Raw genomic sequence first — 121896 nt, forward strand, 5'->3', positions numbered from 1 at the left:
TCGTTATGCAGGCCAGAGAAATGTAAGTCTGTCCTTTTGAAATATGAAAAGATTTACAGTGAGTGGATCGCTAGCAATTTAATCAAAGATTTTGGATTTCACTAGTTGGTATCCAGCTATTAAACCTGTCTCCATAGCCTCTCCATTTGATCAAACTTTTCTTTCCTTTTCTTGTAATCACTCGCTCGATAATAAAAATATATCCTGCTCTGTCCGTTGCAGTTCCTGTTCGTAGAAATTTCCAATAAATTCTTCTCACGCTGTTTCTTTCAGCTTATACGTCAACTTTCGGCTTATACGCGGTGTTAAAAATGTATCCACAACAAATTCTTCCTCAGATCAGTTAGGAATGGTTCATCATCATAAAGTACATTTTTACCAAGCCGAGACCTAGACGCGTGCGACAGAACGCTTTGAGTTCCACCGAGTCCAAGTTTATATTTCGCTCCAATAAAACCTCATCTTAGCTTACGATGAATTCGCTCCCTTATTCCCCTCGGTCTGATATTACTTAGCTTATCAAGCATAATATGGTCGAAACCAGATTTATCGTTTAACATATATCATGTCGCATTTCAAATCATCGACTTGATTGTACGGCTCCTCCCCGGGAATAGGACTGTCATTTTGATCAAGCTGCTTTTCGAGAGGGTTCCATGGAACTGTATTCATGTGACGTGGCAGGGTCCATCCGTCTTTGGGTTTCGGTACTTTGCCAATTAATGCGTAAATATCTAAGCCGGATCCGATTACAGCCCGTTAATTGCAACACTGGCAAAAAGTTACTATTTTATCCTGCTCGAGACAAAGATCGAGTTCATCTTCACATTTACAGGCTTTGCTAGCAAATTGGCCCTACATTTTTGTTATAATTTAATCATCGACTAAAATAGTATTAGAAATTCTCGGCATTTCCTGATCTCCAGGTAATAGTGGTCCCGTTTGCGAAACATATTCTTTTTCCGGCTACAGTTAGCACAAATACTTTTTTTCCCATCATAAGTAGGATATTATTTTTTGGAAGTTTCCATAGTTTCGTTAGTATTTTCCGTTCTACTTCAGCACTTCAGCCAATATGTAGACATTTTTATATTTACTTGTGAGATAAAATTGCATTTCTGTCGTTTTTCAGGCTTAGTTTAGGTCCTTATTGTTGTTGTTGTTGTAGGGTTTAACGTCATTTTTCAGCACACAATAGGCTAACATGGCGGCCAGTATCAATGGTGGAGGAAGAACCCGGGAAATCCCCGGAAAGAACCACCGACCCTCGAGAAGCTACTGGCAATCTTTCTCACATACCCACATTGCCCGAATCCGAGACTCGAACCCACGCAGACAGAGGTGAGATGGCAGTGATCCGTAACGGAGAGCGCTTTAGACCACTCGGCCACAGTTTAGGTGCAAATTGTAATATAATTTCAAAAAATCTAGCATTCCGGACATTTGTTTGATAAACATAACACAGTAATATCCACAAGCTGCAGTTTCTACTGGCTGAAGTTAATTAGACGAATAATTTTGTTTGTGGTACTTTTGAGACGCTAGCACGTACTGTTTGATAATATCACATGGTGGTAGCCCAAACGAATCAATATAATTGTTTTTATAAAGAGCATCCCAGTGCGTACCAAATCCATTGTTGCAATTTTGGATATTTATTACACAACTTCTCCCTCCAGGATGAATTCCGAGCTCATCTTTAGAAAATACCCCTTGAAATTAGGTGACATCTTTCAATTTATCTAAGATCTCAAAGTTGCTCAACGGATGGATCGCAGAAAGATCTCCCTGCTGATACCGGGTAGCATTAGTCCTCACCCACGTCCTATTATCAGCAGATTGGGAAGTAGACTCCCCACTATTCTTGCTAGCAACGGACTTATGACTCCACCCTGGTCTGCTTTCTGGTTCGTCTTTTTTTTAGTTGTTTTGCGTTTCTTTGGTGTTTAACGTTTCTGAACGCTTCTTGTTTTACTTGAAATCGTTAGCGATTTGGGCATTTTTTAAAATTTGTAATCGTTAGACAAAAGTGAAATCCTACACTAACTGTTTGATACCGTCAACCGACACAGCCTTCTTCGTGGCCCCGGATACGGCGCCCGAGGCCGCAGGTATCCCCAGGATACCGAGTACTGGAGGTAATTTAGGTCGTACCGTTTTCGCAATGGTTGCCAATGCAGGTCACAGAAAACCACCACCGATTCTTTCCGATCTAGACATTGAGGTAACTTGCGCTGCTGATAAACTTAAAATAAAATGTTTTTCCAGTCGTATTTTATTGATTTGCCACTGTGTTAACATTAGTTTTGCCGGCAGTGGATCGCTCTGCGATCTTGCACCCGGGGTTCCGAAGTCTCTCTTAAGCGAAACAGACTGTCGTTTAACAATAGCTTGTCCTAGTTTTTATTACTTGTCCTGGCGATAAATTCACTTCGTGTGTAATGAAATTCATTGTGTATTTATTTTCCTTTTGCTGGATAAAATTTGTAATGCAGTAATTCCGCTGCTTGTTAGGCGGATCAATACATTCTGGACACTTTTCTGATAAAATTGTAATTCAAGTGCAAAGGACCTGATAGTGTGTCGTAATCAGAAAATTAGTACATTCCCACCGCGTGATCAGTTAACCGTGGCGAGCAGAGTTCACTGACCTCAAGTGTAGATAATATGTTACAATTTCTTTATTGAGAATTAGCTGCCAGCCGGATTAAAAAGTCAGAAGTTTGTACTGTTCGCGGCAGTCTGTGATGAATCAAACAGTAACGTTGTCGATAAAATTCTTTTTTTATTTGATGATAAAACTGAATTGCTGGCAGTTTGTGCTTTGCGGTTAGCGAATCAGCTCACTATGTCAAATATAATATTCGTCGTATGTTAAGTAACCGTTTGCTCTAAGATTATCTAAAATTTCAAAAATTCCGTTGTCAATTTATGTTCTAGTATTTTCAGCTTCTTTTGATGATATTAATAACATCAATCGGTCAACTATCTCAGCGGTGGAGTTAAAGATCTTCAGACCATGACCTTTTTTATTTTTTGGTCATCAATTCTTTTAGCCAAGTTGTCTAATAACGCTGTTTTGTAATTAAAGCCTTTGTTCAATGATATCAGGTATAATATCGTAAAGATCAGCAATAATAAATTCTCTGTGCATATTAAAATATTTTTGTTTGCTTCATTTTAATTTTTTATTATATTCTCTGATCTTATAAAAAAATTATTATAATTTCTTGTTGATTGATGTAATTATCTATCGCGTCGTCACTCATTTATTTTATATCATCGACCCTTATTTTATTCGCGCCAAAACATTCTGCCCAAAATCTCTTAACTCGGTAACATCTACTGGATATAAAGTATTTTTCATTAATTTATTGATCGTTTCACTATCTCTAGCCTGCTCTTCAATTAATTTGTAATACTGCAGCTTGTAGTACAGATCAATAATTGGCTCTCCACATATTTTTTTTGTTCCTCTTCAAGGATACCTCGTGATCTTTTCTCTGATAATGTTTTAAGATCTTCCGGTGCTACCGTAGTAATATCTGACTGTTTTGCAAGTGAGGCTTCGGTCAATGGTATAAAAAGTCTAGCAGTTTCTTCTGCAGTCTGTTCTAGACCTCGACGTTCCTGTTGAATCTTCTTTTTGAAAGCTGCTCTAGCTGCAAAAACTTCTTTATAACCTCTATTCGTTTTATTTATTTTGTTAGTCTAATTTTAGATGTTTACTGTAAGACCAGTTTACTGATATGTCATTTTTTACAGTCCAAAAACCTGTCTATTCTACATCTGAACATACCATTTTGATATCTCGCTAGCTTATCAAATAAAGGAAACTGTTTCAGACATCACCGGCAGTGTGATTATAAAGTTTGGCAAATATATCCTTTAATACACCGAAGCACTGCTCTCGTGCTATATTTTGTACGTCGATATTGTCTAGTCCAGCAAATATTATGAAGCACCCAGTATTTCTCCTGATGAATCGATCAATACTGTAGAAGCCTTGAGCAAGGTATATTGCATTAATTGTCTGTTACGGGACAGGGAAAAATAAGATTTTATCTTGTTCATTTCTCCATTGCTGAGCGGAATAATACGAAGACAATTATTTTATACTCGTCAGAGTCTAGCTCGGCAATAGGAATTAAATCTTCTGGTCATTTTATGATAAATATATTGTCGCCTTCGCAAAATTAATTTTTCAGCTTTTCCATGTATTCGCTAAGCAGTCCGTACTTATCTTGATGTGGATTTATTGTGTAGATGTAAACTCGATCGTAGATGAAGAGGTCTTTAAGTAATAAATTCATCGGAAGGTTAGTTTCGCCTGATCCAGTTCGTCCTACTATCAGATAATGATAGTCCGTTAAGTCGTGGTTATACTGATGTTTTATTAATCGCTCCGTGTCAAGTTGATTATGCTCATTCTATATCAGGTATTCACAAAATTTTATTTTGCGGTCAAGGTTAAATTTTATCAGACGGTCAAAATTAAATTTTATCTCGCAGTAAGAAATAAAAATGAGTTATTACACAAAATTTGGTACATTAATTGACAGCTCAACCAACAAAACAGGAGCTACGATCACCACGGCTGGTGTAGATTTAATAAATTATATCAAAACATCTGGGGATACAATGACCGGTAGCTTAAGTATGTCAGGTCAGCGAGTGTTAGACCTTGAGACAACATATCCACCAATCAACCCAGATAACTCGCAAGCAGTAAGCTTTGCCCAACTTAGTGTGGTCAGTAATGGTAACTTATCTTTATCGAGTGGAAAGATGACCGGAAATATCAATATGAACAAAAGAAAATACTGTAAATCTTGAAAACTGATTACCTCCCCCAACATAAATAATTCACAGGCGGTAAGCTATGCACAACTTAGCTCGGTTGGTAATTCTAAGTTGTCATTATATGGTGGCAGGATGGCTGGAAATGTAGAAATAGGTGGGAAATTAATATTTAATACTCAACTTGATAACACAACTTTGACCAATAACGATTCTGTAACAAATATAACGTTTGTCAAGGACAAATGTATAATAAAATCCGATGATGCTATGGTGGGAAATCAAGATATGGGATCGAATAAGATAACAACTAAGGAAATTCCATCGCGGAATCAGATTTAACAAATACAAATTACGTTAACGATAACATAGTAACTACTGTTGCACCACGAGTAGCAAAATACAATGATTCTATGACAGGTATGTTAAGTACGGGCTCGAATAAATTGTACGTGGACGCTGAAAATAAGTGCAGCATCAGAGAATACGATTACTACAACATTTGCTAAATATCTTAAACAATCCGTTGGTACGGTAATAGATACAATCGATATAGCCGCCAATAAGATAACTTCTGCGTATTTATACGTTTCTACATCCGATCTTACCAATAAACAGTACGTGGATAGTGTTACACAATCGCAATCGATTGGTGGTAGTACAAAAAAAGCTAAAATAGCGTTGGTCACATTCCGTATCTCGCCGATTCTATAAATAATCGTTGGGGTTTTGTTGCAAGTGCATCGATTTTTTATGCGGAAAATAAGCCAGATTATTCGTTTGCGTTTAACAGCTATCTATCTGACAGGTTAGAGTGGATCACATACGGAGAAATACCAAACTTTTGGCTCGAAATACAGTGTCCAGCAGCCGTTGCAATATGCAAATTTCAGTTACGAGGTTGAATAAATACTGATGTCGGATATTTTTATGATTGGCGATTAGAAGGATCTAACGATATTAGATTATTGATTAGGCAGTATGATGGACTAGGTAAACTTGTTGCTTCTATTTCTAAGCATCAAGCAACAACTACAAACAAGTACTCGTATTTCCGGATTTATGTTTACGGAGCTGTAGGTCCATTCCCAGGTTTGTCGATATTTCAGATATATATATACTCAACGACCTAATATAGGTTGGCGTGCTAGCAGTTCTATGATTTTAGTGTAATTATAATCTATAGTGTCTTTTGATCCTCCATCGATCAGGGTTGCAAAAGAGTTTTATAATTTTATACTAAACCCGAAAACGGAGATTGAAATGGCTGATGGTGATTCGCTAGACCCAGAAACTGTTGAGGAAGCAAGAGCTGTGAACATGATTGCTCGAATAAAAAAATTAACTTTACGTTCCCTTGGTTTAACTGAGAACAATGTTAACTTTGCCCGTGTTCCAGAAATTAGAGGCCCTCAACTAAAATACGCTATCAGAGAATTTGATATAATTAGTAAATACTGCACTGTATATGACTACAAGGAACGGCGGTTAAAAGTTGAAAAATATTTGATAAATACACTGCTTGAACTAAATAAAGAAAAGGTCTTGACGACTGATAAATCTAACCTTATAAAAACAAAATTTCATGTTGGTAAGAAACCAGAGGAAGAGCGACTAAAGAAGATTCACGGCGAGCTTGACAAACTAGTTGAAACAAGGAAACACAAGTTTCTTACAAATTGTAAGCTCAAGGACACATTTGCTAAACGTCTAGTATTTCGTGTATTCGTTATGGACTATTATGATATTAAAAAAAAAACACTTTTAGAAATAGTAGATAACAGTACTGACACTAACTTGCTAACAACAGCATATCTAGTTTTGATAGACTCTCTCATCGGCGATATAGAAAAGTATAACGTATATTACATTAATGCTGCACTAAACGCAATATCAGAAATTGAGTCTAGAATTGAGTTATATGATGGTTTCGAACGAGATATATTTTGTCAAGAGATTGACGATGTTACAACTTTGAAACCTGCTAGTGACGAAGATTATGAAATACATAACAGTTCTAAAAAATTGCATTGAAAAACTATGTAAAATGAAGCTGGAAAGTTAGTGACAGAAGTAAAATACAGAAATATCAAAGAGCTGATTGCTGGATACCTAAATCTACCCGCCATAGATATAGGAGAAGCAGATATTATCGGCATTTTAAGTTTTGCAACAGCATATGTAATTCTCAGGCAGCATCTGGGGCATTTATGTTATGTTTTTAGTTATATCGACGAAACAGAAGATATTTATCGTAAGAGAGTCAATACTATCACTGAAATAGCAACACATTTTGACCCTCCATTTTCATCCTCGGTTTTAACAGATATTAGATAAAAAGTTATCTCATCTGAAGTGTATAAGTATACAGAGTTTCTTGACGATCGCGTCAATAAAATGTTTTAGCAATCTGATCGATAAGGTTTCAGCTGAAAATATTTGGGTTACATCGATTGAAATAATGACAGAAACAGTTTCATAATGACGAAAAAAGAAATAATAGGCTACAATCATATTTCATCTGGTTTCCAAGAAAACGATAGAGACGAGCTGTACAAATACTATAAATATTAACCTTTTAAACAAACTGTATTGTATCAGACGCACCAAAAAAATATTACAGCAGAATAATAAGCGCGCTGAATTATATTCTAATATTACTAATAACGGCTAGAACTGATACAACCGGCGGAACCGCAAACCCATTATTGTTAATAGTGTCGGGTATAGATATTGCATTATCAACTATAAATAAAAAAGACTGAGCCAAAATATGAGAATAAAAATACTTCATGTAAAATAGCAAGGGCGACTTATAATATAATTTATAATCATCTCCGAGCTTATCTCAGAGGTGAAAAGTTTATACTGTTAGATCTGATACAGGAACTGCGAGTTAATACGATTTGCTCGTAGATATCATACCGAACAGAGTTTCGAAATACGAAAAACGATACTCAGTAAATTTTATGCAAAATGGCTGGCGATTTCATTTCAAAAATAAGGCTAGTAAATATTTTGTGTGAAAATAAGGATAGGACAATTTTGTGTGAGATATAGATCACAGTACGAGTCACCATACTATAAAATAAATAGAAAAAGGGAGTACCTGACGACAAGTTGACTGACGTTGGGTTTTCCAGGGTTCTTCCTCCACCAGTTATACTGGCCGCCATGTATAGCTTATCTTGTGCTGAAAAATGGCGTTAAACCCTTGAAAAACAACAACAGCAATAATATTTTTCCATTATGCGTAAACATACCCCTTGGTGAATCGCTAAGTGCGAAACGAAAATTTAGAGATTCAGAGGGCTGTCCAGACTAATATTCAATTTTGCAATTGTTGGATCGCTAAACGCGAGAGTTTGTAATAAAATACACACTATAAGCTAACTCAGCGCGCTTTGAGGTTCGGAGGTGCCAGGCGAGTTGCACATGGATTTAGTGTTTTATAATTTTAAAATTACCCGTACAAGTATATCTCTTATTTTTCAAGGCTCGCAAGCGCTCCCCGGTTATAATAGCTTCTGTCTCGGAACGCAAGACAATATGAATATCCCAGCAAGTTATTAAACGTGGATTGAATTTTATGTGAAGTTATGTAAAATAATTTTGTATGAAAATATACATATAAATCGACAGCGATTTCTTGTAAAAACCGCAGTAGTAGAATATAATGAACGTTTCTTAGCCAACCCTATTTTGTATGACGACGATGATGATTCGGTGGTAGGTCCTAGAGCTAGGTAATCAATAATGAAATAGATTTTGTTGCCTCAACAACTTTGTTTTCGTATTTTGTTTAGACTAACGGGCTGGGGAGCCTGGCAGGGGGTAAACATGCTTTCGTCCTAATGCAAACTATGGGTTTGGCAAAGAAACCTCATACTAGTCTACTACTCCGGAGAATGAGACACAGTCATGTGCATTTGGAGACTTAGACACAGTCATGTGCTATTGGAGACTGAGACACAGTCATGTGCAATTAGTGACTGAGACATAGTCATGTGCAATTAGAGAATGAGATACAACCATACAACCGGATCACTGCCATCTCACCTGTCTGCGTGGGTTCGAGTCTCAGGTTCGGCCAATGTGGGTATGTAAGAAAACTTGCTGGTAGCTTCTCGTGGGTCGGTGACTCTTTCCGGGGTTTTCCCTGGTTCTTGTGCTAAAAATGGCGTTAAACACTGCAACAACAACTGATAATAAGATAAAAATTCTGAAGTAAAAAATACCTGATATCAAAACTAAGACACATTAACAGAACCAGGATAAGCGTCATTTTCCCATCAAATTCATAAATAAGTTCCCTCGTAAAACTATAAAGGTAAAAAGGACGCATACATATGTTTACCTCCAAATAATAATCTAAATATATAATCTAAAATCATTGACAAAAACTATATATGTAATACGTTACAAAAATTACATTGATCTCGTAGTTCCCGCTAATACCTTCAGATGTAGATAAAAAATCAATCACACAATGCAAATGAAATCTATATAATATATAATCATGGACACAAGCAAACACACAATACAAATTAAACATAATACTATCTTGTATTATTTCCCACGCATTCGTACAATATGTCTTAGATGCGGGTTTGCCGAAGACTCGTTGCATTATCAGCGCTAGATAGATATAATGGAACTGAGAATCATTCGTACAAAAAAGACAACTCCGGTTCGGATTTAATTTAACAAGCAGTTTAATGCAATGTTGACATTACTAGTTCCAGGTACAAAGCGGTGCATATTTTCGTCAAAGAAACGTGAGAAATTTTCTATATGAACAAATGACCCCACTGATCACATTGCATTTTGTGGGTTTCATTTAAAAAGGCATCCAAGCGATTAAATGGTATTATTTTAGCGTATTAATGGGGGTTGGGGTATCTCCGCTGTAAATTAGACAACACACAGTGTTTAGACAGTTAAATTAATCTAGTTGGAACAAAATGTCACCTTAGTGTATTCTAATGATGCAGTCGTCCTTTCTAAATGTGCACCAGGATTTTAAGCTCTTGTCAACATTATATTTGATAAACTGAATAAAAATATCAATGTGAATAAAAACTTAAGTTGTTATTTGTAAGAAGTCTAGAAAAGTACCCATTGGGTTTCAAATCATCCTTTGTAAATATGTGGTTGACAAACACAAATACTTTTATATAACATTTCAATCTTTGGGTGATTATATACATGGTGTATAAAAAAGCTTTAAAAATCCTTTTCTTTCTATCAGAAAAGCTTCACAAAATATAAATGTACAACTTCCCGTGATAATGTATGAATATTGTGTCAAATCTATCCTATTGTACTTTAGTTAAATATGGTCTTTATATTTTTTAGTGTAAGAATCAGAACAATTAGAAATAAAATATGTTAAAATTCGTTACCCCATACCCTTCATTAGTCTCATGTTTCCTCTTCGAGTTGATAAAATTGCTTTTAATCATTATAAGATCAGAGTTTCGTTTGGCTATATGTACTGTAAAATCACGTGTCAACTTTTGGCATCATTTGGCTATATGTACTGTAAAATCAAATGTCAACTTTTGGTATCATTTGGCTATATGTACTGTAAAATCAAGTGTCAAATTTTCGTATCATTTAGCTATATGTACTGTAAAATCAAGTGTCAAATTTTCGTATCATTTATAGATTGGCTATATGTACTGTAAAATCAAGTGTCAACGTTTGGTATCATTTGTAAGTTGGCTATGTGTACTGTAAAATCAAGTGTCAACTTTTCGTATCATTTATATGTTGGCTATATGTACTGTAAAAATCAATTGTCAACTTTTCGTATCATTTGGCTAAATGTACTGTAAAATCAAGTGTCAACTTTACATATCATGTATAGGTTGGCTAGGAAAGAATATAAACACAGCATATTTATACATAACAAATTTGGACATACCCTTTTGAATTTCCGAAACCTTTATCACTGATTACAGATTATGTCTGTGTACTTAACTTTTTTCGGCGGGTCAAAATTATTCTTTGCCTATCCGATTGAAATTAAAATAATGCAATTGGAAGTATTTGTTCGTGATCAAATATAGTTGGCATTTTATTGAGAATGATTGGTTTGGTTTGATGTTTTCGGGCATTGTAACATTGGTTAGTGCCATATGTTGTTTTGTTAAATAGTGTCCTGGACTAAAGTCGAGTTGCCTTGTCTAGCAAAACACCAAAGTAGTTAATGCAGTTTGATCTTATGCTAGGATTCAAACTTGCATCTTTTCGGTCGCGAGGAAACTAATCATTGAACCACCGCAGTCCATGCCTCCATGAGTCGCCTCTAACAACATACAAGAGGGTACATCGTTGTTTTGTTGTTTTTTAAAATATATCGCCGAGATGTTTTTGTTGTTTTTCTATATCGCCGAGATTTCTTTTTATATAATTTTGTTTATTTTTTGTTTGTTTATATATTTGCATAGGGTAATATGATCAAAAGTATTGAACAGTACTTGATTATAGTCTATAATTGTATCTGCAATAGGTTAAAATTTTTTTTTAACAGATTGCATTCGAAAACAATTTATTGCAGGCTTAGCACTTAATCGTTGTTGTTCCCTATCGGCAACTTGTTTTTATTATTACCAAAGCTTTGCAATGTCTTTTTCTTTACTCCATATGGTTTCAGCTATGTTCATTTTTTAACCTAAGTATGTTGTATTCTATTCGTCACGATAAAAATAATTATTAAAAGAAATAAACTCAACCGTTTGTTGCAAAACACCCCTCCCCAAAAGGTGGTAAGGGATTGGCTTTGGAAGCGTTAGTCGCTTAACTTCGCATGCGCAGTGCAAACTGAGGCGCATTTGATTTGATTGCCGACGTTTACAGGAGTCACATTGGCACTTGACATATCATAAATACATTAGTGGCAGTTAGCTAATTATTAGATAATAAGTTAATCATGGTGTAGAGAAGTCCACCCTCACCACACACACACGCACACACACACACACACACACACACACACACACACACAGACAGAGCAATTTAAATTGAAATGATACTCTCAATGAATGTAAAGTAGTAAGGTGGAAGGACTCTTTTCCTTGGATTGTACTGGAGATAAGGAAAATAGACAATTTGTCCCAAAAGCCAGAAAAAATTATATACTGCCATGAAGAGATGTATATATGCGGTAGTATCATATAGCACCTCGGCACAAAAAAAAAAATTGGCTATGTGGTGCCAACAAATAGTTCGAAAAATGTAAAATTGAATCGCAAACAAATTTAGGAGGCTAAACTCTTCTAATATATATATATATATATATATATATATATATATATATATATATATATATATATATATATATATATATATATATATATATATATATATATATATATAGTGTGTGTGTGTGTGTGTGTCCAAGATTTTCTATAGTTTGACATCCTCGTACAGATCATGTCAAAATATTTCTGGAAGTCGACACTGAACAATAATTCTGGACACGAGAAACGTAAAGCATGCTCATGATAGAATCCAGAGTACTTCTTAGACACTCCTAGAAACTTGGCACAACAGAAACAGCAAAAATACAAATTGCTTACTTTAACAAATCTGCACGCATTTACCTTTCTGTCCAAATAATGTGTAAAATCCACGCCATCGTTATTTGTAATCTGCCACTTGACAAGTTCTTAATTACGTTATGTAATATATGATAAGCTGTTTATAATGTACTGTTTTCGTCTCAGTTCTACACGGCTTTATTTGATTTCATCCAAAACTACTAGCTGATTGTGACTTTTATTCACGTTTCTTGTGACTTTCTTGTCATGCATTAGTGCGAGACTGTGTTTCGTCCGTAACATGTTTTGCTGTCATTTTCTTTATTTTTTCATTAGAATTGGTATCAAAGCCTTTATGAACATGATATGCAAACGAGACCCAATCACATATCAAAGGAACAGCAGGCACTATTCCGCGGCTTTCTAGCAGTGGTGGATGCGGATCCAGAAATATCGCTGGGGCGAGGGTAATGCTGCTGTTTGGTAAACGTTTGAGTGGGGTTGGGTTAGGATAGGAATTTAGATGAGGTTGAGGCAGCACGCCGTCTTAGCCAACCTCCCCAAACTGCCCTGCCTAGAGGAACGGCCTTAGGTTTTATATGATATTGAACTTCCATCGCTTTAAAATTACGTTCTCTCTATAGATATATATTTAAAAATTACTAACGCGCGGGGCCCTTGTGAGCGAGGGTCCCGATTGGGCCAAATCGGTTCAATCGGCCTCAGGGAGGCCCTGCTGCCTGTGGTTGTTTGCCTGGCTCTTTATTACCTATGTAAGATATTTCCCAACGTGAAAACTAGTGTTGTGACATTCTATTTTTATTTATTTATTTGGTTGTTTCTCATTCTTATTCCGAAATAAAAATCTTAAAAGTCATTTTAAATTGTATCAATAATAAGTAAAGGTACAACAGAGTATTTAGAAAAAGAAAACAATTTGTGTTTAAAAATAGTTCTTAAACACGAAATCAAATGGTATCAAACTTGTAACCAAAACTGAGTTGTCATTTCTTATAATAGGAAAAAAACGGAGAAAGTAAAAAAGCTTTCCAGTTAAAATAATACCATTACAATTTAATGCTTATAGGATATACCCGTATACGTTTGGTTCCTCTATTACAGATACAAAAATAACAGTGATTTGCAAAAAAGTATGTATTGCTGAACGATGAGCAATAACTTCAGTAAGTTAAAGTTATCTAGTAGTTCGGAATGTGTAATTTTGACTAGCTGAGAAATGAACATAAGTTACAGCAGCACCGTTTCATATATTTTACAAATAATAAAATACTCGTATAATCTTTGTAAATAAATATTTTTTTAAAAAAATGTATTCGCAGTATGGTCTGCAAATCAGGTACTGTGAGGTAATGTGTCACATGCCTGGAAATCATAGTGACACGTCATACATATCTAGCAAGGCAAGGGATGCGAGTTGTATCCAACTATAATTCTAATCCCAGTTGTATAACCTGGGACATTATTTCTCTTTTTGATTACTGATTAAGTATAATGCCATTTACACATAAAATAATGATCGCATACATTGATCTCTACAACTCCCGGCAAATCACAAAAATCAATTCCCTGGATGAAGTTTTTCGTGCAAAATTCTTTAAATCCATCAAGAAATTTGGACTATACCCATAGGAGTTGCTTTCTAGTACCTGCATACATGTGTTTTCATTTTTCTTTCTTTATACTATGTGTTTAACTTTTTAAAGATCCCATTTAGTGGATCAAACTGGACTTTGTACATATGTGATAATTTAAATTTCTCACCAGTCATCCATTGGCTGTTCTATTCCGGAACATTTTCGAATCTAGCGTCCCAAATTAAGTGCGTCCTGCAGAGCACATGCATGCATCGCCTGCGCTGGGCTCCAGGAGCCTTGCAAAACCTTGCGAGGTAAAGACGATAAGGAAACGTTCTAATGTATTGGCATGGCAGCTGTTCACTATTTGAAAGTTCCTCTTTTCAGGTGCACTATGTCTAAATACTTGTTATTTCCTATTTGTCATCGAGCCGTGGTGCAGAATGTAAAGGGGGAGGAGACGTTCATTACAGTTTGTGATGTCACAAAGACTTAAGAAGTACTGATATTCTGAATGCTCTTATTTCGACTAAATAACTTACCGCTCGTTTAACTTTAAACGCATCAGAATTTCTCTACTTCAGTAACTATTTATTCTTTACGGGGTTTGCACCTGCAACGTTAGCGAGAATATCGTCACCCCCACCCTAGTCCTACAATGTAAGACATAGCACATGTTGGTTTTGTTTCAGCGATATGACTTACTATCCAAATAAAGGCCTTGTATGACGTGTTCCGATGTCATTGACATCGGAACGAGTAGTCAAAGTTTTAGGAATATCTTACACATTTGGCAGCATATATCTACACTCTTCCACTAATTTATGTGTAATTATTATACTTAATGTGCTGTCTTTATCCAGGCGGAATGAAAATATGACACTAGCAAATGGACTCATTTTCATGTTCCATTGACATACATTTGAATTTGTTGCAATGTAATGGTTGTCGAGGTATATTTAAGTAGGTTCACGTGGTGGATATGTTTCTTGAACGAAACAAAACATTGCTTTACAGTTCCAAAAGACAATATATTTTTATTCGTTTCGTGAAAGAATAATGTTTCAACTTAACCCAATTTCTGCATTCCTGGCTTTCATCGCTTTCCAGTCAGCTGAAATGTAGGCCAACGAAACTTGAAAACGGGTACATTTCTTTTACGAGAATTTGAATTTATTAGAGAAAAGACGTCACAGTAAGTAAAGTCTGACTAAAACATTAACTTTGTAGAAATTTTTTTAGTTGCCTATTGTGTGGCAGCAATGTTCCTTCTGAGCGAATGGTAGATGTGCACATTATGTGTGCTGCATTGTGCAAGCATTATGGTGACTTGAGTGGAGAAAAATTCAGTAGCACTGGGATGTCTGAGCAGCTGTGCAGCTGCATGCATCCGCAGCTTAGAGGGAATGTTGGTTGGCAGAGTTCTATGGGACTGTGTCATGAGGCAAATGTGGTTGCACAGGGGTCTATACGACTCATTCATGAGGCATGTGTGGGTGGGCACTGTTTTATGAGACCTTTTAACAATTTGTTTTATATAGACCACATCTTCATTATGGGACATTGGTAGTCAACAATATTTGTACATGTTTTAGTGCTAATCCCTGGCTGAGTCATACCAAAGACTTATATAAAAAAATGTTACTAACAGCTGTCACATTTAGAGGCTAATGTTAGGACTGGTCGGCCTGGTATCAGGATAATGTGACTGGGTGGGACGTCATGCTACATGTCTGTGGCATGATGCCCCAGTGCTAGACATCACTATAATCTGGCACACTGCAGACATTGTAGCGATATGACTGAAATTGATTTAAAGCTAGGTTAAAAGTGCAAATCACACACACTATACAAGAGCTGATATGGTCTGCTATATTGAAGGTATTGGATTTTACAGGAAATAACCATTTAATAAGGAGAGACTAATATTGCAATGCATCACAATAAACTTGAATTTTGAGAAAAGTCTCAGGAATTATTAGATTCAATGCATATCAAATTGTCCTTTTCATTTCTTCAGAATTTGTTTTATAAAATTTGGGCTAAAATAAAATGCAACATTTGTGAAATTAGATTTATCTTCTTAATTGATGAACTATTTTTTTTCTTTCTTTTGAAGGGATAATAATGTCTTGAAGTTTTGCTTTTATTTTTCATTGTATCGAGGGAAGTTCTTTTACACAGGAAATTTTGTCCCAGTAAGAGCCATGTTAAATTTGTAGGTTTTGACATGTATTGATTCACCTTAAAGGGAGGTGTTGTTATTTTCAAGTGTTCCCCCCCCATCATTACATTGGTGCTAGCAATTGCAGAAGTGGTCAGACTTATCAGATGACATTTCTTAAGTAAGTAGACCAACTGTGTCTGAAAACCACAAGGTGTCTTTGCCATGGAAAGTCTGCTGGTGTAAGCTATCTTTAAGGGAGTAGCAAATGCAAAGATTGGACAATAAACAGATTATGAGTAAGAGGGGAATTACAAAATCATCAATAGATAATAGGTGGAAACTATAGTTGTTGTTGTTGGTTGAACTCCATTTTCTAGTGCATGATAAGATAGACATGGCAGCCAGTATATTTGGTGGAAGAAAAACCTGGGAAATTCCCGGGAAGAACCACTGACCCACAAGAAGTGACTGGCATGCTTTCTCACATATCCAGGTTGGCTGAGCCAGAGACTAACGAATGCAGAGGTGAGATGTCAGTGATCTGTACAGGTGAGCGACTTGGACTACTTGGCCATTTGGGTTAAATAAAACCATCTGGAAGATAGAATTCTTTTGGGCACCATATAGCTGAGTGTCTTATTAATTTTCATGGATAAAGTTTGGTAACTATTTATGATGTTCAGATTCCAGTTATGGCTGTTTTTAACACTGACTTATTCTGTTGTTTTTAAACTTGCATTACAGGACCCTTAGCAGTTGTTACCATGGTAAGGACTCATTCATCTTATATTAATTTATTTTCCAAGCATTTTTTACTATTCCAATTTTTTTATTCTTTTTTTAGAATTGATATATCCAGGCTGTTGTCTAAACGCTCCATTTTTTCAAACCCAGATATCTAAAGATTTCTTCTCAGGCAGAGAAAGGTAACTGTGTGTTTTATTTTATTTTATCAATATAATTTTTCATGTCTTTTTTTAAAGAAAGATCAAAATGTCCAAGAGTTGTAATGCATTTCCAATACTTCAATACATGAAACAGATGCTTTCTATGTATCATAGCCCACACAGTTTTCTTTACTACACAAGTAAAAAAATGCTTTTGCATGTTTCAGATTGATTGTGTACAGTAACTGGCCAAGTTCCAAGTTTAAATAAAAATATCTGTTGACTTATATAGTAATTATAATTTTTCACATGATTGTTATTTATTGTATAGAGGCAAAATTCACAATTTGTTATTTTGTATGAAAACAATAGCATTCCAAGAAAACAAGTATTGCATCCAGTTTCCATAAGGTTTCAATGTTCAACATTTTTGAGCTTGTTACTTGTGTGCCATTATAGTGTATAAAAAAACACTACATGTTTAACTGTCAGACTTTCTACGAGTTCGGTTTCTGGTTCCAGCAACTTGTAAATTTCTTGAAGACTGCAGTGTCAGTATCTTTTGTTATATTACTGAAATTTACACAATTATTTTGAATTCTGTAAATGGGGTCTTCCAGAATTTTTAAAGGATAACCATGCAGTCTGTGTTAATGAGGAAGATCAACACAGTTGAGTTGGGAACATCCCAGTTAGTGAAGCTGTCATAGTTTTCACAACTTGACAAATATGCATCACTACCAGATCAGTATGGAAAAAAAATCTGCACCAGAAGTATCATTTTGAGGTGAAATCCTGTTTTTATTAACATCGGAAACCCATGGCTGTTGCCAGTGTATTCATGTTCAGTTGTTTTAAGCCATTCAGTTGGACTGTTTTTGCATATTCGGAAATCCCCCAATGCACTGACATAATTCAGAAATCTTAAAATTTCAAGAGTGTAAATTGGTGGGAAACTTTTTGATCTGTTACTCAGTGTTATAGAAAATTCATGAAGGACTGTTTTATGCAAGCAAAATAGAATTTATAGATTCCAGCCATTTCTAGACCTATGAAAGATTCAGACGTTGCCATTTTAAACTTTTCAGAATATTTCAATTACTGTCGAAGTCTATGGGAGTTTCAAAGTGGAACTTTGTTTATGGTTAAACACTATATAAATACAAATTGAATGGTTACTTGTCCATGGACAGGCAGATTTGTCATGTAACCTGAAAGGGCAGTAGTTCCCATTTTTGTGAGCATTGTGTACACAAGCACCATTCATACTTATCAGTGAGTAACATTCAGTTGCATTGTATATTTACATAGTGTACGATAACATTTATTAAGACAAACCAGTGACAACAATTTACAACAACTGGATGCAGATAGTAATTGTTTAGGCAGTATCTGTTGATGGTTACATCAGAATGAATTTCAGTGGCTGGAGGATTGGGCTTCCGCAAGGAATGTTTTGAACCAATCACTGGTCTACTTGAAAACATTAAGTGCGACTACAATGAATTTTCCTGGGAATGCATCTGGATGGATTGTTTTCTTATAAAGATAGGGCCAGATGGTTAAAAGCTATATGAAAAGTCAACAAAACAGGCTAAAACTGAACTTGACCATGACAGGGAATACAATCAAAAAGAAACTGGGAGTTCAAAGATTCTTTTCTGCAGGAGTTTCCTTGGCTCAAGGCCAATGAAGATCGAACCATTTCACCTTGTATAAGAGATACCCCTCGACTGCAGACAAAACCAGTGGATTGTTTGCAGGAAAGGTTATCAAAAGGAAAGACGCACTGTTAACACACCAAGAAGCAAAGACAGTTAAAATTTGATAATGACAAGGCCAAATCTGATATGGGCGACTTAAACAGTGGTCAGTAAATAGAGTGTGCCAAACTGAGTATTACAAGAAGCTGTTTTACACAGTACATGTAATAGCAAAGCAGATAAATCTTTTTAAGACAAGTGTAGAACATGACTGCTGAAGTCCCAAGCTAAGATGAGTGAAATATCCAGTATATTTTACCTGTCACAGATCCATACTGCAGTGTGCTTGTTTTGTGTGAAAATATAAAAATGGAATTCGTGAACATAACTGTGCCCTTATTGCACCATACCTGTGAGAAAGCGAGTGTCCCCAAGTCCCACAACTCTGGAGGTATGCAAAATGTGAAGTGGTCTGATGTGTTCATTATAAATGCATGAAAAAACATGCCGATGAGGTGTACAAGAATCAACCAAAACCTATAGGAAACTATATCATAGTACCACACACCTGTGTTATATGAACAACTGCACTGTAGTGGAGTTCTTTATTGCAATGTTGCAATAACTACAATTCGAATATAAATTCAATAGGGTTCAAAGGGCATTGAAGGTAATGCAAGTGTCAAGTTAATCACTACTCACTAGGGACTACTAGAAGGTTTTGGTGTTCAAACTTCTCTGCTGGATTCTCTCAGAGTTGATATATGTTGATGTGTTGTTTGCAAAGAATTACATATTTTTGACTCGCGTGCTTCACAAAGTAAAACTCAGACAACCAGAGTTCTGAAATTTATTTTGTCCGGCTTGAAAAGTCAATTACACTTGAATATTATTCCAACAGCTGAAATAATTATGCTTTGCATTCTGTATACGAAGTAAAATCCAACTTAAGGAAATGTTGCTGCTGTTCACAAACTTGTAAAAAATATAATACATATGGCTTAAACATTTTCATTCAAGGCAATGATTTGTAATCTAGCATCTCTCTGATTTCATCTATAATGGCTTGTTCCACTTCCTGATACTACCTATGCAGATTAGCACAATGGGCTCACCCATAACAGCCTTCAAACACATCATTAGCTATTGTCAGCCAATGAAGTAATTAATATGTGAAATAGTGGTTTATACTGGACCCTTTCATTGTTGCTATTTAAACTGCCCAAGGGATAGTTTTACATCAGCTCTAGTCATGACTGTTTACCATTTATACATGCTACATGTAACAGGCATATACTATACATTTTTTTCTTCTGTTTTGAAGATTACTGAAAATTGTGTTTTCTTGAGACATGACTGTCAGAGGGGTTTGGGAATACAAAATCATTTTTATCATGACATGCTGTGCTTCAGTTTGATTAAAATCGGATCTCGATTTCACATAGGACAATGTTGATCTGATTTAGATTGCATTGTGTTATGGCAGTATGTCAACATCTTGAAAATATTTACACATTTTGTCAGCAAGATCAATGTTCCTCTGCCAAATTATAATGTTTCCAACAGCCTGACAGGCACCTCACTTAAAATATAGGACTGGCCTTATCTGAAATAGAATGTCACAGGTGTCAGGCTGTTGGATTTTTGAGTGCTGAAGGGATCACTGCATGTGTGGATGTGTCTGTATATAGATGGATAATATCTGCACATGCCATCCTAAGCGCATACACCTGGTTGGTTAGAAATTGCATAAAAATGGTCAATATTTAACTTAACTTGTTATACACATACATACACCACTTCCTTGACAACTCGCGCCATGATAACTCTGGGTCAGGCATGGCTCCCATTTTTATACCAGAAAATATCCCCAAAATTGATCCCTATTTGTTGAACTTGAAGTAAATCGTGATCAAAATTAGTAACAAAAACTGATGTTTCGCTTGTTTTATCGTTGAAAACGGTAGATAGGACCTGGAAATTTTAATCAACACTATGAAATATCAAATTTAAAAATAGGTCTTACAATTTTTTCCATTTTTTTTCCATATGACTTTCCTAGTACACCACAATTAATGATATGTAAGGAAATTTTGATAGTGAAAATGACATGCAGAGTGGAGTCAATGCTTTAATAAACAAATACATATTAAATTATTTTTGTTATCAATTTGTGTTCTGGTTCTATCTTTTAGTTCCTTTTAAGTGTAGTCTTTATAAATGCAATGTGTCCTCTCGAAATTAAACATAAAATGCGTCAATCTACTGTAACAGCTATGTCCGCTGGCGTTTCTCTGAGAACCTAATTAAGTGCCAACCATGTTTTGATAACGGACTATTTGTTGTATTGTTGCACTAACTTAAAAGCTGGCCTCTTTGTATTATCAAGTTAATTATGTCTTTTGAATCAAATAAAGAAGGTGGCATAAAAGAAAAGTTCAACGGGATGAAAATCCAACCAACTTAAAATCTAGTGTCCCTGGTCGTATGTCGGGTGAACTTGCTTCATTTTATCAATTGAACACTTATAAATGTTATTGTGTATGTAACAAAAGCTATTCATAACTGTGATCAAAGATAACAAGGCAGTCTAGCGAAATGAATACTTCGTAAAATAGAGAGATTGATTTCACAGATATGGACCATTGTGGGCAAGCGAGTTTCCGAGAATTCTTGAACTGGCACTTAGAGATATCCTCAAGCATGATAAGAAGTTTCATTATTACTTCCAGTGAAATCACAATATTATACTAATTGAACAATACAGAATTTGAATTTCGACGTAGACAATTTTCTCATTGTAAATGTCGCTTGTTTTTGAAAAAAGGAATCTTGTTTGGCAGTGTATCAACAGTTAGTTTAGTTCCTTGCTCTGGGGACTCCCAATTTGGCAGGATAATATTAAACACCACTACGGGAACCAGTCTCATCAGGAAAACAAAAAGCAACAGCGTACTATACAGATTTTTTCGCATTCAAGTGATGGTTGTTGAAACCGGTTTGAACGATCTTTCATATGTTGGACATTTTGGAAAAAAAATGTTTTTTAAACAGATTAACGAACAACTTCATTAGAAAAAGTGCATTATTAAAAATTATTATTGACTTGATTGAAAAATGAGGATTCAGTCATTAAACAGCACGGTTCCCTAATGCTGCTCCCCCCACACATGGTTTTCTCGATGTCAAAGCGATTTTTGGAGGTCACTTTGGTCATCTTGAAAATCTTGTTGCTATTCCTTGAACATGGGGCTTTCACTAAAAGACACTGAATGAGGTGTAGTTGGTCCTTAATAAAAATGGTGCTGAACTAGTGGCTACCACAGTGGCCATCTTGATGTCCAGTATGGCCACCATAATGCTCATACTGAAAATGTTGTTGCCTCTGCCCAGTAAAGATAAGAAATGTTACTTATTGGCTTTTCACCACAAGCCTTTTTATTATGTCTAGTTTGTTCTAAATGAAAACAGTGCCACTTTGGCATCCATTATGCCTGCCACAATAGCCATTTTGAATGGTCATATTGGCATGGGGTTTTCATTGAAAGACTTGTGATGTCTAGCACATTGTAAACAGAAATGGTGCCATTCTGACTTCCAATATGGCTGCCACAACAGCCATCTTGAAAGTCTTGTTATTGCTTCTTTTCCAAGATGCCTGATGATATTGACATTGTGCTTTCACCAAAAGACTTCTCATTTTGTCTAGCTGGTGATAAATGGAAATAGCATCAGTTATCCAATATGACCATCATGACATCTGTGTTTAAAATCTTGTTATTGCTACTTCTTTACAATGGAAAGTTGCATCAATATGATGTTGCCACCAAAAGACTTGTGAAATCTTGTTGATTCAAAATGAAACTGGTGCTCATTTGACATTAGTATGTTGTTAACTGGTCAAGAATATCAGAGGTTTCAACACTGATCATTTTAAAGCCAAAAAAAATGTTTTTATCATGAATTCTTGGAAATTCTTTTCAGCCATTAGAGCATCCATCCCTTTGAGTGACTCGTTAAGTGTACGTGACTGAATCCCAGCTTGACTTGTGGGAGTGAATCGGCTGTCAATATCTGGCAGAACATTGTGATCTTATTGGAACACATCACCATAAATGCCTGTTGTCTTTTTACCACTTAACTTAATAACAACCAACCTCAAAAATAGACTTGTTTTATTGCCACGGCTATATTGAGAGTGAACCTCAGAAGTGGAGAGCTCTCAACATGACAAAAATCGCTAACTCTTCTATAAAGGTGTTGCAGTGCTTATGACATTTTTTGTTGTATTCTTACCCTGCTGTGTTTTAGCCTCAAAAACCCCAAATGATAATTTCTTAAGTGGTCACTGCTGACATTGTGTTGAATACAGTATGTATGTGTGTGTGTATGTTGCTTTAAACTTGGTAATTTGTATTCCCTGTTAGTGTTACATTGTTTACATCTAGAAGATTAACAAATTGTAATATTTAGGTCACTGTCACCTACATGCAATGTTTGCTTTTTTACCTCTGACATTCCTATTATATTAACATTGATATGGATGCTGTTTATTTTCGAAAGTTTGTTTTTGCAATTCTTTATATTAACACTGGTAGACATTTACTATTAAGTGGTACCATGTAGTCATTATTGTGCTGATGTCAGTGACCTACATTTTCTGAGACTGCTTTCAAAATAAATAAGCACACTTTCTTGCACTAGTCTAGATTCACTTGATTATTATAAATCTGAATGTTGGTCCATGTGAGGATCAAGATTTAAAAAAAAATATTCAAATAGAAAAGGACAATTTTTTACTTTCAGGAAAAATGTTACTGTAATTTGTTTATTTTATAAATTTTTATTTCCTACCTGCCTGACTGAAAACACATCAAGAATTTTACCTTCCCTGTATTGCAGAATCTTATGGGCCTTGATGCAAATAAGTATTTCAGATTAAGTGAAAGATGCATGGACAATTATGGCATTATTACTTCCATTAGAGGTAATAAATATATTGTTATTACTTCATGTCTGATAATTTGTATCATTTAATTTCATATATTTGTAACATACAGTCTTGCGAAATTACCAAACCATAGATTGTCTTGTGGTATATCTTTAAAAGGAATGTACATTTTGTGGCCACAATTTTATATTAATTAATATTTGTGAAAATGAAAACAGTAAAGTCCTTGTATTTTCAGGTTCCAGGAGAACAAACAAGTCACATTCGCAGAATGGAGAAAAAGACTGAATTCAAAGTGGACACTGATGGAGAAAATAAGAAAAACCTGATTGTTAACTATTTACCACAGACTCTTGCTGACGATGATTTCTTCTCTCTTTTTCAAAATATTGGCCCTGTGAAGAAAGCCAAAATTGTGCGTGATAAAGTCACAGGTTACAGCTATGGCTTTGGCTTCGTTGAGTTTGTGCACGATATTGATGCTCAGCGAGCGGTCGAGTCCCTAAATGGAATGCAGTTGGAAAATAAGCGCATTAAAGTTGCTTATTCTCGTGAGGGGGGTGACGTTAAGGGTGCAAACCTCTACATCCGTAATCTCCCTAAAAACTTTACTGAGGAGAATCTGAGGCAGCTATTCTCTAAGTATGGGTCAATAATTCAGTCACGCGTTTTGACAGACAATCAGACCAAGGAATCAAAATGTATTGCTTTTGTTTTGTTTGATAAAAAGAGTCATGCTGAGATAGCTATGAAGGAACTCGACAATACATGCCTCCCTGGAAGTACAACTCGATTGCAAATCAAGTTCGCTGATGACAGCAGTAGAAAAGTCCGCCCTCCCCCAGGGTCCCATCATCAATCTTATCAAAGATTCTCCCATGACTATTACTATGGACATTATCCCCCTGATTATTATTCTCCACGTTATGCCCAAGACAATTATCCATCTCGGTATTCTTCAAACCCATATTCACCACGATATTCTCAAGATCACTACCCTTCAAGATATGATTCTTTTGATACGAGTTATAATAATTCACCTTACACTAGACCCAATGGCCAACATTGGGTGCCTAATGGCAGCAAGGGTAATTACATGGAGGGAAACTCGGAAGGGGGCGAAGCAGCTACTTTATTTGTGTATAATATTGGGTCAAACACAACTGAAAGGGAATTGTGGGATCTCTTTTCAGGGTACAGAACTGTTCAGAAGTGTAACGTTATTTGGGATAGCCAGAAGAATCAGTGTAAAGGGTATGGCTTTGTAACATTTGGGTCATGGGGAGAAGCTTCCTTGGCTATCAAGGAAATGCATGGTTATTATTACAAAAATGGACCCCTTAGTGTTTCATTTAAGAAATGAATTGTTGTGAGAACTTTTCTTGTTTAATTATTAGTGATGTGTATAAAGTGAGGTTTGCATGAAAAAAATGAAATATTTGTATTAACCTACAATATAATTTTTACACTAAATCAGTTGGTTTGTAAATTCCACTAGGTTTTGTAGATTGAAATTCTCAAAGCTTTAAAGATGTTATTAATTGCATCTGCCTTGAACTAAGGTTTTAATTAAAATTTCATGGGAAATCTTTATTAGAGGAACCTCTTGACAGTTTTATTGTTTGCAGAGGATAAAATTGTTACTAGTTTTCAGTAAGATTTTTAGGAGACTGCAATGTGTGAAATATGGGGCAGAAAAGAACAGTTGAATGCCTGACAGGATTTTATATACAGATAGCTAGCTGGAAAGTGGTAGTTCACTGCCATGTGAACATTGCAAATCGCATAACACAGTATACAAGAATACATTATTTCTCCTAATGTGAAACACAGTAGGACAACCTTGTAATATTTGTACAAGTTGGGGTTGGGCTTATACCATGTTCCCTTGCTATAAAGTACCTCATTATAACACAGTATTTAATATATTTGCATGGTCATGGATCTAATTATACTGGTTGAATATTTTTTCACATGATGTACTCGAATATAAGGTGACATTGCCCCTTTTATGGCATCCCTGAACAGTGTTATAGTCATGGACTGCTGTGATTGGAAAAGGGCTTTTTGAAATAAAAATTTGTCATTATTTTACAAAATTAATTGGGTGCATCATGGGAGAACTACGTTAATTTTTTTTAATATCTTCTTGGGCGAAGAAATTTTTGTTTATTTTGAAGTATTGGAAGCTTGACGTATAAAAATACTTTATACCCTACCCTACTACACAGTTTGTATTGCTGTTATGCAGTAGCCACAACTTGGAACAAACCATATATATGTGAGTAGTGAGAATGTCGACCTCCTGAACCTCTTTTTCTGTCCAGCCCCCTCTCCCCTTCCCAGTTTATTTGGGACCTCTTCATTTTTTGTCATGGATGCCCCCTTGTCAAAATTAGGTCTAGACTTCCATTTTGAAGGTACATGGTAGAAACTACTGTCCATTGAATAAAGAAAAAGTATACTGTATGCTTTGCAATTAGTAGATCTTGTCGGCATATCTAACCCATTTATTTTAGATTTTATATACAATTGTCACCGTGTTTGTATTCAGTTTGTGTGCTAGATGCTGAATGGGAAAGAAAATCGTATAAAAGCTATTGTTTTTTGTATGAATAGATCTGCTGCCGACATATTTTGAAAATATTGCATTTAATTCAGAACGGGAGTAACATTGTTCATTTTTGTATGTACAAATGAAAAATAATTTAAGTGTCATGTGAAATTCCATTGAGAATTTTGGCACAACTTCACGTATCTCTGTCTGCTTAGTTATTAGATCATTGTGGCATATGATTCAATTGGAATTATGTCATGATTGTATTTTTATCAATCTTTGAACTTGCAGTACTTCATTATAATGCTGCCCATGGGAGCCAGAATATCTTACTTTATAGTGAGAATGTCTAATAAGGAGTACATAGTACAGTAAACCCTCATTGTAATGCTGTCTGTGGGAGCCAGAATATCTTACTTTATAGTGAATCGCCTTATAATGAGTATATATTACAGTACTCTCTTTTTTATAATGCCATCAGAGCCAGAATATCTTACTGTATAGTGAGATTGCCTTGTAATGAGTACATAGTACAGTACTCCCTCATTATAATGCTGTGGGAACCAGAATAAAAGTACATAGTGAGACTGCCTTATAATGAAGTAATAATTGACACAGTACTCTTATAAAGTTGTTCATAGATGTCATAGATTATGCTGCCTTATAATGAAGTACACATAACAGTATTCCCTCATTATAATGCTGTCCATAGGTTATTATATTGCCTTATGGTGAGACTGCCTTTTAATGAAGTTCATTATACATTTTAGTACTATTGTAAAATGTGATCCATGACCATAATTGCCTAATAACAGTAACCATGTTATAGTGAAAGGTCTTTTAGAAAGTTAGTGATATGCTGTTTTTACTTGTATATAAAGTGAATCTAACCGTGACATGTGTACCCCCCATTCTGCCAGTGTTTAAGAAATAAGCATAATGTTTTTACTTGTATATAAAGTGCATCCATCACTATTGTACATCCAGATATGCCAGTACTGAAGTCATAAAACAATCAAGTTTGAGTTTGTATCATTGACCAATCAGAACTGACCTTTACTTGGTAACATTTGCAGTCAAAACAAAATTAATGGCTCATACTTGTGTGTTTCATGATTTCCTGGCCATAATCTGTTTTTCTGTTATTAGATATAATTTTCATGCAATGTTTTTCATGAAGAAGAAAAATGTATCGGTATTGCATTTATCCTAGCTATCACTACTGCATTAAACAGAAGTAGGTTACATTGACATATATTTTCATGCTTTACTTGATATATAGAAAAAAAATTTGTTGTTGGGTGTCAATTGCATACTGTTAAGTGTATGGATATAAACGTTTAATTTTTGCAAGGAGGCAGTCCTCACTCATACTGTATGTGGCGGTAGTAAAATTGTTTTCATTTTTAATCTTCAGATGAGTGAGACCAAGCACTTAGCAAGTGTTTCTGTTCTTCAGTATGTGTCTGAATTTAAGAAACAGTATTTTTAGTGTAATTTCATCTTGTTTCTATTGATATCCTTGCTCTGCAACACTTAGAACAAATTCAGCAGATGCAACCAGAAGCCAGTTAGTGTTGGCATGATCTGTTCAACACTGGGATACATTTTTTGAATATTATTTTTGTGGTGATATCCTACGTAGGGATTTTTATTGTATTGCCAAATGTACAATACAGTATAAGAACTTGAATGTAATTATGCAATTTTGTAACCTGTTTTTTACTTGCAAGATGTCATTTTGGATTGGTAGACCGGTTATAGATTTTTTTTTATAGCATTTATTGTTATAGACCAGAAGAGCTTGTGAGTGGTGCTTTTGTCCATCCATCACCATGCATCCATCCGTCCATTAGCAAACTTTGTATCATTACTCTGTAAGATATTTGGAGAATTGCCATGAAACTTCCCTCATGTTTATCTCATGATATAGTTGGTCCTAAATGAAAATAGTGCTACTTCGATATCCTGTATTACCAACACAGCAGCCATCTTGAAATATTTTTATTGCTACTTCTGAATTGATGGTCATGTTAGTATGGGTTTTCACTAAACACTTCTAGTTAGTCAAAATTAAAATAATGACTATGACTGCTACAGCAGTCATTTTGAAAAGACTACTCATACTGAAGGAATAGTCATATTGACATGGGGTTCTCACCAGAGACTTATAATGACAAGTAGGTTCTAAATTAAAATTGTGCTAATCAAATGTCAGATATGGCTGCTACTCCTTCTGAATGGATATAATGTTAACATTGGGATTTTAACTGAAAATCTTGATATGTATAGTTGATTTGAAATAATACTGGTGTCCATTAAGGCCACCACAGCAGCCATCTTGACAATCTTGTTATCATATCTCCTGAGCAGAAAGTCATTCTGTAAATGAGTTTTCACCAGAAGATGTCTTGTGATGTTTAGTTGGTCCTGAAGGAAAAGGGTGCTGCTTGCACATCCAGTATGGCTGCCACTGCTGCCATCTTGAGAATCTTGTTGCTAGTCCTCTTGAAGGAATGGGTGTGTCACCACAAAAGTTTTACTAAAAGACTTGTTATGATGTCTGTTTGATCCTAAATGGTGCCAATCTGACACCCATTATGGCCACTACAGCAGCCATCTTTATTTATTGTTATTGCTACTTTGGAATGTAATATCTGCAAGGGATTTTCACTGGAAGACTTTTTATGGTATCTAGTTGGTCCTCATAAAAATGGTACCAATTTGATATTCATTATGGTCACCACAACTGCCATCTTCAAAATTTTGTCACTTTTCTTCCTAGATTGAAAGTCATATCAAGAGTGGGTTTCTACTAGAAGACTTTTTTATGATATCTTGGTGGTCCTTCCTAAATGGAAATGTACATCTGATATTCACTATGGCAACCATCTTGAAAATCTTGATCCTCCAAAGTGGAAAGTCATAGCTACATAGGTTCTTATAATGTGTTGCTGGACTTAAATAAAATTGGTGCAGATTTAAAATCTGATACATTTTATCAGTCCTCCTGTTTAATGGAATGTCATTTTCACATGGGGTAATCGTCAGAAGAGTTCTTATGGTCTTAGTTGGTTCTAAACAAAAATTATGCAAACTAGCTTTCAATATGCCTGTCACAATGGCTGTCTGAAAATATCTTGCTACTTTCTCTGAATGGATAATCATATTGAAATTTTTACCATAAAACTTGTAATGATGCCTACTTGGTCCTAAATGAAAATGGTGTCATTCTGATAACTAATGAGTTCACCACATCAGTTACTTTGAAGAAATGGTAATAGACCAAAAGAGCCCGAGATGGTCCATTGACCTTCATATGTCATCTATCTATCCACCTGTCAGACAGATATACAATTTGGTCCATTGACCTTCACATGTCATCTGTCTGTTCACCTGTACAAGTTTCTTATCACTACTCTCGATATACAATTTGGTCGATTGACCTGAATTGTTAGTTTGAAGAATAGAGATGGTTTCCACACAGCAGTTAAAAAGAAGAAATGGTCCAAGCTTAAATTCATGGAAACTCGAATTGTCCGGTTGAGTGTCATTACCATCGAGTTCCTCTTGTTCATATTGTATACATTTTTTTTGTCTTCAGATTTTGTCAAATGACTTGTTTTGATTTTAAAACTACCCTGCAGATTTCTTCAATGGTTGGAGAGCAAGTGCAGAATGGTACTAATAAAGGTTAATTAAAGTCAAGCTAGTTAACTTATTCAGTAGAGAAATAAGTATAAAGTGTATTGTGGTATGTATTGTAGCGCAACAGTGCCAACACACAGCAATTGCATTGATGAAGTTTTATGTAGCAGAATGTTCAACACTTGTTTGTATTTGATCCATTTTGTATGGGATAATACATTCAGAAGTGTAGTTTGATGGAGGGCAACTTTTAAGACTTTAAAAACAAAAACCTAGCGTATCTGTGGATTCAGAAGTACTTCTCCCCTTCCAAATATGTTAAAGATTTTAACATTTTTTTATATAAATATTTTAATTTGTTGTGTGTTTGTTACTCTGTTTGAAGAAAGGTCTGACAGTCCACTTTACTGGTAAAGTTGCAAAAAGGACATTGTTGTCCATCTACACTGCACTGAAGTAGAATGGTCTATAAAGGATCAAATATTTGTTATGAAATACTGAAGAGGGAAAGTTTACAATAAAGTTTATGGATAATAATGAAAGTACTTGTTCATTCCTTTAATACCTTTGCCTCTGGATCGATCACAGTCTTGTGAATGCAGCTAGCCTTGCTGTTGTTGACATATTGCTTTGAAACTTGGTGTGTAATGACAGATCAGCGATCCTCCACTTTTTTGTTTGTTGGAGCTACTGTTTTAAATTGCTGCTGTTTGTAGTATATAACAGAATCTTGTGAACACAACTAATCTCTCACATTTTGGCTCTACAGGTTGAAGACCAAGAGCTTGTGGGATGGCCATTGACCTTCATATGTTGTCTGTCCATCCAGTTGTACAAGTTTGTTATTGCTACTCTTCATACACAGTTAGGAAGATTAACACAAAAAAATTCGCATTCATCGCTTGTTCAGTTGGTCATAAATGAAAATGGTGTCCCTTGAATATAAAATATATCTGCCACTTTGACCATCTTGAAACATTTTATTTACATTAATACTCCACCTAAATGGGATTCTCATAGGTACATGGGGGTTTTCACTAAACGTCTTCTAATGGTGTCTAGTTTGGACCTCAAGTGACATTCACAAAAATTTTATTGCAACACTAGCCAGCTGGATGGATATCACAAAACTTGTGATGTCTAGATGATCCTAAATAACATCGTCTAAAAATCAAGTTACAGCTACTCCTAAATGGAAAGTCATATTGACATGGGATTTTCATGAGTTTTATGTCTTGTTTCAAATGAAAAAATGCACATATCTGACATCTGTATGGCCACCAAAGCAGCCATCTTGAATTTCTTGTCATTACTACTCCTAAAGTCTTTTTTATCTTTTTATCACTACTCCTTCGGAACAGAAAGTCAAATTAACATGGGGTTTTCTCTCACGAAGTTTTCAAATGTTGCTCCTAGATGAAACCGGTGATGTCAGGACATTTAATATGGCCACCAGTGGCCATCTTGAAAATAGTTTTACTACTCCTCCTGAACACATGGTTATATCAAGATGGGGTGTTCACCAAAAGACAACTTGTGATGTCTGGTTGGTCCTAAATGAAAATGATGCCAATATGGCCACCACAGCAGCCAACATTAAAATCTTGTTAGTGAACAGCATCAGCAAGTAGTTTTCACTGTAAGACTTTTTATGGTGTTAAAACCCTATAGTCTTGAACTAGGCAACAGCAAAGAGCAAAAATCAACAAGTTGGTAAAATTCAACAAATAATTTATTTCCCAATGATACAAAGTAAAAATTTAAAAAGAACTTGCAGTATTGTGAATTAAATCCCAAATAGATCTAAACGTTTCATCACAAGCCTAAATGTACAAAGTTTCAAATGAATTCCAGTATTATTCAATTTAAATATTGACTTTTGATATGCCTATAGACTCTAATGTGCTAATGTGCCAGTGGCCTGGATTGTGGCAGTGTGCTAAGAATCTTCTGATGTATCAAAAATATAATCCAAAAATGTTCTTGTCTGAATTCACTATAAATCCTATAAATCCAGGCCAAAAATATTGATGAGTCTTTGTAATTGTGGTGAATAATAATTTAAATAAACCTACCCTAATGAAAAATGAACACACAATAAGACTGATTTTGCTTTAAGATGTTAAGGCAAGAATAAATAACTCTTAAATAAACGATTAAATACCCCTCTAACTGATCTAGGTTGCAATTACCACTTTTCTGGGAATAATCAGTCACTTAATGGAAACATTCTAGAAGTCTCTAGTCTAAGAATCAAGACTATCTTTTAACTTGAATGCAAGTAAATGCTTTCACATTAATAATGATCTGAATATATTTAATACACAATCATAGGGAAAATTTTAGCTATATATTACTGTTACAAAAATGCTCCTGGTCAGGTACACAGTTAACTTTATTTTGGACAAAGTCAAGTACAAAATATAAATGTAAATAACACAATCATTAAGAAAAGCCATCAAATAGTACAAATATACATAGCAATGGTGTCTTGTTGGTATTTAAAAAAATTGTGCCAATCTGATATCTAATAATGCCATCACAAATACCATCTTGGAAATATTGTCACTACTCCTAGATGAAAAGTTTTATCAACGTTGGGTTTTTGCCAGAAGACTTTTTGGTACCATACAGAAATTGTGTTGATCTGACAATCCAATATTACCACCATGGCAGCCAATTTAAGTCTTGTTAATTGCAACTCATAATATATGGAAAGTCGTATCAAACTGTCTTTCACCAGAATACTAATTATGATGTCTAGTTGGTCCTAAATGAAAATGCTGCTGATCTGACCTCAAATATGGCTGTCACAATGGACATGTATAAAATCTTGTGAATATTTCTCCAGAATGGATGGTCACATAAACATAGGGTTTTAAACAGAAGTTTTATAATGGTGTTTAGTTTGTCCTAAATGAAAATGGTGACCATCTTGCCTTCAATAATGTTGCCAATGTGAAAATCTCAACTCGAGAATATGAAAGTTCCAGTACTCTAGTAAAAATAAAGAAATGGCCTACTCAAATTCCTGTAAATTGTTTTTGGATAATGGAGCAATTTTCATGCTGGACAGGCAAATTCAGGCAGGAAAGGGCAATAACTGCAACATCAATAACACCAATTTTGAAACAATGATCTACTGGAGCTTTATGTGATGACAGATCTGTGTCTATGCAGTTGTGTGAGCATCATTATTTGTTATTGCCTTCTCAGAGGGAATGGTTCACATGCAAGGGAGAAGGCAATAACAGATTTAGTTATTCAAATAACATAATATGTGATTCAAATGTTGTCGGTGGACATCAGTAATTCAATAGTGTATCCCAGAAGAAAAGGGAACTGCTTACTCTCTTGCAATATATCCATGTAATTTGCAAACTATAATTTGAAGAACTTATAATTTGAAGTACACCACCATTAAATATAGTACTGTAAAAAAAAATCTGATTTTATACATTGTTACACATGTCAATGTGTAATAAATTAGATAGGCTGTTATGACATAAATATGGTATGTAAAATATTTGATTTTGTACACTGTTAAAATGTCACTGCATCATGAACTAAACAGGCTGACATGACATAAATATGGGTACTGTAAAAGAAATGATTTTATACACTGTTACAGATGTCAATGTGTCATGAGTTAGACAGGCTAACATGAAATACTCCAAGATGAATCTTACTTTGGATCAAAATCAAAAGTGAGACAAGGAAATTTCGGTTTGGGTTTTTTGTCTAATGCAAGGCTGTGCCAAGTTGAAAGTATAACATTTCTTACATTGTGAATGAACAAATTGATGACATGGGAAATTTACCGTATGTTGCTATGTACTGTTAGTCGCAATGGAGGTTAATGTTGCAATGATCTCAGCACTAATTGGCATTTGGAGATTATCTAACCAATCAAGACTCAGTTTCATGCAAGTTTTTAAGTTTGTGTGAAATACGTTTCATTTCTTCCACAAGAGTGCAATCAATTCACTGTTGGAGGCCTGAAGGTTGTTTTGACTAACTAATAATAAGGTTGTTATCACCTAACTTGAAAGATGTTTATTTGGATTCTTACCGAGTACACTGGATGGGCACAAGAATCATTAAACTTATGCCTGACAAAAATAATAGGGGAACAAATACACACTTTGCAATCACTTAAAGCAGGTTGGAGAAACAATGTGAAAACAAGATATTCTTTCTAGCTAAAAGGTATAATAAGCAAGAAACTTGGACATTAATGAAATAACATCTTTATATGAGTTTATTATACAATAACATGATTTTTTTTTTAGTACATATAACTTTTTAAAATAATAAAATAATTTGATTTGGGACAAAGTCTAAAACAAACACGTATAAACTAACAAAACATGCACTGGAACAGAGTTAACTCTCATTTCAATAATCTTGTATAACAAACGAATAGCCATAGATAAATATCAACAATATCATTCATTGCGTAAAAGACTGGATGCTCCTTGTTATGAAATGTACATCTTCAGCAAGGCAAGGTGAGTAATCAATGATAATTGTATGGTACACTTCACTCCTGCAACAATTTAAGGAATTTTGTTAATACAGTAATAGGGTAGTTATCAAGTGGTCATCTCCCATGACAACGAAGGCCAGTCCAATAAAGCTGTCATAAAGGATGGAAGGGTTTATCATCAAGCATGATCCTATCATTGAGTAAATTAATGTTCTAAATCTTATAGTTGTGACATATCATAGCACAAAACATGGATGGGCATGATATCACATCCTGCAGAATGTTTCATGCTACAGACTATAAAATTGATGCATTATACCATTCATACTAAGAGTTTTAATCCTAAAGCCAACACCAGTTGGATGTGGGACTGCATACATCCAATCTTAGGTAGATTAATGGAAATTTAAATTCAGTATAGGGTAACAGAAAACTATGTTCACAGTTAGGTATCAAAGGCTGCAGCCTTACAGCATGCTAGAGGATGTTGCAGCTTTATAACATGGTACTGAAGGCTCCGTATTCACAGTCTTCTACAAAAAGTTCCATCTCAGTGTCCTACATGAGGCTATATCTTCACAGAGAGTTGCATCTTTATAGTGTGCCACAAAAGGATTCAATGCATGCTACATAAGAGTCCATCTTCACAGACCTGCCAACCCTTATGTTCCTGTAAGTCTTGTGAAAATGACCCGTAAAATACGGACTTACAGAATCAAGGCAAAATCTATGGAAATGATTTTTGCAGTAAAAAATCTGGATAACTGTTTGATTTTTTTATCCTGGTTTAATATTAGATTAAGTGTAGTTTGTAAGGGAACTCTACCGCATTACCTCAGATGCTTTCAACTGCACATATTTTTTATGAAAGAAGTCTGCATGATCAAACTGTCAATTACAGGATTTTTAAAAATGGTGTACAGCAAGCAATATGTGTTCAAGATGAAAAAATAAGCCTCTTAAAAACTGTTAACAGTACAGAAGAATAAAAAGCAATATTCAGATTCTTGTGAATAAAAGCAGGAAGGCAACAAATACATTTAGTTGACATTACATGTTAATTTGAGTGTCTTGTGGTGGAGATGTTGTCATGTGAAATAAAAATAAAATCCAAGAATTATGTCAAGTTGATAGATAAATAGAAGCCATTGAACTCATTAGGGTTTAAAACTGAAGTCTGCATCTGTACTACGGGTAAAAATAGGTTCACGTAGACTTTAACAATTTTCTAGTTGAACATCACTGAATCAGTTTCATACATGTGCCAAAAAACACACATCAATTGCCTTACTTAGGGTTGGCAGGTCTGTCTTCATATCATGCTACAGAGGGTTGCATCATCTTTATAGCATGCTACAGAGGGTTGCATCATCTTGATAGCATTCTCAAGAGGGTTGCATTGTCTTGATAGAATTCTACAAAGGGTAGCATCATCTTTATAGCATGCTATAGAGGGTTGCATATCTTTATATGATGCTACTGGGGGTTGCTTCATCTTTACAGCATGCTATAGAGGGTTGTATCATCTTTATAGCATGCTATAGAGGGTTGCATCATCTTTATATCATGTAACAGAAGGTTACTCCATCTTTTTATCATGCTACAGAGTTGCATCATCTTTATAGCATGCTATAGAGTTTTGCTTCATCTTCATAGCATTCTACAGAGGGCTGCATCTTTATAGCATTCTACAGAGGGTTGCATCTTTATAGCATTCTACAGAGGGCTGCATCTTCATAGCATTCTACAGAGGGCTGCATCTTTATAGCATTCTACAGAGGGTTGCATCTTTATAGCATTCTACAGAGGGTAACATCATCTTTATAAGCATTCTACAGAGGGCTGCATCTTTATAACATGCTACAGATGGTAACATCATCTTTATAAGCATTCTACAGAGGGCTGCATCTTTATAGCATGCTACAGATTGTAGCATCACCTTTATAGCATACTACAGAGGGTTGCATCATCTTGATAGAATGCTATGGAGGGTTGCATCATCTTTACTGCATGCTACAGAAGGCTAGATTGCAACAAGAGTTTCACACTCAATTTCCTTTGGAATAACTGTCTGTTCAACTTCCTGCTATGGCACTTCATAAATTATTAATAGAAATGTAGATGAATATTTCTTTGCTTCTGATATTAATGATAATGCTATTGCAGGGTGGCCTGTTTGGGTGTGGTTGGACTAGTTCTTGATTGGTGCTATCTTGTCAGCTCAACAGCCTTCTTTATCACAGTCTGCACATCAATGATGGAATGTGGAAAATTCTGTCGAAGATATTTACAGTAGTTAAATATTAATAGCTGTCAGTAATTTTAATGAAAATAAATCTATAATCTATGATTTTTCCTGCAATAAAATGTCTTAAAATTGAAACAAATTTTAAAAATAAAAATATTTTATAAAACCTTATTTTTATCCATTTGGACTAATTTATTCCTTTTGTAATTACCTCAACCATCTATGAATGACCTCTATCACTGACTGGAGTCGATGTATACTTTTCTGTAAGCATATTGTGATTATAATCAGGAAGACCATTCCAACAGGAAAGTTAACAAGTGAATAGGTCTTTCTCTAAATGATGGATCAGAACTTCACCAGTGCTTTAAAGATCTTACAAAAAGATTTGTCCCGGTCATTATCACTATAACTTGTATCCTTTGTCATTACCATTTTACTAAGACATCCCCTGAATAGAACAAATCATTATGAAAAAAGAACAGGAAATACACATATTTCTAGCAAAATAAAATAGCACAAAAATGATATTTCTATATGACTGTATGAAGCAAACTTCTCAAGCTTGCTAAATATTGATAATTCTGTATTTTTTTAAAAAGAACTTTCCTTGCACAATTACTAATGATCAGCCTTATAAGTTTACATAAACAGTTCTAACTGTATAAAAAACGAATGCTTTAAAAGGTTTCAGAATAAAAATGAGCTTCATAGCAAAGGTTCAAGGCTACATTTAGCAATGAAGATTGCTTTTTAAGGTGATTAAGGCAGTAACTCTTGAGCAAATTCCATGGATTGCCATTAAAACGGGGGCAGTAGATGACAAGCGAATTCCATAGATTGCCATTGCAACTGGGGCAGTAGATGACAAGCGAATTCCATAAGAAATGAAGCAAGCAAAATTCCATGGATTACCCTAGTAATTGAGACAGTAGCTGACAAGTAAAATTCCACAGATTGCCAAGCAATTTAGGCAAACTGATAAGCAAAATTCTATGGAATGCTCAAGCAATTAAGGCAGTAAAGTTCTGTAGATTGTCATGTCAATTGAGGCAGTTTCTGATATGCAAAATTCCACAGATTGCCCTAGCTATTGAGGCAAATGCTGCTATGATCATCAGCATGTATATTGATCGTGCAGCTTTTACAGTGAAATATCATACAGATATATTTTCGTAACGGCTAAGTGTTGCTAGCTGCATCAGTTCTGCTTGATCTGAAGTGCTCAAACAATAGTGTATGGGTAAGTGTTTGATTGCAAACTCATACTGGCAGCATTGCATTGATATTTAAGAAACTACCATCTGATGTCAGCATAGTGTTTTGTTGTTTTGTATTCTTTGAGTGTTTGTTGAGGTTAATCCAAAGAATTAAATACCTATAAATATGAACCTGGACAAATGCAATTTCATGAGTTTAAGTGCCAGAAAAACAACTCGCTTGTAATCTTGAAAAGTGATATCCTTGGAGACGTATAAAACCATAGTAAACATGGAACTGACAAAAAAAATTCTATTGAATAGCTATTAATGTACTAGTTTAGCAGCAAATTCCAAAGACTGCCTAACAGTGGCTGGCAGAAAATGTGATGGACTGCCCAAACACCAGCTGATGTGCAAATAAAATTGCATGGATTGCCCTAGCATTATAAAGCAGTCACTGACAAATTCCTTGTATTGCCCATGGAATTTAAGTAATGGCTGATAAGCAAATGCCATGGATTTCCATAGCAATTACAGCTGTGGCTAATGAGCAAATTCCATGGATTACCCTAACATTTAAAGTTGTGGCTGATGACCAAATTCCATGGATTGCCATAACAATTAAAAAAGTAGCTGATGAGCATGCTACATCGATTGCCATCGCAATTAAAGCAGTGGCTGATTAAAACATTCCAGATTGCCTTACAAATTAAAACAGTAGCTGATGACCAAATTCCATGGATTGCCCTAGCCATTAAAGCAATGCCTGATGAGTAAATTCCATGGATTGCCTTAGCAATTAAAGCAATGCCTGATAAGCAAATTTCATCAACTGCCCTAGCCTGATGACCAATTTCCATGGATTGCCTTAGCCATCAAAGCAATTCCTGATGAGCAAATTCCATGGATTGTTCTAGCCTTCAAAGCAGTGGCTGATGAGCAAATTCCATGAATTGCCTTAGTCATCAAAGCAGTGGCTGATGACCAAATTCCATGGATTGCCTTAGTAATTAAAGCAGTGGCTGATGAATTTTAACAATGACCTACTGAATTCATCCCTTCCTGAATGCCATAGAAACCTTTAATCTGTATGTTTACATTTTTTCCTTATATAATTCTGAAATGACGAAATTATTTGTACAGCATGTATCACTGGTAAAATTGTTATACATCTGAAAACAAAGTTATGGTAGCTCAGGTATGGTAGAGTGTTGAACTCTTAATCCAAGCTTCAATACCTGCCCAGGTCAGTCCCGCTGCCTTGGTGTGTCCTTAGGAAGGGCATGTGGCTCCCATCTGCTCCATATGATACAGCCAATAATGTGTTAAAAGTGCCATTACAATCAAATAATAATACAGAATGTTTTATGCCATAGAAACACTTCTAAAGTTATACTGTGCTGAAGCATATAAAGTCAAGTGCCTAGCCGATACAGGCTGATCCAATGGTGGGAATCATACCCACACCATTCTGTTCACAAGTCCAATGCCATAACCACTGAGTTACTGCAATACCAAATGTAAATATAAAGGTAGAATCAACAACTTGCAAGATTTAAGTCAGGATTTGAGTGATAAACAATAGTAGGATTTACATGTTGGAATGCAAATGTAAATTTGTAATGGGGAATAAATATAGCTATCTGACCTATGGCACTTACTTCAAGTGGTACAATTTCAGATATAATGTAAACTAGGAATATATCTTAAACCAAAATTTGCCCCCCAAACCTGAAAGAGGACCTTTTTTATTGAAACCTATGTTTCAATGCAATTTATCCAATTTTTTCTTCCCAAGTAAGAAAATAATTACCTGTACTAGCTTCATATTTGATGGAAAATCACCTTGAATCAAGTCATCTCTAAGAAGTCTGAAAATCAGTTACAAAAAAACTACATGTAATACAAGTACAAAATTTTCAACTAAGTAACAGAACTATAGTTAATTTCAAATGGTAACACATGGTAACAGGTGCTGCATCTAAAAATGTATTTTGGCAAATGTCCTGAATAATGGTTACTAAGATGATATTTTTACATAATGATTTTATACTTTTCTATCCCAGTTAATATAGATACTCAGTCAAAAGAATGAAGGCTTTCATAATTTAAACTCCTGGCACCTGATACGAGTGTCCTGAAGCTTGTATAACTCTGCATGGATGACATCCCTTGAATAAGTATGTGCTTTTGTCATTTGTGTTATAACTTGAAATCATAATTGGTTTCCATAATAATAAATAAAAGAGCTTTCAAGAGAAACGAAAACTTGTTTTAAATAAAACAAAACAAAATGCATGCAACAAATTACTAAATTAGTTATTGACCAGAAATCAGCTAGGAGGTTGGAACCTGTACCCACCCCCCGAGAAAACCATTGGACAACATGGTATCAATTTAACATTATGAGGACCCTTGACCCTTTTCGGGCGAGTTAAATGCATACTCTCCTTGGTAACATGAAAAGGAATGGTATGAAATTATTAAATCACATATTTGTGATGCCATTTGAAACCAACTTTAGCTTCAGACTGGATACAAATTATCCTTCAATTAGATCATCTCTAAGTCTGAAAAATAGTTTCAGTGAACTCAAATACAACATGTAATATGAAGTAACTTTACAACTCAACAATATCTAAAATATAATGAATTAAATAAATTCCATCAAAGTCTGAAGAAGCAAAATAATCATGTTGATATTATTTTTTTCAACAACAATAGCCATATATTAGTTTCACATCCGGTTATATAGTATGGAACAGTGTTATAAATCATGGAACTGTGTTATAAATCATGGAACTGTGTTATAAATCATGGAACAATAGTATAAATCTTGGAACAGTTATAATCACAAGTTGATCATCCTTATATGAAAGAATAATTGTAGCTTTTAAAGCTTTCAATGATGTTAAAATGTTTCGAATAGACCTAACATATGCTGTATTGAAAACACCTCTAAATTCCAAATGCATCAAACAAATATGATAAGACACTTTGATCTTGCAAATTGTCAGGTATAGTGAGGTACTGATTATGTTCAAATGATGATATATGTTGAATTTTTGTTTTCTTTGACAAAATTTTCATTAGATTACTCCTTCTTTTGGTTGCTTGTACACAAGGGAAACTGGCTGAGATTAACTAGATTTGAGTCCTACTTACATTAGCATTGCACATGCAACACAAATCAGGAAGCTAAACCTTTTCTCGTCAGAAAATAGTGAATCCCAAATTCTCAACACATCTGTAATGAGGAAATAAAAATCTGAATGGGCATTTTAGTAGCAACATCAAGGGTGTTGGGCATTTTAGAAGCAACATCAAGGGTGTTGGGGATTTTAGTAGCAATATCAAGGGTGTTGGGCATTTTAGTAGCAACATCAAGGGTGTTGGGGATTTCAGTAGCAACATCAAGGGTGTTGGGCATTTTAGAAGCAACATCAAGGGTGTTGGGCATTTTAGTAGCAACATCAAGGGTGTTGGGGATTTTAGAAGCAACATCAAGGGTGTTGGGGATTTTAGAAGCAACATCAAGGGTGTTGGGCATTTTAGAAGCAACATCAAGGGTGTTGGGGATTTTAGTAGCAACATCAAGGGTGTTGGGCATTTTAGAAGCAACATCAAGGGTGTTGGGGATTTTAGAAGCAACATCAAGGGTGTTGGGCATTTTAGTAGCAACATCAAGGGTGTTGGGGATTTTAGTAGCAACATCAAGGGTGTTGAGGATTTTAGTAGCAATATCAAGGGTGTTGGGCATTTTAGTAGCAACATCAAGGGTGTTGGGCATTTTAGTAGCAACATCAAGGGTGTTGGGCATTTTAGTAGCAACATCAAGGGTGTTGGGGATTTTAGTAGCAATATCAAGGGTGTTGGGGATTTTAGTAGCAATATCAAGGGTGTTGGGGATTTTAGTAGCAACATCAAGGGTGTTGGGGATTTTAGTAGCAACATCAAGGGTGTTGGGGATTTTAGAAGCAACATCAAGGGTGTTGGGCATTTTAGTAGCAACATCAAGTGTGTTGGGCATTTTAGTAGCAACATCAAGGGTGTTGGGGATTTTAGTAGCAATATCAAGGGTGTTGGGGATTTTAGAAGCAACATCAAGGGTGTTGGGCATTTTAGTAGCAACATCAAGGGTGTTGGGGATTTTAGAAGCAACATCAAGTGTGTTGGGCATTTTAGTAGCAACATCAAGTGTGTTGGGCATTTTAGTAGCAACATCAAGGGTGTTGGGCATTTTAGTAGCAACATCAAGGGTGTTGGGCATTTTAGTAGCAACATCAAGGGTGTTGGGGATTTTAGAAGCAACATCAAGGGTGTTGGGCATTTTAGTAGCAACATCAAGTGTGTTGGGCATTTTAGTAGCAACATCAAGGGTGTTGGGGATTTTAGTAGCAATATCAAGGGTGTTGGGGATTTTAGTAGCAACATCAAGGGTGTTGGGGATTTTAGAAGCAACATCAAGGGTGTTGGGCATTTTAGTAGCAACATCAAGGGTGTTGGGGATTTCAGTAGCAACATCAAGGGTGTTGGGGATTTTAGTAGCAACATCAAGGGTGTTGGGGATTTTAGAAGCAACATCAAGGGTGTTGGGGATTTTAGTAGCAATATCAAGGGTGTTGGGGATTTTAGTAGCAATATCAAGGGTGTTGGGCATTTTAGTAGCAATATCAAGGGTGTTGGGCATTTTAGTAGCAACATCAAGGGTGTTGGGCATTTTAGTAGCAATATCAAGGGTGTTGGGGATTTTAGAAGCAACATCAAGGGTGTTGGGGATTTTAGTAGCAACATCAAGGGTGTTGGGGATTTTAGTAGCAACATCAAGGGTGTTGGGCATTTTAGTAGCAACATCAAGGGTGTTGGGCATTTTAGTAGCAATATCAAGGGTGTTGGGGATTTTAGTAGCAACATCAAGGGTGTTGGGCATTTTAGTAGCAATATCAAGGGTGTTGGGCATTTTAGAAGCAATATCAAGGGTGTTGGGGATTTTAGTAGCAATATCAAGGGTGTTGGGCATTTTAGTAGCAACATCAAGGGTGTTGGGGATTTTAGAAGCAACATCAAGGGTGTTGGGGATTTTAGTAGCAACATCAAGGGTGTTGGGGATTTTAGTAGCAACATCAAGGGTGTTGGGCATTTTAGTAGCAACATCAAGGGTGTTGGGCATTTTAGTAGCAATATCAAGGGTGTTGGGCATTTTAGTAGCAACATCAAGGGTGTTGGGCATTTTAGTAGCAATATCAAGGGTGTTGGGGATTTTAGTAGCAACATCAAGGGTGTTGGGGATTTTAGTAGCAACATCAAGGGTGTTGGGCATTTTAGTAGCAACATCAAGGGTGTTGGGCATTTTAGTAGCAATATCAAGGGTGTTGGGCATTTTAGTAGCAACATCAAGGGTGTTGGGCATTTTAGTAGCAATATCAAGGGTGTTGGGGATTTTAGTAGCAACATCAAGGGTGTTGGGGATTTTAGTAGCAACATCAAGGGTGTTGGGCATTTTAGTAGCAATATCAAGGGTGTTGGGCATTTTAGTAGCAACATCAAGGGTGTTGGGGATTTTAGTAGCAACATCAAGGGTGTTGGGGATTTTAGTAGCAATATCAAGGGTGTTGGGCATTTTAGTAGCAACATCAAGGGTGTTGGGGATTTTAGTAGCAATATCAAGGGTGTTGGGCATTTTAGTAGCAACATCAAGGGTGTTGGGCATTTTAGTAGCAATATCAAGGGTGTTGGGGATTTTAGTAGCAACATCAAGGGTGTTGGGGATTTTAGTAGCAACATCAAGGGTGTTGGGCATTTTAGTAGCAATATCAAGGGTGTTGGGCATTTTAGTAGCAACATCAAGGGTGTTGGGGATTTTAGTAGCAATATCAAGGGTGTTGGGCATTTTAGTAGCAACATCAAGGGTGTTGGGGATTTTAGTAGCAACATCAAGGGTGTTGGGCATTTTAGTAGCAATATCAAGGGTGTTGGGCATTTTAGTAGCAACATCAAGGGTGTTGGGCATTTTAGTAGCAACATCAAGGGTGTTGGGGATTTTAGTAGCAATATCAAGGGTGTTGGGCATTTTAGTAGCAACATCAAGGGTGTTGGGGATTTTAGTAGCAATATCAAGGGTGTTGGGGATTTTAGTAGCAATATCAAGGGTGTTGGGGATTTTAGTAGCAATATCAAGGGTGTTGGGCATTTTAGTAGCAACATCAAGGGTGTTGGGCATTTTAGTAGCAATATCAAGGGTGTTGGGGATTTTAGTAGCAACATCAAGGGTGTTGGGGATTTTAGTAGCAACATCAAGGGTGTTGGGCATTTTAGTAGCAATATCAAGGGTGTTGGGCATTTTAGTAGCAACATCAAGGGTGTTGGGGATTTTAGTAGCAATATCAAGGGTGTTGGGCATTTTAGTAGCAACATCAAGGGTGTTGGGGATTTTAGTAGCAACATCAAGGGTGTTGGGCATTTTAGTAGCAATATCAAGGGTGTTGGGCATTTTAGTAGCAACATCAAGGGTGTTGGGCATTTTAGTAGCAACATCAAGGGTGTTGGGGATTTTAGTAGCAATATCAAGGGTGTTGGGGATTTTAGTAGCAATATCAAGGGTGTTGGGCATTTTAGTAGCAATATCAAGGGTGTTGGGCATTTTAGTAGCAATATCAAGGGTGTTGGGGATTTTAGTAGCAATATCAAGGGCATCAGGCATCTTAGTAGCAACATCAAAAGGCACAGGGCATTTACTAGCAACATTAAGGGCATTGGGCATCTTCGTAGCAACATCAAGGGAATTGGGCATTTAGTAACAACATCAATGGCACTGGGCATTTAGTAGCAACATCACGCACATTGGACATCTTAGTAGCAACATCAAAGACATTAGGCATCTTAGTAGCACCATCAATGGCATTGGGCATTTTAATAGCAACATTAAGTGCATTGGGCATTTCAGTAGCAACATCAAGGGCAATGGGCATTTTAGTAGCAACATTAAAGACATTGGACATATTAGCAACATCAAAGGCACTAGGCATCTTAGTAGCAACATCAATGGCACTGGGCATTTTAGTAGCAGCATCAAGGGCATTGGGCATCTTAGTAGCAACATCAAAAGCACTGGGCATCTTAGTAGCAACATCAAGGGCATTGGGCATTTTAGTAGCAACATCAATGACATTGGGCATTTTAATAGCAACATTAAGGGTATTGGGCATTTTAGTAGCAACATCAAGGGCATTGGGCATTTTAGTAGCAACATTAAGGACACTGGACATCTTAGCAATATCAAAGGCACTAGGCATCTTAGTAGTAACATCAATGGCACTGGGCATTTTAGTAGCAACATCAAGGGCATTAGGCATCTTAGTTGCAACATCAAAGGCACTAGGCATCTTAGCAACATAAACAGCATTGGGCATTTTAGTAGCAACATCAAGGGCATTGGGCATTTTAGTAGCAACATTAAAGGCACTGGTATTGAAATAACTGGGGTAGTCATAGCCACCCAAAATTGGTCACAAATTATAATTTACAAGTTAATGACTGTCCGATGTCCACATCACAACTGCAAAAGTCCAACTGCCTCTGCTAAAGCTGCCCCATTTTACAAATTATTCTGATGCCTGTAAACATCATGTTTTATACATCTGGACACAGAGAGGGTATAACACACAAATTACCATACTTGCTTTGCAAATCTTGCAATATAAATTCATGGAATTACCAAAAAGATACAGAACTTTCAAGTAAAATGCAGACTTTGGATAAACTGATTAACAGGAACTGGTATACACATTTACTGTTAGTATTTTGTGTAGTTAGCAGAAACAAAGCTATACAACAGGACATGGTATTCACATTTACTGCTAGTATTTTGTGTAGTAGGTAGAAAAAAAGCTAAACATATTTCAGTACTTCTGACCTTTCTGGCCAGGGTTTATGGGACAGTAATGGGATAACATACATATTTCAGTACTTCTGACCTTTCTGGCCAGGGTTTATGGGGCAGCCAATCATAAATGCCTGAATTGTTTGCAGAAATCAGAGCTCAGACACAAAAACTAGCCAAGATAAACAGTAACTATTTTATTGTCTTTGCTGTGCTACATTCATACACTGCCAAACACTGCTTATAATATAATTATGGAAAAAAAAACTTATTTCAAAGTTGATGCCATCAGCTTCAAATCATACTCAATTCAAGACAACATTTTGCCCTAACTGTGCTATAAGAAATAATTTGTGACAAAGTAGCTTCTATCTACCTCAGTTGGTTTTCATGTCAGAGCAGCTCTAATTTTTTCAAACACTTAAACCAATTATTTTAATTCGCTTAGAGTAAAGCCACAAGTGATCCAAAAGCCTGGATATGTCATGGGACTGTATTCATATAATTCGTATCTTGTAAACTATTCTAAATATTGTTTGTCTTATAATTTTCTGCTCTTTGGATTTTAAATGCACTCCTAATCTGGCTTGTCAATAGTACTGACCTGTAATTATCGTACACAACACATCAAACTTGCATAGAATCAGTTCTGCCACTACTCAATGCACAAACTCCTCACCGTATGTGTAACCTTAAAGTTGTTTTATAAACAGTAGTGAAGAAATTGATTTATCTAATAAGGGTTGGTCAGCCTGTGATATACTGATCTCTCTAATTATGGCTGGTCAGTCTGTGATTTACTGATAAATCTAATAAGGGCTGTTCAGTCTGTGATTTACTGATCTAATAACAGCTGTTCAGTCTGTGATTTACTGATCTAATAACAGCTGTTCAGTCTGTAATTTACTTACCTAATAACAGCTGTTCAGTCTGTGATTTACTTATCTAATAACAGCTGATCAGTCTGTGATTTAATGATCTTCTAATAATGGTTGGCCAGTCTGTTATTTACTGATCTAAGTAATAACTGCTAGCCAGTCTATTATTTACTGACTTTCTAATAATGGTTGGCCAGTTTGTGATTTAATTACTATCTAACAGCGGCTGGCTGGTCTGATTTACAGATCTAATAATGGTTGGCCGGTCTGTGATTACTCAGATGATAAGTATGGAGAAAAGATTTTATGAAAATAAAACAAGAATCATGGAATCCAAAGAATTTAAATCTGAATTTGAGTACGTTGAGTCATTTAAGAATACACAGCCTGGATTCACATAGTTTGCTGTATATCTGAGTCCAGTGCAACTGTTCATTACTGTATATCCAATATCTGAAATCTCTTGTGGCAGTGTTATTTTGGCATTAAGCCAACAAGCTTGTGAGTTGGTTTTTCCAAAACAACAAGCATTCAGTGGGCAATATCAGAAGACAAACTAACAATAACTTAATTCTTATATATCCTAAATTACAATTAAAAATTAAATTAAAAAAAATTTAAAAACATTATTGTAGGAAAGTTGACACATTAAATTAAATACACTTTTTTCAATCTTTACTCAACTTCATTCGCGATCTGATTCATCATGTGCCTAAATATATTATGCAAGCTGGAATAAGTTGTAATGCAAATAGCTTTATAATGTCATAGTGCAACATAAATACTGTTTGATGGTTACATGTCTGGGAAAATATTGTTCACTTACCTCCCATGAGATGAAATTATAATATATACCATAATTCATCTTCTTTTGTATAAAAAAAAAATAAAATAATTCATCTTCTTTTGTAAAAAAAAAAAAAAAATAACAAACTATTTTCTTGCTGTCTGTAAAATTTGTGTGCAAATATAAATTATCATTTTCCCCTGACTATAATGTCTGTAAAATTATTGTATCTCTGTTATGTACTGACATCCCCAGGATGATCAGTTCTGTCCAAAATGGGTTACATAAATTACACTGCATTACACCCTTCTTACAAATATGGAAGATCAACATGACAATGTTTTAGTGCTTTCTTTCACAAATAAACAATACTGGCTGCAGTTCTGGTGTTTGCCTTTTTTTTAATTTGTGTACTGCATTTACTGGCCTATAAGTCAATGTGGAATGCAAGTTGATTTGCAAATTTTCAATCATTTATTGATATATAAGTCAATGCTCAGTATAAGATGAAGCCAGATTAATACGTTGGCTTTGTCTTTTTCGCATTATTTTGTTTTAAACAGCAATACAAAATTTTATCCTATCTGTAACTCAGTAAATTTTCAGGTCAGCATCATTAAATGCAGCTAAAAGTTTCCAATTCACTTCACACTTAAATGAATTAGGTACTTTTAGCAACTAAAATGAGACTCATCTGAAAATGTCAGAGTTATAGATAGGAAAACATCTGCGATGCTGTGTGAAATAAAACTATAGTAAATTCTGATTTCATGAATAATAATGGTATCACTGTTTGCTATTTCAGGTTACCGGCAATAGGGAAATTGCATGACTGATGTTAACATATTTTTTTCCAGTTTTGTTTTGAAGAGAAAAAGTGGGAGGCATATGTATTCCATCACATTTTTCTTCTTGCACCTCATGATAAAATAAAATTTGCCCTGATGTGTGTGTGTGTGTGTGTGTGTGTGTGTGTGTGAGTGAGAGATAGATTTCAGCCCTTCTTCATGCTATTTTGTACTTTACTGCCTCTGTTAAGCTGAAGCTTTTAGCAAAAAGAGAAAACAGTAATAAATTAACTAGAAAATGCAAACCTTTAAAATGCATACCATACTCCTTCAGTTTCAAAGTTTAAATAATCACAACATTTATATCCATATAAACTTTATTTATGTTAAATCCCAAGAATTACCATTTAGTATACTGTGTAATTTACTCAAGGTATAATTAGGGTAATGAAAGTAGTTTCAAGGTCCAATGATCATCAATACACTAGTTTATCTTCCAACTTTAATTTATTCTGTCAGCTTAGAAAACAAACATGGTGTCTGGAAAATCAGAGGGTCTGGATGTTTAGATTAATAATGGTACCAATTATCAGTATTGAAACTAATTTATCAGCACAGATTGTTGTACATAATACAAGACTATTCTGTGTGCTTTTGATTACATGCATAACACATAAATATGGCAGCAGAACCAAACATATAACATGTAAATTGCTTATGCATTTCCTAAAATAAATCATACACATAATTCTTTTACAAAGATTTGCTCTTTTCCAAGTACCTGGAAGGGGAAACTCTTGTGAAAATAACAGAGTTAGCCATCGGAAGGCATAAAACTGTGGTTTGAGGTCCTGCTCCATCAACTTGTGGCACAGCGTGGCATCCTTCTCCTCCAACAAGCTCATCATTTTGTTCATTAGGTAGCCTAAGAAGGATGCATAAAAATGGAATCATTCCTCGCCTAACCTTGGCATTTATCATGTTGGTAGCATTATGTTGTAAATTTATATACCACAGTGTGATGTAACATTTATAAAGGTAATATCACATGGCAATTTTGGGGTTACTGTAGTCTTTGCAGTTATCACACCATGTAAAATGACAACAATGGAGGGACAGAATAAAGCTTATACCTACATTTGTATCCTTTGTTGTTATTACTAAAGTGTCTCTAGTATCAGTCTATTCTCTGGCATTTGCAATTCAGCAATTTGGTATTCTTGCTGTGATTATGACATCATGGAATCTCAAATGTGTCTATTTCATTATTTTTATGAAACTCGTTAGATAAATACAGTATGTAATCAGATCCCAGTGAAAGAACATGATGAAACTTATTTTCCATTCCTACAGAACAATCAGTATATCTCATTATAATCCACCAATTATACTTTTATATAATATATATTTAGATAATTAAATCATGGAATACAAAAATATTTACAAATGCTCTGTATTTCAGCCATTTGCCATCTTCCCTGGCATTGCGCAATTGCTGGCACACAAGTACCATATATCCTCATATGTCGAGTCCAACTGCAAACAATATAGACCATGACTGGCCATCAAATAATGCACCCAAGATCTGGGTTTGTGCTGTTTTCTCTACTGATTATTCCTAACAAACTCCAAAGACCTGGATCTGCTAGTACGCTATGCAATGGCAGTGCATGATGCTGTTGGATCTGACTTATAAGTGATTATATATGGTAATTGTTTTCTCTTTTATGTGACGTATTACATTTAATGTTATCTGATAGTTTTAACTATAAAATATGTTCCAGAAAGTTTAAAATGGTAAATGGGTCATGACTGAAAGATATTTTGTCCCTCTCTCTTTCACTCACAAACCCAAGTATGTTGATAAAATGTGGAAGAAGAAATAACTGATGCATTGTTAAACTTGTTTATAAACAAATACATAAATTCCTACATTACCTATCCCAAGCTGTGTATCATCTAATGTTTTGATAAAGTTGTCTCTGATTTCTGACATCAGGTTCGTAAAACAAAAGAAAGAATCTGTCTCAGCATGTTCTAAAATCAGGAAAGAAACAAAATATAACATAATTGTACATAAATGGTCAATTTATTGACAAATAACATTATTATTATTCATAAATGCAATGAAACTTTCATCAACTAGCCCCTCTCTAAACTGGGATCATAAACAGCTGACCATGCAATTTTGGGCCAGCAGATCCATTCAAATGCTTGCCAAACCCCTTTGAACTTGCAAGGTCTATAAAAAGGCCATAGGATTTTCATAGAAATAGTGTCCATTTTAGGGAAGCTTTGCTGTGATTTTATTCTTCTTCTTTATTATTATTGTTATTGTTATCAGTATTAGCATTATTACAGCAGAACCTGACTTGAAAGACCAACCCTTATGCCAAAAAAATAATGGATTTTCATGACAAGTGGTCTCTCATGACAGGTCATAACATTAAATGACCAATAATTCGGTTCAAGGAGAACATGGTCTCTCAAGACAGGTGGTCTTTTATAGCACTGGTCTCTCAAGACAGGTTTTACCGTACCTGTATTAAGCAAAGTGTTAACATCAATTTTTAATAACAGGATAAATCAATGGGTGGACAAAAACAAATTAGTGGGCGAAGAACAAGCTGGATTTAGAATGGAGAAGTGTAGAGTTCAATATTTATAAAAATTCTGTACAAAATAATAATGATCTAAAGTATGATACAAAATCATACAATTTGTGTTAAAGGAACAATGCAAAGCTTACTGTGCCAAAAGTGAAACTATACTGAGTAATTACAATATTACAAACAAGAGTCCCTTGATTGAACTGACATTCTACTGGTTGAAAAGAATTTTCAGGAATTTAAAATAAAAGCATTTTCTTCCTTTTAACTTTTGAGTGTTGAAACCATCTTTGATATTCTTCTGTGATGGCAAGATTTTCAAATTAGCTGCTGTTGTGGACATACTGGATGCCAATCTGGCACCATTTTTTTAGTACCAATTAGACAGCATAAAAAGTCTTTCAGCAATTATTGTTTTCTCTCTGGTAGTGCAACATAAAAAACCACATGATACAGCCTATAATCCCTATTCAAGTTACGTTGCAGGAATCAAGCAATCAGGGGCCATAACTCTGGAGATGTGTCCAAAATCAAACTCTTTCAAGGTTTCATCTAAATAATGCTGACTTGCGACAAACAATGTTCCAGTAAAGGTGGTGCTCTACAGTTTTGTATTTTGCATAGGGTTAGAATTTTAAAGAAAAAGAATTTCCCTGGCTTTCCTCACTGGTTATACTGGCTATTTAAAAAAGAGCTTGTATATCTCATGTATAATTCAAAGAACCTTTAATTTCCATTATTTTGGTGTATGATTGATGGGTGTAATAGGGTTATAGAGTATACAGCTTGGTCTTACTCCAGATGTGCACCTTTCAAAAAAGTGTTAGCTCCACTTGGTCATTTTCACTTCCTGAACTTCAGAGGTAGATTGTATAAAAAAAGAGCCAATACATTCTTTTTACATTTTATATATTTGGTAATTCATTCAGTGCACTTTCAGAAGCTGGTATTGTCTAGTCTGGCAAAATTCATTTTCCTTGTTTTAAAAGCTGCTATGGATAGTGTACTTTAGACTAATTCAGGCTGATTTTTTAGCACAACGGAGCAGTCATTTTAGTTAGCAGTGTGTTTAGATCATGTACAATTTCCAAAAGTACAATATCCAAAGAAATATCATCCACATTACATTAATATAGCATAGAGGTATGCCAACATTCTCTCCATTGTGCATGTTTTAAATGCAAACAACTTCACCGTACATACGTCACTCTCTCAAAAGTACATAATAACTGGTGAGCCTCCCAAATTTGACTATTGATAAACCTAACCAACCCTCCTCAAAGGAGACCCAGCCCATGTCAACAAAGCTTGGAAGCTGTTTTGATCCCCATAATATAACCATGCAGACCCCTATGGGACACAAAAATACAGCACAATTAAAAAATGGTTCAGGCTTAACACTGTGTGTAAGCTATAGGAATGAATGTTTATTGACTGTTGTTGCTGTGATATTACATTAGTAACTTACCTTGTAATTCTCAAAAGGGATCTGATATGAGGCACATGTGAGGCATGATTAAGTGTAGGTTAAAAAATAGTAACTTACCTCATAATTCTCTAGAGGGATCTTATGTGAGACATGATTAAGTGTAGTATAAAATTAAGTAACTTACCTTGTAATTCTCTAGAGGGATCTGATGTGAGGCATGATTAAGTGTAGTATAAAATTAAGTAACTTTCCTTGTAATTCTCTAGAGGGATCTGATGTGAGGCACAATTAAGTGTAGTATAAAATTAAGTAACTTTCCTTGTAATTCTCTAGAGGGATCTGATGTGAGGCATGATTAAGTGTAGTATAAAATTAAGTAACTTTCCTTGTAATTCTCTAGAGGGATCTGATGTGAGGCATGATAAAGTGTAGTATAAAATTAAGTAACTTTCCTTGTAATTCTCTAGAGGGATCTGATATGAGGCATGATTAAGTGTAGTATAAAATTAAGTAACTTTCCTTGTAATTCTCTAGAGGGATCTGATGTGAGGCATGATAAAGTGTAGTAAAAAATTAAGTAACTTTCCTTGTAATTCTCTAGAGGGATCTAATGTGAGGCACGATTAAGTGCAATTTAAAAATTAGTAACTTACCTCATAATTCTCTAGAGGGATCTGATGTGAGGCACAATTAAGTGTAGTATAAAATTAAGTAACTTTCCTTGTAATTCTCTAGAGGGATCTGATGTGAGGCACAATTAAGTGCAATTTAAACACTCGTAACTTACCTCATAATTCTCTAGAGGGATCTGATGTGAGGCATGATTAAGTGAACTATAAAAATAAGTAACTTTCCTTGTAATTCTCTACAGGGATCTTATGTGAGGCATGATTAAGTGTAGTTTAAAAAATAGTAACTTACCTTGGAATTCTCTACAGGGGTCTGATGCAAATACATAGTATATAGGACCTAAAATTTCATTCATTCCCTGAAAAACAAGAAAACACTATGCAATACAATTCAAAGGGACTGAATGACATATAATGGTAATGTTAGATTCTTTCCCCTATTCTGAAGAGTCACTTTAAAATGAATAGTAGCATTTAAATACACATCAGCACAAAGCTGGCTATAGAGTGCCCATTAAAACTAATGCTCAAGAAAGGCAAATATAAGCAACTGCAAGAGACATATAGCAAGATAAACTTTCCAAAACAAGAGTCCCTAGGCATATTGATTTTATAAGACATTTTCTTTTAAGAGTTGTGATTTAATGAAAATGATGGACTAAAGTGAGGCTATATTAATTTTGTGTGGAACTTTTATTTTTTGCTATTATCTTGACAACATACTATTATTGTTCAAAATAATTATAATAATATTACTAATAATAATATAAAGTACATAGTATTTGTCATGAACCAGGTTTAAGAGCTGAACCTGTCGAGATATGTCAGCTGAATACATAGGCCATGCTGGCTATTTCTCAATGGTGTCTGCTGTAAACAGGTTTGACTAGAACCACTCACTTAATGAAAACAAAGTGTAATTTAAAGCAGTGTCCACAAGACAAGAATGCAGAACAGCACCTATCAATGCTACCATGTTAGACTACCAAGTAAGAGGCAGAATCCACAAACTTAAAAAATCATGCAGAATTATCAGCAAAAATATTAAAGAAATGAGTTACCAGTGCCATGAAAAAACCTAGATTATCAATACAATACAACATTTGATGGAGACGGGTAGAATTAATTAAGAATTCTAATGGATAATGAGTTTGAAATGCAATCTAATGTTGATCACATTGCAGCAAAAGTTTAAATGAATAACATTTGGGAATGAAACATTTTTCATTTTTTCAGAAGGGCTGAATTCGAGTTTTACTTCATAACCTTAATGTGAACAACAGAAAAATAAAATTGCTGCCGTTTCCCCTGTCTTTACCCTTGTGAAAGGCAAGTTTAGGAAACTATTAATAAGCAGTTGTATTACACACGTTTTGGTACCAGTATGGTCTTCAACGAAGTTTCTGATAATGGCATTTATACGGGTTAAGAAATGCCAATCAAAGTTTAGATGGTTCTATTCAAGCTCATTTGTTTTACTCGACCTCATGCATTACCAAAGCTGTTACAATTAATTGCACTGAAAATTGATCAGCAATCAATGTAAAATATATACAGTTAATATTTTTAATAAAGATAAAAACATATGACAACAATAGTTTACCTGTACATAGCCCAATCCAGGGTTGAGTTTAGCATAGATAAAGAGAATGCGTTCACATACTTCCCAGTGTGCCTCCTGTCCTTCTGCAAGGGTGGCATACCCTTCACTGTTACTTCTTAGTCGACTGGTACGCATCTAAAGCAAAAGTTAGATTTGGCAATAATCAGAGATTGATCCAAAGTCTGATACCATGAGCAACAACTTATACACACATTTAAATTATTACTTAAGCGTTTGTCTCCAAATTGTTTCAAGAACAAATATAATATTGCAGGGTCCAAACTTGGTGGTGGTGATCTGGATGATATATAGTAAACCTCACAATCTGCAATTCTGTCTAAACACATTCTAGAAACAAAGTTCACTTTGCACTGCAATGATTTCATGCCACTCACTTCCTCCCACTGTTTCAATACAAAGCATTATTAATGACAGTATGAATGACATTAATAAATGTCAACCATTGTGTCAATTTTTCCAAAAAAGATGACTGTGTAAAGTTTAGAAAATAAATGTTAAGCTCTGTAACCAGTTTTGATAATACTTTGATGATAAAAACCAGACATCAAACTGCTATTTATGGGATTCCCACCTAAAATTCACATGATCCTTAAAAAAAATGAGTGAAAATATTTGAATTACTGATTCCTAATAGGAATCCAATTATGACATAATGGTTGCTGTTGTTGTTGTAGGGTTTAATGCCATTTTTCAGAACATGATAGGCTATACATGGCAGCCAGTATTAATGGTGGAGGAAGAACCCGGGAAAACCCCCAGAAAGAACCACTGACCCATGAGAAGCTACTGGCAAGCTTTCTCACATATCCATGTTGGCTGAATCCGAGACTCAAACCCATGCAGACAGAGGTGAGATGACAGTGATCCGTAAAGGAGAGTGCTTTAGACCACTGAGCCACTCGGGGCCCCATGACATAATGGATGTATCCATATCCATTACTAATAAAATTAATCATTTTATCCAATGCTTCATCCAATCAACATGTAAAAACATTATTTCAACAGTAGAATCAGTTGCCAGTTTTGACAGTAACCCCCTTTTCTAGGCTGCCATAACTGAATTGTACTTCATAAGTATTTTCATCATCTGACATGGAAATATGCAAAAACAAACATTTAAATGACAATTTTGAACAAATTTATTATACATTCTGAACTTTTTACACTCAACATTACTTATTTTCACCAGCTTCGACATTTTTGACTGATGGTTAATTCATTTTCTCCAAATATTGGAGTCCAGCATGGACCCTAATTGTTGACATGATTACTGCATATGGCACATTCTGTAATCTATTCCTTAATAATGCCTTGACCTTTAAGACATTGACTTGAATAATGAATGACATAACAAGATAAAGCTTCATCAAAATATCTGTCAGGGTTATATAAAAAAAAGTGGCAAAGTATCTGCCTGAGTTAAAAAGTGACAAAGTATCTGTCTGGGTCAAATGTAATAAAATATCTGACAGGTTAAAAAGTGACAAAGTATCTGTCTTGTTAAAAAGTTACAAAGTACCTTTCAAGGGTTAAAAAGTGACAAAATATTTGTCTGAGTTAAAAATTAACAAAGTATCTGTAAGGGTTTAAAAAGTGACAAAATATCTGTAGGAGTTAAAAAGTGACAAAGTATCTGTCTGGGTTAAAAAGTAACAAAGTATTTGTCTGGGTTAAAAAGTGACAAAGTATCTGTCTGGGTTAAAAAGTAACAAAATATCTGTCAGGGCTAAAAAGTGACAAAGTATCTGTCAGGGTTAAAAAGTGACAAAATATATGTCGGGTTAAAAAGTGACAACATATCTGTCAGGGTTAAAAAGTGACAAAATATTATACGTCAGAGTTAAAAAGTAACAAAGTATCTGTAAGGTTAAAAAATGAAAAAGTATCTGTCAGGGTTAAAAAGTGACAAAGTATATGTCAGGTTAAAATGTGAAAAAGAATATGTCAGGGTTAAAAAGTGGTATAAGACACTATCTAGTCATGATATATCACTGGTTAAAGGTTCATGAATATATCATCATTGGTTCACAAGTTTTACCCTGGACAGCAGTATGTGTCAGAGTTCAATTTTCATATCTGTGACCTTCACCTTGATGCAAGGGTGTGACTATGTCATGCAACATATTGGCTAAACCTGATGCATAAGTGGGTCAGGTTATATTAAAATATCTTTAGTGGTTCAAAAATTAATCCCTTGACAAGGATAGAAGACAAAGAGCTAAAATTACCCTTGTTATGTCATTGACCTTGCAGCAGTGGGTGTAACTATATACATGAATACACCATCCATTAATGTTACATATGCACAAGTTAAACTCTGGACAAGGATGTAACTCATATAGTTACATTTTCCCTCATTGTAACCCTCACCCTAAGGAGGAAGAAACTGCAATGGCATGTGACACACCAAACAGTTATGACATACAGTTAAACACAGTTTCATGAAAATCTCTCCTACTTTTACAAAGTTACAGGCATCACATGGAAATCTATTGCAAAGTTACAGGCCTGACAAGCAAACCTATTACAAAGTTACAGGCCTGACAGAGCAAATTTATCACAAGTGACAGGACTGACAAGCAAATCTATTACAAAGTTACAGGCCTGACAAGCAAATTTATCGCAAGTGACAGGACTGACAAGCAAACCTATTACAAAGTTAAAGGACTGACAAGCAAATCTATTATAAAGTTACAGGACTGACAAGAAAACCTAACACAAAGTTATAGGCCTGACAAGCAAATCTATTACAAAGTTACTGTAAAGTAAATCTCTGACATAGTTACAGAAATGGCAATATCGTAAAAATTGTTATGAGCGACCTCTGCTATGAGTGACCACCTGTCATTTCTGACCACAATCATAATGCATGGATCGATTTTATTATAGAAATGCTCTGTCATGAGCGACCACCTGCTGAACGCAACCAGTGACCATGATGTCTTGGCAAAATATGCATTTTAGGTATGCTTATAGTGTTTTGCATTATTTATTGTAAAACCAAACTAAAGCACATGTAGGTTATTCCAGCAGTTAGCCTGGTTCCTGGCCTATTCGTAACTACCATCTATATATGTATGAGTAGAACCCAGTATCCAGCTCTATGAATGACCATATTGCGGGAACAGAGTAGACACCACTGAGTTTTATGTAATCATTTGTAACAACAAAAGCTTGATTAGTAAAGATTGTTCTGATAAAAAAAACAAACATAAAAAGAACCCCAAAATTTTTAAAAAATAAAACAAAAAGGGATTCTGGCTACCAGTGACAGATTCTACAGTCCATAAACCAGGCTGATGTACATGTTGTATGCAATTGTAGTACCAAAACTAAGGTAGTGGTCGTGTATATTTTTTTGTCTTTAGAGTTAATCTGTACTGCCCAGTGAATAAGGTTTTTGTCTATTAAACGAGCAAGAGAGAATTGTTTGCAGGATTGGGTTGATAGTGTTAAAGGCTTGTGATGTTCATTGCTGATTTTTGTCCCCCAATGTTACATCGATTACATCCCAATCACCAAGCTCTCATCTATTCAAATTTCAAGTTGGTAAGACCAGGTTACACACTTTGTTTATAGAGTTAATCCCTGTATGTCATCTTTGACTGAAATCTTTGACCTTTGTCTCTGAGAAAATCTTGCTCCTGGATGAGAAAACTGTTTCTTTTCATTTCATTAATTCTTATATATGCAATGCATGAATAGACTTTTCTTATTTTCCCAAAGCCCAGTCAAAACCATCTTTACAGTCGATATTACAATTGAGAACTCATAACGTTGACACCTAGTACCTTAGTAACAATGGATGAACCTCCAACTAAAAAGTGACAAGCTTAAAAGCTGGAGAAAATAATTATTGTAACTGAAAGAAGTAAAAAAGGACAGACAGCTTGCAAAATAGCAGTTTAAACATCAGTAAAACAAATTTAGGGTGTAAAGAAAAAGGAGTAAATCAGAAATGATTTCATATGCTAATACATGTACATACTGTAATGTAAATGTGATCTCATGTTTAAAGATAGAAGTATATTTTTTATTGCTATATAATTTTGTATTCAGATGAATGCATACAGCATTTAAGTAAGAAATAATAATAAAGAATAGAATATATGTACAGCAGTCATGGTAATTTTTCCTTAAATTGTCCTGAAACTGGCCCTTGGAAACTGGCCATTTTGTACAAATCTGTTATGAGAGACCACCTGTCTCGACAGACCGTTTTTTTTTTGCTGGCATAAGGGGCAGTCTCTCCTAACAGGATTTACTGTATTAACAGATGGGCAGACAGCTGGATGCAATCAATCATATAATACATAATATAACACACCCAACTTAAGACAGCATATATAAAAATTAATCTTATTTAGTGTTCACCTCAATAGTTCTTGCCCTGAAATATACTGAAAGCAAACATATTTTAAATTATATCATCTCCTCCAATTAACTATCAGTACTTCAGTCACTACACAATAGAAAAAAGTTGGAAAACCCATTACTAACCAATGTTCTCATCAATAATACTGAGCTACTGAGCTGTGTAACTCTCACAATATAATATACTGTTGGTTAACCAGCCATGTCTGTATTTAAAGGTAATGAAAAAGCAGACCGTGCTGCAAAAATGGTGCTATATCTACAACCATCTAATTCTAAAATAACATGCACTGATTTTAAACCTAGTATCACAATGTCTTTATTTATTAAGTGGCAGTGGAATAATGCTGTGGATAACAAACTCCATAAAATCAAACCAGCTCTAGGCAATTGGTCTCCTTCCTGCAGAACCATCCATAGGGATGAGGTAGTCATTGCAAGAATTAGAATTGGTCACAGTTACATAACCCATCCCTACATATTAAATGGTGAAGACTCACCTTAGTGTTTCTTGCAATGACCCATTCAGTGCATGAAGCATTTCGTAATAGACTGTTTTGATCTCCAACCTACATGTGATCATTACTACAATGTTCAGCACATGAAACCCATTACTGACCAATATTCACAATAAATTTTACATTTCTTGAAAGAAGTTAACATTTATTAAAACAATTAGCTTGTATACAACCCTATTTGTTTTACTTTTTAATGAACATTTATACTGTTAATCACCCTCATTTTTTTTTATATTATCTTATTGCCCTTTACAAAGAATATGTACATTGCATGTTGATTTGGGAGCCCTCAAATATTTTCACCATATCGTCATTGTGTTTTTATGTTTTTATAATTCCTTGATATTAAACCCTTAACGATTAATGTTTTCATATAACAGTGCTGCCATGCTATAAAATCCACAATCATTCAATCAATTGCATCACAATGTTCCCATCATTACTAGTTGAGCTCTTGACCTCATAAAGACCACATCATCACTAGTTGAGGTCTTTACTTCATAATGACCACATCAAAAATAGTTGACATCTTCACCTCATAATGACCACATCATTAACAGTTGACATCTTCACCTCATAATGACCACATCATTAACAGTTGACATCTTCACCTCATAATGACCACATCATTAACAGTTGACATCTTCACCTCATAATGACCACATCATTAACAGTTGACATCTTCACCTCATAATGACCACATCATTAACAGTTGACATCTTCACCTCATAATGACCACATCATTAACAGTTGACATCTTCACCTCATAATGACCACATCATTAACAGTTGACATCTTCACCTCATAATGACCACATCATTAACAGTTGACATCTTCACCTCATAATGACCACATCATTAACAGTTGACATCTTCACCTCATAATGACCACATCATTAACAGTTGACATCTTCACCTCATAATGACCACATCATTAACAGTTGACATCTTCACCTCATAATGACCATGTCATTACTAGTTGAGGTCTTCACTTCACAATGACCACATCATAACTAGCTGAGGTCTTGACCACATAATGACCATGTCATTACTAGTTGAGGTCGTCACCTTATAAAGACCACATCATCACTAGTTGAGGTCTTTACTTCATAATGACCACATCAAAAATAGTTGACATCTTCACCTCATAATGACCATGTCATTACTAGCTGAGGTCTTCACCTTATAAAGACCACATCATCACTAGTTGAGGTCTTTACTTCATAATGACCACATCAAAAATAGTTGACATCTTCACCTCATAATGACCACATCATTAACAGTTGACATCTTCACCTCATCATGACCACATCATTAACAGTTGACATCTTCACCTCATAATGACCACATCATTAACAGTTGACATCTTCACCTCATAATGACCACATCATTAACAGTTGACATCTTCACCTCATAATGACCACATCATTAACAGTTGACATCTTCACCTCATAATGACCATGTCATTACTAGTTGAGGTCTTCACTTCACAATGACCACATCATAACTAGCTGAGGTCTTGACCACATAATGACCATGTCATTACTAGTTGAGGTCGTCACCTTATAAAGACCACATCATCACTAGTTGAGGTCTTTACTTCATAATGACCACATCAAAAATAGTTGACATCTTCACCTCATAATGACCATGTCATTACTAGCTGAGGTCTTCACCTTATAAAGACCACATCATCACTAGTTGAGGTCTTTACTTCATAATGACCACATCAAAAATTGTTGACATCTTCACCTCATAATGACTACATCATTAACAGTTGACATCTTCACCTCATAATGACCACATCATTACTTTACAGCAATGTAGTGTAGTTTCCTAAATATGTGAAAAAATCTCTTGAATGGAACAATGTATGTGTGTGATTTGGACTTTTAATGTAGCTTTAACAATTTTTCAGTCATATTGCTACGATGTCTACAGTGTGACAGTTTATGTGATGTGTAGCACTGGGGCATCATGCCACAGACATGTAGCATGATGTTCCATCCAGTCACATTATCCTGACACCAGGCCAACCAGTCCTAACACTAACCTCTTAATGCTGAGCACAAAGCGAGGCAGCTGTTAGTACCATTTTTGTAAGTCTTTGGTATGACTTGGCTGGGGATTGAACCCACGACCTCTCACATCCGAGGTGGATGCTCTAACCACTAGGCCACCGGAGAATGAAACAATACTTGACAAGTTCCTTGAACGGTACAATATTTGACAAGTTCCTTGTTCTAAGGATATAAAGATTTCATGACCTCTATATAATTACATCATGATTACATACTTATGGCATGTGAACTCTGAAGAAATTTACCTCTGTAAAAATAAAAATGATGCACATTACAATCAGCAATCCTAATTTGTTAGACATTTCATCCTAACCATGAAAATTTGATGCACATCCATTCACTGGAACAGGAGATTCAGCTATTTAATTGCCAGTGAAATCCAACCTCTGCAGAAACATTTGAGCAGCTTTTAGTGAATCGCCTGAAATGGTCATGCAAGCTTGTGACATAACAAGAGGTGCCCAAAATGTCCAGCAACATGGGTTACTGGTGTCACAAATAACAATAACACTTGCTTTTGTTTTGCAACATCTTTTAAAATTTTGTGTATATTTTCTTTAATTATGGTTTACTGCCTCTAATGCCTCAATAAGACATCACCATTATGTTTATGTTCGCAATGACCTACATGTAAAAATCTTGCAAAAATTGCCACAAAAAGAATATTTTCTTCATAAAAAGACCTGCAACTTTTTGTACAGCAGCTGATTTCAAATAAAGAATCAATTATCTAAATGTTGATCATATATTGGGACAAAAGAAAATATAATTTCAAAAGAGTATTCTATATCAAATATATGTGTGTTTAGGTGTCATTCATATTACACAAAGCCATCTCACATGGAGCGTAGTATTTAACAGTCTCAATTGTATCCTAGCCATTATATAAAAACACAAGTCTGATAACTGGGCAACTGATCAGTGATAATTTCAGATTCCATTTGAGAAAGGTGTCATTTATATTAGACAAAGCCATCTCACATGGAGCATAGTATTTAACAGTCTCAACTGTATCCTAGCCATTATATAAAAACACAAGTTTGATAACTGGGCAACTGATCAGTGATAATTTCAGAGTCCATTTGGGAAAGGTGTCATTTATATTACACAAAGCCATAACTGTTCATAAATACAGAGCTAAATTTATTGCTGAAATGAATAACTGATTTTCAGGGAGGGGACACAAGACCACAAGTCTGACCATGCCCTGTATTCATCTAATGTAATCATTTGTCTTTGGTAATTCTTCTGCAAAGCTCTCTTTCTCTCTCTCCAAGGAATGTGAGGATTGATAAATTGTGTTTTCGGTTAACTTCTACCTGATAATAAAATTGATAGCTTACAAAATTTTATTTCTGTAATGTTGAGCCAGCACTCACTGATAGCTCTCTATTTTAATCCTTACTTTTTGCTATTTGTTCCCCCTTAATCTTGCAGTTCAAGTTTACATCTTTTCTCACCATGGTTTTTCCAAATATAAAAAATAACTATTTTTAGATATAGCTCAGTATTGTTTGGCTATTTTTCTCTCAACCTAACATCTCCCTCTCTCCTTGATGTGGTTTAAACCTGCAGTTTTAAAAAAATTAATATTGATGTAAATATATTAATATTCATGTAGCTAAGAAACAATCTCTGTCATCATGGGACTTTAATACTGACGCTTTAGACAGTCATGCTCATGAAGAGAACCACGTTACTAACAAAATGTGATCACGTTTTTTATTTTTAACAAATGGTGGCTGCATATAAAGCCTTTTCAGCCAATATATGATAGTGTGTATATAGTTTGGGGAGTGGACAAATTGCATGCATTGTGAAAGTACGAGAACTGTCTTCAGCAATTGTGTGCAGTCTTAACATTGCCTGCCCCCTCTTATCTCTCTCTCAACAGATTTCAATGATTTGATGTGCTTCATTTTCATCAGACTTTGCTGATAATTTAAAAGCATGTTGATGATATTCTGTATGTCATAATGTTATGATGGGAAAAATATACTCCTACTGCTACATCCACCAATCAACACACCTCCTTCCCATGATGCAATCCACCAATCAACACACCTCCTTCCCATGATGCAATCCACCAATCAACACACCTCCATTCCATGATGCAATCCTTAAGCAATCTATAAAAGCTTTACACTCCACAGTAGTAGAGCAATGTTGATTCACAATTCAAATTTCCTACTGTGATGTCACACAGACTCAGGTAATGGAAACTGACATAGTTGTACACGGCCAAGGGGGAATATTCTCACATGTACATTTAAATATAAATATCTTGCTAACTGTTCATTGCAGCAAGTCAGAATGTTCAGATATGGCATAAATCATCAGAGTGAGTAATTATGATGTTAGTGAAATGGGGGTCTCAGGTTTACCTTTAAAACTCCTTCCTTAGTACTGTTGTGAAAGTGACACATAGGATTTTGTGGAAGAAAACTAATGTACCCTGAAAGAAGGGATATATATATGTCAATGATTTAATTTGATCACTGTTTTAACACTGCCTGCATTATGCAGTTCTTATTCCATACATACATTGGAAATGCCGAGTCTGTTTGTGGCCACAGTTTCTGAACGTAAAACACACTGTTCCACTCGTTTCCTTAGTGTGTCCACCTTATTGTTCCCACAAACAAGGTCTATGCTTGGAAATTCTGTTGCCTTTTGGAAAAAGTTTAAATCTGGACACAGCCGCCTATAAAACAAAATAATTAACAATGAGTTTAAATCTTGAAAACTCTGCCTAAAAAAATACAATTAATAAGCATAGTTCCTTCGCTCCAGATGATATAGATAAAATGCATAATATCTTAGATAAATATAAGAATTTTAATCTGTAAATTTGGCTAATGTATATTTGACCTGAATAACAAAGCTAGGAAGGCATAGTTCGAAATCAATAATAACAAATAACAAATTTGCTATCAAGTTTATGGTTAGCTACCTGCTGAAAAAAACCAGCAATTTTTTTAATAAGAATTCTGAAAAGAATGAACTCTCATTGACACAAAGTTTGAATTTTACTAATTACAAATATCTTTTCCAACACCTTTTTCTGACATGGACAAATGTGAAAATTGTAGATGTTCACATCAAAAGTCTATCTCTGTTTTTCATAATTCGCATGAAATTTCTAACAAGCACCTTCATAAATGATGATGAAAATGTGTACATGTATTTAGAAAGTTTTTCTTCTTCTGAAAAGCATCCATAATATCTGGACATTTGGATGTGCAAACAATTTTTTGTCAATTCCACCCAAAGGTATCAGCAGACAACTTGATCCACAGGAGAGGGCAATAACAATATAAAGGAACAATCTTTGTTTAAAATACAACTTTTGCAACCTGCCAAGGCATTTTGTTCCTGGATCAACTATAGTGACTGAATGGTACCTGATATTCCTACCAAATGTTCAACAGTCAAGGTGTGTGGTCTTGAACTAAACTTGCTATGCAGAAACCATTTTCTTATTTGGCTTACTATGACCATGACCTTTGACCCATAAACCAAAAAATCTATTGGTTTCTTTATATCCTCTTGTTCAAACCATCTACAAAGTTTGGTCATGGAACTTATTCCTGAAGAGAACTTACTGTGCAAACCAATTCTTCTTTGAGTTACCATGACTTAGAGATTCAAGTGCTTGCCTGTAAACTATATATGCTTCTTCCATACCTTAAGTGCAAGCCCACCACAATTTTTTTTCAAGGTATGTTATTCTGTAACAAAAATTATGCAATTTTTTTCTTATTTCAGTCAATGACCTTGCCCTTTGACCCCAACGTAAATAGGCTTATTTGCTACCAATGTGGAAACCATCCACAAGCTTTGGTGAAGGTACATGGTTGAAAACTTGAACTTTTGTGCAGAATCCATTTTACATATTTCAGATATAGTGAACTTGACCTCTGACCTTATGACCTACAAATAAATAGGCTTTTACATTACTCCAAATCCAAGTCATTCTCTAATATTTACTCCACGCCTGTGATACAGAACTAACGTTACTGTGATCAAATAAATTTTCATCTTTCAGTAAGTTATTTTGACCTGTGAGCTTTTTACCCCTGAACTGACAGAATTCTTCCTTACCCCAATTGCTAACTGAAGTTTGGCAACTGCAGATCAGTGAGCTATTGTGCACATATGAAGCTAGTAACTAGCAGACGGATGGATGGATGGATGGACAGGCTGATAGATATTATAACATAATTCACTCTGCCCTATGGCAGGTGTATTTGAACTGAAATATACAAAGACAAATTTAAGTACAAAAAAATGCATAAAGAAATAAAAGTGCTAGCCAAGTAAACTATGTTTGGGGTCCTGATGTATTTGAAATTGTATGTAACATATGTGGATTGAGCTTCCGAGGATAAAACAGGGTCTTCTACTTTAACATACTGAAGATTTTCATTTTGATTTTCTTTTCAAATTTCAGACCCACTTTTGGACTAGTAACACAGCATTTAGTAGCCCCAAAATTTTCAACTTGGTCTGTCAACACATTCTTTCCTGTCTTAATACAATAAAGGTCTGATGTGGCACAAAAACAGACTCAAATCTAAAATTAAAGACTATTACAAATGGTGCATGATATGTCCATCTTATGACCTTTTCCTAACCAATAACCTAGACCTTTCAGATAGCAACCTGAATATTGTGCAATTAGGTACAATGTTTCATTAGATTGTCTATAGGGATTAAATAGTGACAGCATAGACATGAAAACAGGAAACTGTCTAACACTGTACATTGTTGTCACCCTTGACCTTCATGCAGACAGTATGTGGCGAATAGACAAGATATTGTCAAGTCATGGTATAAAACAGACTAAAGTTCATTCAAATAACATCACTGGTTCAAAGATTAGATCCATACATGGAAAAAAAGACACTGATGCGTCCTTGCCATGACCTTGAGGCAGGGGTATGGCTCTGATACAGTTACATGACTTACTGTCTGATCATGATAGACCACTCGTACTAGAAGTACTCAGGTACATGAGTGTAAGTCAGGTACATTTTACACTCAAGTCCGACTGTGGGACTTGGTTATGGTACTTAACAAAAAGAGGAGACAACTCTGAGAATATGGAAGATGTGTTATTATAATATTGTTCTCTTCCAAGTTAAATTTGCTTTATGGCAAGCACTGAGGCTCTTATTCATTCCCATATTATCAGAGTGTAAAATGTACCTGACTTACGCTCATGTTAAGTATACACATAAGGGTGAATGTTCAAAATGTCACTGCCCATCTCTCCCCGCCATTGAAAAATTATGCCAAATGGTGGACCACTTCAGCTTTCACCATGCTGAATAAACACTGCAAAATGACCGTGCAGACAAGGCACTACACAGATTTTATTGTCAATGTATATTCAAAATGGCAATCAAAATGACAAAATCTGGAGAAGACATCCTGAAAGTGCACACTACATTAAAATAAATGCAATCACAATTAAAACTAATGTCTAAATCAAAGCAATCTGCAATCAAAATGTACAGAACAGGCAAGTATCAAACATAATTTTTTAGCCAAATATATACATTTATTCATGAGAAATTAAAAACAAGATCAAGTGAGCCTGAGATCACTAATCTGTGTGACGTCTGCTCAATGCAAGAGCAGTTGGCCAAGAACACTGGCACAGAGGGATTATTTCTTTACGGGTTTCTTCAAATTCTGTTGGTTTGATGTGTTATCAAAACAACTGTTTCATTCTTTCTCTATATTTTGTGTGTTTATCATGATGGCACATTAGCACTGAAAGGCTACTATGTTAGGATGTCTTATGTCAAGCTGGTCAAATTGTGTCAAGCAGCTTGTTTTCAATAGATAAAGTTGGGAAAATGTTTTTCTACTTTTAGTGGTGGCATCATTGTACAGATCTGAAAGCACTTTAAGCCAGGAAACTTTATGCAAAGTTGAGTCGCATTCTGTTGAGTAGTTTTTCTTCAGAAGTCATTTGAATATTTCTTTGTTTTACTTATCAACAATGGCTAAATTTGATTGCAGATAATTATCATTTGATTAGAAGCCCTTTAGTCAAATTCTGTCAGAAATCTTTGCAAAGTGACCTTGACACCAAGTTCAAAAGATAATGATTCATTCCAAGTAAGAGTAAAATCTCCCAAGAGGTTTAGGAAATATGAACAAATATAGAACTTTAACCAAATTCATAATACAAATTTTCTACCATAAAGTCAAAGGGGAAAGCATGCATGTCACCAAATGAATTGTCTTAGTTTCTTTACCTTCATTGCTATTTATCATAAGTATGAAGAAAAGCCATCACAGGGTTTAGTAAACAGAAGCACATGAAAGAACTTTGACAGAAACCTTAAAGAATTTTTCTATGACTATGACCTTGACCCTAACAACATAGGGGCAAGCGTGTCATAAAATGCAGCGACTTAGCATCATAATGATTAGTGACAAGTATGGTGAGAATCTATCAAAGGTTTAGTAAAATAATAGAATAAAATAGAGACAAACAATGATACATATAATTATACTGTTATAAAGGATATATATCAACTTTTACAAATAAAAAAAAATAAAAATTACACAATTTTATATAGCACACTGGCATCAAGGCCATTAGGATACAAAGTATCTAACTTATGAATCCAATAAGTCTCTTTTATGAGTCTATTCATGTCACCATGCACAATATATATTGGCATGAAGGAAAAATCAAGTAGATTATTGGTGTTACAGTGTGTTGAAACATTAGAGGAAAACTGAGGATCTCTATAATTTTTTATATGAAAGCAATGATTATTCCTTCTCTGAGAAACTTGTCGAAGTGTTCGTTTATCATAGGTGTGAAGAAAAGCATATCATTTACGATGTCATGTAATGACGTAATTGTTATTTTAAAATAAAAGACATCATCCGCTTTCTTTCAAAACATTTCGTGCCTGAAGAAGCATAAAAATGTGAAACGAGTTGCACAGAATCTTCCCCATTTGTGTTTTTTTAAATATCCCAATTCAAAAGGTTTATGAACTACCAGGAAAAATAAAAAACTTTATTAATACAAAGTTTTTAGAACTGTGACATTGACCCGATTGTCTTATTGTCTTATTGACTCATGCAAAGTAAAATGAGACTCTATGAATGGATTTAGGAAATACATGCAAATGAAAAGCCGTATCTAACTGTTGCTGCCTCTGTTGTTGGAGAAGTAATTGCTATGTCTCTAATGCAATTAATGTGGAATTGACAATAACTTTACCAGTGCCCAATGCAATTAATGTGGAATTGACAATAATTTACCAGTGCCTAATGCAATTAATGTGGAATGGACAATAACTTTACCAGTGACTAATGCAATTAATGTGGAACTGACAATAACTCTGCCAGTGCCTAATGCAATTAAAATGTGGAATTGACAATAATTTATCAGTGCCTAATGCAATTAATGTGGAACTGACAATAACTTTACCAGTGCCTAATGCAATTAAAATGTGGAATTGACATTAAATGTACCAGTGCCTAATGCAGTTAATGTGGAATTGACAATAAATTTCCCAGTGCCTAATGCAATTAATGTGAAATTGACAATAAATTTACCAGTGCCTTGAAGTAACCGTAATTATAACAGTATCTGGAAGAGGTTATTCCTCCCAAAGATTATACTTACATTGTTATATGATATAAAGATGGGCAAGGCAAAATGGAGGGCTGGGTTTTCAAGGTAATGTCAGATTTTTCCCTAATGTTAATATGTATTCAACATATAAACAATTATTTTGGGTTCATCTCATTTTAGTATTTTCTTCCATATTTGATCACACTACAGTCCAATAATGAAAGGCATTTAACAAGCCAGAATGCTTTCAGTGAAAGTTGGTCAAAATGTGTTGAGTGTTTTTATTGTACATAAAGTTGTTTAAATGTTTTCCTGTTTTTAGAAATAGTGGCCATATTTGAAAGCCTTCCAAGCCATGCCATAGTGCCTTTGGCCAAATTTGTCATATTCTGAAGAGTGATTTTAGACAATGGGTCTTATTAAGGTGTTTCTATTTTTAGTAACAGCTGCCATATTTGATGATAAATCAGCATGACTTGTATAAATCTTAAAGACTTTGATGCCAGAATGCTTCCTATCAAATGAGGTTCAATTCTCTGAAGCTGATATTTTAAGGTTTTTCTATTTTTTATTAATGGTGGACATGTTTGCTAGCATATCATCATTATTTATACAAACTTGGAAGCCCATCATCCAAGAGCTCTTTAAATGGATTAAATTGTGTAGGGTAATTTAAGAAGTCACTTCCAGGTTGTTCTTTTTTTAGGGAGGATAGTCATATTTGATGGTGGACTGGATTAATTGTAATAATTTTGAAAGCTCTTTATCCCAAGATGCTTACTGTCAAATCTGGTCAAATTCTGCAGAGAAGAGATTTTGGAATCATTTTAGGATTTTCAGTATTTAGTATCATCTGAAAGTGGTTCAGCATTATTTGTACAAAATAAGGATCCTGTCAATTTCATTCAAATTCTGTTGATTCTGTGTTTTTTATCTGTCATTTACAGGTATTTTTATTTTTAACAATGGTGGCCATATATGATAAGGTGAGGTGGCATTATGGGTATAAGCTTGAAAGGCCTTTATGCAAAGATGCTTCTTGTCAAATTTGATTAAATTCAGTTCTATGAGTTTTGAAAAAGTCTTTGAAAAGTCTTTATATTACTTGTAATGGTTTCCATATCAGATGGTGCATCAGCATCATCCATTTAAATAAAATAGAAAAACCTGTCAGATGCTTTCTGTAAAATTTGGTCAAATTGTGTTGAGAGGTTTTGAGAAGTTGTTTCAATTTTCAGCCATGGGGGCCATATTGGATTATGAATAGGTACCAAATGAACAATTATAGATTTTCATGATGAATGCACCCCAACTCACATAATGATGTGCAAATTGGTAATGTAGCTTGTGAGAAGACATTGCAAATAACAATTGTTGACAGAAGTGGGATGACATACAATGAACGATGTATCAAGAACCATACTATGACCTCATTTGACCTTACAACCTAGTGAGCTAAAACAAAATTTCTTAAAACTGAGAAAGACACAAATTAATAATGCAGAAAATTCCAATTCTATGGTAAATGTGAAATTTGGATAAAATGTAACTTGACTGTATGTGTAATATAAAAACTAATATAAGTTCAGAGAAAGACTTTGAAAAATACTGCGATTTTAACCCAACAGGCCAGGGCAGATATGTTGTTGTTGCTGTGGTGTTTAATGCCATTTTTCAGCACAAGATAGGCTATACACGGCGGCCAGTATTAATGGTGGAGGAAGAACCCGGGAAAACCTGGGAAAGAACCACCGACCCACAAGAAGCTACTGGCAAGCTTTATCACATACACACAAAGGCCGAACCTGAGACTCGAACCCATGCTGAGAGAGGTGAAATGGCAGTGATCCGTAATGGTGAGTGCTTTAGACTACTCGGCCACTTGGGGCCCCCAGGGCAGATATGAGGCTTGCTCTTAATACAAGGATATCAGAGGTAAAAGCATGTGAATTGGAAACAGGCAACCATGCCAGGATTTAATAAACATGCCTTAAATCTGAAATATGATAGGCTGTAATTTTACTCTAACTGAAAACTGACCAATAAAATCTCTCAAGTCTAAGGTGCAACTGGTGCCAGGGCAATTCCAACATATGCCATTTCATATGTTTATGAATGTAAACTCATCAGACAATGATCCCATGCTTTCACCATTTGAGAAATCATTCTGATATCTCTAAGTAGCTCAACACAAACCTGCAGTCCTTATCAATCTGTACCAGCATCTCATTGTCCTTGAAGTAGGCAGCCCATTTGCTGTCAGGGTTGGGATTCAAGGGCTGAAATTAGAAGGGCATATGAAACAGGGAAGCTTCCATACACAAGACACTGTCAGGGTTGGGATTCAAGGGCTGAAATCAGAAAGGCATATGAAACAGGGAAGCTTCCATAAAGAAGACATTGTCAGTACCAAAGATTTAGGCTCCTTTATTGAGGTATCCAGAAAGTCAATCAGTGTTGGAATGGCCTTATCTGGATCAAAATATCCTGCCAGTCTGCAGAGGTGGCCAGATCAGTAAGAGGTTATATAAGGGATGTTTCTCTTATAATTATGGAAAAAACATATACTTCCATCTTGTAATATTAATATTACATACCATTCAATTATCAGGTCGCAAAAACCTAATAAATTATCATTTTTCTTTTTTCAAACCCGCAGATCATACAACTTTTAAATCTGATTTTTTTATTGTTGAAAGGTAACATTTGATTGGATGCCATCGGAAGCTTAAGCTGTCAGGACAGTCACAACAACCTTGTTATGAGTCTATGCTCTTAAAATAAGTAACAGAAAGAGTGAAAGACAACAAGCTTTGTAAACTTTAACAAATAAATCCCAAAATAATCCAAGAATTAGATCAGACACAAGTCCTAGTAATTTAAAGTCACAAATAAAATTCAGTAAAAGTCCCAAAGAAATCCAAAAACTGAAGGCGATGACATATCTGTTATAGCTTATAGAGTGTTGATGTGTCAACAGTCTTTCGCTAAATCACAGTAATATAATTTCAGGTTTGAATTCAGTATAAATTACAGTGAATGTCTTTATCCAAGAATTTTATCAGAGCACTTTTGTATTTCCAGAGAAAATAATCACTTGAATTCAATAATTTGAAGAAATAACTTCATCCAACTGGACACAACATAATACAACTTGAAAGTGCTAGACGTTAAAACACCAGTGACCAAGTCCTCACAATTACGAGATTATACAGTTCTCTACTTGACCTCAGGTCACAATTAGCATTTTCTGTAAATAAATAAATACATTACCTAATGAAAAATAACCTTCTAGAATGATCCTGCAGTAGTCTGTGATCATGAGACTAGTATATTTCCTGTCAGATGCCATAATTTTGATAGTTCAGTGGCTAACAAACATTCAACTGTCCTCAGTGTTTATTTATACCTTCATATGTAATTCTGAAAATCTGAATGATCGGACAATACCCAAGTTTTCTCTGTGATAATCACATAAATTCCCAAGCTTAAATTTCTCTCTTAGAGAATCAGAACAAATGAGGATTTAAATTTGTAAAAATAATATTTTAAAACAAGCCTGTATAAATCATTATGGTCCTTGTAAGATTTATACAGTAAAACTGTATGTCAAAGACCATTATTACAAGTGTCCTCTGACTTTTCCTACCTCATTTTAGATATTTTGCCTTTTTTATTGGGATGTGAAGCCAGAGTGCAATGTCTATTGAAGAGAATGAATTGGCAGAAACAATGTGGTGTCAGCATAGGTAACTCCTTACTACAAGTCTAGTAAATTTTAATGGCCGTATATTGAGCTCTTCCTGCATTAAATCGATAGAAGGATTTATCATCTCAGCAACCGCAAGTGTAATATTTTTTATGTCATCAACTCATTGGCAGATGAGATAAAACTGCTGCATTGATGAAATACGTCCTGGATGCCAGGTTAGAGGAAACTCTGACTAAAAGACTGTAAACCTGAACTTTTCTAACCTCCTTATTATGATTAACCATTCTGTCTTTAAAGGATCAGCATCATCAAGCGGCATATCTTGTTCAAAGTATATGTTGTTAAAACCACATAATGCATAAACTGCTTTCATGGTTGCACAATTGGTTCTGCCATAAATCCTCTGCATGTGTATTTACCATACATAATGACCAATGTAAATACGGTCTTTTGGTCTTTTTTCCCTCTTATTAAGTTACTTGTTATTCAGGCAGATGAGGCTCTATAAGTAGTAACTGAGTCATCTTTTTTTCTAAAAAATCAGTCATTATTTTTCTTGGGAACTTATAGAGTGAATGAATATTTTCAAGTAATCTTGATGGTTTTCTAATGCAGGATCTGTACTTCTGAATTGTGAATGATTGTGATATTTAAGAGTGTGTGTGTGATTTGGATTTTAAATGAAGCTTTAAAATATAAAAAATTCAGTCATATCGCTACGATGTCTGCAGTGTGGTAGTTTATAGTGATGTCTAGCTCTGGGACATCATGCCACAGACATGTAGCATGATGTCCCGCCAAGTCACATTATCCTGGCACCAGACCAACCAGTCCTAATACTAACTTCTTAAAGCTGAGTGCCTAGCGATGCAGCTGTTAGTACCATTTTTATAAGTCTTTATTATGACTCGGTTGTGGTTTGAACTCACAACCTCCCACATCCGAGGTGGCCGCTCTAACCACAAGGCCACTGTCGGGGTGCATTTGATATTTAAGAAATAAAGCACTGTTAATCCAGATACATTGTCTGGCATTGTTTTGAGTGAAGGACTAGTGAAGATTCAATACGACTAGTAAATTTCTCAATATGCAAGTCCTTCTGGCAATATGGAAATGTTTGTAAAATTCAAGGCCTTTATTTACACACAAAAATAGTTAGATTTTCCTAAACTGCTTGCTTTGTAATTTTTATAAATTTATGCAAGCACAAATTATATAAGAAATAAATCAAAGCAATGTCTGATATGAAAGGAAGAAACATTAATATTTAGAGTGTCTATTTTTAAAACTATTTTAGTCAAAATCTTTGTAAGGTCATAAAATGCTTCATTTTGAGGCGTATTTAATAATGAGGCAAACATAGATTTCGATTTTAAGGTGTTAAACAAACTAGATATATCGAATGTTGGCTACACAGTAAGTTCTAAGAACTTATGTGCTCTCAACATCTAAGATGTTGGAGTGGTGTGGTCTTTGGGCGTGAGTACGACTGAAACCCTATCGAAAACAACTGACCTTGGTTGGGTGACCACATACACTTGCATGAGTTGGAACCATATAAGTATGATATTACCAGGCTCAAAATGAACAAAATTAACAATGAAAGCTCACATAGAAACATAAAAGATAACAGTAATACGGACCCGAAATGGGCAATTTTCCCTAATCTGCATTCCATCTATCATCTCAATATTTTACATCTATCGTCTCAGAAATGCATTCTGACTTGTCTTTATCACTTCCATCCACTGTTTCGTTCACCTGTGCTTGTTAAAAACGAACTGGAAATCAGTTTTTCTGTTTTTGAGAAAAATATAACTTATACATCCTGTGTTTTTAAAAGTGCTTTTTTAAGGAAACAGCTTGTGCATAAAATGGAAAAGAACACATTGAAAATCAACACTTTTTTGCATTTATTCATCAGATTTGTTCAATCATTCTGCATTTGTTTGAGTTCATTCTGCATTTGATTGTGTTCATTCTGCATTCCATTTGTGTTCATTCTGCATTCCATTTGTGTTCATTCTGCATTCCATTTGTGTTCATTCTGCATTCATCTGAGTTCATTCTGCATTCATCTGAGTTCATTCTGCATTTATTTGAGTTCACTGCATTCCATTTGAGTTCATTCTGCATTTGATTGTGTTCATTTGGCATTCATTTTGAGTTATTCTACATTTCATTTATGTTCATTCTGTTTGTTTCAATGCCATAATTGCTCATTTCAGAAACTAAAAAGTCAACCAAAACAAAACTCTGAGAACTCACATGATCTTCAAAGGTGACATCACAAATGACTCCATCTTGTGACGCTTTAGCTCCAGGTTTGATGATCATCTCATCAATGAATTGAGCATAGGTTTTCCTGTAAAAAATACAGTGTAAATAAGCTTACTGGAGTGTGCATTATACATTTGTCTTTACTAACAGAAAGTATCTCACCTGCATAAAAAGTCAGACACACAGTATACGTGGTTTATTTCACCCATGTCAGTTTATGGCATACAGGTCTTTTGCATTATTTCTGCACCAAATTTACCTTCATCTCCAGTTTTGCAAAAAATAGAAATACTGTTATATACCGTTCAACTGTACATCATTGCTCCATTTTGTACTAAACCCGACCATGTAAATTAATGACTATTTGTATATTGTCCATAGGGTAACAATCTGTAACAAGGGTATAATTTTTGGTCTAATCCCCTGCAGTCAGCAGGGTTGGGTGGAGGTGTCAAAGGCCAAATGTACCATGTACCCAAATATCAATTACTGTGTCACTTTTTGACCAAACCTATCAACATGCAGACATAGCAAGACACACAACACAAATATGATAATGGGTGTCACTAAAGTACTTTTCATTTGCATACAAATGTTCACATTGAGATGGCTTGTCTGAGTTGAGTGGCAATTGCTTCATCTCCTGTGACGGAAAAGGAACGACTCATCAAGCCCAAAATATAGCCATAGGTTAGTAAAGATTTTTCTTCTTTCAGTTTCAATGATCTTGACATCTGATCCAATGACCTAAAATTAGTAGGTGTATTTCATGCCTCTAATGCAAGCTATCCATAAAGTTTGGTTACGGTTTGAAGCATAGGATTTTAGTATTTTTTGTGGAAACCATTTTCCTTCTTGGAGTCCATTTAACCTTGACCTTTAAATTCCAAAATCAATAGGTGTTTTCCATAATCTCAAGTGAGAGGCATCAACAATCAACAAAGTTTGGTCATGATTTGGTACATTAGTAGTACAAAAGTACATAAGTAGTTTTATGGAAATTTCTTTTTCTCGCAGTCCCCATGACCTTGACAGTTGACTTTTTGACTCTAAATAAATAAGCATCTTCCTTGTCTCAAATGCAAGCCATTAACACACTGTGGTCAAAGTAGTGATCAAGTACTCTATATATTGTACCACCAATGCAAGCCATTTAAGAAGTTTTGGTCAAGATATCTGGCATACAAGTCAAGTTATTGAGTAGAAACAATTTTCCTTCTTTCAGTTTGTGTGAGTTTGACAGTTGGATTCCAAAACTGACAGATTTCTTCCTAGCCCCAAATGGTAATGGAGGACAGCAGAGTAAACTATAGTTATTGTGCAGAAACTTGGAGCATACAGATGGCTGCATGGCTGAATAATCAAAAATTTGAATATTTTACTGATTTTAATAAATTTAAGAACTTATCTCTCTGGTTCACACTAAGCATACCTCATTCTGCAATCCAGAACCTTACTTGAATGATCATGTGATCTTCCATACTTGAATGAATGATCATGTGATCTTCCTTACTTGAATGAATGATCATGTGATCTTGTTATGTAGTCCACTAATGAGATAAATGTCTTCTGCTGCATCTACAAGCAACACTATATCATTCCAGTGAATTTACCTAGTCGATAATATTTTTTATATTTTTTACACAACATGAGATAATCTTCCATGATTTTAATTTGTCTGTCAACTGCCAGATGGGGGTCAAGTTTGTTGCTTAAATTACTATTCATTTTGTAACTTTTGAATTTAAAATTAATTTCTTTCCTTACAAGAACGTTTTGTTGTGAATTTAAATATTAAAGTAGCCATTGGTTATTCTCATAAAACGTGACTGTGATAAATTGTGTTTGCTATAAAATTACTCAAGATACTTTGATTGGAGTTCACCCAGATATAAGTCTATAAATTACAATAGTTCAATCATAAAACCAATACAATGCATTAATTACTATAGATTAATCATAAAACCAATACAATGCTTTAATTACTATGGGTCAATCATAAAACCAATACAGTGCATTAATTATTATAGTTCAATCATAAAACCAATACAGTGCATTAATTACTATAGATTAATCATAAAACCAATACAATGCTTTAATTACTATGGGTCAATCATAAAACCAATACAATGTTTCAATTATTATAGATCAATCATAAAACCAATACAATGCATCAATTACTACAGATCAATCATAAAACCAATACAATGCATCAATTACTATAGATCAATCATAAAACCAATACAATGCATTAATTACTATGAGTCAATCATAAAGCCAATAGAATGCATCAATTTCTATAGATCAATCATAAAAGCTATACAAAGCATTAATTACTATGGGTCAATCATAAAACCAATACAATATTTCAATTATCATAGATCAATCATAAAACCAATAAAATGCATCAATTACTATAGATCAATCATAAAACCAATACAATGCATCAATTACAATAGATCAATCATAAAACCAATACAATGGATCAATTACTATAGATCAATCATAAAACCAATACAATGCATCAATTACTATAGATCAATCATAAAACCAATACAATGCATCAATTACTATAGATCAACCATAAAACCAATACAATATTTCAATTACTATAGATCAATCATAAAACCAATACAATGCATCAATTACTATAGATCAAAAAACCAATACAATGCATCAATTACAATAGATCAATCATAAAGCCAGGCCAATACATCAATCAGGCTGACAATTCTTTACTGAAAGGTATAGTGCCTCATTGTTTAACTGACTGAGATTGGCAATTAAAACAAAACAAGTGGCAAGTTCTGGAAATACACGTATACAAAATGGCATAAATAACAACCATTCCATCACATGGTCCAGTTTATAAATGTCACTGTTGTGGGAGAATACAAGTATAAGCTCCAGGAAATAGGCTTCTTTGAAAACACAGCTTTTGTTTATAATTGGGTAGTTGGCTTGTTATCTTAAATTCCCAAATAAAAACCACCAGATGATGACACTTGTATCAAGGTCCCTCATCCCTGAGGGGATAAATAGAGAGTAATATGTAATAACATGCATGAGGCTTGAGAATTGCCATGGAAACCAATAAGCTTGCTCAAGTTTTAACTTTGACAATGTCATTTAATTCCAAAAATGTCATAGAGTTATCTTTTACAGGTAAAACAGATGCATTTGCAGCATGTACCAAGGTTCATAAATTGTATCTAATCAGAATCCTGGAAATATATGCACTTGCAGCATGTACTAAGGTTCATAAAGAGTACATGAACATAAGCCTTGCAATGTATATACATATAGCATGTGCCAAAGTTAATAAAGTGTATCTAAGCAGAATCAATGTGCTGTGTGTACTTGTGACATGTGTCAGGGTTCATACAATATCTAAATTAAAGTTATGGCTCACCCGTGAACATCCCCCATTTATTATTACATATTCCCTTCCACCAACCCTGAAAATCCCCCATTTATTATTACATATTCCCTTCCACCAAACCTGAAAATCCTCCATTTATTAGTACATATTCCCTTCCACCAACCCTGAAAATCCCCCATTTATTAGTACATATTCCCTTCCACCAACCCTGAAAATCCCCCATTTATTATTACATATTCCCTTCCACCAACCCTGAAAATCCCCCATTTATTAATATATATTCCCTTCCATCAACCCTGAAAATCCCATTTATTATTACATATTCCCTTCCACCAACCCTGACCCAGAATCATTACCCTAAATCCATTACACATAATATGCATTCCATTCCTATGTATGTGTGTGCAAAGTTTGGGAAAACTTATTAAACAAATGTCACTGTAATTTTAGTACATGTGACTGTTGTCCCACATCAACAGAATTCAAACTTCTGTTACAGATGGTAACAACAACAGCAAAATCTGTGCCAGGTTTGATGAATTTCATCCCAGCAGTTTTAGGAAAAAATGTGGGCATTGATGACTGGGTGAACAGAGGATAACACAGTATCCCATTTCTACATGGTGGGGATAGCTATGAATGCTCTAAAATACATGCATATTGAGGATATTATATACTGGTAACTGATGTAAGATATTGTTCCCATAACTACAGATCATTAACTTTCTATAAATAGAAATAAAATTAACTTTACAAACTGCCTCATTTTAATGGAAGAAATTTTTAGTTTTAAAAATCTATTGGCTTTTGAAAACAACCTCGGCATCACAATAGTGCAACAAAATGAAAAACATGAAATCACACCAGTTTTTTGCCACTCTTATCCAACGTTTACACATTAAAAAATAGTCAATTTAAAGTTACTGCTTGCTGTCTTGAAGCCAATAATGTAAACAAAGTTCCCCATAATGTTTCACTGTAACAGAATGGACAATGAATGGATTAAAAATTTTCAATAAAATCATCACGTTACAAAACAAAATTATCAAATTTTGAATTTGCTGATATGCACTTAAAGAGATGTCTCCTAAAAAAAATAGATCGACAGATAAATAGATATAGACACCTGTTGTTAAACAACTGTCAAGGTGTAATGCTGTCCTTTACACATAGGTTCAATTTCAGCTGGATGAGTATAACATTGTCTTTTGTAAGTAGGTGTCCTTCATATGGTTGAGTTTATTTCAAAAAGTTTCAAGGAGTATTTTTTTTGTCTTACAATGGATTATTTGAACTAATTAACTACTGGTATTGGTATGCCCTCTGTGTTGGCCTCTGTGACTGCCATTTGAGTTCCAAAGTCTCTGATGGCTATTGGTATTGGTATGCCCTCTGTGTTGGCATCTGTGACTGCCATTTGAGTTCAAAAGTCTCTGATGGCTATTGGTATTGGTATGCCCTCTGTGTTGGCATCTGTGACTGCCATTTGAGTTCAAAAGTCTCTGATGGCTATTGGTATTGGTATGCCCTCTGTGTTGGCATCTGTGACTGCCATTTGAGTTCAAAAGTCTCTGATGGCTATTGGTATTGGTATACCCTCTGTGTTGCATCTGTGACTGCCATTTGAGTTCAAAAGTCTCTGATGGCTATTGGTATTGGTATGCCCTCTGTGTTGGCATCTGTGACTGCCATTTGAGTTCAAAAGTCTCTGATGGCTATTGGTATTGGTATGCCCTCTGTGGTGGCATCTGTGACTGCCATTTGAGTTCAAAAGTCTCTGATGGCTATTGGTATTGGTATGCCCTCTGTGGTGGCATCTGTGACTGCCATTTGAGTTCAAAAGTCTATGATGGCTATTGGTATTGGTATGCCCTCTGTGTTGGCATCTGTGACTGCCATTTGAGTTCACAAGTCTCTGATGGTTCAATAAAAACAAATTTTTTGGTAACTGAGAATTAAGGGGCTTATGCTGTTGTGTGCAAACTTTGTCCCCATTGGCATCCAGGAAGGTACCATATATTTTTTAAGGTTATATCAATGATGTAATGTATTAAATTCTATCATAAAGAAAAAAAACATGAATTAAATTCTATCATAAATGAAAATACATGAATTGAATCCTATTATGAAGGTAAATGCATGAATTAAATCCTATCATGAAGGTAAATGATGCATGAATTAAATTATATTATAAAGGAAAATACATGAATTAAATCCTATCATGAAGGAAAATACATGAATTAAATCCTATCATGAAGGTAAATGATGCATGAATTAAATTATATTATAAAGGAAAATACATGAATTGAATCCTATCATGAAGGTAAATGCATGAATTAAATCCTATCATGAAGGTAAATGATGCATGAATTATATTATATTATAAAGGAAAATGCATGAATTAAATTCTATCATAAAGGAAAATGCATGAATTGAATCCTATCATGAAGGAAAATGCATGAATTAAATCCTATCATGAAGGTAAATGATGCATGAATTAAAATATATTATAAAGGAAAATACATGAATTAAATTATATTATAAAGGAAAATGCATGAATTAAATTATATTATGATGGAAAATGCATGAATTAAATTATATTATAAAGGAAAATACATGAATTAAATTATATTATAAAGGAAAATGCATGAATTAAATTATATTATGAAGGAAAATGCATGAATTAAATTACATTATAAAGGAAAATACATGAATTAAATTCCATCATGAAGGAAAATGAATGAATTAAATACTATTATGAAGAAAAATGCATGAATTAAATTCCATCATAATAGAAAATGCATGAATTAAATAGTTCCGCAGTAAATGTAACTTTTGTTTGAAGAAAATTTCTGAGAAAGGGAATTATGCAATTGCTAGTAAATAATGGATAATTACTGAATTATAAAACAATCAGAAATGGAAAATTCCACAGTGCAGTCATTCTCAGGTACACTAGATAATCAAGAAATGGAAAATTCCATAGTGCAGTCTATCTTGGGTACACTAGGTAATCAAGAAATGGAAAATTCCACAGTGCAGTCTATCTTGGGTACACTAGGTAATCAAGAAATGGAAAATTCCACAGTGCAGTCCATCTTGGGTACACTAGGTAATCAAGAAATGGAAAATTCCACAGTACAGTCCATCTTGGGTACACTAGGTAATCAAGAAATGGAAAATTCCACAGTGCAATCCATCTTGCATACACTAGGTAATCAAGAAATGGAAAATTCCACAGTGCAATCCATCTTGCATACACTAGGTAATCAAGAAATGGAAAATTCCACAGTGCAGTCCATCTTGGGTACACTAGGTAATCAAGAAATGGAAAATTCCACAGTGCAGTCCATCTTGGGTATTCTAGGTAATCAAATGTATCAGTGTTCATATGGCCAAATTTAGCAACTACTTGAGAAATTCTACTGTCACCCTAGTCTAATACAGGAGAGATAGATTAGGTAGGATCATATTTGATTAGTTAAAAAAAGAGAGAGAGAGAGAGACAGCTAGAGCTAGAGCTAGGTGGAAAAAAGGATATAATAAAGCCAACCTTTGCTTTTCTTCTACTTGTTTCCATTCGGACCGCTCTCTTGGAAGATAGTTTAGAAGTAGCTGAAGTAAAACAAGATGGACTGTTATTAGGTATAAGTCCTTAATCTTGTAATTGATTAACCATGCAATTGATAAATCTTGTGACTAATTCCATGTTAAAAGCAAGAGTGATAACATGGAAGATTTTGTTGTTTGTTCGTGTTAATAACTGTACGGTCAATTAAAGTCTACTTGGGAGTACTGATGTTAAATTCTAAACATTTAGAAGCAACTGCAAATATTCAAACACTTGCATATATGACCTGATGGGCTAGGAAAATCCACTAGACACTTGCATATGTGACCTGATGGGCTAGGAAATTCCATTAGACACTTGCATATGTGACCTGATGGGCTAGGAAAATCCACTAGACACTTGCATATGTGACCTGATGGGCTAGGAAAATCCACTAAACACTTGCATATGTGACCTGATGGGCTAGGAAAATCCACTAAACACTTGCATATGTGACCTGATGGGCTAGGAAAATCCACTAAACATTTGCATATGTGACCTGATGGGCTAGGAAAATCCACTAAACACTTGCATATGTGACCTGATGGGCTAGGAAAATCCACTAAACACTTGCATATGTGACCTGATTTGCTTGGAAATCCCACATTACATCTGCATGTGTGACCTACTGGGCAAGGGAATTTCACCCAACATATGCACATATGGCCTCATGGACTAGGATATTCCACTCCCAACACTTGCATATTGACCTAATGGGCTAGGAAAATCCACTCCCAACACTTGCATATGTGACCTAATGGGCTAGAAAATTCCACTCAACACTGGAATATCTCACCAAATGGGCTTGGAAATTCCACTCCCAACACTTGCATATGTCACCAAATGGGCTTGGAAATTCCACTCCCAACACTGGCAAATGTGACCTAATGGGCTTGGAAATTCTACTCCCAACATTTGCATATGTGACCTAATAGGCTAGGATATTCCACTCCCAACACTTGCATATGTGACCTAATGGGCTAGGAAAATCCACTAAACACTTGCATATGTGACCTAATGGGCTAGAAAATTCCACTCAACACTGGAATATCTCACCAAATGGGCTTGGAAATTCCACTCCCAACACTTGCATATGTCACCAAATGGGCTTGGAAATTCCACTCCCAACACTGGCACATGTGACCAAATAGGCTAGGAAATTCCACTCCCAACACTGGCATATGTGACCTAATGGGCTTGGAAATTCCACTAAACACTTGCATATGTGACTTAATGGGCTAGGAAATTCCACTAAAGACTTACATATGTGACCTAATGGGCTAGGAAATTCCACTAAACACTTGCATATGTGTCATAGTGGTATGGGAAATTCCACTTCCACCTCTTGCAAATGTGACCTAATAGGCTACAAAATTCCAATCCCAAAACTTGCATATCTGACCTATTGGCTAGGAAATTCAACTCACAACACTTTGCATGTGCAACCAGATGGGGTAGGAAATTCCACTGAACACATGCTTATGTGACCTAATGGGTTAGGAAATTCCACTTTCAACACTTGCACACATGGGCTATTGGGCTAGGAAATTCCACTCAACACATGGTACATTAATGTAATGTGGATGATATTTCTTTGGATATTGTACTTTTGGAAATTGTACATGATCTAAGCACAATGCTAACTAAAATGACTGCTCCCTTGTGCTAACAAAATCAGCCTGAATTAGTCTAAAGTACACTATCCATAGCAGCTATTAAAATAGGGAAAAGGAATTTTGCCAGACTGGACAATAACAGCTTCTGAAAGAGCAATGAATGAATTACCAAATATATAAAATGTAAAAATAATTATTGGCTCTTTTTTTATACAATTTACCTCTGACGTTCAGGAAGTGAAAATGACCAAGTGGAGCTAGCACTTTTTTGAAAGGTACACATCTGGAGTAAGGCCAAGCTGTATACTCTATATCCCATATTACACCCATCAATCATACACCAAAATAAAAGGAATTAAAGATTATTTGAATTATACTAAGATATACAAGGTCTTTTTTAAATAGCCAGTATAACCAGTGAGGAAAGCTGGGGAAATTCTTTTCTTTAAAATTCTAACCCTATGCAAAATATGAAACTGTAGAGTGCCACCATATGGGACCTAATATGAAATAGCTGTAATAATGAGTGGTCAGTGAGGACATCCTAATCACTTTTTCACATGGCATTTTAAGCAGATTTAGTATTATGTACAATGTAGGACTAGTAAAATTTATGCAGCACAAGTAAATTTCCAGCTCATCTGCCTTGAGGGGAAAGTAGCCAACTGAATTTTTTTTAGTCCTACCCTATTAACTGTAAACCACCACCATGTCCAATGACTGGCATTGGAAAAACACTGAAGTGCCCTCCAAAAGTCCTTTGCTTCAAGGACAACTAGTTTGTGGTCCTGGACTCTTGTTTTAAAATTGTCTCTGCAGTTTGTTGCTTAACCACCTTATTTTTACCATGCAACCAGCATAATAAATTTGTAAATAAATATGGGTTGAGCCACTAAACAAAGATATTCATAGCAGAATCTTCAACAATTGTATCAAACTGAGGATTGGTCTTATAACTAAGAATGGGCTTATAATTAGATAAATATGGTAATCAGCTCCCCATTTTTAATGAAATGTACTTCCAGTTCCAAAATCATATACCAAGGATGATGACTTTATTTCATATGCAGGGTGTTGATGGAAATCAGGTTAGAAGCAAGAATCCATATTTGTTATGGAAACATAACTGGTGATGTCTGCCATCCCATGGAGATGCATCCAGATAGGCTAGAAGCAAGAATCCATATTAGTTATGGAAATGTAACCAGTGATGTCTGCCATCCCATGGAGATGCATCCACATAGGCTAGAAGCAAGAATCCATATTTGTTATGGAAACAACTGGTGATGTCTGCCATCCCATGGAAAAGCATCCAGATAGGCTAGAAGCAAGAATCCATATTTGTTATGGAAACAACTGGTGAAGCAGCAGAGAGGGCGAACAGACCATAGAATTCCGACAAACAAATAAAACAAACAAAATAAAATCATCTGTAGAAAGGTCCAGATTTTTACAAATAAACGTTTCCTTGAGATGATTTTATTTCTGTTGAAACCAACCCCATCAATAAAACCTTAGTTCGAAAAGGTAGCTGAAAAATAAAATACTCTACGTGTTTATTTATTTTTTTGTTTAATTACTGGACGACCAACATTGGTAGGCGCCCTCTCTGCTGATATTAATTAAAAAATTGTTATATTAAAAATAATGGTACATCCAGAATCTCATACTGCAAGAATAGCACGAGAGAGACTAGAAGCAATTAAAAAATTTCTTCCCATGCGAGATTCATTTAGAAAAAAAACTACAAGCGCAGCAAGAAGCACGAGTTGAATACGAAGAGGACACTAAAAAACTGTTTAAGCCCTTCACTGCAGCTACTGAGAAAGTTACAACAGTCATCAAAGAGGATCTTCTTCCGGTATCAAAACAAACAGCAGAACAAACCGAAAAAATAGCAAGAAGAACTAAACAGACAAAAAAGATTTTACGAGATCTTCCACCTGGCATAGCCAGGGAAATAGCTGTGGCTCAACCTCCACCTGTCGGCGAAGAAGTACTTGAAAGTATTGGAAAACTTTATACTGAAGTCACCGGTGTGAAGAAAGAACATACACCTGAACCCTGGCCAATAAAGGAAAATATAAAATTAATTACAAATTTTAAGGAAGGGTTTGTCGAAGATATTAGAAATACTAAAAGAGAAAAATTACCCGAAAAAATATTAGATTATGTATCTAACAAATCTGCTGTTTTAAACCCCCCTTATGAAAAAACAAAAAATGATAATTTTATTAGATGGATATATCGCATACATGCAAATAAAGGACAAGCTAGAGAGGATGATTCGAAATATAAAGCTCTTTATAAAGAAGTAAACACACTTTATAGAGAGAGACAGAGAGAGGAACAAGAACAACTCTCCCAGTATCAACTTCCTCCACCTCTGCAACAAACAGAACAAAAACAATCTTATTCACCGCTGATGTCGAAAATTAAAGAAATGTTTGGAGCGACACCACCTAAAAAATCAGAAAAAGAAAAAGAAGTATGGGGGAGTAGTCTGGGAGATGATTTTGTTTGTCCTGATAACATCATTAATGATGTGTCACGGTTAGAAGTTCTCATAGGAGGAAAACGAGCTGGAAATAATTCACCAGAAATAATTAATGAAGCATCTGATAATTTGTCGACGATTATTTCAAGGTGGTATCATGGATATCGGCGTTTACCAAGAACTTATCTATGAACTTGTTGATGACTAGTTGTTAGATAAAAAACAAATAAAAATAAGATGATCATACATAATAATCATCGTAAACCTGTACAGGTCAGAGCGGTAAACTCACGATTACCAATCTACAAAGCTACTTACGGAGATGAACTTGGTGATGTTATACAGGGATTATTCACGAGGATAGCTCCAAAAGTAGCACCCGTTGCAAAACAATTATCGATGAAAGCTATTGATATTGTTCATGATAAAGCTCCTAGTGCAATTGTCAATGCTGCTGGTAAGGCGTTCTCGGCAATCAAAGATAGACTAGCATGATTATTGTGACGAAAATCACAACCACCAGTAAAATTACCAAGTACTGAAATTATGCCTGCAGATGTCAGTAAAATAATAAATCAGGCTGCAAATAAAAAACTAGCGGAATTATCTAAAGAGGCAGAAAGAAATTTGATAGCAGATCAAAGACTCAGTGAACCAGGGAATAATATTTCAAGTTTGATATCAGGGAGTGGAGTTTCCAAGCCCGGTTTTCGTGTTAAATGAAAATAATTATAATAAAATGTTCAAGCGCGTATCCGATGAAGCATTTGATATGGAGACACCTGTCCTTAAAGATGAATCGGTACGTGATTATCAGTTTTATTCTTATGATGCACGAGTACCAGATCAACATGGAAGAACTGAACTACAAGTTCATGACACAAGTAGATACTTTTTACCTGCTGAGGCTTTTCTTGAGGTAGAAGGTACAATTGTAAGAACAACTAATGCTAATTATGCAGATGCAGTAAAAGTTGGTTTTGTCAACAACGGGATCATGGCACTGTTTGATAGCGCCACTTACATGATCGATGGAAAAAATATCGAATCGATTCAGAAAGATGCAGACGTTGCTACAACAATAATAGGATTAGCAAGATATTCTGATGATTATACAAGATCAGCAGGTCCCACAATGATGTTTGTGAAAGATAATACTGGTCACCCTGAAAGCGATCAGTATGATATAAGACGACCAAGAAATTTTGCCAATAATGCTGATGTTGATGTGTGGCCAGTGGTTAAAAATGTTAACCCAAATTTCAACTTGGGATTTGCAGCGCGTAAAAGTATGTTGCTAGGAGCTAATAGAAGTTTTTCATGTACAATTCCATTATCGCATATTTTTGGATTTTGTAGAAATGTTAGAAAGGTCATCTTTGGAGCTAGACACACGGTTGTTCTTGTGAGAAAAGGTGATGATAACGATGCTCTGTGGAGACCCGCTGGTGATGCTGGTAAAGTAGTATTATCGAAACTTTTACTGTGGATGCCGGTAATGACTCCAACGATCGCAGAAGAACAAAAATTAATTTCTTTCATGGACACTGGTGGTAAATCCTTGTTGTCATGGTTAACAACAAGCACAGATAGTATACAAACTGACGTTAACGGTCAGTTTACATGGCATATAGCATCACAACAGGGTGTTTCTTCACCACGACATATTTTTATTGCGTTTCAGACTATCGATCATTTAGGTAACACTGGACAACAAATTTTTACAAAAGTCATGTTACTGAAATAAAATTAGTCAATTCTTATCAATTTTTATGTGCTGAACACGAATATGACAGTCAAATTGCAAAATTGGCTCTAGTTTTTTTGTAATCTGCAAGAAATTAATGTTTACATAACGAAATGCATTCCAATAGTAAAAGGTCAACTGTAATAGCCTACCTATAAAAAATCAAGTCATTGACTACATCTTAGATTTCTTCGCCTGTCTCTTGTACAGCTGTTCGGGAGCATCTCTGAGGAGTGTCCAGCAGTAGTCAGCCAGCATTGTAGTGGACCATTTTCCCTGGTATCTTTGTTCCATTGTTGCGATATCTTGATGAAAACGTTCGCCGTGTTCATCACTAACAATACCACAGTTGCTAGGAAAGAAATCCAAATGGGAATGAAGGAAGTGAATCTTTAGAGACATATTGCAGCCAAGTTTCTTATACTTCATCAACATGTCTTCTACTAGTTCCTTATAGTTTTCTGCCCTAACATTTCCGAGGAAGTTTGTAGAAACTAGGCGAAAAGCATTCCATGCTTGTTTCGCGTCACCTTCCAGCAAGTTGTTGAACCGGTCATCTTTGAAAAGCTCTCGAATCTGAGGACCCACAAAAACTCCCTCTTTAATCTTTGCTTCGCTGAGTCGAGGGAATTTTTCATGCAGGTATCGGAATGCTGGCAAAGTCCGGTCAATGGCTTTCACGAAGTTCTTCATCAAACCTAGTTTGATGTGAAGGGGTGGTAGCAAGATTTTCTGAGCCTCAACCAGAGCTGGGTGTTGGATATTCTTCTCTCCAATGGCTACATTCTGCCTGTGAGTCCATTCCTTCCTCATGTAGTGCATTTCCCTTGCTCGGCTATCCCACTCGCATAAGAAACACATGTATTTTGTATATCCTTGCTGCAGTCCCATTAAAAGGGCAACTACCTTCAAATCACCACAGAGGTGCCAGCTGTACTTGTTATACTCAATGGAATTCAGTAGCTGCCTTAAGTTATCGTATGTCTCTTTCATGTGGACAGCATACGCTACTGGAATAGATGGAAGAATGTTTCCATTGTGCAAAAGCACAGCCTTGAGACTCAGTTTCGAAGAGTCCACAAATAGTCGCCATTCTTGTGGGTCATGAGTGATTTTTAAAGCATTCATGAGGCCCTCAATATCGGAACAGAATATCAGATTACTTTCCTTTCTGAAGAAAGGCTCCAATTGCTGGTGGCGCTTTCGATATGCAGTAATTGTGACATCTTCTTCTAGAAGATTCCATTGTTGGAGTCTTGATCCTAGCAATTCTGCCTTGTTCTTTGATAAGTCCAAATCACGAATCAGGTCATTTAGTTCTTCCTGTGTTATTCTGTGTGGGGTTGATGATGCACCACAGTGAAAATCTGGATCACTGCATGCTGATGGACCAGGAGAAGAACAGGTCGACTCACCTTTGTCTTCGTCAGATGAATCAAGAGAATATTCTGCTGGAGGTTCTGGAATAGGAAGTCCCTCACCATGTGGAACTGGTCTCAATGCAGACGGAATGTTTGGGTAGACTATTCTCGACTTCTTTCGCTTCGTTATTCCGCCGGAAAGAGGAGGAACCAAGCAGAAGTAACAGTCATTTAGGTGGTTGCTTGGCTCTCTCCACACCATTGGGACTGCAAACGGCATTGATGACCTTTTGCAATTCAACCACTGTGAAAGCTGTGTTGTACATGTAGCACAGCATATATGCGGAGCCCAAGGCTTGTCTTGGTCACCAACCTTGCATCCGAAGTAAAGATGATATGCCTTCTTCACTTGAGAATTGATACTTTTCTTCTGGTTGGCAAATGTCACTTCCCCACAAATATAGCAAAAATTGTCCGCGGTATTAACACACTTTCGAGGCATTACTGTTCTTTATTGTACGTAAATGGATAAAATAATAAGTTTTATGTAACAGTAGCTTGAACTGTCTCGCACGACGTCTAAAATATTTTAAATGCTGAACCTATCTGATTGGGCTTTATATAGTACACTGCTTACGTCAGCTTCAGCAGCCGCCTGGCATTAGTATAATAGGCCTACACATGTATAGTACACTGCTGACGTCAACTTACTTCAGCAGCCGCATGGCATTAGTATTGCATTGCATCAGAAAATGATGCAATCAACTGTGGATGATGTGAGCATGATGGTATTATGCAATGTTACATCATTATTCCGGATGTTGCTGCAGTCCTACTGGAGAAATTTACACAGTGAAACATAGAAAATGAGGTATATGAATATCTTCAAAACGAGAGCCAATACAAATTTTTCACGGTTATATTCGTGTTCGGCACACCAAAATACTACAGATTAGGGCCTTTTCAAGTCAGTAATGATTTCACTGTTGACCAGTGTAATCAAGAACATACACACATGATATTTGATAAACTAGGTGTCACAGATATTTCTTTACGGATAAACGGACAACAAGAACCAACAGAGAATCTACAACTAAATTATGAACAAAATCATATAGAACGTGTATATCATCGTTTAATGTCGTTCATGGGGCGTGATCAAAATGTGGATACTGGGTTGCAAATATCACAACATGATTTCAGAACTTTGTATCCGATTTATTATTTTTCATTGGAGCATCTTGATCTATCAAAACAATCTGTCGTTGATATACATCTTAAAGCAACACTGAATACAGGTGGTGTTGATTATAGAGCAATCGCGGTCATACTTAGCGATAAAGCCATGTTACTTGAAGGCGGTAGTGGTTGAATGAGAGTCGTTGATGCACCAGTGGAAAATATTAAATCGTGTTATTTAGAAAAATATATTTTATATAAAAATGTCGTATGGTCATGTTAATGTTACTCTGACTCCTGGTCAGGTAAAAAAGCTTCAATCAAAAACCGCCAACAAATGCGGTACTAAAATATCGCTAAAACGAGATCAGATTGGTGGTGGTCCAAACAAATTATCGTTGACAAAAAATCAGATTAAACATTTCAATAAAGCCCTAGAATCAAAAACTGGAGCTCAATTTCATCTTTCTCCGAGCTCCATCAAAGACATGGTTAAAACGGGTGGTATATTTCCACTTCTTGCGGCTATTCCAGCGTTAATAGCTGCTGCTGCTCCAGCCGTAGCAAAAGCAGCCATGCTAGGTGCTGTTGGAACAGCTGCTGGAATGGCTCTAAAGAAAGCAACTGGAAATGGATACAAAAAAAGGGACGCGATCTAAGATTACCAGGATCTCGTTGGGGAAGAGGTCTGAGGCTTCCACGTTAGATGTTCCAGCATCAAATTTTGATTTACTTGATGTTGCTAAAAAATTAAAAATAAAAAACTTTAGAGGTGTTTTTATGCGAGATCAATTGCCGGACCGACCAAACAAACCTGAAACAGGCATTATTAATCTAGACTCGAATTCAGGACCCGGTACTCATTGGGTATCATACGCGGTTGATCCACGTGGAATCGTTTATTTTGATTCATACGGGTTAGCTCCACCCGTTGAATTTATCAAGTATGTCGCACCACTTCACGCAAGAACCTCTGGTTCAAAAGTTTGGTATTCAACGCTACCCACACAAACAATGACAGATCCGCCCATATGTGGCCGTGAAGTAATTAATGTACTCGACGCTATATCAAAATCATCCAAACCGCCACATAAAGTCGTGTATGATTATACAAGCAACCGATTCGTTGCGCGTAAAGCATTTTAAACAACAGGTCTTATTATAATGGTTGATATTTACGGAAGAAGATCCTCACGCGTTAAGAGAAAATCCGGCGATGTTGATCTGTCGAAGTATGCGACTAAAGATGAACTTGCTGATATCATGAACCTGGCTGGAGTTGACCCAGATGAGGTTGTTTTTTTTCAAGATCGATATGGTAAACTAAAAACGAGCAATATCAGATGGAATGATATAGTTCGATGAGTACTCGGTGCAGTTACAGATAATATTCCCGTATTTACTGACAGCGGCAGAATCAGGGATTCAAGTATATCGTTTACAACAATTAGAGATGAAATTGCAAGAAGCGTTGCTAATCGTGTGAGAAACACCGGCGATACAATGACGGGTGAACTCAGCATGAACGGAAATAAAATAGTAGTTTTAAGAGATCCAACATCCGATGAAGACGCAGCAACAAAAAAATACGTCGACAACGTAGATGGTAAATTATCCACGCTGCGGGCTGAGTATGATGTTCACGTAGGTACATTTTCAAGATTTTGCAGAAACCATCAAAAAACCGCTGAAGATTTTTTTGGTTCTCCGCAAACTGTTGTCATAAAACTTTCTGATATCAAAACCAACACTGACACGATCAAACAAACACAGCAAGATATCAAGACCAACAGTGACACGATCGAACAAACACAGCAAAACATCGTAGCGGGGATTCCTGAGATCGTTAACAAAACCAGTTTGATTAAAATTCCAACTGGAATAACTCCCAGACATATCACAAACATCGTATACACGGTATTTTCGGGATTTGCAACATGGTCGCAGCAAAATAAAACTATCAAATATACCGCAACAGTCACTGGCGTGTACAGGTTGTCTGTGTTCAGTGCTGCAAAATTTGAAATATTTACAACGTATCCATGGCGTCATTCAACGGATAGGTTTTCCGGGGTTGTATCTGTTATATTAAATAGCGGAACAGAAGAAATATTTATTTTGGAAGCAGCTGATAAGAAATTAACCGCAACATCTTACTGGTGGTGTTTGGAATTTGTAGCTGAAACACCTCAATTGGTTACTGCATAAAAATATATGGATGGTGCACAATACAGATACAATCAAGCGCATGAATGGCAGGCAGCGTTGAAAGATCAAGTCGAACAATATACAGCAAAAGTAAAAAAATATCGATGACGATTAGTTATCGTTGATGTGATTGTTTATTCAGTATCCGCTGTTGTTGCTGGAACGGGTGTTATATTATCAGCGGTGACAATGATGGCACCAGTAGCCGTAACTATTTGTATTTCAGCAGCAACAACTATTGCAGGTGTGCTTAATATCATCGCATAAAAAATATGTACTTGCACGAACGAAAAATTATCTGATTACAGAATAAAATTACACACAGCGACGGTAGCATACTCGAAATTATCCTCGTTGTTATCAGCGAGTCTCAGTGATGGAATTATATCTGATTTCGAGTTTTCAATGATGACTAAAATATATCATGAAGGTATCGGTATTAAAGATACAAGTATTAATAATGACAGAATTACTCCAGCAGAACGTGACTAACACAACTCCACCAAAGATAACGATGATCTCGGTAAGTTCATCTGATCCTGAATTTAGTAGAAATTTTCCTACTGCAATTCCAGTAAAAGAAATAGCGTTAGCTCAATTACGGGTATATTACAGCTGGCCAAATATCAGATCAAAATCATTTCATGGTACACCAGCAAATAATTTGCTTGTATTTGCTAACAAGAACAAACCAGATGGTACTCCTGACTGGATAGATGTTGGAATACCCACTGGTAGTTATGAGATTGAAGATATCAATGAGGAATTTCAGCGTAGAATAAAATCAATAACCGGAAAAGAAGCAAAAATATCAATTAACGTTCATGAACTGACGCTATCTTCGACGGTTGAGATACATTCTCCCGATTATGCCGTTGATATTTATCAATCCACGATAAGATCCGTACTAGGTTGGCCTGAAATTCCCCCGGTGTATGAAGGACCACCAGAACCAAAATTAATTGAATTTCTCGCGGACGATGCCAGGTTTATAACAACTCCACGATATCAAAATTTGTATCCATGGGTTAGAAGGGAGGATAATACTCATACTATTCATGATGGTAAAAGATATCCTATGGTACCATTTTCTATCATTGATTTTGATAGAAAAACTTCAACTGGTACTGTTTATGAAAGAGAATTAAGATCAATGGCTGATGAAATTAAAACCGAGTACACAACTACATTAACGACACTAGCACAGTTGTTTAAAAACTATATCCTGGAATATCCCAATATCAATCTAGAACATCAGATCATTGCAACGATACAGCATTTAAATCAAATTGTATTAGATCTTAAGTATTTTAATCAGACCATTATCGAGATAATAAATGCTAGTACTTATAATGTTGGAGTGAAAGATAAAATAACCATCAGGCAGATATACCTCAATCATTATAAAATAGTTGAAAGAGATTTATTAAATTTTACACTACCAGGATTTGAAACTGGCGAATTGATAAGATCACTCAATGACATCATCAATGAGTTTTATCCTAAAATACTAGCTGTGTGGAGAAAAATAGTGCCACCTCCAACTGTTTTAAGACATAATAATGATCCACATGGCAGCGGCAGACACGTATCTCCGGGAATCGTTAATATAACCAGCACGATCGTGGTCAATCTGGTTTGTGACGTAGTCGATGGTAGCTATCAAATAGATCTCGGAAAATCAAATCAGGCTCAACAAGGATATATTTTATATACATTTACACCACAAGTTTCCCCTGGAAGTTTAATCGTGCAAGAACCAACTAATCCTGTGTATCTGCGGTGTCACAATAATATGTTAACACGAATAAATTTTAAGCTCACAGACCACCTTAATCGCTTAACTGACATATGTGGAGAAGAGCTTGTGATAAATCTGTATGTGAAATCATAGATCTTTGATTTTAAAGATACAGTAAATATTATATAATGTACCAGCACGTGAGGGTTTTTATACACGACAAAGAAGTACTTAAAAACGCCATCAGAACAGTGTTTTCACAAAACACAGAACAATTTAACGTTAATTTAGTTATTGATGAATATGGAAGTGAGGATTTCTTATTAACACAAGAACAGTTAGATGAGCTCCGTCAAAAACATATTATCGAGATCATTTGTAGCAGAGATCAGATTCTAAATTATGCACATTCCTGTATTAAAGTCGATCAACTTAAAAAAATAATATTCCAGAATGAATAAAATAAGGGGTGGATTAAGGAATATTTTATTTTATCAGAAATATTTTATTTTATCAGAAATATTTTATTTTATTTTATCAGAAATATTTTATTTTATTTTATCAGAAATATTTTATTTTTTCTGAATTTCAGTGAAAAATCAACAAATTTCGTGTTTTTTGAGGGGTATTTTACCCATCTTGGGTGATTTTGTCCATTAGATCGTCGGGTAAAGTTGCCTGATTCTCTAACTGATTTTAATTGAATAAAATATCAAAACCAGTAAAAACCAGTAAATCAGTAAAAAATTACATATTTTTTTAGATAATTTTACTGATATTTGAGCTAATTTTACCAATTTTTTGTAATTTTTACTGGTTTTTACTGGTTTTGGTATTTTATTCAATTAAAATCAATTAGAGAATCAGGCAACTTTACCCGACAATCTAATGGATAATTCAGAAAATAAAATAAATAATAAATCTGAGTACCAACTAACCCATCAGAGTTATAAATTTGATCATTTTACATAAATCTGAGTACCAACTAACCCATCAGAGTTATAAATTTGATCGGTTTGTATGATTCTAACCCATCAATTTCAGAATAAATAAATAATAATTCAGAATAAATAAATAATAATTCACAAAAAATAATAATAATTCAGAATAAATAAATAATAATTCAGAAAAAAATAAAATAATTCAGAATAAATAATAATTCAGAAAAAATATAATAATTCAGAAAAAATATAATAATTTAGAATAAATCTGAGTACCAACTAACCCATCAGAGTTATAAATTTGATCATTTTACATAAATCTGAGTACCAACTAACCCATCAATCTCAGAATAAATAAATAATAATTCAGAATAAATATAATCTCATAATAAATAATAATTCAAAATAATTCTGAGTATCAACTAACTCATCAATTTCAGAAATAAATAATAATTCAGAATAAATATAATAATTCAGAAAAAATAAAATAAATAATAATTCTGAGTACCAACTAACCCATCAAAATTATGAAATTGATCATTTCACATAATTCTGAGTACCAACTAAATCATCAAAATTATGAATTTGATCATTTCACATAATTCTGAGTACCAACTAACCCACCAAAATTATGAATTTGATCATTTTATATAATTCTGAGTACCAACTAACCCATCAAAATTATGAATTTGATCATTTTTTATAATTCTGAGTACCAACTAACCCATCAATTTCAGAAAAAATAAAATATTTCAGAATAAATAAAATATTTCAGAATAAATATATTTCAGAATAAATAAATAATATTTCAGAATAAATATAATATTTCAGAATAAATAAATAATAATTCAGAATAAATAAATATAATCTCAGAATAAATAAATAATAATTCAGACAGGGTTGCTTTGGTCATTACCTGCTGACATAATTTTTCTTAAGTATCTTATGCGGGTACTGATTGTTTTTTTCATTTGATACTCGCTGGATAATCCCGATCTGATCTTTTCTACTGTGACAGAAAGAGGAACAAATTCATTTACTTGATCATCGTTCACCATTCCAGTGACTGAAACATAGCTGTCTGAATCCGCTTTATAAACTTATATTGAGATGATAGAATGTACTTATTTTCATTCTTAAGCTCTTCTAATGTTTCAAAATCAGATATTATTTTTTCAGGATTTAGTTCATCAGATATATTAATTCCGTTTTCTTCTAGTTTTTTGATAGCAGAAATAATGTCTTTGATATTTTCATCGTTCATTATATAATATATAAATCTTTAAAATAAAAAATAGAACCCCTATCGAGTTAGTAGGGATGGCACAACAACAGCCTCATTAAACTCGCAGATTGCCACCGTATTCTACTAAGTTTAGAGGATACACAGAACATTAAACCCCAGAACTCATAGATTGCCACTGCATTCTACCAAGTTCAATGGGTATACAAAATACTACCGCCTGTGAGAGCCCCTAACCCGTCAAACAACGGTCTAGAGGCCCAAGAGGGTAAAGATAATCCTCATTAAACTCGCAGATTGCCACCGCATTCTACTAAGTTTAGAGGACACACATAACATATATTTACAACCCAGAACTGGTAGCTTGCCACCGCATTCTAGCAAGTTTAGAGGCAAAACACAGCGTATGAGGCCAGTATATATAGTGTATAGTGGAGAAACCTGGAAAAACCCATGATTGGGGGATTTTTCTTGGGTTTTCCCCTGCAACGGATCTACTATTACACAATGAACATGGTCAAGGGGAAGTAACTCAGTTACATGAATATGCTCAACGGAGTTATCCCCCTTAGGTAAGTAGTAATTTCTGACCAAAAAAATAATTCAATGTGGTGATGATAATTATTGATATTGGAAGGTGATTTTCTGCTTATATTGTTTTGAGAAAGCGGTTTTATATATATTTTCTGCTACTTTTTGTACTGAATGCGGGTGAATATCAAAATATTTCACAGCAGAACATATTGAAAGAAATATAATTACTTCGCCAGTTTCTGTGTTTGTGGAATTTACCGCCCTCTTTCCGATTGTTTTACATCTTCCAGTATTACCACATGCAGAGTTCATGCTTTGCATGACAACTCGAAAGTTGGATAAATTATTGTTTTGAGGATCTCCGTCAAAATGATCAATAACAAGACTGTCTTTGATCACTCCGAAGAAACACTCGTACGTAAATCTATGACAAAGATAATGTTTCTTTCCTCCCCCCTCATATGAGAACCTTAGATAACCAGAATTACTAACATTACCAACTGGTCTCTTCAACCTGCAGTGTCTGATGACACCATTAATATCCGATTCATAGTTTGTTATTGTGGGATGTGGGACAAATATATTTTGCTCCATTTGTACAATAATATTATTTGTTTAAATCATTGTTTGTCTGAAATCTTGATATATAATCCTCCACGGATTTTATAGCGTTTTCACCATTATTATTTTTTTTGTCATAATATCTTTTAAGTTCTCTGAACCGTTTTCCACCGCACTTTCCACATAATTCTGTTTTGTCTCGCACCGCAACACCAGATCGCAGACACGGTATTGGTCCTAGACTCCCCCGCCGTATGCCCTGTAAGTGCATCCAACAAAATTCACCTCTACAGGATTTGTTGCATCGATTTACTGGACCGATCATCAACCATCTGCATTGAGACATTGTATATATATAATATTTTTTATTTAAATATTTGTTTTAATTATATGAACGAGTTTGAGAGATTATCCCAAACTAGGCCTGTTAAATACAAATTTAATCTCGACAGATTATCTTCTGACTTACCAGTACGAGATCTGGTTGATCCGAAAAATAAAAGTTTGATCTCGAAAATTCACGACGCCAAGAAAGAATTTTACACGGATGGTGCATCTCATACATGGTCAACGTTCAAGATTATTCGCAATACTGTCAAGGACGCCACAATGAATGACAAGCGAGCGGCAACTATCATTAACTACATCACTGAATATGAAGGCAATCAAAAATATTTCTTCAGAGTAAAATTTATTGTATTAACAGAAACAGGTAGTTGGATTATCCGTGACAAATATGATCCTGTCCTTGGTAATAATAAAATTGCCATATTAAGTAAAAATTCCAGACCGGGTCTATTGACGGGTATTGATAAACCGTATTATGAGCGAGCGTATCCTGTAACAACAGTTATTTATGGAATCTATGAGATAAATAAAAAACCCAACGTTGATAAACTGGCACCAATGAAATTTTCACAAATAAATTGTATAGCCGAACGAGTAATAGAACACTTTACAAACGCGATGCGTGGAAACGGATTAACTGATTTAAGACGTAAAAAAATAAACTCGTGGGCTGATTCAGTTAAGGATACCGGTGCTACAATAAAAGATGTTGCTGAATTAGGAAAAATATTAAAATTTCCAATAACCGTAGCGACAATAACGGGAGAAGTACTGTATGAATCAAAATATAAATCGAAAGGAGCTTCAATAAATATTATTGATCATAACGCGCATGCATGGACTAGCGCAGTAACAATATTTCCACGTGATCGAACTGTTAGATTTTACCCCCCAGATATGGGGGCAGATATGTTTGATTTTATTAACGAAATAAGTAAAAACGATCCTGTATCGGTATGGTTATTTAAAAGCAATGAGGAAGGTAGATTTGATCAGTTTGTTAGACCAAATGGTGAAATATATCGAACAGAATCCCTCCATGACGAGATGAAAAATCTCGCGGAAAAGTTTTTAGAGTGCAAACACGCGGAAAATACTGACAAATTACTAACTAATTGCTTTACCGTTCCATCTGTTGCGGCTCATTTTGCCAGAGGAAAAAATTCATGGAAACCAACACGATTTGATTTACTCGAGGACGTACGCGCAAGTTGCGTCGAATACGGACACGGCGGATTGTGGAATACCAAATATAATTACAATGATGTTATTTCGGTTGATATGGTTGCATGTTATCCAGGACGTTTTCTAGGATACGGAGATTGTTCTGTGTACTTTAAAAGATTTGGTCACCCTACAAACGAGATGACGCGAGTGGCAATTAATGGACCATTACCTGATTTTGATCTGACTGGATTTGCTTGTGTTGAATCATTCGAGTTTAATGAAAATCTTCACAAGATTTGTTATGTTTGGTTTGGCAGACATTTTTGTGAAAAACGTTGGGTGCCTATAGTTTTATTACGATATATGCTAGATTGTGCGATACTGACATCGTTGGTGGTTAGTGAGGCAATTATATCATATCATGCACAGACCGAAGTTTGGTTGCCCATGACAGATTCTATCAGTATTGATGAAGTTATTAGCGAGTTTAAGGAAAAATGTCCTGATGTTTCCGAAGATGACATTATCAAAGAAGCTTCTAAAATTCTCCAGATTAAACTTAAAACCGCAAAAGATCTCGGCAGAAAAATTATAGGTAAATTTACTCAAGATGGTGCATATGATCATAGAAGACATCACGCACGATTAATTCTAGATGATGCCGAGTACGATTTTATAATCGCTGATACAACAGCGAGAAATATATTTATAAATCGAGAAAGTGTTTATTTATCCGACGGAACAAAATTGGGCACGATCGTTAGTTACATAAATGATATCTCCCCACAGTATACTCATCTAAGATCTTCTATGTTGGCTTATGTTTCTATAAATTTATTATCGATGATTAATAGATTTCCTGAGACCGCAGTCAGAGTCGCAACAGATTCGTTTTATATTTCGAGTAAATATTTAGAATCTGTTATGAAATTTACAAGTAATGATGAACGATGGAGTTCGTGGAGAATAAAAAAGGAAATATTACACAATTTCAGAAATGTCGAAAGCGCCATCGTTGAGTGATCCAATAACTAGATATAAGACAGTATATCTCATTGGACCTGGTGGATGCGGCAAAACGACTCGAGCGATTAATGTTTTTAGAAATTAAGATATGATCGTGCTGACACCCACACATAGACTTGCACGCGAGATGAAACAACGGCAAGTACAATCGTGCATGTATCATAGTTTCTTTCGATGGCGCGGGGATACATGGACTCCTGAACGAATGGGAGAAAAATATATACCTAAAATAATTATTTGGGACGAGATATGCACGGTGTCATTGGATACATTAAAAATGTTTCTTGATTGGTTGCTGACGAAAAATACCGCTATAATAATGTGTGGCGATCATGGTCAACCGCCGCCTTTTGTTGGACCATCTCCACATGATTGGTTAAAAAATTTCATTGATTATTACGAAGAAATAGATGATGATCATAGAGCTCTCGATGCAAATTTAAAGGAGTTTAAAAAATTAATCAGATTACAATCAAACAAAATTCAGTGTGAAATAATACGCGGAGTAATCTCAGAGACCTCGATGAATGATTTTTTAAATTTATGGAGACCCAACGATTTGATAGTAGCAAGCAGAAAAATAATCAGAGACGCTTTACAAGAGCAGTTATTTCAACTACATAAAGAAAAATATTCAGAATTACCCGTACCGTTGTGTTATAGACCATCAGATACACGAAAACAGAATATTAATGTTGATATTCCAGGACAGACTGAAAAACAGAATCTCGTATTAAATGATATTGTCGCCGTTGATACCAGTGTGGTCGAAGATGCATTACGCGCTGACAAATCTCCATGGGTGTTGGGATACGCTATGACAATCCACTCGTCTCAGGGATTAACTATTTCTGATACACGAGTTTGGATTATGGACGATCGCATCGAGTGGTCAAATTTAGTTTATTTAGCGGTATCGAGGGTCAGAAAAATATCTCAATTACGTAGAATTATAATTGCTAAAATCGTTGATAAATTTAACATCATCGATGATGATATAATAAGAAAAAAATTAATCGGATACAAACAATCTGATTAAAAAAATAAACGCGACTTTGATCTTGATGCTGAATTTATTATTGAGTTAAAACAGCAGCAGAATAATCATTGCGCAAGTTGCAATTGTATAATGTTGTGGAGGTATTCGAGTAATGATTCAAGACAATTTACCGTAGATAGAAAAGATAATGGTCGCGGTCATACACGAGAAAATACCATGTTGACCTGTCTCGAATGTAATCGACGTAGAGGCGCCAGCGCCTTGGGTGCTAGTTAAGTGATCGCGGTGGTAGCTGTGTATCCTCGGGGATTATATGTAGTTGTTCACGTGTAAATCCACGTTGAGGAGCAGCCGAATCTAATCTGTAGATTGCAGGTCTACCTGAGGATCTTGTCACGGTGGATATTTTGTGTGTGGTAACAATCCAAATAGGATCAGTCGCTCTTTTTTTACCACCTTCAAGTTCACCAGGCTCATATAAATATCTAACTGTAACATCACCCAATATTTTTTGTTTTTCAATATCTTTTCGTTGTGTTGGTATATTTTTTTTTGTAATTGCATTAATGGGTTTCATGTTGGTTGTTCGTGTAATCTCATTATTTAATGCAGCTATCACGCTTGATAATCTTGCAACCCATTCGCGAGATCTTTTATCTTGAATAAATTCCTTCGCGTATTTATATCCAAATAAATGCTCAGCAAGTGTTCGATTAAATCGCTCAACAATTGCCTGATCACGATGAATTGCAGTATGACCTCGTCATATTTTGGTATTATGTTGTTTCATCAACGATGATACTGGACCAAGAAATTCCTTACCAGGATCAACCTGTAATAATTGTGGCCATCGCAGACCACCTCGTTGATAAATTTGTTCAAACGCATCAGCTACTTCAGATACTGTTTTCGTTGATAGCAGCTCTGCCTCTTTATACCTACTTGCAACATCAACTACAGTTAACGCGTACTTGTACGTTTTTCTGCGTTCAGTATCATGCGGTAAAAACAGAATATCTGCTTGATGAACTTCATTAGGAACACTAACGTCGAAATACGCGTACTGAATTCGTTTCAGTGGTGGTAGATAAATTTGCCATATTGCTTGTTTGGATAACCATGCTTTAGCAGTAGAATGTTTAAACGCTGCTGCATCAGCAAGTTTACCAATTGCTGCTCTGCCTCTCCAGTATCCTCTTGGTGAATAATAAATTAATTCCATTATATATTACCAGACCCTAATACGAGTTTACTTTTCATCGCAGATCTTACTAACCAATTAGCTAATTTTTCTTTGATATTTTTATTTTTTATAGAATCTAGCGCATGAATTAATTTCACATCCGCAATATGTCTATCTTGTAGATTTTTACTTTTATAAGCTACATCATGAGCGTGACAAGCTCGATCAATAGCGTTTATTGGCTCCTCGCCTGGTTTTGGTTGATCTTGATTATCGAGCCTGATATCAAGTCTGGTACCAGGACCGCAATAATTATATCCTGGTAGATGTTTTTCTCCGCTGTATTTAGCCCATGGAGTACCTGGAAACTTTGACATCAAATTAGCAATATCACCACCGCGCCTATTAGGTAAAAACGAAAATTTCTTCCTACCGCATAGAGAACATTTTCCACCATACGCTATCTTTTTATTTTTTGTTGTAACCGTAGCTAAATCAGTGGTTGGAGTTTTAGATCTACAGCGTAAGCAATATAAACTCATGTTATAATATATATGGATATAATTGATTTCTCAGCGACAAGAAAACGAGAACCTGTTAAGCATCATCCTGCGCTACCGAATTCCATCAGAATGATTATCATAGGACCATCTGGATTGGGTAAGACGCAGTTATTACTTAATTTGATAATGAGATGGTTGAAATGGGATAAATTATATTTAGTAGCACCATCCGCTGATGATCAACAATGTTATGATGTACTTAAAGATTTCAATGAAAACGCAAGATTACTGGATGAAGGTAATGATGTTATAGAGTTTATAACCGATATTGATGAAGCACCATCCGTAGATGTTTTAGACGGATTTATTAATAATTTAGTTGTATACGAGGATGTGATGCTAGATAAACAAACAAATCCAGCTAGAATATATTTTCTCCCGGCTGACATAAAAATATAGATGTGATCTATGTTACTCAACAGTATACACAAATACCAAAAGTGATTAGAGACAACTGCAATATTTTAGTTGTGTTTAATGGTGTAGACACACACACACTTAGAAATAATCATCAAACTTGGTGTGGTGGTGACAGGGATATAATTAAATTCAGAAATTTCTTCTCACGAGCGCAAGTTACTCCGCATGGATTTATAACAATAAATTTACATGATCCTAGAACAAGATATCGTGTGGGTCTTGATAAAATCTTTTAATTAATAGCAGCAGAGAGGGCGCCTACCAATGTTGGTCGTCCGTGGAAATTAAACAAAAAATAAATAAACACGTAGAGTACTTTATTTTTCAGCTACCTTTTCGAACTAAGGTTTTATTGATGGGGTTGGTTTCAACAAAAATAAAATCATTTCAAGGAAACGTTTATTTGTAAAAATCTGGACCTTTCTACAGATGATTTTATTTTTGTTTGTTTTATTTGTTTGTCGGAATTCTATGGTCTGTTTGCCCTCTCTGCTGCTGGTGATGTCTGCCATCCCATGGAGATGCATCGTGATAGGCTAGAATCCATATTCTCAAGGAGGAGAATTCCAACTCTCATATTATGTAATGGGGACTGGGGACAGAAGGTCACTTTATAATTGGGGCAGCTAGAGTTTCTATACAAGAACAAAGCCAATACAATACAGTACTTATGTTTCCAAAAATGTGTGTGATAAATAACATTTATGAATAAAGATATACTTGATAAACATTTGTCCCCATTAATGGCAGAGTATAAATGATAATACATTATGACTATTGCATGACATGAATTAAAACTATGTAGCCGGTGAGTAACGAAAACTACATTTCTGCCATTTACAACAGTCCTTTAAACAGTCCTAAAACCTATATAAAATGAAGAATCTCACGGACCAAATGCAGAATGTCGGGTAGGTAAGCACTTGATCTAGATATCAAGCACTCAGGTGATCAGTATGAGTTATTTCATAGCAATAAAGGTTACAGGCTTTTTCGGCGCAACAGTAATTTGTTTGTGTGCAATTTCCATGCACTCAGACTGAATGAGAGCATTACAGTTTTGGGGATTTGTTTAAAACACTAATCCACTCTGGAACATGGAAACACTTTCTTAATTTGTAATTTGCCACTTATGTTTCTGTTTAATTTAATTCAAATAAAAATATTAACATGTTTTGTGATTGTTTCTGATCCCAAAAAATTCAATAATGGCATAACATCCTTTTTTCACAAAGTATAACTTCTGTACCAAAAGTGAACCCATTCGGTACTCAGATAAGTTTTTCAAATAAAGGACCAGGGTAAGTGACTTTAAAATAATCATTTGCTCAGATTCAAATTTCACTTGCCCTGGTCATTGAGCCATCCAATATTTTGGGTACTGCTATCAATAAAGGTACCCTCTTTCCCTCCCCTCTGTATGAATATCTTAACTGAAGCAATGAAGTGAATGCAGCCAACAGCTGGAAAAGACGCTTGTGTGCTGTAATATTAGCTCAACAGAATTATACCATGAAAACAAGTTGAATTTTGTTTATTTTTCATGTGAGAACCTAATAATGACTTAAACAGATGCACCTGCTTTAACAGAAAAATGTTTTCAGTTTTTTTACTGCCCCTGACTACAGCATTTTATCCCCCTCATACTAGTAAACTTGGGTATTACAGTGAAACCAATCAAAACCCAATAAACTGTAAGATCCTACTCAGAAACTGAAATAAATTTTAACCAAAAATTTTAATTTTACACTTAAAAACAATAAACCATAAAACCAAAACTAACTTGGAAATTCATTTAAACAGCTAAATTTCTGACATACACTGTACAAGATTAAAGTTATCTGTGTGTATCAAATACCAGATTAAAGTTATTTGTGGTTATCAAATACCAGATTAAAGTTATCTGTGGTTATCAAATACTGTAGCAGGCTGATAGGGAAGAAAACATTCAAAGGGCACATGAGGTTAATCCAGTACTTGACACATGTGCCTACATAAATTAGGTCTGACAGCTTAAAACTTATCTTCATGCTTGTAGATAAGACCTGTCAGAAAGATTATGTTTATCTGACAATTACTGTTACAGGTATCTAAATGTTATTGATGCTATTGTTTGGACAACTGATCCATATAACAGTTTTTATTCTTTTTTTAATTACCTAACCAGACTTTATTAACCATGCATGTGGCCTCTCTTTTGATTGGGTGCATAGACTGACAGAACAGTATTCTAAGAGTTAGATTCACTCAAATGATTTTCAATTATTTTGGGGTTTTTTTGTGGGGATTTAATGCCATATTTTAGCACTTGATACAATATATGTGGCAGCCAGTATATTTGGTGGAGGAAGAACCTGAGAAGAATCACCAACTTAAATGAAGCTACAACATCTAATGGGAAGTACATAGCAAGCAATCACACATTCACACAGAGGTCAAGTCAAGACCCAAATGAAGATATATCATCTCATGGGAAGTTAATGGCAAGCAATCACACATTCACACAGAGGTCAAGTCAAGACCTAAATGAAGTTACAACATCTCATGGAAAGTTACTGGCAAGCAAACACACATTCACACAGTGGTCAAGTGAAGACCCAAATAAAGCAACAACATCTCATGGGAAGTCACTGGCAAGCAATCACACATTCACACAGTGGTCAAGTCAAACCCCAAATGAAGCTACAACATCTCATGGGAAGTTACTGGCAAGCAATCACACATTCACACAGTGGTCAAGTGAAGACCCAAATAAAGCAACAACATCTCATGGGAAGTCACTGGCAAGCAATCACACATTCACACAGTGGTCAAGTCAAACCCCAAATGAAGCTACAACATCTCATGGGAAGTTACTGGCAAGCAATCACACATTCACACAGTGGTCAAGTCAAACCCCAAATGAAGCTACAACATCTCATGGGAAGTTACTGGCAAGCAACCCCACATTTTCACAGTGGCCAAGTCAAGACAAACTCTCAGTGACATGTGAGATGTGTGAACTGTAAAGGTAAGGGACTCCGACCATTTGACCTCCCAGAGCCCCCAATTGATTTAGGCACATTCATTTAAGTAGCCATGACTGTTTGTCCTCACTCATATGTCAGAGTGTCTGAATGACCAGCTAAGCTTCATAGGACTGAACTTTTCGAAGATAAAACTAGTCTGATCAAAGAATATGAATCTGTATCACAATGTATCAAATAGTATGAATCTGTACCAAAATGTATCAAAGAGTATGAATCTGTATCACAATGTATCAAAGAGTATGAATCTGTACCAAAATGTATCAAAGAGTATGAATCTGTATCACAATGTATCAAAGAGTATGAATCTGTACCAACATGTATCAAAGTGAATGAATCTGTACCTACATGTATCAAAGAGTATGAATCTGTATCAGAATGTATCAAAGAGTATGAATCTGCATCACAATGTAACAGAGTATGAATCTGAACCAAAATGTATCAAAGAGTATGAATCTGTATCACAACATATCAAAGAATATGAATCTGTATCACAATGTATCAAAGAGTATGAATCTGTACTAACATGTATCAAAGAGAATGAATCTGTACCAAAATGAATCAAAGAGAATGAATCTGTACCAAAATTTATCAAAGAGAATTAACCTGTACCAAAATGTATAAAAGAGTATGAATCTGTACCAACATGTATCAAAGTGAATGAATCTGTACCAAAATGAATCAAAGAGAATGAATCTGTACCAAAATGTATAAAAAAGAATGAATCTGTACCAAAATTTAACAAAGAGAATGAATCTGTACCAAAGTGTATCAAAAGGTATGAATCTGTACCAAAATTTATCAAAGAGAATGAATCTATACCAAAATGTATCAAAAGGTATGAATCTGTACAAATATATATCAAAAGGTATGAATTTGTACTAACAAGGAAAAACCCACAGAACAGAATTTAAATTTGGTTCCAATGGTTTTCAGCTTTGAGAGGATTTGCTATATTTGAAATTGCAACTGTGAAAGCAGGTATTTATGTATTGAAATAGATAAATCTTTTAGTCATTATTGCTGAAATTACATACACTTACGACTTTTGTGACAACTGGAATTGAAACAGTATAACTTATATCACAATTATATTGTCTGTTTACAAGACAGTTAAATAACTGCAATTACTCTTGTATCAGAGAGCTGATACTGTGTATCACTTTAACCTACCTTCCAGCATGTTGATCTGTAACTTTGTTCATATGGGCATCCTGAAATAAATATTTGCCAAATCATTTAATTTTAATGCATTTAATCTAATAAAGAAACTTGAATAACATTGATTCTTAGCTTGTATATCAAATAAGTGCTATAAAATAGAGCTTTTTATTATATACTGCCTAACTTTGACACCATGGAATTTTTCTACCAGTTTCAAAATGTGAAATTATGAATCTTATTTGAACACTGTTCATTTATAAAAATGTACAAAGACAACATTCTTGATGTTTTAGATGTTTATATAGCCCATGTTTCTTTGCCTATTCATGTTCCTTGTAAAACTCATTATAGTAAATTGGGGAAAATGGACAGTTTTTTTTGCAATGGGAATGGTACCAAATTCCTAACCCAAAAACAGCCCCAGAAAAATCACTGGACACCTTCTACTCTCTTTCAAAACATTCCACAGTGCTGATCCAGGGGAGAGAATCCACAATTCATTCCATTTATTAATTTAAACTTCTGATTGTGAATTTTTACACTCAAATTGGGAAAACTGACAGATTTTTTTGCAATTGGAATTGTACCAAATTTCTGACACAAAACAGCTCCAGAAAAATCACCAGACACCCTCTACTCTCCTTTAAAACGTTCCCACAATGATGACCCAGGGGAGAAAATCCACAATAGAACTCCTTTCCTGGAAATTCTGCAGTCTCAGACCTAAAACTAGAAGTCCCAATAATGATACTTTTTTCCATGCAACAATTCATAACATGTGTATTGTTGTGTCACCAATATATAAGTCATCAGATTTCTAATGCTTATTCACTATGAAATATTTAGTATTATACTAAATGATAAAAACTTGATAACTGTAATAATTCTGATTGTGATGTCACAACTATAATAATTCTGAATGTCTTTATCTTACCATTCTTTCATTTTGTGTGCAGCTACAAGGAATCAAGGAATAGATTACACATTTCTTGTCTGCACTATTTTATTTAATGAGATAAATGATTTTGGATTAATCTCCCTAATTTCTGGACCTGGTATTCCTTGCCATTGCATTTTTCATTCCAGTCGTGAAACCATGTGCATGAGGCTATTAATGTTCTCTGGTGTTCTTGCTTTTTGGCCCATGTGAATATTTTATTCCATAATTCATTCTACGAATCTTTGTTTCTCTGTTGTTCTGTTTACCTTATTAAAACTATATTGACCTATTAATTTCTGTCAGGCAGTCTTGTCAGAATCATGCTCCTCTGCAACCTTGCCATCAGAAAAGTATGCATTCTTCATTCTGTGAACTTGGTATCATAAATCAACATCTGGGTTCTCACCAACTGCATGATGATAACACCCAAATATACAAATCAAGTCACCCAAATGAAGCTGAACCTACCATAGAGAAGTGGGTTTCAGCTGTGAAGTTGTGGATGACACATAACAAGCTGCAGATGAATGAAACCGAGGCAATTTGATCACCTCATAAAGACTTTCTCTGTCCTATCCTTAAACTCAGACATTAAATAAAAGTAACACCAACATCTACAACTTCCTTTCTAGTGATGCCAGTAAAACACTTGTATCTTCCTTAGTACTTTTTAAACTTGATTACTGCAATTCTCTTCTATCTTGCTTATACTAACCCCTACTAAAACACTTAAAAAAACAACCCCTGGCTTTTATGGCCTTTTAAAACTCACATCAAGCGAGGTTAAATTTTGAGGCTAATGGCTAAATTTTATGCCTTATGATAACTCTTGGGATGGCTATGAACCCTGTCTATTTTTGCCATGAGCAGTCATTTGAGAGAAATTTTCCAAGATGTGAGTGCCTGTTAACTGCCTTAATCCACAGGTTGAGCATATATAGTGCTGACTGGAAGGGTTTATTAATTTTCCTCTGTATTATTATTAATATATTATATAATTAGCCCACGCTAATCAAAATCAGTAACATATCATGTTTTTTTTAAAGCTTGGGATACATTCAATTCATTCTAAAATCAAATGTAATGATCTATTATCTGTAATATTGGTGCCATGGGGAAATATTTTGTGTGCTAAAGATGGAAAATATGGGTTACTAGTATAAAGGTGAAGACTAAAATGAACCCTGCACTTGTGCAAAGTACCTTACTTCCGGTCAGCTCGCTAATGAAAGTCCCGTGGGAGGGGGGAAGAGGTGCAAAAAATAATTGGTGTCAGCTCTGTTCCTTGTTTAAAACAACAATGAAGAAAGCAATATTTAACAAAGATGATGTTAATTATTTTATTTGTGACATAATATAAGCCTATATATACTCGGGAACACTGTTCCCTCGACACGGAATAAATACAAAATTTAAAGAAAATTATTCCTCAGACGAAATCCCTGTATATTAGTGTAGAGGGATTATAGCTACGATGTCGTAGCCTCAACTTGAGTTGTTGTGGTTGAGGCTACGAACTGATCCCATATCATGTAATGGAGCAAAAAATATCATCACTAAAGTCAGAAAAACAAACAGTGTAAAATTCAACTACATAAGTATAATCATGTTGTGAAAGAAGTTTGGCTTATTTTGAATTTATTAAGCCCTTACACGATAAAATAAATTGGTATGGTTACTGTAACTTCATACTGTCCGCCATGACAGATAACGCGAGACTCTCGCAGTGACCCTTTTTCTACGTAAGGCTTGCCAGATCATATTTTGGATATTCTACACTATATTTTTATCAATCAAGTGCGAATAATCGCTTCTTGGTGAATTTCGAAGTTGCAGATAACCCGTATTTACTTTTAATGCGCAGAATTTCTGACCCAAACGGCGCCAAATTTTTACTACAATTTGTTTACATTTCCAAATAAGGCGTCAATGTCCTTATACGGCTCATAAACAAACGAAGCTGAGAACGGAAGTAATCATTATTTGAAATAATATGGCGGACGATCTAAACGAAAATATCGGCTAAAAAAAGGTAAACGAGATTTTACAACTATTTCTACAATAATTTTCAACACTTCCTGTATTAAATAAGAGGACTACTCAATTTATTGGATTATATGCAAGGAATATGTTTAAAGTGTTATTATAAGGCTAAAAGAGCGCCGGGTGTGATTCACACCCGGCTTGCTCCATTAACACGTATATGCTCATGTTAGTACCCTGTCCACGAGGTACGAGTAAGGGTACTAATATTAGTACTAGAGGGATTATTGCTTATATATCCAAAATGAAACTCAATATCACTTGAGTATCGCAAGACAGACTCAGTGCAAGCCCCTTTTCACTCGCACTGAGAGAGAGAGAGAGAGAGAGAGAGAGAGAGATGGGTTGTCACCGTTAAAGCAAAGTTTTCGGAACTTCTTCATGTCAATGACTTCCGCATTCAATGTCTCATCAAATTCTTGTAGCCTGCAACAGATGTTAAAATTACTTCAAATAAGGAAAATTCAAAATAACTTTCATACTATAAGCAATTGATTGCTGACTTGGATGTACGGCAGCTGAGAGGGGCGGTAACAGCAAATGTAAACATACCTTACTCTGAAAGCCGCCATTTTTCCTCTTTGCAGTCTGGTTTGTGCTTATCGTGTAATATTATAAAGGTATTATAGTTCAACAGGTACCCATCTAAAAATCAATTTGCAATCGGAACATTTCGGCTTCTCCATCACAGGCTGACATATGGAATGGTTTAAATATCATTTAAGGATTTGTTTTGGTGCTATACGGCACAGCAATAGCAAGTACGTTATTTGGGCCGATCCATTGGAGTAAGGCACCTTGCCCAAGAACAGGACACGGTAACTGACCCAGACTGGTCATATCGTAGGCTTCGAACATGCACCCTTTCGATCGTTAGTCCATCACGTTATACACTGAGCCATCATGATTCCATCATTTACGGAAACACAGCCCCTATTTGACGAAAGACGGTGGCGTTATACAACAGAAATAATCAAAGAATATTTATCTTGCATTACCAGTTTAATTGGGAGATGTTTTCAACGCAGATAATTTAAGTTATTTATTTATTTACAAATAATGTATCTTTGTTCAAATTTGAAATAGTAATATTTATTTTACTGACAGATAAAACAATTACCATTTACTACCTACTAATTAACCATTAACACTTAAAATAATCGCGAAAACACGGCCCATGCAGTAAGAATATTTTGTCTGTATATTGGTAAGAGTATGTAAATATTTTTGTGTGACTTTTTTGACGATATATCTTTGTCCTATATATTGTACCACCGGTTCTAAACAAGACTTACATTTAAAATTAATGAAATTGAGGAAAAGAAAACAATTCGTTACGAAAATATTGAATCATGAAATATATTTTACTGGCATTTGTTTAAAATACCGTATTTTAAATTTACTAACTGAAGTTAACCAATGGAATGGTACTCCTGCATGAACAATTTTTTGCGTGCGTACGTGTATCTCTCTCTCTCTCTCTCTCTCTCTCACTGCTTTGTGAGATTTATGAAAAATTGATTTATATAATGCATATTTATTATTTATTAATAGTGCTCTATAGAACTGATCTACTTAAAAACTATACTGGGGCAATGCTGGAGGGGTGGTGAATCCGGGGTTTTCGGACCCCTCCCCCGCCCGCTAAAATAAACAAAACGAATAAAACTTGCATACGAACGTACTGTCACTTGTCGCTTGAAATTTGACCATCGTTTTATTCTTGCTCACGTTTCTTGGGTAGTATGCACACTTTGAATAACTAGACACACAGACCAGATTGTCCCATCATATTATTACTGTTACGACTCTATGGTCTTAAAATAAATAACACGAAAGAGCGAAAACCAACAAGTTTTGTATTATTGAAAATATAATTTATTTCTCTAAAATACGAAGTGAAAAGTAAAAATAACAGTGTGACGAATAAAATCCTCAACATTCGTAAGTGTTTCTTTAAGTCTAAAAGTATCGAGTAATCCAAATTAGTGCCAAAGGTATGGATCAAATAATGACGCTATAAAGAATAATAATGAGATCTTCTGACCATCAATTTACAATGATCAATGCCACTATAATTAAAGCACTTTTCTTGTCCTTTTCCAATTTTCTAAAAGTAATTCCATTCTAGAACACATTAAATAATGGCGACTTTAAATAACTTTATGATATCTGGTTACATGGAACTGTTATTATGTGTGTGTGTGTGTGTGTGTGTGTGTGTGTTAATACAGTAAAGTCTCTATTCAGAAATCAAGCTTTTAATGGATTTATTATGCGCTTCCAATTTGCTGCCTCGAGATTTTACTCATAATATTTAACGATAACAGTATAATAATTTCATTTTTTTTTTGTAAGCAATAATTCTTTACAAATCAATACCTCTTACCATATATTTATTTGGTAAATAAAAAGAAAAGAAAACATGATTTGCATGATAAATCAATAAAAGCCATGGGCCAATTTATTCAAATTTCTGTTTGATACAAACAAAAGTTGGTGACAAATGGCCTGATTTATGACAACTTTCACATTTTCTTCAAAGATATTAAATTTTTCTTTGTTGCAAACATTGAAAAGTTATTTTGGTTGCAAGAAAATTTTTAATGTGATAGTCCATATTTATTTTGTTCTGATTTAATCGAGAAATTTACGTAAATTTAAAAGCTGAAATCAACATTGCGAAAACAGTAATAACTACTAAAATAAATCAGGTATGTGTCTTCCGTTATATATATATATATATATATATATATATATATATATATATATATATATATATATATATATATATGTCATGGGTTTGGTGATTGGCTTCTGGCACCATATATTATTCTGATTGTGGTTTTGTTTCCATCCGCCTCCATATTATTCCATGTGAACGAAAATAGTTCAGATAATTTTCAGTGGTTAAGGTCTTGCACTTAGGTTTCACTGGGCAGTTTATCTGGTGAATTTTCATCCGACAATGGCCTATTGCAGAAAAATTAAAATAATTTTACACTGAAGAAGTAAATAAGAACAAACTAATGATTTTTGTAGAAAGCATGGATGTGAGATTTTGACTGCGACAATCGGATTAATTCCTTATACAACTGGTGGCTTTTATACTGAACCAACACTGCCACCAACCCCTCTTTTTTACATTCCTTTTTGACAGTAAAGAACTATTTTGGATATTTTCCTGTGACAAGTCAGCTAAAAGAATCAGTATGTGCCTTATGCATGAATAAAGTTCACTAGTACTATAACAAATTAGCATACTTTTCATCACCCCTCAACCATCTCGATTTTAGAAATTTACCTCTGTAGCAGACATAAGGAATCACGGTACTAATTCAGCTCCCATAGTAAACTTATGCAAACACCATGATATTAAAAATTCAATAACTTTAAATTTTTGAGTGCTCATGATCAAACCTATATTTATCAGTATAGATGAAACCTGGATGACATCCTCTGTGTAGAGAAAAGAGCCGCTGCATTTTCTGGACCTACAAATGTTTGAAACGTGCTTTCAATTCTGCATCAAAGAGTCAGGTGCTAATTTTAGTAATGAGCGTTCCAGTCTCAAGACTGTTTAAAGACTGAATTTCCAGCAAGAAAACAATGTCGCTATTTTTTTCAGTTACAACTAGGATAAGCTGTGAAAAGATTCTCTTTACAACCAAATAATTTTCATTTTTATTCAGTCCTAGCCACCCAAACCCATATATACGCTTCTTTTATGTTCACCATTTCCAGGTTGGTTCCAATTTTTCCATACAATTAGTACCGTGTGTCCTTTACGGTCCAGACTCTCAAAAAATGCTGGATAATCTATGACAACTTTACACTGAGCTCATCTTTGAAGGTATTTTAGATTAACGTATGATTTGTTAGGATTTAAACACAATGGAAAGTTCAGTACTAAGGGTGGAAAAATGTAGAGACCATATCGGAAAAATAATTGTGATCTCAGTTCAAGTAATTCGTTGCCACTAAGAACTGTATTAATTAATTTTGTTTACATATTACATCATGGCGGCAAAAGGAGACAATTGAAATATCGTTGACCTTTGCTGTTGTGAAATATTGGTGCGCTTGGCCAGAGGCGAATCACCAAATGGCATCAAACTAGGGTGTTTTGCTACAACTACGTCCTAGATTATTTCACGACCTGATGGAAATGGCCGAGCGATATTACGATCGTAGAAGTTATTCGACTTACACGGGGAAGAGACGACGACTGGAGCCTTGGTGTACATCTAACTAACGACGCGACAGATCCCTGTACTGCATAGTCTCTACATTTATTTGTCAGTATTGAACTTTCCATTGCGTCCAAATCCTAGTAAGTCATCTGTTTATCTAAAGTAATCAGAGATGAACTCACAATAAAGTTTTATGACAGGCTGGCCTGGCAATAAAACAACGTGCCGTGGGTCACATATTTCAATTCCGGGCATGCATGAATGCCAGATTACTTACTGTGTACTCTCGCCAAAATAAACAGACAAAAATAACAATGATTTCCTAAAAATAACAAAGAAAGTATGCAAGACTAAATGCATTGAACAAAAGTTGTATCTGGGATTAATGTGCATAGCAAAATCAATCCTGTCTTGAGAGACCATTCAATGAGAGATCGCCTGTCTTGAGAGGCCATGTTCTTTATTCACATATATATTGGTTACATGGTGCTATAACCTGTCATGAGAGACCTCCCGTTATTGAATTTTTAATATCATTGTGTGGCAACAGGAGTGGTCTTTCAAGAACGGTTAAGCTGTATTTTTAAAATTAAAGGAAGTTAGATAGTAGCCGTGTGTGTGCCTTATATATAGAGTTTCATAAGTAACAGAGTGACTATATGAAGCTGAAAAGAACTTACGTGATATGAAAGTGTAGTTGTAGCATTCAGCAAACCAATTTCGATAAGAAAAGCTGGTTGAAAAATGACAAACTATATAACATCCTACATTTAAATTGAATACTTATAAGTAGAAATTACAACTTTATATGCAACAAATCTGTTTGGAAGGTGTACAGGAGAACACTGCAATTTAAACAGTACGAAGAAAAGTAAGACAAGCACAATTTGTTAAAAGGTCATATATATGTAACATCTTCATTGAAATGTGAAGATGAGCAGAGAAGAATAAATGCAGCAATTGCAGAGAATAACAGAAATGGTAAAAGAAATAAAAAATGTAGCATGAAACTTAAATATGCAAAACTGCATTGTATGGATAATTATAGAGTAATAGCTAATGTGCAACGTTAACTATATAAAAAGCAAGTAAGATGACGGAGAAGTATAGACGTAAATATTACAACATTTGACAAAGTATCATATTATAATTCTGAATGTAACGTTTGTCAGTACATTTATTAACTTTTATTCTAAAGGTACGTAAAGAACTATGTGCAAGATTTGAAGCTATCAAGTCATAATTGGTGTCAAAACAAAAAAAATATCTAGTATCAGAGATGAAACTTAGTAAATAAAATACATTGTCAGAAAATCCGTGGTTGAAGAATTGTCTACAGAACCGTTAATTAGAGTCTAACAGTCTTTTCTCATCACCGCAATTTTTGACAGTGTACCGTCTTTTCGTAAACAAGCCTTGACTGTCAACCTCTTAGCAATGAAAAGGACATAGCATTTTTCACTAAATTATATGTAATTTCAAGGAAGTCACAAATATCATTTGTAACTCTGATCTATAAAGAAGTACAGTGTTTTCGTTTGCAGTTGCAAGCTGGACTGTGATATTAGTTTAATATTTTGGTTTAGGGTCACGAACAGAACATTTGTCACCCTTCACCACTTTTCTGCAATCCGACATACAAAAGAAGTATTGATGCAGTTCTGTTCGTTGTTTCCTTTTAAGATGTTTCTTTTCAGTGCTAGGACTCTCTGGTCTTAAACTAAGTAACACTAAGCAAAACGAACAAGTTTTGTAAAATTAAAAAAAAAAAAATGTAATTCTCTAAGTTACAAAGCATAAATTTACGAGGAACTATTATGCGTATTATGAATTAAATCTCAAATAATCCTAAATGTTTTGTCACAAGTCCAGAAGTATGGAAAGTTCCGAATGAATTCCAGTTTTGAACATGTGTATGTACCACTAGTTTTTAATGTGATGATGTACCAATAGCCTTGCTGTATCAATTAATTCACATTAATCCCAATGTAATGTTTAAGTCCAAAAGCTCAATGCGCACTTTCTAATTCTAATAAATACATTAAATAAATAATTCTTCTCAAATTGTATCTACACACTTAAAAAATAATTCCGCAAAGACTGCAACTTAAATACGAATCAACAATCTTATATAGAAACCTAAGGCACAATAGGATGACCAGGATGTGAGTAAAACGTTCCCTCTAGAACACTCTAAATTTTGTAAATAACGCTAAATCTTGAAATTGGATATCAGTAAACAACTTATTTATAACTTACAATCAAGACAAAAATCAGGTAGACAATATAATTTCTAATGACCCTTACAAACTATGGACAAGGGGCCCCGAGTGGCCGAGTGGTCTAAAGCGCTCTTCGTTACGGATCACTGCCATCTCACCTCTGTCTGCGGCGGTTCGAGTCTAAGATTCAGCCAATGTGGGTATGTGAGAAAGCTTGCCAGTAGCTTCTCGTGGGTCGGTGGTTCTTTCCGGGGTTTACCCGGGTTCTTCCTCCACCATTAATACTGGCCGCCATGTATAGCCTATCGTGTGCTGAAAAATGGCGTTAAACCCCACAACAACAACAACAACAACAAACTATGGACAAAAGTTAAACACACAATATTGATATAAATAGCATCAGTCTCCTGAAATAAATACGAGAACAATTTAGTGTAGAGTATTATTGTAACATACTTTAAAACATTTGCTGTACTGGTGATTAACTATGGCTGTCAGTGTGTTACCCTTGTTCTGTTAGCAATTTCCATGACCCAATATCTGCTCATTCGTTTCAACAGAGGTAAAGCGAGCAGCGCGCTAACCTCATGCTCCAAAGTAAAATATTTGTGTGTACGTGTGTGTCAGCAAGTCACACGTATCTCTCAGTAAATAAAGCACGTTGCACCGGAGCGCAAGTTTGTCCCGGAAGACAAAATTCGCGCCATTCGTACGTTTCTGAGGCCATAACTTCAGTTTGGTGCAACGCAGAAAAGTCAATGATGCCTTGATGAACAGAAAAATATCTCTCAAGAGTAAAACAAGCAATATATTGTTGTGGTCGTGTCTTTAAAGACGGAAATAGCAGAAGGAGGTCGAGGGTCAGGCATCAAAGGATTCAAAGGAAGTTTTTGAAGTTACTTACCTTGTCGCTTTTATACTATGATAGGGTTATCTGTCAGAACGGGTTATGGGGGTAATCTGAGGTCGCTATGACTTTTTTCTTTCAGATTATTGCTTTTTTTCAACATCAAGCTCTTGTCGAGCACCTCTGGTAAAGGTCGGATAGGCTGAAACGAGATAAAGGTCTCGGAACAATAACTTAGATTCTCCATTATCTATCATTACCGAACTTTGTTGATGGCTTTACACTTGATGAAAAAAGAACCATACTAATTTTGGAGTAGTAAGGTCAACGATTAAGGTCACCGTGACTTGCATAGAAAAATATTTTCCACATATTAACATTACATCATGACATACTTCGACCAAACTTACGGATGAATTGCGCTCAGTCAGAAAAAAGCTGAAGCATACATATTTCAGAGTAGTCTTTGGTACGATTGATCTGACATGACTCGTTGTTTACAAATGAATTCGTTGTTTTTCTTTGCTAATATTTGTTTGCCACAAACATGGTGATGATTATTTTAAACTGGTTAGGGCTAATTAGGGAGACTATAGAAGTTAAGGCTGCACCAGTTAAACTTTCAAATTCAACAAGATTGGCGCCTCTGCAGTTGAGATGTTTCGACAAAACTTATTTATGACTTGCGCTGAGTCAGGAAAAAGGCTACAACATACATATTTCCGAGTAATCACTGGTATGATTGATCTGACTTGACTCTTTGTTTACAACATAATTCATGCCTTTGTGATTTGTTGTTGTTGTGGGGTTTAGCGCCATTTTTCAGCATACGATAGGCTATACATGGCGGCCAGTATTAATGGTGGAGGAAGAACCCGGGTAAACCCCGGAAAGAACCACCGACCCACGAGAAGGTACTGGCAAGCTTTCTCACATACCCACATTGGCTAATTCCGAGACTCGAACCGGCGCAGACAGAGGTGAGATGGCAGTGATCCGTAACGGAGAGAGCTTTAGACCACTCGGCCACTCGGGGCCACTTTGTGATTTGTCAATTGCCGCAAACATGGTGATGACTACTGTATCAATGTACCGACAAATTTTCATCTCATCCATACTTTTTCAGCTTGAAATAGGATAAGGTGATTAAGGCTAGTCAGGGAGACAGTAGAAGTTAATGCTGTACCAGCTGAACATTCAAATTAAACAAGAGTGACGCATCTGTACTTTGGCTATTAAATAAAACATGCAATATGCGATAATTATGGTTTAGTAATCATGCACGAGCTTTAAATGTTAACATACTGGCATGGATCCAGATCATTTTAAATGCAAAATGTAACAGATGTAAAACATTGGTGACCGTGTCAATCAGCATGAATATAAATATTAATTTATAGCAGACAGTGCAAATTGGTTCGTTTATAATGCATCATTTAGATGCTGCGAAAGGTTGCAGAGCAGAGACAGATGTTAAATGCATTTTCACTTGTCCTACAATTATTGGAACTGCCAGAGATGCTAATTTTCAGGATAATTTTGTACAGACATAACAATTAAGGAGTTGGGACGAAGTACCTGGAGAATAAGTAATTTATCAGGAAGAGGGGTGGGTAAATAGGGCAATGGTTACTTGTTGGTGGAAGAGTGTGTGTGTAATCTGGAGTTTTAGCGTAAGTTTAACAAGGTTTCAGTTATATCGCTACGATGTCTGCAATGTGCAGTTTATAGTGATGTCTAGCACTGGAGCATCATGCCGCAGACATGTAGCATCATTTCACACCCAGTCACATTATCCTGACACCAGGCCGACCAGTCCTAACACTAACCTCTTAATGCTGGTGAGGCAGCTGTTAGTACCATTTTATGTCTTTGGTATGGCTCAGCCGGGGTTCGAACCGGCGACCTCCCGCAGCCGAGGCGGACGCTCTAACTATTAGGCCACCAGATGTTGGTGGAGGAAATGTTCTGGCAGGCAGAGGTGGAGTGGAGTCGGGATAGGTAGTTGCCTGAAGTATCCATTAAACATTTGTTTACAGTAAGGAAATCCGGACTTGGAGACAAGGCATAGCTTACACAAATATTAGGAAAACACAGGATACTAATATTTTGTTTGTTGGTTCTTAATTTTGTGCTTTCGTTTTGCAGACAACTCGGGTGCATGGTTTGGCCTCTTACTATTTGCGCTTGGGTTTGCGAATAGAAAACTACTTGGCTATGTTAGATACGTCATCACAGTAAGTCAGTAAAACTTAGATTCCACTGTGTTAGTGTTATACTTAGACACGAGTGTGTTAGTGTTAGGGATGGAATGATTTTTCTTTTTACACCGCTGTGATTAGGCATGAAGTTTCCGGTACATGTACGATTCAAATGTATGGATAAGTCCTACTTCAGTTAAAGTTTTATATAGGGGAGTGGGAAGCTCATTTGGAAGGAATAACTGTAAAGGTTTGATGCAGCAGTTTTTCGTGAAATATATATCATTTTGATGGTGTTTTTGCAGCCATTAACGACAATGTCATGGTCAGTGCTAATAACGCATTGATATTATCGTCGTTTTTATAGTGGGCTTATTTTACTCATTCATGTCAAGGTAAATTTCATGGTCACATAGGCGATGATGTTGTAATCGTCTATTTTGCAATATTGCAATTATTCAGGTCAATGTAATGCATAATTCCCACATGTGAACATGGTTTGCTTAAAGAAAATGTATCTTTTATTGGCGGTAGCGGGGCAGGAGTCGAAAGGCGTCTCATCTCGAGCGTGATTTGTGTGTCGTTGCTGATCAGTATTAACTGGCACACCGATGTGCCAGTTGATAACAGCTAGTCACTTTGTCTTTGAAGACATTTATTTGCACATAGATGTGTGCTGTAATTTGATTGGCTAGATTCCTGTATCTGGAAAGATACAGAATGTTGTACCATGTGATATGCTGCAACTGAGTGGTGTCGCAGATGAAATTTTCTAGTATATGACTGCAGTCCTTTTTCTCCTTGTGCTTTCTCTTTTATGCAAATCGTGATTTTATTTCGATACATCTGACTGATTTTGGTATTATGGTATTAATTCGGTGAGATGTATGTAAACAAACTTCAATCTTTCGTTGTTTATATTACAAAACATCATGTGCATTTTTTTTTTATTTTGCTTGAAGTTAAAATGGCGTTTGGAGTTATCTCGGTCATGCAAGAGATACTTTCTAGATTTAATTGGTGTGTTTTAATGAAATAACTAAATGTACAAATACTAGGGTTTCAAATTGGATTTTAGTCACCATCAAAATGATTTTCATCATCTGAAATTACTGAAATCGCGCGATTCAACAGTTGCTCACGGAATATATACCTTTTCGATTATTGCATACATTAATGTCAAGGTCAAAAACTGATATTTTATAATCACCCAGATGATGAATTATTGCGCAATTTCAAGGTCATGAATAATAGATATTCTAATCAGTCTTTAGTCCGCATTATTATTAGTCATGTATATGCTAACCTTTACTTTCTTTGCTTAACCTTTTATATTTACTGGTATGACTGACGTGTACGTGTGTTTGATTCTATTGTCTAATATTGTGCATGTTATTTTTACATTTGTATTTATACTTATTTATTTGTACATTTATATGTATGTATTATGTACATAGGTCTGCTGGATAATGCAATATATTCTGATATCCAGTCTGTTTGTTACTGGTGTGGTTTCTACACAGTGTATTTAGCTGCCCACCACTTTGAGATACTAAACATTGTGGATGGCTTGCAGTTAGGATGAGGAAGATATCTAGTAATGTTAGGCTCAAATGCTTAAAGGCTAAGGCCACTGTAAGTGAAAGAAACATAAATAGTATATGTAGAGTAACATTTTTCTACATGACATACCCGAACCAAACTATGCATGGCTTGCACCTGGGGTGAGGAAGAATGTATTAATTTTGGGGTCATAGAGGTTAGAACCCAAGGTTAATGTCTAACGTATTTCAGGATATTTGCTTGTACAACTGATATGGCCTTTATTCTCATTTGCACTGACGCACGTTTATTTGTATATATTGTATATAGTATATACTAGTTGTAGCAACATTTATTTGTATACATTGTATATAGTATATACTAGTTGTAGCAAC

The 121896-nt window shown here is 35.2% G+C and overlaps 2 protein-coding genes across 6 annotated transcripts; one reads left to right on the plus strand and one right to left on the minus strand.

Moving 5' to 3' along the window:
- The first annotated feature begins 14181 nt into the window (after positions 1–14181).
- Positions 14182–30397, plus strand: LOC149780022 (ELAV-like protein 1). Of its 4 annotated transcripts, none has more exons than XM_089936772.1 (3): positions 14182–14256; positions 16954–17035; positions 23889–30397. In XM_089936772.1, exon 3 carries the CDS (start codon positions 23922–23924, stop codon positions 25011–25013), a length of 1092 nt encoding a protein of 363 aa, XP_089792898.1. In that variant the 5' UTR covers positions 14182–14256; positions 16954–17035; positions 23889–23921; the 3' UTR covers positions 25014–30397. The 4 variants fall into 4 exon arrangements, with proteins under 4 accessions (XP_089792898.1, XP_089792897.1, XP_089792895.1 ...); XM_089936771.1 differs by having other exon boundaries at positions 14192–14329; XM_089936769.1 differs by lacking the exon at positions 16954–17035 and having other exon boundaries at positions 14200–14256.
- A 3692-nt stretch (positions 30398–34089) lies between these two features.
- Positions 34090–111166, minus strand: LOC149780023 (TBC1 domain family member 13-like). 2 transcript variants are annotated; one of them, XM_089936767.1, is made up of 14 exons: positions 111049–111166; positions 110849–110922; positions 107523–107563; positions 81932–81993; positions 74985–75081; positions 71201–71283; positions 63934–64093; positions 54397–54531; positions 53086–53152; positions 50065–50163; positions 48908–49051; positions 40960–41041; positions 39608–39665; positions 34090–36618 (listed from the first exon to the last, which is right to left on the minus strand). In XM_089936767.1, exons 1-14 carry the CDS (start codon positions 111066–111068, stop codon positions 36553–36555), a joined length of 1188 nt encoding a protein of 395 aa, XP_089792893.1. In that variant the 5' UTR covers positions 111069–111166; the 3' UTR covers positions 34090–36552. The 2 variants fall into 2 exon arrangements, with proteins under 2 accessions (XP_089792893.1, XP_089792894.1); XM_089936768.1 differs by lacking the exon at positions 40960–41041.
- Between the last annotated feature and the right edge of the window lie 10730 nt (positions 111167–121896).

This window comes from Sinohyriopsis cumingii, chromosome 16 (genome assembly GCF_028554795.1).
Source record: "Sinohyriopsis cumingii isolate HCF-2022 chromosome 16, ASM2855479v2, whole genome shotgun sequence".
NCBI classification, from domain to species: domain Eukaryota; kingdom Metazoa; phylum Mollusca; class Bivalvia; order Unionida; family Unionidae; genus Sinohyriopsis; species Sinohyriopsis cumingii.

Bases quoted from the DNA above. Each gene is read 5' to 3' on its own strand.
- LOC149780022 (XM_089936769.1), top strand. From the start codon at position 14,206: ATGCATGCATCGCCTGCGCTGGGCTCCAGGAGCCTTGCAAAACCTTGC. The intron at 14,257-23,888 runs GTAAAGACGATA...TTGTATTTTCAG, and splicing joins GCCTTGCAAAACCTTGCGAG to GTTCCAGGAGAACAAACAAG.
- LOC149780023 (XM_089936767.1), bottom strand. From the start codon at position 111,068: ATGGCGGCTTTCAGAGTAAG. The intron at 64,094-71,200 runs GTTTGTGTTGAG...TTTGTTTTATAG, and splicing joins CAGATTGATAAGGACTGCAG to GCGGCTGTGTCCAGATTTAA. The intron at 39,666-40,959 runs GTAAGTAGGACT...ACTGATTTTCAG, and splicing joins GTTGCATGTGCAATGCTAAT to ACTTCTTAGAGATGACTTGA.